The sequence below is a fragment of the Tachypleus tridentatus genome, chromosome 7 (assembly GCF_004210375.1).
Source record: "Tachypleus tridentatus isolate NWPU-2018 chromosome 7, ASM421037v1, whole genome shotgun sequence".
NCBI classification, from domain to species: domain Eukaryota; kingdom Metazoa; phylum Arthropoda; class Merostomata; order Xiphosura; family Limulidae; genus Tachypleus; species Tachypleus tridentatus.
The window spans coordinates 171,817,801-171,949,726 of NC_134831.1; the positions used below are offsets into that span (position 1 = coordinate 171,817,801).

The following is a 131,926-nucleotide window of genomic DNA, read 5'->3' on the forward strand; positions in this document are numbered from 1 at the left end:
ATACGGCAACTATAACTTTGAATATAATATTGCTGACCCTTACGGTGCTACCAATCACAGGACAGAATCAGGTGATGGTTACGGGAAAACGGTGGGGTCCTATGGTCTATCAGACATCGATGGTCGGGTCCGGGTGGTTGATTACGTTGCTGATGGTTATGGTTTTCGCGCTAATATCCGTACCAACGAACCCGGAACGTCCAATCAAGATGCTGCTGACGCATATTATAACGGACCAGACGCATCCGGATACGGTGGCTCCTTAGCTATCGTTCACGCACCAGTTGGTGGATATGGACACTAACGAAGATATGCCACGTGATAGAATCTGTGTGGTTTTTGAGGTACAACCCAATACTATGAAAATCGGTTTATATTTGGACAACTGGATGATAAATACTAGTTTAACAGCGTTTTACACAAAATTCTCCGATCTAATTCTGTCTCTTGTAATATTTATTCCTTAATAATCAGTATGTTTTAGCGCCATCTAGTGTGGCTAGTGTGATAAATGATCTCTAATATTAAATATGAGGGTTGACGATATTACACAGTTACAAATAATAAAAGAAACTGTCTTAGAAAGGTTAATAAATAAAAACCTTTGCTTTGACAATGCAAATTCCCGTAGCTGGTTCCTAAATCAATTTTATTTGACTTTCTTAAAGCTAGTTTTTTTTTAAATGTTATGCACATCCCAGAACAGCGATTATCCAACTTTAGTTTGTAAATAAAATTTTGAGTCCAAAAATTTGCGTTCGATGCCTGAATTTTTTTAACGACATAATAATAATAATAAAATAAATCCCCTTTTTTCTGATAGAATAATTATTTAACATCACCCTTGCAGGAAAATGAAAGACCTAACTGCTGCTGTTAGCCAGCATTGTTATAGCTTACTGTATTAGGGTTAAATAATAAAACAATGTACAGACGTTTCTACGGCTTGTTCAAACGTGTGTGTTTTTTTCATGAAACCTTTCAACTCCTAGGGGGTCTTCATGAAGTACAATTTTTTGTTTAATTTTTTTAAAATACTTAATATGCAGTCGTCTTAAATAAAATAAAACTAATGCTAAATAAATAAAACTAATATCAATCGCAAAACTAAACTGTTCTCTGCCAACCACAATACGATTTTTAACTTCGTAAGCCTACTGAATGTATTCAAATACGTGTCAGGACATCCTGCAGTAAAACGTACTTGCCATAAACCTAATTATAATGAGTGAAATACCGTTCGAAGGAGAAAATAAGGCTCTAATTTATAGTAGATGTTTGATTAGATAGATTAAATAACGTGACTGGAACTCGAATATGTCTTGTTCTAGTTTTTTATTCGTCTAAATCATGATGCAACACATTACTGTTAAGCCTGTCTGTAGGTCGCTTTCTTAAATGTTACATCACGTAGTTTGGCGGGGAAAAGGGAAAAAACCAAAGAGGTCAGTGTGTTTTGTGTGTTTTCTTATAGCAAAGCCACATCGGGCTATCTGCTGAACGCACCGAGGAGAATCGAACTCCTGATTTTAGCGTTGTAAAAGGAGGTCAAACAAGAAACCAGATATTAAGTTCAGTTTCGTGCATGTAGAACCATGAAGTCACAAAAAGTTTAGAGATTTTTGCCGTTTTGTGCATTATAAACTAAGTCTATATTTGTTGATAAAAGAATTGCATGTATGGTGTTTAATAATGTGTTGGTATGTGAGAAACATGCAACAATAAACTTATACACGTTGTTTACAAGCTTGTTTTGTTTTAGAAGACAATGCTTAAGACTGGTTTGTTTATTTTTTGTTAAGCCCAAAGCGACGTAACGCACTTTAACCTTCTTTACTAGCTCCCTCCATAAATGAAGGTTACGGATTCGAATCCCTGTCACACCAAACATGCTTTCCCTTTCGGCCGTTGGGGCGTGATAAGGTGACGGCCAATCCTGCTATTCGTTGGTAAAAGAGTAGCCCAAGAGTTGGCGGTGGGTGGTGATGAGTAGCTGCCTTCCCTTCAGTCTTACACTGTTAAATTAGAGACGGCTAGCGCAGATACTTCTTGGGTAGCTTGACGCGAAATTCAAAAACAAACAAACAAACAAACTTTTTTACTTTCGTACCGCAGGTATAGGAACCCGAATATAAACTTCTATTGAGCCACAGGGGAGGTACAGTATTAAGACAAGTTTCACCCAACAAAATGTCAAAATTAACATCGTTAATTTCTTACTTATTTGTTGTAAGCGCAAAGTTACTCAATGGGCTATCGGCACTGTGCCAACCATGGGTATCGAACCTTGAATTTTAGCCAGCAGGGAAGGATTCGTTTCTCTATGGGAAAAAACAAAGTGCTATTTTCTGATAACTGGATGCAATAAATAAGTTATAACACTAATATGATACATTTTATTTGTAAATTTCAATAAACATTTTATCTTTGTATGAATCACCATGTGAGTTATAGAGTGTATACCAGCAGGGACGGTCAGTTTCTAAACTTCTATAATATTAAAAGAAACAAACAATAATGAAAGTTGAAATAAGTACATTCTGTTATTTTAGTTTCGTAAACAACCATTCATATATAAATAAATCGTTTATAGGCGTTTGCGTAACACAGCCAAAGCGTTGTTGTTTTCACTAAATGATAGTTCCACTGAGTTATCACATAAATAATTATAATCATGTATGATAAAAAATCCACAATAACACTATTGATCATTTGATCACGTGGTTCTAAGTTAGATTATAAATTATACTTGCAGGAAACCCGTAATGGGTTGAATAAGATTAATACGTTTAAACATATTTCCATTGTTTTCCGTTGTCATTTAAGTCCTCCTAGCTTGAAAGGGCCATGTTTATATGCAAATTATTCTGATACATCAACGGAGACTGTTTTTAAATTATTTAAAAATCTACAAAAATAGAGAAACAAAAATGACGAGGGCACTATTTCTTTGGGAACATGTGACTATAATCAACAGAATAACCAGTTAACATGCTTAGAGAAACATACGCCAAAATAGTCTTAAAATAAAGGCTTACATTTAAGGCCTAACTTATCTTTGAAATACTGAACAATTGTAATGGTAAAATAATAAAAATATTGCTTGGAATACAGAATAGTCACTAAAAACTCGAGACCTTAAATAACTGCTTGTCTTCCGTTTAAAAATCCAGCACCGATATGTACAATACGATTGTAACTAAATTTACTAATATTCTGATGTAATACAAAAACTAGTGTAGTGAAGTAAGCTAGGTCGTGCTTGTATTTCTTGACACTAATACAGGGAATGACATAATTCAACTCGAAATAAAAATTGAAAGTATAGAGATTAAAACTAAGTCTACTTCCAAACAGAGGTGATTGCATCACCATAAACCGAAAACACACAACACGTTTCTATTAATTACTGTTGACTAGGGCGGGGACTAGCGGTGGGCCCTTGAAGTATCATATTTTCCAGAAAGAAAAGATTAGCGCACATATATATAAAGGCTTCCAGGATTCTACGTACTGTTACATTCAGACGTCTGGAGAAATCAATCTTGTATACTATTCTCCAACATCTACTGTAGCAGCCATGTTTAGGGTAAGTTATCAAAAGTTAAGAGAGAAACAAGCGATATATTGAGGAGAAGTTGAAACGATATGCAATACGTTGCTAAAATTTTTCTGATACTGATCAAAAGAACTGATGCACATATATTAACTTGAAAAAGCTGTGTGAAATTGAAGTAAACATAATCAAAGCGAAAATAAACGAGAAATAACTGTTTACCTTAAAAAACCTACGTCACTAAAACATATTCACGTTTTCTCATAAAATATCAAAACATATTTATAATTTTAAAATTATTATTAATTTGTGTGATATATTATTATAATAATTAGAAAAGCAGTATTTATTAACAATTATTTTTATTATTTATATGTGGCGATAATTTAAATTCGTACTGCTGATTGTATGAGGTAAATGATAAAATTTATATTTTTGACGAGAGTTATGTAATAAAAATATATATGTATAAGTACTTATATCATTTTATAAAACAAGAGATAAGCTTTTCAGCACCGTTTATAAGTATTATTATGTTATATACTACAGTTCCATACAAGAAATATATATATTTGAATAAAATTGTCTTTATTATTTATAGGTGACGCTAATTTTTACTGTGATCGCTAGTTCTTTGGCTGGCAACCTAATTGTTCCTGTTCCTGTTTCAACTTATGGGAAAGATCTGGTATGTTGTAGTTCGATTAATTTGAAGATTTTAGGTGTATTAGGTGCTTCTTTACATAAAAGTTTGGGTATGCTACTTGGATGTTTTGATAATTTATAATTCAGTCCAATAATTTTTATGACCTCTTTCTTTTCATTAGCACCTATAAAATAAAACTAATTTCTTAAGAATTTATACTATTAAAAACGATAAAAATAATTCAGTTTCTTAAAATGCTTGCTTTCATAATATTCAGGTTTTAGCTAGGTTGCAATTATTGTTTATTCAATATATCTTTCTATCTACTTTCTCATTAGTGAAACAAAACAAACTGTTTAAGAAGGGCAATACGCTATGTATTCTGGGTAAAATATGCAAGTTTAAACATATTTGTGCATAATTATTGCAGGATATCAACATTCCAACTCCCTACGAAACTGGTTATCAGACTGTTGACGAGGCTGGAACGACCCAGACCCGCAAGGAAACTGGAGACGGGGCAGGAAGAGTTCAAGGGTCATATGGCTACACCGACCCTTTAGGCGTCAGTCGTCAGGTGAGCTATTTAGCTGATGAGGGAGGCTTCCGTGCTTGGATTCAGACAAACGAACCTGGAACCGACAACCAGAACCCTGCTGACGTAGAGATAGTTGCCCAAGACGCTCCTGCAGGAGTACAGCCGATCCTGACCAAGACTTTGACCCCTGCTGCTCGCAGGTTGATTGCTCGGCCTGTTCTCAATAAGGCTAGCTCAAGACTAGGAGTGGTCAGTTCTGGAATTGTTAAAACTGCCCCAGGTGTTCTTCTGCCTTCACCTCTTGGACTGAGAGCTCCCAGTGTTGCACGAGCTTCCTCCCTCGGACTGAGAGCTCCCAGTGTTGCGCGAGCTTCCTCCCTCGGACTGAGAGCTCCTGGTGTTATCCAAGCTTCCTCCCTTGGACTACGAGCTCCTGGTATTGTCCAACCTACCTCCCTGGGCCTGAGAGCTCCTGATGTTGTCCAAGCTTCCTCCCTGGGCCTGAGAGCTCCTAGAATTCTCCAAGCTTCCTCTCTTGACCTGGGAGCTCCTGGTATTGTCCGAGCTTCTTCTCTTGGCCTGAAAGCTCCCGGTGTCCTCCGAGCTTCCTCACTTGGCCTCGGAGCTCCTGGTATTGTCCAAGCCTCTTCTCTTGGTCTGAGAGCTCCTCACATTTTCCAAGCTTCCTCTCTTGGACTGAGAGCTCCTGGTGTTCTCCAAGCCTCTTCTTTTGGCCCGAAAGCTCCTGGTATTGTCCAAGCTTCCTCCCTTGGACTGAGAGCTCCTGGTATTGTCCAAGCTTCCTCCCTTGGACTGAGAGCTCCTGGTATTGTCCAAGCTTCTTCTCGTGGCCTGAAAGTTCCTGGTGTTTTTCAAGCTTCCTCTCTTGGACTGAGAGCTCCTGGTATTGTCCAAGCTTCTTCTCTTGGTCTGAAAGCTCCTGGTATTGTCCAAGCTTCTTCTCTTGGTCTGAAAGCTCCTGGTATTGTCCAAGCTTCTTCTCGTGGCCTGAAAGTTCCTGGTGTTGTTCAAGCTTCCTCTCTTGGACTGAGAGCTCCTGGTATTGTCCAAGCTTCTTCTCTTGGCCTGAAAGCTCCTGGTGCTGTCCAAGCTTCTTCTCTTGGCCTGAAAGTTCCTGGTGTTCTCCAAGCTTCCTCTCTTGACCTGGGAGTTCCTACTATTTTCCAAGCTCCCTATCTTGGCCTGGGATCGTCTAAAATCAAGAAACTAGAACCTCTTTCTGCTGCTTGGTTGAAAAGTGTGTAAGCTGTGGTCATTATCTGTTCTACATTATTGTAACTCCTACTGTTGTTGCTACACTGATAGTTCTACCCTTTCCTTTCTTGTTTTATTTTTTCAATGTGATCGTTACTGGTCTATTTCTAAACACAAAATTCACCTATTTTATTTTCTCTAAGCATTGTGTGTAAAACAAATGTATTACGAAAATAAAATAATGTATTTATTACGCTGTCATTTTTTGTTTTTAATTACAATTTAGCCGAAAAATGAAGAATTTTGAGCTTAAGTGGATTACATCGATGGCTCAAACTAATTAATTGTATGTAAATGGAAATGATAACCCTGTCGACCTAAATTAATCATGACACTTTGTAACGTTAAAAATATCAGAAATAATAGGTTTTAAATATTAACACTGTTGTTCACCTTCTTTCATGTACAGTTCGGACTGTTTGTTGACCTCGAATTTCATTATTATTTTCAAAACCAAGATTAGGAAATACTTGGATTGCACTGAACTGTTTCATCACGAAAGGATTCAAATCGTCGGATTACCGAGAGCAGGTTTTAAAATAATTAAGAAAACTATCGAATAAGTAGGCGTCCTTTCTGAGTCTCCACGACGTTTTCACTTTAAGAGCAGACCTTTACTCGTTATATTATTAGCTTCTCTTTGTGCATTAGATTACCACTTTTGGGATATCTTCGCTTTGCCTACGTACGAATCGAACTCCAGATTTTGGCATTATAAGACCTCAAATTTACTGCTGATTTACTATGAATCACATTATATATTAATAATAATAATTATAAAGTAGATAAATAAATCAATAATTACTATATGAATTCAGATGTTTACATGTACACTAAAGAGTAAAATCGTTATTACATTAAATACATAAATAAACTTCAAATAAATAAATCTTTTAACGTCTCTTACGTTAAAAGTTGTATTTATGTTAATGTTGAGGTCATATTTATTTTAATAAAGAATGAGTAGTTTATTTCTTAAATATATGTTGCTGCGTAACATACCCAGCTATGTATATCAACCGTTTTTATTTATCGCATAACAAGCATCTCCTACCTACTCTACCCATTCGTTATACATGCAGCGGTCCATTATTTATATTATTCTTATGGCCAAAGAAACGGCGCAACTGTCGGATTTAGTATTACTTTTTTGAATGTTTAAAACACTCTTTGCTTGTCAATAAAGACAATTACGTAGGTATAACAAATTCTGTACGAAAGTAGAAAGATACTGAAAAAGGGCAAATCCCCGCCCCAAAATGTTTTGACTTTAGCGGTAACTAAATTAAAATACACAACAGAAATTTTTCATCCTAAGAAATGTAGGTATAGGTATCTAGATCTTGTTTCCATTTTAACTCGTTATGGGGTTTTGACCTTTTTTTTTAATATTACAGTTCGCTAAAAATATAAAAGAAGGAGTTCACTATATGTGTGACTTTTGACCTTTGAGAACCAAAGGTTGAAAGTTTGGTAATTGTAAAGGTTTTAATCAAAATAAGGTCAAAATGGACAAAGCTATTCATATACACAAAAGGACTGGAAACAATATACTGTCAGTCAGATAAGGGTTAAGATATCCAACCTGAATATAAGCAGTAAAAATTGCTAATTGCTTTGAAAATACCATTAACTAGAAGGAAACTAAAGTTGATTTGAAAAGTCGAAAACAAATTCCAACCATTTAAACACTACAAAGAAAGTTTATGGTCTTGAAAGATGATAGATGTTTTTATTTTTAGAAATCGTTCAAAGATGCGAAATCGCACTTTAATGATTTTGACAATTTAGGGCCAAGATGAAAGTAGTACCTGTTTTACAGCACATGAATAAAATCATGTAATGTGGTAGTACCTGTTTCACAGCACATGAATAAAATCATGTAATGTGAACAACACCGGGTTACTTTACTTTGGTGACTACTTACTGTTAGAGTAAAATTTATTTTTTTCCAACTTGGATATTTTGGATGGATATTTAGCAGATATTACATGATTAAAAGTAGCCTTACAAGTAAAATAAGGCGATACGTGAAGATAATTATTGGAAAATTAGATTAAAAGCACAAAAACATCAAAGTGGAAGAACTAAACATTCATGGTTGTTGTTGTTTTAAATTAAGCACAAGGCTACACAATGGGCTATTTGAGCTCTGCCCACTACGGGTATCGAAACCCGATTTTTAGCGTTATAAGTCCGCAGACATACCGCTAAGCCACTGGGGGGCTATCCTGTGAGATATTTAATTTAAAACAATGTCCATTGAGTGAAATGAGTGAACGTGTTGCGAAGCCTAAAACACCGTGCATCACATGTGATATAATCATATAGCATTTAAATGTCTTATAGTATCATACATAGCCAATTATTTATTTTAAAGTTTTATCCATTGTGAGGATAAAAGTTGTACTTGAAATACTCTGTACTATAAGGTATTATTGTTAAACTAGCAGAACTCCGAAAACGGCTGCGGTGTAATTAATGCAATCCCACATTTTCTTAAACACAGGATTTCTAGAATAATACGTCAACAAAAACTTCTCTGGAAAAAACACTGCATACAGCTGTCCGTGTGCAAAAACAGGTTTGAGGAATATAACTATTGGCATTTATGTAGTAAGGTGTGCATGTATTTTTAGGACAAGATAAAACTAATTATTATAATTATTGTAAGTAGTTTGAATTTCGCGCAAAGCTTCACGACAGCTATCTATGCTAGTCGTCCCTAATTTAGCAGTATAAGACTAGAGTGAAAGTAGCTGGTCATCAATGCCCACCGTCAAATCTTGGATTACTATTTTACCAACAAATATAGGAATTGACCATAATATTGTAACGGCTAAAAGGGAGATCATCTTTGGTGTGATAAAGAATCGAATCTGCGACCCTCAGATTACGAGTCGAGTGCTCTGACCACTTGGTCATACCGGGTTTAGTAAGTCGGACAGCAGGGCGTTCCAAAACTTAAAATGTGTTATCCTCATTTGGTGTCATTTTATTCCAGTCTGAGAGTGGATTGTCGGGTCATTAAAGAGATACAATCTCATAAAAATATAGAAAGAAGTATTTTATTCCAGTAAAAGACTGGCGAGCTATACAACCATTATATAATGTAATGTTTTGTAACTGCAAAATTGGAGTTATGTAAAGTCAACGGCCAATAACATGGAAACAAAGCGATCAGTAGTAAATATATTTGGTTTATTTGGTTACTTCACATTTGCCTAAATGTTTGAAATATTTAATAAGAAAATATTTTATTTTATTTTTTTATGTTGTTCAGTATTATCTAATTGTAAATAATTTATTTATGCATTGAAAGACACTCATACCCTCACAGAGAAGCTGTAGCCACCTAGTGCATAAAAATATAACTATATTCAATAAAGAAAATGATAGATTATTATAACTTGAACAGTTAAATTCAACACTGACTAGATATTTGTTACTTATTTTTATTTTTACAATAGAAAAGTAATTTTGTAAAAAATAAATTAATAGTGTTTTTAGCAATTAACTAAACTAACCACACACGTGCTTATTTGTCTCAGAAAAAGTATAATTTCTCACTTGTTACTTTCTAATAGACAATGGTTAAAAATTATATCAGATGCTCTTTTAGAAAAGCTGATTTATATATATCTTATGAAACTGTAGTGTTAGATTTACAGTAAAGTAATGTAGTATGTTTTACATATGTAATAGCGAAGAAACATAACTCTGTATTTTACTGTTATTAATATAATTATTTTAAAATAATTAAAATCATATCACATTTCCTTTGTTTACATAATTGAAGTTTAACTGTGTACTCTAGAAAGTAATACTGGGTGTAATATAAGGCCTCAAATCTTTGATGTAAATGGGAATTTGAAAATGTGGTTTTAATCTACTGATGCTGAAAGATACGGTTCTCCACCGCCAGGTGGTTAGGGCACTCGAATCGTGTTCTGAGGGTCGTGATTCGAATACCCGCTACACCAAACATGCTGCCCTTTCAGCCTTGTGGTGTTGTAAAATTACAGTCAATCCCACTATTCGTTAGTAAAAGAGTAGCCGAAAAGTGGTGGTGGATGGTGATCACTAGTTGTTTTCTCTTTAATCTTACACTGCTAAAGTAAGGGCAGATTGAGCTGTTGTAGCTTTGTGCGAAATTCAAAACAAACAACCTGAAAATTACATAAGATAATTTTAATCGTACTTAATTAATTTAGTTTATAATTGCATTACATTTATCTGAAATACTCCACAACCGTTACAAATATTTCAATAAGAAATCCAAAGTAGCACAACACCTGCGATTTTTATTCTTTTAAAATTATTCTATATTCTGTGAAATGCATAACTGAGCTATATAGTAAATATATAAATGTCATTAGTCTGAGAAGAATCTTTTTGTATTTATTTTAAATAATGTTAAATGTTTACCCTAAATTCACGGCCATATTTGCTTTCATTAAACAGTACATAATTGAAACAAGAGAACTTTTTAATAAATGAAAAGATAGTTGGTAATCCTTTTTAAGTTAACAACTTTTATTCAAAAATGATAGAAACATTGCAGCCTACCATTTCATGACGATGTATATATTATTTAAAATAATTTATATTCCTTTATAAAAAATGCCTGACAGAGCCAGATGGTTAGAGTACTCGACTCGCAGTCTGAAGCCTGAGGGTTAGAAACCTCGTCTCACCAAACATGCCTGCCCTTTCAGCTGTGGAGTCAATATAATGTAACGGTCAAACCCACTATTCATTGGTAAAAGAGTAGTCCAAGAGATGGCTTTCAATACTAAAGTAGGGACGGTTAGCACAGATGGTTCTCGTGTAGTTTTGTGAAAATTTCAAAACAAAACAAACCAATTTACAAAGGTATGATTCCATTTTAAAAAATGGAGCTTTCAATAGTATATGTAACAAGTTACTTTAAAGCTGGTCTTGTGAATATGGTTCCTAATGTTGTATTAGATAGGGATTTAAAGTTTAGTCGTTCAAATTGATAACATACTATTCAATTAAATGCTTAATGTAATTATGTTAAACGTCATTACATGTGCACATTGGCCTACCCATAGGAGAGCGTTCACCATTTTAATATATATAATAATAAGTATACAGGACAAAATTACAATACATCCAAATTGCATGCTTAGGGGTAACTATCACGTGATAGGTACAATAGCTTCCATAAATGACGTATTTACTTAGCATTCCTTATGTATTTTATTGTTCGGTCCTTCAGTAGTAGTTATATTCAAGGGTATCTTTAGGTCGTGGAGATTTTCTAGATATAAGTTTTGATATCTGCTGTCACACTACTTAGTGACTGTTGATTTGAATGTCTCACTTTTATCTTTATTAATAAAAACTAATAAATATTTTAAATTGTACGTTTTCTTTATCATTCAAAGTTTGCGCAGTCGATGTTAAGGAAGCACGATTCTTGGTTTCTCAAACTGGCCAGCCTCTCAGTGCCTCAGTGGCTAAAAACCGGGTTTCGATACCCGTGGTGAACAGAGCACAGATAGCCCATTGTTTAGCTTTGTGCTTAATTCCAAACAACAAAACAACAACAAACTGGCCAATGTCTTGACCTCTAACAATAGCTGTGTGTAAAACACGAACTCATTTTAAAACCTTCACAAAATCAAATTGTACATAAAATGAAATTTAACACAAGTACAGAAACTTTAAGATAACATCTAAGTAAGATGTATTCAACGACAGACTAGGCTTTGTATTTATTTCTGAGATTGTTGAACAACTTACCTAAGTAGTTGAACGACTTACCTAGCTAAATAGCTAAATTGTTCAACGACTTACCTAGCTAAATAGTTGAACGACTTACCAAGCTAAATAGTTGAACAACTTACCTAGCTAAATAGTTGAACGACTTACCTAGCTAAATAGCTCAACGACTTACCTAGCTAAATAGTTGAACGACTTACCTAACTAAGTAGTTGAACGACTTACCTAGCTAAATAGTTGAACGACTTACCTAGCTAAATAGTTGAACGACTTACCTGACTAAATAGTCGAACGACTTACCTAGCTAAATAGTTGAACGACTTACCTGACTAAATAGTCGAACAACTTACCTAGCTAAATAGTTGAACGACTTACCTAGCTAAATAGTTTAACGACTTACCTAGCTAAAGAACACACAAGAGTTAATTAGTGCTACCATATATGCATATCTTTACATTTCTTTTATAAATATCGGGTTAGTATATGAGTAGAAGGCATATATAAATACCATTCATATAATATACACTCCACCACTATATATGCCTAGTCGTAAAGTTTTATGTGGAGAAGATATAATCCTCTAATGGCCCATTAATGTTGGGCTAGAATGAGGTAACATCAGATGGTTTTGATTTATATTCAGTTTTATCAGTATGTTGATGATATTGCTGTGGTTGCCCTCTGTCCGGCTATGTCCAACCTCTAAAAAGTTCTGCAATCAATTCACTTTTGTTTTAGTGGCTTTGGCGACATTTCATCCTCTCATACTCAATGGACCAAAACACCCATCCTAGTTTTACTCCAGGGTGACATATCTTGGTGTCGTCTTTAACAAACTTCTCAAGTGGATGCTGCATCTGTCAGCTTTCTTTCTGACAAGGTCTCTCACGGAAACTTTTTGGGGCTTAAACACAATTATATTGCTGTATATATATATATATATATATATATATAAGAACTTCATTTTGAGGATTTTATTACGACATAAGGTTGATCTGTTTACTTCAAGTGTCCTTATTAAGTGATATACCTTATTATTTTATATCATATTACCTTTAACAATTGTTTCTATTTATTAGTAGCCATAATTACGAAAACATTCTCACAGTTTTGTGAAACATTTTCTTTATTTTAATTAGGGATAATTTATTTATTCTCAAGTATAACAAATTCATGTCAGAACCTTACCTGGATCACTCACTACCCGGATATTTAGGATATAAAAAGTATAACGGAATGGTATCTATACCAGATGGTGCACACTAGATACACTAGACTGTGACCTCAATTGTGAGGTATCTGGTTATTTACAAAGAAGGGGACGTGAGGGGATCACGTTATCATCAGCAACTTCAAACCAGTACGCAACAGGTTTTTAACCTTCACACGACCCAGTTTCAGAAATAACGAGACAAGCTCGACGAATCCGATCACATAACCCGTCTCCATTCCTCTATAGATCACTAATACTGTTCTTCCTTCACGTCGTTTTCTCGTAAATTTCCACACGCAGAATTCTTTGGAAACTGTAGCACGTGATAATCCAAACGCTGTTTTCTTGGTGTTACAGCGTCACCTGCTGGTGAAGTACCAATACTTTTACGAAAGGTCTATATTTGACTTCCGTTCAGTTCTGTTTAATGGACTTTAGAATACAACATATTTTCGAGGAACAACCTGTCACTATATATAAATATACTACACTGAAAGATATTCACATGTATAACAAATTGAGAAACAAATTAAGAGAATAAGGCTTACGTAAAGAGAAAATATCAAAGAATCTTAGAAATTAGATTTCAAATGTTTTCTGTACGAAAACTGACATTTTTGTGCACTTGGTTTATTGTAAGAAACATATGGATATTTTATAAGTAAGGCTTTTTGATACGAGCACTTATGGAAAGAAAGACTTTTTTAAACTTTAGGTTTGATCTAATAATTTACAACATTATATATCTTCAAAATCATATTTATCTTCAAATCAGTGCGTTAATTATTTGTTATTTTGAATTACTACATTATGACTCACGTGAAAGTACCCCCAATGACACAGTCTGCGAACTAACACTGTTACAAACCGAGTTTCGACACCCGTGATGGGCAGAGCACAGATGAGCCATTGTGAAGCTTTGTGCTTAATTTCAAACAAACAAACCACATGGAACTCTTTGGTTATTTGTACAGTTGGCTTATGCTTGTATAATTAATTGTAAAAAAAATTGAAAGTTGTACCTTACTATTGCAATATCAATCATTGGGAAAATATTTGTGAGTAATGTTACAACAAGTGATGGAGTAAGGTCTTAAGTTTTATGAAAAATAGCTAAAAATATTATTGTCTTAATGTTCACTCAACGTTGGGGAGAGAATGTTGCTGTCTGTTACAAAGTAATTCTTAAAGGGAAAACGTTTATTAAATTTATTTAAGTTTTACAGATGTTAAAAGATATTAGGAACTATTTATATACACACGTAACTCAAATAATTCTAAGGAAAAAGTTAAAACCTTAAAGAATAGGGAACTAAAAACATATTAGTACATTCACCAAGAGTTAGGTCTTCGAAATATGTTTTAATTCAAGTGGTTAGTCTCGTTTGTTCCTCTGTCCACTTAAAGTGAACCCAATGTATCGTATAATACAAGAGTACTTTACAAGATACTCCGGAAATTTACCACTTTATAACTTATTTCCTAACCTATCAACGTTAGAACAAATTACTGTATAGACTAACATATATTTAGATTTAAAATTAATAATATTATATAAAATAAATGTGAGTTGATTTGATAGGCGAAACAAGAACAAATTTACTTAGTTATTTATTATTTTGATTAAATTCATAAAGTTCATAACCTGTTGAATAAATCTTTGGTTTATAAAAAGGTATCCGTAACTTTGTAACTAACATTTTTCTCTATAAAGACGCCATCTGGAATGTAGATTTATTTCTCAGATATTTTAAATTAAAATCACCTCGTTTCTCGCTATTCTTCAACATATCTAAATAACCATTATTCATTGATTTAGAGATTAAGTTAACAACCATCCGATGATTCAGTGAAGTTTCATCATATTTTCTATTTTAACCGGCCCGGCATGGCCAAGCGTGTTAAGGCGTGCGACTCGTAATCTGAGGGTCGCGGATTCCCATTCCCGTCGCGCCAAACATGCTCGCCCTTTCAGCCGTGAGGGCGTTATAATGTTAAGGTCACTCTCACTATTCGTTGGTAAAAGAGTAGCCCAATAGTTTGCGGTGGGTTGTGATGACTAGCTGCCTTCCCCTAGTCTTACACTGCTAAATTAGGGACGGCTAGCACAGATAGCCCTCGAGTAGCTTTGTGCGAAATTCAAAAAACAAACAAACTGTTTTAAGCCATGGTGTTCTTATTTGTACTAGAGTAAAGCCTCATTGAGTTACCTGCTGCGTCTACTGCAGCCAATCATACATCGACTCTTAGCGTTATAATTACGAGAATGTACTGCTGCCCTACAGAAGGAAAAAAACTTTATTTGCAGTGTTTTTACTAGTTACATCAATTGTACACTAGATGGCAGTAAGTTTGATAGAACGTAGTAACGTACAGTAAAGTCCTGTTCGTTTTTAACATGTCGATAATGACTTATTAAATTTCAAATGAACTTGCCAATTTACTGATAAGCTATAAGCTGAGTTTCAAATTAAACTATACAGACGTTCAACTTCGGTCCAAACGACTTGTTCTGTAGTTTGTTTCTCAGAAACTCCAACTGCTTGATTATCAAAGTAACATATTCGTACTTTTATCATAATGTTAAACGTTTTGAATTTACAATTCAGATAATACTATAATATATTCAGAGTGCTACAAAAGAATTATTATAACATGCCTTTATTTGAAAGCAGAATGTTTTAAACAGTCATTTTCAATACCGTGTTATCAAAGTCGATAAACAAATATTTGCAGCAGAAAACTAGACATTTCAGATAAAACTATAGAATCTTCATTTGTACACTAGTTCCAGTAGTAAATACAAGTAACATTATAGAATTAGAGTAATTATCACCTCTGAATGTAGCTTAAAAACTATAAGTCATCAGTCGGTTTAGGGTTAGGAGTATCGGTGTATTACCAGGAATAGTGGTAGCCATGGTAACCCTGTGGTAAAAGATGGTGATAAGAGAGAGGGAAAGGTCTGAATAACTTAACAAAAGACGGGACCGCTGGAGCAGGAAGTGAGGCGATAGTAGTGTCGGCTGGGCTCTTGATGGGGTCAGTACCGGCTTCGTTAGTTGAGATGTGAGGTTTAAACCCAGATGCATCAGCTGTATACTGAACGATACGTCGTTGTCCATCTGCGCCTGTTATACTGTATGATCCTTTAACGGCACCGGATCCATCTCCGCTCTCGGAACGGGAGCTGGATCCACCCGTAGCATCAGCAGCGTAGGAGAAGGAGTAAGGGGTAGCCTGGAAAAGTCACAAAACATTTGGTTGGAGCGTCACGTCTCGTTATATAGGCTCTCATTGGTTAAACTACTCAATAGCATATTTACACAGATACACACGCTTTCCGCCGGCCTGGCGTGGCCAAGCACGTAAGGTAAGGCGTGCGACTCGAAATCCCAAGGTCGCGGGTTCGCCCCCACGGCTGGGAGGGCGAGCATGTTTGGCGCGACGCGGGCGCGAACTCGCGACCCTGGGATTAATTATAACGCCCCCACGGCTGGGAGGGCGAGCATGTTTGGCACGACGCGGGCCAACTCTTGGTGGTGGTGACTAGCTTCTTTCCCTCTAGTCTTACACTGCTAAATTAGGGACGGCTAGCACAGATAGCCCTCGTGTAGCTTTGTGCGAAATTCTAAAAAACAAACAAACAAGCTTTCCGCCAGATGACGTGTTTGAAGATACATTATTAAAGTACATCTGCATTTGCTTTTTTACTCAATCGTTTATATACATTCTGATTCCAAATGAATTTTAAACTACTAAAACAAAACAAACTTACAGCAGACGGTAATTCTGAAACTAATACATTAGGCCTAACCAACGTCACAGCGTAGAGAGCTTCTCCGTAGTGTGGTAAAGAGCCGGCGTTTGTTCCAAGTACGAGACTCAACACCAGTGCCATCTGGTGTAAATAAAACAAATATTTCTTTTAATCCGTGATGACGAGAAAACCCACTTATAGAGAAAAAGTATACATTTAAAAACGGCTGGTATGTGTAGAGAAAGCATTAGTAGAGGAGCGAACAACGTTTCGACCTTCTTCGGTCATCGTTTATGAACGCTCCTCTACTAATGCTTTCTCTACACATACCAGCCGTTTTTAAATATATAATATTTTTTTAATTCATTTGAAGCAGTTTTTTCTTGATTTATAAACAAGAAGAAGTGAACTAGAACATAACACACAGATATTGAAATTAAACAAAATCTCTGACTTTGGATGTGAAAAGCAACATTCAAACAATCTTAATTCAATATTAATGTTTTCTACGCTCAACTACGTATCTTACCACAGAGAAACTCATTTTGACCGAAGATTCTTTAAAGTTGTCAGTCGAATGAAGTTCAGATCTCAGTTTCTTCAAGTTCTGACTTAATATACATCCCGCTACCCTTTTATACAACACATACCAAGGATACAACCAGATAATTTTATTTATTTCAATTTTTTAAATTAGGCTTACCGAAAGGAAAGTCCTTCGGAAGTTACAGTAGAGTTAACATTTATTGGGTAAAAACAACAACAAAAAAGACAGCTCTGATACTTTTCCGTGGATGATATTTCGCCAGACGATATTGTAAAACTGTTTATCACTACTCGATAACAACGCCCTCTCAAATACTTCTCTCATTTCTCATCTTAAGGAAATTTTATTTATTTTTCTTACTTGTTTGACCATGATCTGAATAATCTAAGTACCGCACCCACTCATAAATATAACACCATATTACATACACGCTTAACAAAGGACACACTAGAACAGGTCTTTGCTGTGGTTTATTAATCTCATGTATCTGTCTTATTCTTACATCGCACCTTTAACGATGATATAATTTCACGTATAAAATCTTGCCAGTTCCAAAGAGTCTGATAAACATTAGGGTTAACAGTAGTTTACTTTCTCTCTGATGTGAAAACATTTTCGTTTTTAAACTCTTCAGAAAAATGTTACAAACATTTATGTTTTCGTGTTTTACGGTGATAATTATTCACATGAAAATATTGAAATAAAAAACTATCCTTTAATATGCTATGTAATTATATCCACATTAGCACAATCAGCTGTTTATAACACCCAAGAAAACATTTCAATTATATTACCTACTCTAACCAGGGTTTTCAGTACCAGGTGGTTTTATTATATTGTATATTTTAAACAGTGTATTGGGCTTCTCAGTACCTAATAACTTCACTATATTATATATTTTAGATAATGGAAAGGGCTTCTTTGTATCAAGGGGTTTTACTATATTACCTGTTTTAATCAGTGTATCGAGCCTCACATTACCTAGTTGTTTTATTATATTATCTGTTTTAATCAGTGTAAAAGGCTTTTCATTACCTGGTGGTTTTATCATATTACATTTTTTATTAGTATGATAAGCATCTCAGTACATAATGGTTTTATTATAAAATCTATTGTAATCAGCGTAACGGGCATAGTGGTTTTATCATATTATCTATTTTAATTAGTGTAACAAGCTTTCAGTACCCAACAGAATTTTTAGTACTCAGCGGTTTCACTATATCACATGTTTAATTGGTTTAAGAATCTTCTCAGAACCTAAAGGATTTATTATCTTACCTACTTTAATTAGTATAACATGCTTTCATTACCTAACCGTTTTATTATATTACCTATTTTAATGAGTGTAACATGCTTTCGGTACCTAACCGTTTTAATATATTCCCTGTTTTAATCAGTTTAAAAGACTCCTCAGTAAATGGTATCTTTATTATATTACATTTTTAATCAGTATAACGGGTTTCTCATTACCTAACTGTATTATTAAAATATCTATTGTAATCATATTTATGTAAAAACGTTTGGTTTGAGTTGAGAAAAATTTTTTATGTAGAGGAGCGAACAACGTTTCGACCTTCTTCGGTCATCGTCAGGTTCACAAAGAAAGATAGGGTTACTGACCGATAGCTGACCACATGTTTGAAGGGGGTTGTGTAACTGAGTATAGGAATATAGAGCGTGCTTAGATGTTTGATTATATTTATTAATATAGGTATAAATGTGTTCCTTTGTATTGGTTTAACTTGGGCTTGAGTTGTTGTACAAGTAAGGCTACTTTAATTTTGCGTTTGTTTATGTTTCTTTATTTAGTGTTTGGGTGTTTTCTACGGTTATGTTGTGTTTATTTGATTTGCAGTGTTCGGAAACGTGTAAAGGTGACTTTTTGTGTTTACATTTTTCTACTTGTTTCTCCAACATAGAAGTCGTGGCAATTATCACATTGTATTTTATAAATAATGTTGGTGTGGTGTTTGTCACTGTAGTAACACCTTTATACCTATATTAATAAATATAATCAAACATCTTAACACGCCCTCTACATTCCTACACTCAATTACACCCCTTCAAACATGTGGTAAACCTATCGGTGAGTTACCTATTTCTTTCTTTGTGAACCTGACGATGACCGAAGAAGGTGAGCATATTGATAATTACCCAGCCGAGAATAATACTTCATATTCAGTAATTATATTTGATGATTTTCAATAATATTATATATTCTTTATTACTTAATATTTTTATGTTAAAACCGCAATCAATTTTTCCTCCTTTAAAGTAATTTAATTGTATTTTCTAAATGTATGTGATTTTCACATATTCGAAAGACATATTTAAAATTTTTCATTTCATTGTGATTTGATTCTACTTTCTAATATTACGCGATTTCCACACATTCAGAAGTCATCTCTCAAAATGATTCATCTTTGATAATTTATTTATATCTTGTCACTTGTGGAAGGTGAAGTTTTTAGGTGAAGAAATTCTACTTTCACACAGAATGATACTCCTCTCTAACTCACCAGTAATATTTAGTTTTACGCAAACAATTTACTTTGAAACAACAGAAACGTCATAAAGTAAAATCGTGAACAGAAAGTGTAAACGAAGCTCCTTTTGAAAACATTTTCTCAACTCTTTTGAGAATATATATCTTTCAAATTAAGATATCAAATATGAATGATTAATAGAAGCTTTATGTTGTGATTGTTGTCTTTTTCTGCAGTTTATCACACGTAAAGTTTTAAAATTACTCAAGTGTTTTAATAAACTATTAAGTTCCGCCAAATCGACAAAAACTTCCAGACAAAAACATTATTTCAATTGCAGTTGCTACATCTACTTTATTCATAAAGCTATATATATATATATATACACACATCATGACACAACAATACAAAATTCACGGAATTAATAATTCTTCAACAAAACAAGAACAAACACTTGTCTGTGAAACCTAAGCCTAATCATTACCTAGAGCCAGGCTGGTTGCAAGGAGGGATTACAGCGAGCGAGGTTTACACGAAACCATTACGAGTTTTCCGAAGTTCGATAATTATTTCTACAAATCAATATGTGCGATATGAGCAGTTTTCAATAACCATAAACCACTAACATTTAGTTAATTCCATGTAACAGCGGTTCACATTCACATGGACAACATTAAAACACATGCAAGCTGTAACATACCGTCTGGCTCAGAGCAATTAAAAAAGCTCTCAGTTCAGACATAACCTTCATAGCTGACCATCTATAGCAAGATGCTGACGTCCTACAATAAGTCTCACGTTTTACTTAAAACGCAGCAAGTTTAGAAATCTAACTAAACCAGACACGACACGAACATTATTAACATATTTTATATACAAATGTTCTCCAGACAGAAATTCCGAACTAGAATGAGGCCAATTACCATCGATAAAAAATTATCTGTAGAATATTTTTTAGTTATAGAAGTCTCTAAATAGGTTTCTAATATCGGGTTGTTGGAGGGTTAACAGGAAGTAACACAACCTCTAAATTTTAAAATAATATTTTTCTTTTTACACATTTAGACTCAGAATTTCCAGACCACGTTTAAAAGGGAAGTCCGAATTCGCGCCAGTTGAAGAGAAATTTTAAGATAAAGGATCACATGTGGATCTCTTTACTGTTTTAAGGGTTTAACGAGACCATGTACTACCGCCTATTTTCGAAAGAGAAACAGGTGCGTATTTGGCAGCCTCAAAGAGGACTCTGGCAGAAACAGCCCCAGGAGATAAATCACCCGCAGCCACAGGGGCATCGGCAAGAACGGGGGCAGCGACAGCACCAGGGGCATGTACAACAGAATAGCTGCTCACTGCACCAACTGGACCAGCAACAGGAACTGGGCCAGCGATAGCACCAGAGGCATGTGAAACGGCATAGCTACTCACTGTACCTACTGCACCAGCGACAGGAACTGGGCCAGCGATAGCACCAGGGGCATGTGAAACGGCATAGCTACTTACTGTACCTACTGGACCAGCAACGGGGACGGGGGCAGCAACAGCACCAGGGACATGTGAAACGGCATAGCCTCCAACAGGACCTACTGGAGCGCCACCTGGCAAACCTATTATAGTGGTATCAGCAGGATTGTCGCCCGGACTAACCCCTTGTTCATTAGAATGGATCTTGGGTCTGAAGCCACCAGGACCAGCAGAATAGTCCACTACTCTCTTTCGTCCATCTCCGATCGTTAAGGAATAGCTACCAGTGATTTCACCACCCACGGTTCCACTTTCAGAACGAGAGCTGGTGCCATCACCACCTTCTGCTGTGTACATGAAAGAGAAGGGACTGGGCTGTAAAAAGGAAGAGAAACGAATATACATTATTTGTTTTCTAGAACAAACATCTTTAGATTTAATACAATCATTTAGTCAATGGAAACTTGTAACAGTTAGAAACATAAGGCTTTTTATTAAATAAATCTTACAAGTGATAAAAACTCAGAGTTAGGAGTGGTTCTCATAACAGCATAACTTGATACTAAAGTTAAACCTAACATTTCATACTATAAAGTGATGACTAGAGTGACATATTTTATAATGACAAACGACCACAAACTAAATGTTTTATTTGTACAGCTTCTTTACGAGCGACCCTAACTTATACTTCTAAACTCACAATCAGTAACAGACTGAAGACATTCTAATTTGCTCCCCTGCCCAATAAGAAGTATGGAACAAAGTAACGTCAGCAGTATTGTATACTTTAGAAAAAAAAACCTCAATATGAACTATAGTTTCTAAAGAAGAAATGGATTACACTAAAAGTTTCAAATTCATCAGTTTAAATCCTGAATAGATATAAACATAAAAAAACCCTCAAGAATTTACACTCACTTCTGCAACGGGAGCAGGAGCAGCAGCTGGAGCAGCAAAAACCCCTGGTAAGGATAAGATAGAAACACTAGCTGGGTCATCACCGGGTTTTACTCCCTGTTCGTTACTCTTGATTGTTGCAGTAAAGCCTAAATCTCCAGCTGAGTAGTCGACGAGTCTCTTTTGTCCACTTGGGTGTTCCACACTGTAGGAACCAGTCACTTTTCTTCCACCTTCTCCACTCTCGGACCTGGAACTGGATCCACCACCAGCTGGAGCGGTGTACATAAAGTCAAAAGGGCCCTGAAAAAAAAAAAAACCAACAGTTATTGTCAACGTGTTTCGTCATACATGGATTTTTTTTTTTTTTCCCAAATGGTGTTTCATTTATCAATGGCACTGGGTACTTAAACAAATGTACTACGAAAATTAATTTCTAATCATAAATAGATACAGATTTGTGCTCAAAATGTTATGAAACCCTCAATTAACTTCTAATTTACTAAGTATATATTATAAACCAGGAATAATAGACTAACCCCTACAGGAGCACCAGCAGCAGGGACACCGGCAACAGAGGCAACAACAGCAGGGCCACCAGCAGGAATCATGGGAAGTCCTGCATAACCACTAATGTCTACATCAGCAGGGTTACTACCAGGTTCGACACCAGGTTCGTTACTATGAATTTTTGCTTTGAATCCACCAGTTCCAGCAGTGTAGTCCACCTTCCTGCGACGACCATCAGGGTCCTCCACGCTGTATGAACCCACCACGTTTCCGGAAATGTCTCCACTTTCTGATCTAGAGCTGGCTCCTCCTATTTCAGCAGCATTGTACATGAAGTTGAAAGGTTGGGCCTGTGTATAATATATCAATAATCTTTATTAAACAATGAACATACCTCTCCTAAGGATATCATAAAATATACACAGTTTATAATATATTTTTATCCCAAACAGAGTAACAACACAAGTATAACGTAAACACCTGCTTGACCATGTTATTTACATTACATCTGGAAAGAAAATGAACATCTTACCTAATATACCTTTGAAAATTCCAAATATAAATCAAGAATGTTTTATCTACACAGACACCTCAGAAGAAAGTGTAATGTAAACGAATTTCAAGAATAGTGGTAGCAAACCGTTGAATACCAATCATCCATTCGAAGTTTTTTTCATTACAGCATTATTCAAGTACTGTTTTCAGAGGAAAGACAGTCGAACTATTCCAAATCGTTAGTATGGTAAACATTTATTACTAAAGCTCAAAATGTTTGATATTAAATCCTCGAATAATTTACTGGATGAAAAGTTATTTTTGTAACGTGCACTTACTGGTCCACCTCCTATGCCTGCACCAGCTGGGACACCAACAGGAGCACCAGCAGGGCCACCAGCAGGAATCATGGGAAGTCCTGCATAACCACTAATGTCTACATCAGCAGGGTTACTACCAGGTTTGACACCAGGTTCGTTACTGTGAATTTTTGCTTTGAATCCACCAGTTCCAGCAGTGTAGTCCACCTTCCTGCGACGACCATCAGGGTCTTCCACACTGTATGAACCCACCACGTTTCCGGAAATGTCTCCAGTTTCTGATCTGGAGCTGGCTCCTCCTATTTCAGCAGCATTGTACATGAAGTTGAAGGGTGTACGCTATAGAGTAAATACAAGTAAAAATAATTTAATCTTGTCACAATAACTTCAAGAAATGGTTTCACATATCCTAAAGATCGTGTTATATCTCTGTTGTATTTTGTAATACTAATATCATTACATTTGGGCCTGGCATGGCCTAGCGCGTAAGGCGTGCGACTCGTACTCCGAGAGTCGCGGGTTCGCGCCCGCTTTGCGCCAAACATGCTCGCCCTCCTAGCCGTAGGGACGTATAATGTGACGGTCAATCCCACTATTCGTTGGTAAAAGAGAAGCCCAAGAGTTGGCGGTGGGTGGTGATGACTAGCTGCTTTCCCTCTAGTCTTACACTACTAAATTAGGGACGGCTCGGTGCAGTGGGCTAACAACCTACTCACTTAAATACCTGTTGAAGAATCCGCAAGCGATTGCGGCCCTATGTTCCTTGATGGAATCTAATGGTGATAACTAACTAAAATCCCAAAGATCACAACCAGGACAATTCAACTTTCTTTTATATTCAATTTAAACATTTGTTTTGTAAACGAAATTTAGAAAATACTAAAGGAGGTAAATTAAAAGTGAATCTATTCTTTCTTATGGTCAACTGACGTAAATTATAAGTTTGTATGTTGTCTGAGAATATTATATTATTTAGCAAATATGAATACAGTTATGTATTAAATCTACAAACTAAGAGTAAATTTCGCTTATCAACTGTAGTGAAAATATTCTACCTTCAAGACAGAGAGCGGTTGGGTGGTTTCAAAGAATAAACAAATAGGTCTACACTTTTATAGATTTTTATATTTGTTATTACTTTGTAACAACAGCCAAATCTTATCGTTCGTAACTACTCCAGTTCGTTTGTTAGAAAGCATGAAGAGATGAAAAAGTTAGAAAGCAATATTTCTCATTCATTTTGTAAAGCAAGCATATACTCACTAAGCCAAGAGAGGGCGCTGCAGGAGCAGCAGGTCCAGATGGCGCTGGTGCGCCCAGTCCCAGAGCTAAGATTTGTACGTCTGCAGGATTTTCTCCGGCTACGATTCCTTGTTCGTTGGATTTCACTGTTGCTGTGAAACCAGAAGTTCCAGCATTGTAGCTAACATGGCGCTGACGTCCGTCTGGGATGTTGAAACTGTACGATCCACTAACATCTCCAGTCGTTCCTTCAGATTCTGCCCTGGAACTGAACCCACCTTCCCCCTCAGCAGTGTATGCAAAGGAAAATGGACTAGGCTATTGAATAAAAAAAAAGTTATTTGTACATGTTTGCTTTAAAAAGACATAAAGGTAAAGATGTGTTGTTTTTATTCTTACCTCTTCAACAGCTACGGAGCCTCTGGGGCAGGAGCAGAAAGTGGAACACCCAAATGTCTGTGGTAAGAGTATGGCAAGAAGTTATAGTAGAGAGGATTGGCTACATAAGTTCCGAAACTGGCGCCAAGCGCCACCATAGAAAGAAACACAATAACCTGGAAAGAAAGTTTATTAAATTATTATTACACTTAAAAAACACGATAAAAATGACGTTCAATTTTATCTTATAAGACAATTTCATAGATGATTTTTGAACTACGTTTATAAATGTTCACTATCTAATCTATCGTACACTAGTCAGGGTAAAGCTGGTACAATCTGTACTGTAGGGCTAGTAGATTTGGTATTATAGGGTTGGTAATGAATAAAATATTACAAACACGATTGAAATCGAATTAACAAATTGTTTCAGGGTTAGACGTTAAACACTAAGCTACGGGGTTACTACACCTTCCTTCTTTGATGTATTTATAGTGAAACTTTATTTTCTTAAAGTTTTTATTGTAGGAGTATTACGTTATTCAAATTCCCCTAAAATAACAAAGAAACCTTAATTCTATATAAAGTTAGACAACCGATTATTCTTCATACTAAATACGTTCTAAGCAAATCAAAATGATGAACCTACTCTGAGAACCATGCTAAGGCTATTCTCAATCCGTGTATCTCCTCTGCACGGCTGATGTCTGTTGCTCTGAGCTCTGAACACCCTTATATATACCTGAACAAGGAAACATCATTAGGCTACGCGGAAGGACGACAAGGTCTTCTGCCTAAACAGATGATCTAGTTTCCGTTTGAGCGACCCTCTTTGAAACCTTGAATGTAGCACGTCTTGTTCCATCTGTATTGTGATACCTGTAAAGACATTTCTATTCGTTTGCTTCTCTAGAGTTCATTTTTTTCAACAATTGATAAAGTTTAAGGTGAATATTTGAATTATCTGTTTGTCTTCACGTCTCTTCTAAATTCTAGATCCCATTATTGTTGTTCGCCTTGCAGCAATTTGTCCTTCGTTTTATCAACTAACTGGTCGCATATTGAAAATATATTCTACATCAGAATGTTTAGAACACTGGACAACCGTCCAAGAAATTGGTGAACAAGTTAACGTTTGCTCGTAGAACTTTCGATTGCTCAATGTGATTTACCTATAACTTATTAAAGTGGCATAGATATTTACCTATAACTTATAACAATAACTTAGATATTTCCCTATAACTTATAAAAGTAGCTGATATATTTACGTATAACTTATAAAATTCAATTAGATGTTTACTATTAACTTATAAGACTGACTTAAATGTGAATTCATAACTTATACAAGTGATTCAGCTATTTACGTTTAACTCAGAAAAGCAATTTAACTATGTATAAATTAGAAAAGTGATTTAAGTATCTATGTATAGTTAAGAAACGTCACTTTAATATTTACGCATAGGTTTTATAGTGACTTAGATATTTACGTATTAGTGACTTCCTTTTTACAGTATTCTTCCTCTTTTGTTGTGGATTTTGTCCATTTCTATTAATAAAGTGTTCCAAAAAGAGAATGTCGTTTGGTTTTCTTTTTCAGAAGACTGCATTTCGAAATAGAATCCATATATCTGGATGTCTCTTAACTTAAGTGTTAAAACATATATTTGAAAAGCTACAAAATTATCACAAATTTTTAGTGTGCTAGAAACAACTTTGAATCTTTAATTTTGAGATTAAACATGTTTAACATTTCTGTTGCTTTTCTTAAAGAAATATAAATCGTCAAGTTAGAAGATGTATAGCTTAACCTTATATTTCTTACGTTTACACTTGATAATGTGTTAAGCCTATTTAAATAGGCAACTCTTCTGTTGAATCCAGTTGTATAACTAATCTTTGAAACAACATTCTTTATTGAAACATTTGTACATGTAAAAGTGTCTCCATCTCTACATCTTGGTATTTAATAAGTTATACTTAGATTTTATACATCTGAAATGTAAATCTTATTTCTTTTATTAGTTAATAACTTAAGGTATTAAGCCTATTGTTATCGGCCTCCATAATATTATATCAACTGAAAATATAAATTGCTAGTTATATTAATAACAGATACTTCTGATATAAGTATTAAAATCTTTTGTGAATCACAGAACAAATAACAACGCTTTGATCTCTTTAGGTCATCATCAGGTTAAGAATGACACTTGAACAAGTAACCGTTATTGACGACATGTGGTGAGGACCACATTCCTACCGTTGTTATTTAATTTAATGTTCTTCAAATGGGTTTATCGTCATCAAATATTACAAATTACGAGTTTCTCAGTGCAGAGCTAACGTAATTTTTGTAATCAGTCTACTTGTGATCTAGGATTAGCCTAGTGATGCATTATTTCAAGGACTTTTGCTTTTTTTTGGTTTTGTGGTCGTTTCAAAGACCTTGTTTTTAGTCTCTGCCTCGGGACTTGTACGTGCAGTAGACAAATTGCATGCGAATACATAGTCATTTAGATTTTAGCTTTCAATCAGTAAATATATAATAAAATTCTCTAAGTTAAACACAAAGTTACACAAGGTTACTAGCCTTGTAGGTCTGCAGGTATGTCGTTGTGCCCCTGGTGGAAATTTAATAAAGAATTGTAATTGTTAGTTTTCAAGAATCGTGTTAACACTCCTACGAAAGTGGGGCCTAATAGGCCCCAGAGCAACTTGAAAGGTTATTAATATTAGGCTAATAATTTTGTATTTAAATGAAATTGCCATTTCATTTAATGAAATGAAATCAAAAATCAAAATGAAATCAAAGAAATGAAATTTCATTTAATGAAATGAAATCAAATGAAATGGCAATTTCATTTAAATGCAAATTTATTAGCCTAATATTAATAACCTTTCAAGTTGCTCTGGGGTCTATTAGGCCCCACTTTCGTAGGAGTGTTAACTAGTTACCAGAAATATATGACATTTCGTTTCAATTTTTATTATTATCGATGTTTTTCCTTTAGGAACGTAAGTTTTGTTGTTGCTAATCAAAAACTTCTTATATAGTTTTATCTGTACTGTTTTTTCTATTTCTTTTGTCATATGGACAAATGCTTGATTTCTTCTAAACTGGCTCTAAAGTAGTGTTTGTAGTTTCTCAGTTTGTCTGTCAACAATTTATTGTTGAACATTTGGAAAACATTGAATGTCTTAGAAACTTAACATAATATAGCAGTTGTAGTTTTCAGAATGGCTACATATTTTCCTTGTTATGTAGTCACTGTAAGCTACCAAAGCCTATGTGGCCATTTCCTAATAAACATTTAATTAAGTCCTGGCAAGGATCAGTGGTTAGCATATTGAATGCATAATAAAAGATCCAAGGTTCGAAACGACGATTGCTATTGAACCCTTTTGAGCTGTGATGCTTCTGTAACTAGGCTAAGCATGTTCAGGTGTGTTAAAGCGTTCGACTCGTAATCTGATGGTCGCGGGTTCGAATTCCCGTCGCACCAAACATGCTCGCTCTTTCAGCCGTGAGTGCGTTATAACGTGACGGTCAATCCCAATATTCGTTGGTAAAAGAGTAGCCCAAGAGTTAGCGGTGTGTGGTGATGACTAGCTGCCTTTCCTCTAGTCTTACACTGCTAAACTAGGGACGGCTAGCGTAGATGGCCCTTGAGTAGCCTTGCGAGAAGTTCAAAACAAAACAAAAAAGCTTCTGTAACTGTGGAATCTAGTCTAGACTATCGGTTCCGAAACACATGAAGACAGCTCGTGTTGCCTACAGCACTACAAAACTAGTGTTGGTTACATGTAATCTTTAGGTTAACGTTTAGTTATTTTGCCGCATAATACGACACTCAAATTAAAGATAAAAGAATAAAACAATGTAAAAGAAAAATATTCATATAACAAAAAATAGATTTTCCTTTCATACAAACGAATTTATTTGACAGGAAAGGCTGTCGTGACCTTGTGATTAGGTAGGTGGCTGACACACTATCTGCTGGTTGCGTGTACGAAGACCGTCACTAAATTAGTTTGGGACGTTATAATGTTGGTTAGTCCCACTCTTATTTGGTAAAGAGTAACCCCGGCTGTTGACTGTATCTAAATTAACCAACCAAAGCCCTTTGCTACCTTGATCCATATCCAGTAACCAACAACCCTTAAAGTTTGTGAAGTGATAATCGACATATCAACCTAGATATATTGATATTATTGGAGTGTGTAATTGTTAGCTGAGTATGAAACCGTTTTGTTTATACTTTATTGTACAGTTATATGTGTTCATTTTACAGTCCATCCAAAGACATGACGAACATATCTTAACCTTCTCATTGCGATAAACGAAGACTTGTTATGTATTGTTTTATTACAATGTTTCTAGTCATTTGAAACTGTTCAGAAATTATAACTAGCACGTTAGTTTGCATGGTCTACAGTAATTACTGTACACTGAGTCCGAAAATGATATCCATTTTTTCCATCACGTACAGATGTTTCACAAAACGACATCGGATCACATTTTGTTATGTTTAAAACATTTACAACCCTTGACTATAGATTTCTCTAGACCAATCGCGACGTGAGAGTCTTATCGATCGTTCCAGAACCCAGACATAATAATAAAAATGTTCACTTTGGTAAACGAAATAGTAATTTGTCTAATTAAGAGGTTTCTCGTTTCGATTTATAAAAAAAAAAGAATTCTTACGTGTTTGACAAAAATCAATATTATTGTTGAAATCTATGAACAAACTGTTATTAAAAACAAAACAACTTTTATAAAGTTTAAATTGGCAAACCTTTTTAAACTATTTGATTTAAGGCGTTGTCGGCTAGCTATAGGGTTTAATTAAACTAACCATTTGAAAAAAATTGTTCGATAAAAACAGCATCAGTTCGCTCTAGCTTTTAAACAATATGTTTGTTCTAAAACATTCTTTTATAACAATACAAATTTTTAATCGTTTTCAACAATATAACATAAACATACGTTTTTAAACAAGAGATGTATTTTTTTGGATTATTGTGTGAATTATAAAAAAGTTTTCAATGACTTATTAACTTGAAATACCAAAGTCTTCCAATGATGTATATATATAAAGTTGTTTACTATGATATTTTCAGTTGTACTAAGAGCTTATGGCACAGGTGATAACACAGAACTTCCGATTCCGTGATCTCCTTCATTATTTATCATGTGTATCCTACAGTTTATTATCTACAGTTTTAATTTTAACGAAAGTGGTGAATGGCGGAGAGGTTAAGTCAAAGCAATGGTATTGCATAAAGACTTTGATTTATGGTTGAATGGAACTGATGTTTCCAGTTTCATCCGTCATCATTCCCCAGTAAACAGTTCTTAGTTTCGATGAGTAAATGGTTAAACAACAAGAAAAATAGACATAACGATGTTGTAGGAGTACCGTAATGAATCACGTGTTTATTTTGAGGAAAGATGTCTTTGAAAGTTTGTTTTATTCGGTGACATTTGAAGGAAAATTAGCAGTTTTACAACAATAACAAAATTTAGGGTAAATCAAAATACGAGAAGACTTAAACCAATTGATCATAAAACCCATCGTCATCCCAAATGAAAACGCCTTCTAGGACTAAACCAATGAACCAAAAATCTCATCCTTGTCATGACTTGTCGAAATACGAAATCCAGTCAATAAAATGTGTAAACTGTATTCTCTGTGCTTCAACTAAGGTGAGGTTTTATTGTTGAGTTACTTTTATTGAACAGTAAATTACAAGACATCCCATTTTCTTTTTCGTCCTGCTGTAGTTTTAATTTCTGAAGAATAATGGTGTTCATCTTGCCCAGTACTGACGTCGTATCTACCGAAATAAAACTATTAGATTATTAACAATATTCTTATAAACAGATGGCGCTGTTGTTGAAATGTTTGTTTTGAATTTCGCACAAAGCTACTCGAGGGTATCTGTGCGAGCCGTCCGAATTTAGCAGTGTAAGACTAGAGGGAAGGCAGCTAGTCATCACCATTCACTGCCAACTCTTGGGCTAGTCTTTACCAACGAACAGTGGGATTGACCGTAACGTTCTAACGCACCCACAGCTGAAAGGGCGAGCATGTTTGACGCGGGCGCGAACCCGCCTGTTTCATGATGTTGAAATTTTTCTGTTTTGAGTTATTGTTAATGAAACCATGACCTTACTTAAATTTTAATTTTGGGGTTATTGTAATATTTAAATGTGATATCACTTAAATGTTTCAGTTTACAATTATTCGAAATATCTGATTTGGTTTTATAGAAGTTTATATGAATTTTATATGAATTTGTATTTGATATAAATTACCAGTTTATTACTTGTAAAACTTTTACTTAATTATTGTTGTGATATTTCAGTTAAACGTTCTTTGAATGTTTGAAATTGAGATTTTCTAATTTTATATTCTTAAAATAAATTCGAGGTGTTAGAAATCTGTTGCATTGTTTAACTGTATCAATAATCATATCCTATCTTAAGACTAAAAATGTTTCATTATTTTGTGACTTGTAAATTATCTGAGTCACTACATTGAACGTATTAGTTGAAACACTATTTATATTATTAATTTTTAAACTTAGCATAATTGAAGTTTTCTAATTTTATGCAGTGCGTTTCGCCTTTAAAACGTTAGACTAATGTAACTGAAATTTTTCATTATTCATTTCATAGTAATGGAAAGATTCAGTATGAAATCATTGGAAGTTTACAATTTAATTTTACTAAAATATTTTTCAGTTTAGAGCTGTTCGAATGTAGATGTTACCTTACAAAATAAACTTGAAAATAATTCTAATCTATTCTCTCAAAGCACAAAGTTCAAAAACATGATTTATGAGATTCTAGTCACTGTACGAAATTATCAGTATACATCTAGACTGATTTTCTTGTATTAAGTTAAACTCATAGTATTTGTTCATTGACAAACAATTGACTTTTGTACTGACGGTTAATAGTTTGCTAATTAAAAGTGTTATAGACTAATATAACGTAGATCCTAGTTATCACTTCAAATTACCTTGAATCTGAAATCCATCATTATCTGATTAAAAAACAATCTGAGAAAAGAACAAATGGACTGAATCGTTTATTGTTTGCTGTATTTGGAATGCATGGATAATACTTCATATTCAGTAATTATATTTGATGAATTTCAATAATATTACATATTCTTTATTACTTAATATTTTTATGTTTAAACAGCAGTCAATTTTTCCTCATTTAAAGTAATTTAATTGTATTTTATAAATCTACGTGATTTTCACACATTCGAAAGACATATTTAAAATTTTTCATTTCATTGTGATTTGATTCTATTTTCTAATTTTACGCGATTTCCACACATTCAGAAGTCATCTCTCAAAATGATTCATCTTTGATAATTTATTTGTATCTTGTCACTTCTGGAAGGTGAAGTTTTTAGGTGAAGAAATTCTACTTTCACACAGAATGATACTTCTCTCTAACTCACCAGTAATATTTAGTTTTACGCAAACAATTTACTTTGAAACAACAGAAACGTCATAAAGTAAAATCGTGAACAGAAAGTGTAAACGAAGCTCCTGTTGAAAACATTTTCTCAACTCTTTTGAGGATATATATCTTTCAAATTAAGATATCAAATATGAATGATTAATAGAAGCTTTATGTTGTGATTGTTGTCTTTTTCTGCAGTTTATCACACGTAAAGTTTTAAAATTACTCAAGTGTTTTAATAAACTATTAAGTTCCGCCAAATTGACAAAAACTTGCAGACAAAAACATTATTTAAATTGCAGTTGCTACATCTACTTTATTCATAAAGCTATATATATATATATATATATACACATCATGACACAACAATACAACATTCACGGAATTAATAATTCTTCAACAAAACAAGAACAAACACTTGTCTGTGAAACCTAACCCTAATCATTACCTAGAGCCAGGCTGGTTGCAAGGAGGGATTACAGCAAGCGAGGTTTACACGAAACCATTACGAGTTTTCCGAAGTTCGATAATTATTTCTACAAATCAACATGTGCGATATGAGCAGTTTTCAATAACCATAAAACACTAACATTTAGTTAATTTCATGTAACAGCGGTTCACATTCACATGGACAACATTAAAACACATGCAAGCTGTAGCATACCGTCTGGCTCAGAGCAGTTAAAAAAGCTCTCAGTTCAGACTTAACCTTCATAGCTGACCACCTATAGCAAGATGCTGACGTCCTACAATAAGTCTCACGTTTTACTTAAAACGCAGCAAGTTTAGAAATCTAACTAAACCAGACACGACACGAACATTATTAACATATTTTATATACAAATGTTCTCCAGACAGAAATTCCGAACTAGAATGAGGCCAATTACCATCGATAAAAAATTATATGTAGAATATTTTTTAGTTATTAGTCTCTAAGTATTTTCTAATATCGGGTTGTTGGAGGGTTAACAGGAAGTAACACAACCTCTAAATTTTAAAATTATATTTTTCTTTTAAACATTTAGACTCAGAATTTCCAGGCCACGTTTAAAATGGGGGTCCGTATTCGCGCCAGTCGAAGAGAAATTTTGAGATAAAGAATCGCATGTGGATCACTTTGCTGTTTTAAGGGCTTAACGAGACCATGTACTACCGCCTATTTTCGAAAGAGAAACAGGTGCGTATTTGGCAGCCTCAAAGAGGTCTCTGGCAGAAACAGCCCCAGGAGATAAATCACCCGCAGCCACAGGGGCATCGGCAAGAACGGGGGCAGCGACAGCACCAGGGGCATGTACAACAGAATAGCTGCTTACTGCACCAACTGGACCAGCAACAGAAACTGGGCCAGCGATAGCACCAGGGGCATGTGAAACGGCATAGCTACTCACTGTACCTACTGCACCAGCGACAGGAACTGGGCCAGCGATAGCACCAGGGGCATGTGAAACGGCATAGCTACTCACTGTACCTACTGCACCAGCGACAGGAACTGGGCCAGCGATAGCACCAGGGGCATGTGAAACGGCATAGCTACTTACTGTACCTACTGGACCAGCAACGGGGACGGGGGCAGCAACAGCACCAGGGACATGTGAAACGGCATAGCCTCCAACAGGACCTACTGGAGCGCCACCTGGCAAACCTATTATAGTGGTATCAGCAGGATTGTCGCCCGGACTAACCCCTTGTTCATTAGAATGGATGTTGGGTCTGAAGCCACCAGGACCAGCAGAATAGTCCACTACTCTCTTTCGTCCATCTCCGATCGTTAAGGAATAGCTACCAGTGATTTCACCACCCACGGTTCCACTTTCAGAACGAGAGCTGGTGCCATCACCACCTTCTGCTGTGTACATGAAAGAGAAGGGACTGGGCTGTAAAAAGGAAGAGAAACGAATATACATTATTTATTTTCTAGAACAAACACCTTTAGATTTAATACAATCATTTAGTCAATGGAAACTTGTAACAGTTAGAAACATAAGGCTTTTTATTAAATAAATCTTACAAGTGATAAAAACTCAGAGTTAGGAGTGGTTCTCATAACAGCATAACTTGATACTAAAGTTAAACCTAACATTTCATACTATAAAGTGATGACTAGAGTGACATATTTTATAATGACAAACGACCACAAACTAAATGTTTTATTTGTACAGCTTCTTTACGAGCGACCCTAACTTATACTTCTAAACTCACAATCAGTAACAGACTGAAGACATTCTAATTTGCTCCCCTGCCCAATAAGAAGTATGGAACAAAGTAACGTCAGCAGTATTGTATACTTTAGAAAAAAACACCTCAATATGAACTATAGTTTCTAAAGAAGAAATGGATTACACTAAAAGTTTCAAATTCATCAGTTTAAATCCTGAATAGATATAAACATAAAAAACCCTCAAGAATTTACACTCACTTCTGCAACGGGAGCAGGAGCAGCAGCTGGAGCAGCAGGAACCCCTGGTAAGGATAAGATAGAAACACTAGCTGGGTCATCACCGGGTTTTACCCCTGTTCGTTACTCTTGATTGTTGCAGTAAAGCCTAAATCTCCAGCTGAGTAGTCGACGAGTCTCTTCTGTCCACTTGGGTGTTCCACACTGTAGGAACCAGTCACTTTTCTTCCACCTTCTCCACTCTCGGACCTGGAACTGGATCCACCACCAGCTGGAGCGGTGTACATAAAGTCAAAGGGCCCTGAAAAAAAAACAAAAAAACCAACAGTTATTGTCAACGTGTTTCGTCATACATGGAATTTTTTTTTTTTTTCGCAAATGGTGTTTCATTTATCAATGGCACTGGGTACTTAAACAAATGTACTACGAAAATTAATTTCTAATCATAAATAGATACAGATTTGTGCTCAAAATGTTATGAAACCCTCAATTAACTTCTAATTTACTAAGTATATATTATAAACCAGGAATAATAGACTAACCCCTACAGGAGCACCAGCAGCAGGGACACCGGCAACAGGGGCAACAACAGCAGGGCCACCAGCAGGAATCATGGGAAGTCCTGCATAACCACTAATGTCTACATCAGCAGGGTTACTACCAGGTTCGACACCAGGTTCGTTACTATGAATTTTTGCTTTGAATCCACCAGTTCCAGCAGTGTAGTCCACCTTCCTGCGACGACCATCAGGGTCCTCCACGCTGTATGAACCCACCACGTTTCCGGAAATGTCTCCACTTTCTGATCTAGAGCTGGCTCCTCCTATTTCAGCAGCATTGTACATGAAGTTGAAAGGTTGGGCCTGTGTATAATATATCAATAATCTTTATTAAACAATGAACATACCTCTCCTAAGGATATCATAAAATATACACAGTTTATAATATATTTTTGTCCCAAACAGAGTAACAACACAAGTATAACGTAAACACCTGCTTGACCATGTTATTTACATTACATCTGGAAAGAAAATGAACATCTTACCTAATATACCTTTGAAAATTCCAAATATAAATCAAGAATGTTTTATCTACACAGACACCTCAGAAGAAAGTGTAATGTAAACGAATTTCAAGAATAGTGGTAGCAAACCGTTGAATACCAATCATCCATTCGAAGTTTTTTTCATTACAGCATTATTCAAGTACTGTTTTCAGAGGAAAGACAGTCGAACTATTCCAAATCGTTAGTATGGTAAACATTTATTACTAAAGCTCAAAATGTTTGATATTAAATCCTCGAATAATTTACTGGATGAAAAGTTATTTTTGTAACGTGCACTTACTGGTCCACCTCCTATGCCTGCACCAGCTGGGACACCAACAGGAGCACCAGCAGGGCCACCAGCAGGAATCATGGGAAGTCCTGCATAACCACTAATGTCTACATCAGCAGGGTTACTACCAGGTTCGACACCAGGTTCGTTACTGTGAATTTTTGCTTTGAATCCACCAGTTCCAGCAGTGTAGTCCACCTTCCTGCGACGACCATCAGGGTCTTCCACACTGTATGAACCCACCACGTTTCCGGAAATGTCTCCAGTTTCTGATCTGGAGCTGGCTCCTCCTATTTCAGCAGCATTGTACATGAAGTTGAAGGGTGTACGCTATAGAGTAAATACAAGTAAAAATAATTTAATCTTGTCACAATAACTTCAAGAAATGGTTTCACATATCCTAAAGATCGTGTTATATCTCTGTTGTATTTTGTAATACTAATATCATTACATTTGGGCCTGGCATGGCCTAGCGCGTAAGGCGTGCGACTCGTACCTGAGAGTCGCGGGTTCGCGCCCGCTTTGCGCCAAACATGCTCGCCCTCCTAGCCGTAGGGACGTATAATGTGACGGTCAATCCCACTATTCGTTGGTAAAAGAGAAGCCCAAGAGTTGGCGGTGGGTGGTGATGACTAGCTGCTTTCCCTCTAGTCTTACACTACTAAATTAGGGACGGCTCGGTGCAGTGGGCTAACAACCTACTCACTTAAATACCTGTTGAAGAATCCGCAAGCGATTGCGGCCCTATGTTCCTTGATGGAATCTAATGGTGATAACTAACTAACTAACTAATATCATTACATTAATACTTACTTGAAGGAAATCAATGAACACAGTGTATTCTTAAGCCTAATAAACACAATATTGGCAACTGATTCAATATTATTATTGTCATGATTTTTATAAGCATTTCATTAAATTTCATATCATGAGGAGTTTGTTTGTTTTTCAATTTCGCGCGAAGCTAAACGACGACAATCTTTGCTAGCCGTTCCTAATTTTGCAGTGTAAGACTGGAGAGAAGGCAGCTAGTCATGACGCCTCACCGCCAACTATTGGGCTACTCTTTACCAACAAACAGTGGGATTCACCGTCACATTATAACGCCCAACATCTGAGAAAGCGAGCATTTTTGATGCAACGGGGATTCGAACACGCGATCTTCAGATTATGAGTCGAACGCCTTAACCCACCTGGCCATACTGGACCATCATAAAGAGATTACGTCATTTCAGCATTTAGAAACGTTTCCCCTTTCTTGTACTTTGAGATGTAGCCATAGGATACCAAATGAATTTTATGGTAGTAGATATAATGTCTGCGGGAATGGATGAAATGGGAAACAGGTATACTGATAATCAACACCTATTGATGTTTATCTAAATATTAAAATCCAAATAAAATCAGGTTTTTATGAATACAAGTTAATTTATTTTTATTATTTACCGACAATATTGTTTTTTATCATTTCTTTATATACTTACTGCTCCTCCAGAAGGTTCGAAACCGCCACCTGCAGCAAGAGAAGGCTCAACAGCGCCACCTGCTAGTCCGAGAATAGAAACGTCGGCGGGATCTTCACCTGGAATCGTTCCTTGTTCGTTGGTGTAGACGGTGGCTTTAAATCCTGCACCTCCAGCGGTATAGTCGACCTTTCTTCGGCTTCCACCTTCATGGGTCACACTGTAAGAACCCACAACGGAACCGGAGGTATCACCACCTTCAGTACGACCATGTGACCCTCCTCCAGAAACAGCGGAGTACGTTAACGAATATGGGCTAGCCTGTAAAATTAATGAACTTATTATTGGTGAAATATAATATACTTCTCTCACTTGATATTTTATCTGGAACATTTCTTGAATAAATAATTTTTCTTTTACACAGAAATATAACAAATCACAAAGATCACAACCAGGACAATTCAACTTTCTTTTATATTCAATTTAAACATTTGTTTTGTAAACGAAATTTAGAAAATACTAAAGGAGGTAAATTAAAAGTGAATCTATTCTTTCTTATGGCCAACTGACGTAAATTATAAGTTTGTATGTTGTCTGAGAATATTATATTATTTAGCAAGTAAGAAAACAGTTATGTATTAAATCTACAAACTAAGAGTAAATTCCGCTTAACAACTGTAGTGAAAATATTCTACCTTCAAGACAGAGAGCGGTTGGGTGGTTTCAAAGAATAAACAAATAGGTCTACACTTTTATAGATTTTTATATTTGTTATTACTTTGTAACAACAGCCAAATCTTATCGTTCGTAACTACTCCAGTTCGTTTGTTAGAAAGCATGAAGAGATGAAAAAGTTAGAAAGCAATATTTCTCATTCATTTTGTAAAGCAAGCATATACTCACTAAGCCAAGAGAGGGCGCTGCAGGAGCAGCAGGTCCAGATGGCGCTGGTGCGCCCAGTCCTAGAGCTAAGATTTGTACGTCTGCAGGATTTTCTCCGGCTACGATTCCTTGTTCGTTGGATTTCACTGTTGCTGTAAAACCAGAAGTTCCAGCATTGTAGCTAACATGGCGCTGACGTCCGTCTGGGATGTTGAAACTGTACGATCCACTAACATCTCCAGTCGTTCCTTCAGATTCTGCCCTGGAACTGAACCCACCTTCCCCCTCAGCAGTGTATGCAAAGGAAAATGGACTAGGCTATTGAATAAAAAAAAGTTATTTGTACATGTTTGCTTTAAAAAGACATAAAAGGTAAAGATGTGTTGTTTTTTATTCTTACCTCTTCAACAGCTACGGGAGCCTCTGGGGCAGGAGCAGAAAGTGGAACACCCAAATGTCTGTGGTAAGAGTATGGCAAGAAGTTATAGTAGAGAGGATTGGCTACATAAGTTCCGAAACTGGCGCCAAGCGCCACCATAGAAAGAAACACAATAACCTGGAAAGAAAGTTTATTAAATTATTATTACACTTAAAAAACACGATAAAAATGACGTTCAATTTTATCTTATAAGACAATTTCATAGATGATTTTTGAACTACGTTTATAAATGTTCACTATCTAATCTATCGTACACTAGTCAGGGGTAAAGCTGGTACAATCTGTACTGTAGGGCTAGTAGATTTGGTATTATAGGGTTGGTAATGAATAAAATATTACAAACACGATTGAAATCGAATTAACAAATTGTTTCAGGGTTAGACGTTAAACACGAAGCTACGGGGTTACTACACCTTCCTTCTTTGATGTATTTATAGTGAAACTTTATTTTCTTAAAGTTTTTTATTGTAGGAGTATTACGCTATTCAAATTCCCCTAAAATAACAAAGAAACCTTGATTCTATATAAAGTTAGACAACCGATTATTCTTCATACTAAATACGTTCTAAGCAAATCAAAATGATGAACCTACTCTGAGAACCATGCTAAGGCTATTCTCAATCCGTGTATCTCCTCTGCACGGCTGATGTCTGTTGCTCTGAGCTCTGAACACCCTTATATATACCTGAACAAGGAAACATCATTAGGCTACGCGGAAGGACGACAAGGTCTTCTGCCTAAACAGATGATCTAGTTTCCGTTCGAGCGACCCTCTTTGAAACCTTGAATGTAGCACGTCTTGTTCCATCTGTATTGTGATACCTGTAAAGACATTTCTATTCGTTTGCTTCACTAGAGTTCATTTTTTTTCAACAATTGATAAAGTTTAAGGTGAATATTTGAATTATCTGTTTGTCTTCACGTCTCTTCTAAATTCTAGATCCCATTATTGTTGTTCGCCTTGCAGCAATTTGTTCTTCGTTTTATCAACTAACTGGTCGCATATTGAAAATATATTCTACATCAGAATGTTTAGAACACTGGACAACCGTCCAAGAAATTGGTGAACAAGTTAACGTTTGCTCGTAGAACTTTCGATTGCTCAATGTGATTTACCTATAACTTATTAAAGTGGCATAGATATTTACCTATAACTTATAACAGTAACTTAGATATTTCCCTATAGCTTATAAAAGTAGCTGATATATTTACGTATAACTTATAAAATTCAATTAGATGTTTACTATTAACTTATAAGACTGACTTAAATGTGAATTCATAACTTATACAAGTGATTCAGCTATTTACGTTTAACTCAGAAAAGCAATTTAACTATGTATAAATTAGAAAAGTGATTTAAGTATCTATGTATAGTTAAGAAACGTCACTTTAATATTTACGCATAGGTTTTATAGTGACTTAGATATTTACGTATTAGTGACTTCCTTTTTACAGTATTCTTCCTCTTTTGTTGTGGATTTTGTCCATTTCTATTAATAAAGTGTTCCAAAAAGAGAATGTCGTTTGGTTTTCTTTTTCAGAAGACTGCATTTCGAAATAGAATCCATATATCTGGATGTCTCTTAACTTAAGTGTTAAAACATATATTTGAAAAGCTACAAAATTATCACAAATTTTTAGTGTGCTAGAAACAACTTTGAATCTTTAATTTTGAGATTAAACATGTTTAACATTTCTGTTGCTTTTCTTAAAGAAATATAAATCGTCAAGTTAGAAGATGTATAGCTTAACCTTATATTTCTTACGTTTACACTTGATAATGTGTTAAGCCTATTTAAATAGGCAACTCTTCTGTTGAATCCAGTTGTATAACTAATCTTTGAAACAACATTCTTTATTGAAACATTTGTACATGTAAAAGTGTCTCCATCTCTACATCTTGGTATTTAATAAGTTATACTTAGATTTTATACATCTGAAATGTAAATCTTATTTCTTTTGATTAGTTAATAACTTAAGGTATTAAGCCTATTGTTATCGGCCTCCATAATATTATATCAACTGAAAATATAAATTGCTAGTTATATTAATAACAGATACTTCTGATATAAGTATTAAAATCTTTTGTGAATCACAGAACAAATAACAACGCTTTGATCTCTTTAGGTCATCATCAGGTTAAGAATGACACTTGAACAAGTAACCGTTATTGACGACATGTGGTGAGGACCACATTCCTACCGTTGTTATTTAATTTAATGTTCTTCAAATGGGTTTATCGTCATCAAATATTACAAATTACGAGTTTCTCAGTGCAGAGCTAACGTATTTTTTGTAATCAGTCTACTTGTGATCTAGGATTAGCCTAGTGATGCATTATTTCAAGGACTTTTGCTTTTTTTTGGTTTTGTGGTCGTTTCAAAGACCTTGTTTTTAGTCTCTGCCTCGGGACTTGTACGTGCAGTAGACAAATTGCATGCGAATACATAGTCATTTAGATTTTAGCTTCCAATCAGTAAATATATAATAAAATTCTCTAAGTTAAACACAAAGTTACACAAGGTTACTAGCCTTGTAGGTCTGCAGGTATGTCGTTGTGCCCCTGGTGGAAATTTAATAAAGAATTGTAATTGTTAGTTTTCAAGAATCGTGTTAACACTCCTACGAAAAGTGGGGCCTAATAGGCCCCAGAGCAACTTGAAAGGTTATTAATATTAGGCTAATAATTTTGTATTTAAATGAAATGAAATCAAAATCAAATCAAAGAAATGAAATTTCATTTAATGAAATGAAATCAAATGAAATGGCAATTTCATTTAAATGCAAATTTATTAGCCTAATATTAATAACCTTTCAAGTTGCTCTGGGGTCTATTAGGCCCCACTTTTCGTAGGAGTGTTAACTAGTTACCAGAAATATATGACATTTCGTTTCAATTTTTATTATTATCGATGTTTTTCCTTTAGGAACGTAAGTTTTGTTGTTGCTAATCAAAAACTTCTTATATAGTTTTATCTGTACTGTTTTTTCTATTTCTTTTGTCATATGGACAAATGCTTGATTTCTTCTAAACTGTCTCTAAAGTAGTGTTTGTAGTTTCTCAGTTTGTCTGTCAACAATTTATTGTTGAACATTTGGAAAACATTGAATGTCTTAGAAACTTAACATAATATAGCAGTTGTAGTTTTCAGAATGGCTACATATTTTCCTTGTTATGTAGTCACTGTAAGCTACCAAAGCCTATGTGGCCATTTCCTAATAAACATTTAATTAAGTCCTGGCAAGGATCAGTGGTTAGCATATTGAATGCATAATAAAAGATCCAAGGTTCGAAACGACGATTGCTATTGAACCCTTTTGAGCTGTGATGCTTCTGTAACTAGGCTAAGCATGTCCAGGTGTGTTAAAGCGTTCGACTCGTAATCTGATGGTCGCGGGTTCGAATTCCCGTCGCACCAAACATGCTCGCTCTTTCAGCCGTGAGTGCGTTATAACGTGACGGTCAATCCCAATATTCGTTGGTAAAAGAGTAGCCCAAGAGTTAGCGGTGTGTGGTGATGACTAGCTGCCTTTCCTCTAGTCTTACACTGCTAAACTAGGGACGGCTAGCGTAGATGGCCCTTGAGTAGCTTTGCGAGAAGTTCAAAACAACACAAAAAAGCTTCTGTAACTGTGGAATCTAGTCTAGACTATCGGTTCAGAAACACATGAAGACAGCTCGTGTTGCCTACAGCACTACAAAACTAGTGTTGGTTACATGTAATCTTTAGGTTAACGTTTAGTTATTTTGCCGCATAATACGACACTCAAATTAAAGATAAAAGAATAAAACAATGTAAAAGAAAAATATTCATATAACAAAAAAAATAGATTTTCCTTTCATACAAACGAATTTATTTGACAGGAAAGGCTGTCGTGACCTTGTGATTAGGTAGGTGGCTGACACACTATCTGCTGGTTGCGTGTACGAAGACCGTCACTAAATTAGTTTGGGACGTTATAATGTTCGGTTAGTCCCACTCTTATTTGGTAAAGAGTAACCCCGGCTGTTGACTGTATCTAAATTAACCAACCAAAGCCCTTTGCTACCTTGATCCATATCCAGTAACCAACAACCCTTAAAGTTTGTGAAGTGATAATCGACATATCAACCTAGATATATTGATATTATTGGAGTGTGTAATCGTCAGCTGAGTATGAAACCGTTTTGTTTATACTTTATTGTACAGTTATATGTGTTCATTTTACAGTCCATCCAAAGACATGACGTACATATCTTAACCTTCTCATTGCGATAAACGAAGACTTGTTATGTATTGTTTTATTACAATGTTTCTAGTCATTTGAAACTGTTCAGGAATTATAACTAGCACGTTAGTTTGTATGGTCTACAGTAATTACTGTACACTGAGTCCGAAAATGATATCCATTTTTTCCATCACGTACAGATGTTTCACAAAACGACATCGGATCACATTTTGTTGTGTTTAAACATTTACAACCTTTGACTATAGATTTCTCTAGACCAATCGCGACGTGAGAGTCTTATCGATCGTTCCAGAACCCAGACATAATAATAAAAATGTTCACTGTGGTAAACGAAATAGTAATTTGTCTAATTAAGAGGTTTCTCGTTTCGATTTATAAAAAAAAAAGAATTCTTACGTGTTTGACAAAAATCAATATTATTGTTGAAATCTATGAACAAACTGTTATTAAAAACAAAACAACTTTTATAAAGTTTAAATTGGCAAACCTTTTTAAACTATTTGATTTAAGACGTTGTCGGCTAGCTATAGGGTTTAATTAAACTAACCATTTGAAAAAAAATTGTTCGATAAAAAACAGCATCAGTTCGCTCTAGCTTTTTTAAACAATATGTTTGTTCTAAAACATTCTTTTATAACAATATAAATTTTTTAATCGTTTTCAACAATATAATTTTTAATAATGTGATGTTCTTGATCTGAAACATACGTTTTTAAACAAGAGATGTATTTTTTTGGATTATTGTGTGAATTATAAAAAAGTTTTCAATGACTTATTAACTTGAAATACCAAAGTCTTCCAATGATGTATATATATAAAGTTGTTTACTATGATATTTTCAGTTGTACTAAGAGCTTATGGCACAGGTGATAACACAGAACTTCCGATTCCGTGATCTCCTTCATTATTTATCATGTGTATCCTACAGTTTATTATCTACAGTTTTAATTTTAACGAAAGTGGTGAATGGCGGAGAGGTGATTCTCCAGCTACACAATTTATTAAGGTTTCTGAAGAGTGTAGACGTCAGTTTCTAGGAACACGTTAAGTCAAAGCAATGGTATTGCATAAAGAGTTTGATTTATGGTTGAATGGAACTGATGTTTCCAGTTTCATCCGTCATCATTTCCCAGTAAACAGTTCTTAGTTTCGATGAGTAAATGGTTAAACAACAAGAAAAATAAACATAACGATGTTGTAGGAGTACCGTAATGAACCACGTGTTTATTTTGAGGAAAGATGTCTTTGAAAGTTTGTTTTATTCGGTGACATTTGAAGGGAAATTAGCAGGTTTACAACAATAACAGAGGTTAGGATAAATCAAAATACGAGAAGTCTTCAAACAATTGATCAAAAGCCCCCTATTCTGGACCTGAAGTAAATCAGTTATTAAACTCAGTCAACTGATCAGAAACCCATCCTCATCCCGAATAAAAACACCTACTAGGACTGAACCAATTGACCAAAAGTCTCATCCTTGTCGTATGCCAAAAGTGTTACGATGGTCTGGGCAATAGAACTTTGTTACTGAACAAAACTCTAACAATCCAGGGAAATGTTACTGATGTTTCGCATTTCACAAATGTCAGAATTTGTCTATCGTCTCTAGATTTTAGTTATTGGACTATTTGAATGGTTTTCAGCACTGTGTGAAACACCATGCAATCAACTCAGTACAATAGGTTTATGCTGTGAAATTACGTTTACTTGGACAGTTTAATGGGTGCAATGCATATATTTTTATAAGTTAAAGCACTAAACGTTTGTATTGGTGTAATATTCCAAATATATTATTGGTATGTGTTAATTGCTTTTAATAGAATTGTAGTAAATTTCTCTATGTGTTTTTTTTTTCATTTCAATAGATTGACACTTGTTTTTCAGAGAAAGTTTTCACTTTTGCTCATCTCATACACGATGAGTTAATCATAGTTTGAGATGTTGTGACGTAGTTAGTTGATTTTCTTCATTCCCACGCTCATCCACTCCACCCGTAAATCACGTAACCTTCAAGTACTCAGTTTGTTAGAACGCTCCATAGTCCCTCAATTGAGCATAAAAGTGGCAGAGTCAGACGACTCTCTCTTTTTCTCAGTTGCCTCTCACTCACTCAGTTGGTCACTTCGCCCGTTCCACGTAAATCAAGGCAAATTTTGATATTCTTCTTCGCATAATATTTGTAAAATGTGAAGGTAGTCTACGAGCATAAATTGCTGACCAATAAAAACAGTGGATTCATATTTGTATTTCACATTTGACTTGACTCAGTGGCTCAATAAAAAACAAGAACAAAAATCACATATACGGTTCCCATGATATGAAGTGAGTCCGGAGATAATCTAACTAACTGTTATTGTTGTATAACTAATGTTTCTGAATATTCAACAAAACTACACAATACGTTAAATGTCCAAATACTCCATCTGCAATGAAAACAGTACCTAATAGATATGGTCTTCCAGTGCATCACCACCAGCATATTGGGAAACAGAAGAGTTATCCTGTGAAGAGACAATGAACCATTTTTATTTTCTTCATCTAGTAATGATATTACTGTAGCACCTCAAACTACCTCATCTGATCACACAAGAAAAACTAAATGTCTGGTTCGTGACTTGTCTCTATCCAAGCAACATGAGCTTTGTTTACAGCAGAGGAACTTAATATCAGGTCATCCTTTTAGTAATGTCAGATTTTAAGTTCAGAAAAAGAGAAATGATTTTAAACGCTTTTAATGTTATTTAATGAATAATGTGTTTCATTATTACTAAGTACTTCCTGCCAACGATTCGCGAGCTTCTGAATGTCGCTTCTATGAATGTGTGTTTGGAGGAAAAGAATGTAGAGAGGGTAGTTTTGACAATAATATCACTTAAAAATAAATTAAATTGAGCATTTAACAAAACACAGCTGACAAACACGTGTCTGACTAGAACTTCATACAAATGTTAAGAAACAATTTAACATAAATATTTATAATTCAGTAATAATAGAATCGACAGAAAAAAGCAGTATTCCAACACCACCCTTCAATAACTGTTTAGTGACTATTTCTCCTAACAAACCTTCTGGCAGGGCATTTGTTCACAGAGTAGGTTACGAGACTACACCTCAGGTGATCGTAAATTTATATAATTTCTGTTACATTAATAGTATCTGTACGTCACCGCTAAGGAAGCTAGCGTCAGTTTCATCATACACACATATATTTACTCGAAATACAAATTATTATATATATCAGGTCATCCCTTAAGTAATTTTAGGTTCAGAAAAAGAGAGGGGATTTCAAATGCTTTTAATGTTATTTAATCAATAATGTATGTTCCATTATTATTAATTACGTCCTGCCAACGATTCCTAAGTTTCTGAATGTCACTTCTTTACAATTCTTGGTGTTTGGAGAAAAAGAATGTAGAGAGGGTAGTTTAGACATCTTCATGTGTTCCAAGCTCTTTTACATCAAGGTAGTTTTGCAAACTTTGGAGTAGATAATAATCATATGGGGCAAGGTCTGGAGAATAAGGAGGATGTGGAAGTTTTTCCCAGTCTAGCTCTTCAATCTATACAGATGTGATCCTTGTTGTATGGAGCCGTGTATTATCCTGGTGTAACACAACACCTTTATGATTGATTAAATCAGGATTCTTTTCATTCAGTGCAACATTCAAGCGCTCTAACTGTTGACAACAGAAGTCTGATGTCATCATTACCTTGAGTGGCAGAAACGCAAAGTAGATCACACCAAACGCTTTACATGAGTTTCCTAGGGTGGAGGTCCATTTTGGGCTGTGCTTTAGTCACTTTAACTGCACTGAGCTATTTCTGCAGCACTTAACATTTTTATAAGATATCTATTTTTCATCTCCAGTCACTAACCTGTCCAAAAAAGGTGAGTTACTTTCAAATGTCCGCTCTTTCTCTAAGGTTGGCTTCTGTCAAATCATGGGTGACTCATTTTTCAAGTTTTGACACCTTTCCAAGCTGTTGCAGATGACGGTAAACTGTTGAATGGGTTGAATTAAGCTTTTGTGCTAGTTCTTCAACTACTACAGCACAATCGTCATCAAGTGCAGCCAGCAGCAAGTCATCATTAAACTCAACAGAACAACCTGAACGTGACACATCGCTTAAGCTGTAGTCACCTGATCTAAACTTCTGAAAGCACCTTCGACACTTTCTTTCATTCAGAGACTCCTCAACATAAACACTTGAATGTTTCTTGTATCTGCTGCACTACTGCCGTTTTTAAACTCATAAAACATTATATGCCTATTGTTCTCCTCAGACACATTCATCTTCATGAGGGTTTATTTGATTAATGATCTAAAAAAGTGTCACTACAGGACGCCATCTAATTTGTGTTTCTGTACTAATGTTGGTACACTAATGGAAGTATCAGGTACTGAACATCACTACCAAGAATGGATACTTTTATCAACTCATCTAAAATTATTCTGAAAACTGTACTTGTCTACAATGGGAACACTAAACCATAAATTCCTATTGCTCACACTGTGAACGTGAAAGAAACTTACCAAAGAATGCAGGTTATGTAATAATAAATGTAATTTGTAGTATATAAAGTTATTAAATAAAAAGTTGCTATTTTTACTATACATAAAAATATTTTGAAGAAATTTATCATAACTAAAAAACTGAAAGTGACCAATGATTTTCAAAATGATTTTTAAAGTCAAGACCTTCAAGTTACTCAGATACATTTGAGCTATTTTTGAAGTAGACAAAAGTGTTTTTGTTGTCCAGCGTTAACCAAATGCTCATCCTTGTCCTGAAAAAAATATATTTTAAAACTCAATCAACTGACCAATAGTACCATTCATGTCCTGAACAAATATATACAGTAAGACTCAACTAACTGACAAATAAAACCGTCCTTATTCTGATCAAAAACGTATATCAAAACTCAACCAACTGAAGAATAGTACCATCCTTGTCCTGAACAAAAACGTATATCAAAACTCAAACAACTGAAGAATAGTACCATCCTTATCCTGATCAAAAACGTATATCAAAACTCAAACAACTCTCTAATAATTCTGTCCTTTTTTTTAAAAAAAAAGCATATATTACACCTCAATCAGCTGACAAATAATTCCGTCCTTTTCCTGAACAAAACACATATTAAAATGTGAACCAATAACAAATGAAAATAAACTTTGTGATTAAAAAAACAACAGACATAAACGTCCACGTGATTGGAGGTAAAAACATGTTTCGTCTTTGTGTCATCAGTTAAGATATGTGTTCGTTTTAATCGTAGTTTATTCAAAGAAGGTTAATTTCAAATGTTCATTTAAAAGACTCATTTTCTGAAAAAGTGATAATATTTTAATAGATGTGTAAATGAAGGGTGTAATCTCTTAGCGTGTGATTATAATCTCTAACTGACACCAGTTTTGTGAAGGACATCGTTTCACCACGCGATCACGTAAAGTGATTGGATTTGGAAGGATGAAAGAACTGGAAAAATTCGAAACTTCCCGTTTCTCAAGGACGTATCGACGTGAAGTAAGCTAAGAGAAACGTTTCATGAGGAATATTAGAGCAAGGCGAGGCGGTGGGCAGGTTTAATGTTCGCATTGGCTACCGAATTGGTTTCTGATGTAATGTACGTCTATTTCTCTCTCATGAAGTATCTGATACCGAATTAATGGAATTTATCGTTAAATTCTGCGACGAACGCGTCCAGACGTTGGCTTAATGCGTGTATTACGACGTTCTATAGGAAAGTAGCGAATGCATGCCAGGTGTTCTGTTACTATACTAACCAGAATAATAATTTGTTTTACCTCAATGAGTACCACCCATTAAGGCCAATAGACATTATAAAGTACACCGAAGTGTTCCAGCATCTGGTAGTTAATAAACAAACTTTTCCAGCATACCTTTGTTGGTGAGCAAACAAATTGTCGAAACTAGTTGTCGAACTTGACCTATTTTAACGTCGGTTGGTTGATATTTTCACTGTAAACTTGTCCAGAAACGATAACCACAGATATATAATAAGAGCAGTAAAAGACAAGAAAATTTTTAAAAAGCGACTTTTACTAAACCTGTTAGCAAAGGGAACAATAGACGAACTTCACTGGACATATTAATCACATTGTAAGAGATCCGAGACAACAACACCTGTATGAGTCTTTATTAAATTAAAATACCAACTTTAATTTTTTTGGGGGTGGGGATTTTCAATATTTCAAAACTTATGCACATAATGTTTGGTATAAATAGTAAATGGTGTGTTACAGCGCGAGATGTCTAGCAGGTAACCAAAAGTCATTTTGTTCTAAAGCAAACAAACAAATAGAAGGTAGCATTCATAGACCCACCATCATGACCGATGATTGATTAATTATATTATAATTATAAAGTAACAACCTACGACGTCAATTGTACACCACATTGTTTTAATTATTTGATAACTTCAAATACCTAATCGTTGAAATATTTTTTAAAGTACAAACATTTCATTAATAAGTCAACAACTGTTGACAGTTCGTGAGAACAAACTAGAAATTCGAAGTCCTACGTTTTACACTAAATATAAAAGAAGATAATAAATAAATAAATGTTCAACTTCCATTCACATTATGTTAAATTAAATTAAATTTCAACCTGGTAATGAATATTTGTTTGAAGTTAAGCATAAAGCTACACAGTGGGCGATCTGTGCTCTGCCCACCATGGGTATCGAAACCCGGATTCTAGCGTTGTAAATCCTCAGATATACTGGGGGTGAGCGGTAATAAATAGTTAACTAAGTATACTTTCTAACGCCTCTACGTATATAGTTTACCATGTGTTGTTTCGTCTCCTGGGTACCCTAGCTATTACCTACAATATTTACTTTATCTTCTGGGCCCGGCATGGCCATGTGGTTAAGCCACTCGACTTGTAATCCAAGGGTTATGGGTTCGAATCCCCGTCACACCAAACATGCTCGCTCTTTCAGCCGTGGGGGCGTTATATGTGACGGTTCGTTGGTAAAAGAGTAGCCCAAGAGTTGGAAGTGGGTGGTGATGACTACCTACCTTCCCTCTTGTTAAATTAGGGACGGCTAGCACAGATAGCTCTCGTGTAGCTTTGCGCGAAGTTCAAAATAAAAAACAACAACATTATCTTCTGTATTAACAAACCTTAGTGAGAGAGTTGAACTTTAACTTTTTTAATTAATTTGTTAATGATTTTCTTAGAAGTTCACCGTTGTTATGGATAGGTATATTTGTCTGTTATTAAGATCAAAGCTACGTAATGGGCTATCTGTGTAGTGCCCGTTACGGATTTCGCCACACGGCTTTTAACGTTATAAGCCTCTAAACTCAGTACTGTGCCACTGGAGGACATATAAATCTTAGAAAATACAAATATGATATGTATTTTTGCTGCTTTCTGTTTTTTCATTTCTCGAGTTTCGTACACAATCACAAAAGAGCTATCTGCGATAGCGGTCCCTGATTGAGCAGTAATAAACCAGGGAGAAAGCCGTTAGTCAACAACGCTCACCGCCAACTTTTGTGTTATTCTTTTACCAGTGAAGTGTGGAACTTACTGTTACATTATGACGTTCTCACAGGCTGAAAAAGCCAACATTCTAGGTGAAGGGATTCGATCCCATGAGAGGCATGCGAGAACCTTTTTTAAGGATTCGATCCCATGAGAGGCATACCAGAATCTTTTTAGGGATTCGATCCCATGAGATGCATGCTATACCTTTTTTTTTTTTTTTTCTTGTAGCAGAAGTATGCCTAACAAAATTCAATTTATTCTTTGTTAAAGCGATGAACAATGTTAACAGGAGCTGCGTCATTTGACTTGGAATGGTGTCAAAAGTCTCGTGACGAGACAGCGACTTCAAGCGGTGTAATTATTCACTTTATTATCTTTCTGAAAACAAAATAACTGGGCAGAAACCATGTGTTTAGCACAACAGCAACAAATAAAAATATGTGTTACATTAAGAGAAAAATAACTAAAGAAACTGAGAGAAAAACTAATTTCGTTCACTCAATTTCTTTATTTAACAGAATCCTGACTTTATTATGTAGTTTTAATCAGCATGTTGAAATTTAAAAAAACCTACTCTAAAACAAGAAGTTTAATTAATATTGTTCAAAGGATCATAGAAAACTTTCGATTCATTGTTGTTCATCTCATGTTACGAACTGTTCATTTAGTATTATTAATTTTACCTTGTTATTGTCCATTTGGTGTTAGAAATATCTGTCTTATTGTTGTTCATCTCATGTTACGAATTGTTCATTTAGTGTTCGAGTTAGCTGACTTAAAACATTAATATTTTTCTTTTTATTGTTCTGTCAGAATCCATTAGCATGCGACGGTTCATTTAGACAGATACGCAGTGTTCTGATAGCTGTTCTTCTAACGGTACACCTAGAACTGGTTTCAGATTTTTCTAGTGGCTTATATGAGGCTGGCTGTATGAAATGGAATCCAAGGTTGTTCATAAGAAGACTTCGTGGGCATTGTTTCTTCTGGCATGTTGCCACGCCAACCGGAAGAGATATAAACCGAATAATGAGATGTTTAACAGAATATGTACATATTGGATCTATCGAGCGGTCTGACATACGCCCATTTTCCTGGTCTAAATTCTTTCAAACTGTCTGCTTTCTTAAGAAGGTCGTTTTTTTCACAGCAAACAAAAATTTACTAGAAACGTGTTATTGGAATCACCGAGGCCAAATAAAATACTAAACTTCTTTATAAAATGTGAAGAGTGTTTAGAAGCCCGTGCTGTGGAATGGCAAGAAACAATAAGACATGCCTTCTATTGGTTGAAATTTCGGACCTTATCTGTCTATCTATTTATGCTCCTATCTGTCGATCCACTGAATTACACATCCTTCATCATATATATGTGGAAATATAGAAAGCGAGCGAGAAGAACTCTGTACTTGTTTAGGGACATCACGTTTTACTGGGTTAACTCCAAGTCGCGTTTCTTTTTCTTTGGCGGCCCGGCATGGCCTAACGCGTAAGGCGTGCGACTCGTAATCCGAGGGTCGCGGGTATGGCGTTCTTGATTTTTTCCCTTTCAACAGTAGTTCAAAATCAGGGAATGTGACGAACAACCTGAACAATAAAAAGGAAAAAAAAATAATCCCCACCCCTACAACCTTTTACAGTAAAAGTGAAACCATTTAAACCTCCCGAATCTAAAATTCCAATATTTTCTACTTCACTAAATGGTTAAAATTACAAAAGTTATTTGACCATGTTTTGATGTATCATATTATCTTAGGGCGTGGTCCATCACTGAATCGTAAAATCTCGCGCACTCGTTGTCCTTGTGCGAACAAACACGAACTACTGCTATTCGATTACTCCGCCCAGATGAAATTCTTCTTTTTGTTCACTTAATCTCTAAAAACAGGCGACGAATAGATAAAGCCTCATATCTCAGTGGGACATCAAAATCATCAAATCACTAAGCCATCTAGCGACCGAGATATCTAAGCCTAAAAAAAGAAATGAAAAAAAAATAACTGTTTGTAATCATGAATCTCACGACCACGACAACGAAAGTTAACAGAATTAATACGCTTTAAGAATGTGATTTAAGTTAGTTAACTTGTTGCGCTTATGTAAACTATTTTTATTTGAGAGTTTTCTTTCGCTGATAAAATATGAATAAAATAAGCTATGAAGAGTGAAATGATTTGCATAATTTAAATACTTTTAGCTCACAAAGCTAGTTGAACAGAGGGCTCTCGTCCCTCGGTTAGGGAAGGCAGCTAGGGAGCAGTTCCCATCAACAGCATGCAACATCAACTTCTAGCCTACTCTCGTCTAACCAAATCGTTCAAAATACGATCTTAACTTAAATTCACAGTTAGGGCTCGCTAAAGTAGGGCCACACCCTATCCTCTCGATTTTAACGCAAACTGCATCAAGTCTGTTTTTTATCCTAGAGGTTTCTGATGCACAAACTTTACCTTTAAAATCACTTCTATCTGTTCTCCACTTCAACCTTTTTATGTATTTTGTACACAGTTGTTTACTCTGGAACTAATTTTAAATCAGCAACTCTGGGCATATTAAAAATAATTGATACAAAAACTACAAACAGATAAAACTTTCAAATGTCTAAGTTGTAAACGTATTGGTAATCGTTCATCGAGTTACGGAGTCGACCTCGAACCTCTTAGGATATAACAAGCCATGTTTATAACACTTAGAACTGGTTATAACAAGCCATGTTTATACCACTTAGAACTGGTTATAACAAGCTATGTTTATACCATTATAACTGAATATAACAAGCCATGTTTATACCACATAGGAATGATATAACAAACCATTTTATACCGCATAGGAATGATATACAAACCATGTTTATACCACTTAGAATGATATACAAACCATGTTTATACCACATAGGAATGATATAACAAACCATTTTATACCGCATAGGAATGATATAACAAACCATTTTATACCGCATAGGAATGATATACAAACCATGTTTATACCACTTAGAATGATGTAACAAACCATTTTAAAAATATTCAAAATATAATTTTAAAGCTTTTTTTCCACGATACGGACAGAATGACGTGGACGTATGCTTACACAAGGGGTTGAAGATGGTAAAAAACAGTTAGAAAAACAAAATAAAACGTATCTTTCTCTAACTTGCTTATCATCCTTTCTTTTTGTTGAAAATAAAAAAATAGGTCGAATTATCAGAGCAACCTTGAGATAAGGAACGCGTCTCGCCCGTCAGTTGGCGCTCGGAAGCGCAGAAATAGATCGTCGGTCAGACAGCGTCATGGGACTTTAAAATAACGGTTGACCTTGAAAAAGGCTTAAGTGTACCTGTTGGCACATTAAATTAAATGTGGTCTAACCTTTACGAAAAATACGGTAAGTTGGAATAACCGAGTTGGGAAAATATCTAGAGATAGAGTATATTTTAGGGTTAATCTGGTTGAGGAAGAACACAAGAACAATTCATTTGATTTTTAAGGAAAGTAAATTTCTTAAAACACGGAACAAGATAGGGAGGTTAAAGAGCTTATAGAATAAGGAGAGAAAAGAGGGTTTTGAATGAATGGGAAATGTCACAAGATTTAGATCCCCGGGGGCTCAGCTTTGATTCTACGTGGTAAACAGAGAACAAAGAGATTTGTGTAGTTTAAATAGAATGATTAAAATAAAAACGAAATGGAAGATTGTACAATTAGATACGAGTTGGTGGAGGAAAGTGGGGGTTAAAATGTTTACCGCAGTGCAAATAATGGTTAAAATGTTTATGGTGGTAAAAGTGAATTAAAATATTCACAGTTGTAAAATGAAGGTTAACAACGTTAATAGTGACAACAATGAAGGTTAAAATGGGTTGGTTAAAACATTTTCAACGGTAGAAGTTGGAATTTGGAAATTGCTATAGAGGAAAAAGAGTAGTTGAAAACGTTGTTAATGGAGAGAAAGTAATTAGAATACGTGTAATGGTGTAAGAAATGAAGATGATCATCTTGTTAGTGTAAAACGACAGTCAAAATGTTTGATGTAAATGAGTGAAAACAGAAATACAATTAAAAGGAAAGGAATTAGGGAGAAAGAAAGAAAGAACAAAAGATATTGAAAATCAAACTAAATCAGAGATTTTAAGAAAACGTGTTGAAGATTGTTACATCGAAGATCGTAATAGAAAATCGTTTTCTTAATAGTGAATGTCTGATATTTAAAGGTTGGTTTAACCCAAAGAAAGGATTGACTCAGCCCATTAGAGAGGTTGGTTTAACCCAAAGAAAGGATTGACTCAGCCCCTTAGAGAGGCTGGTTCAACTCACAGAAGAAATTATTTCATGCCATTGAAAAGACTGGTTCATCCCACAGACGAGGTTAGTTCAACCTACAGAAAAGGTAAGTACAGTCCATTAAAGATGTTGGTTAGGTCCACAAAAGAGGTAAATTCAACCCATTGTTTTCACTGTAACAGGCTTCTGAGGTATACTTCTTTGATGGTCACGACTATACGCTGTTGGTGCCACCTGACGTCACAATTTTCAGTGTAACAAGTGAAGGATGGGTAGGTCCGTCTTCAACTTAACTTGTTTGTTAATGATACTAGAAGACACGTACAGCTTTTTAGCTATGGATTTTAGTTGTTGTTGTGTGTTTTTTTTTTGCCACAGCCTTTAGTTTTTTGTTGACGTTTCTGTGGTCGTGGGTTTTTCCGCTTTCGAGTTAAACACTGAAAACTTATTTCTGCGTATTTTACCCTTACATCATTTAGTTATCTCGCTGCATAAATGTTTATGTTCCACACATGGCAGCTCCACCTTGCCAAATAGTTAGTAATTTGTCGTTATAAAATACACTTGGCTCTCTGTAAAAGTACTTGAAGTGCTATATAGAAAAGAAACAATCCACAAGAACACGCAATTGTTAGTTAATATTTAAAAGGAACAATAACTAAATATTTCATGTTGTCTGACGTAACAAGTATATTATGATACGCTATTTCATAACTGAATGTTAAAACCAGTTTCATTGTGTTTTAGTTTAAATCGCATCCACCAATCACAGCAGTTTATTTAATTATACGACGACGTTATCACCAACGCTTCAATTGTTATCAATTGTTTGGAAGTCCAGGTGATGGAAACGAAGTTGTTTATATAACACACGACAAGTTGAAGGTCTGAAAGTAAAGTTTTTTTCTCAATATCAATAGCACGTGGTTGTTCTGTCACAATCAACTTATTCATTGTTATTATTCAGTCGGCTACCTCGTAATTTATTTGTGATCTCGTTATGTGTTTCCAGAGAGAGCAGCGAATCAAGGAGCAGATGACGTCACTCATTGAGTCTTGTTTCATTTCACTGATTTTCATAAACGACTTTGCTGCCCTCTACTCGCAGTAAGCAACTTTATAGACGTTCACAATTTTTAAGTAGTATGCAGGTACTATGGATGTGGTCCTATAATTGCGGAAATCAAATTATAAAACAGTATGAACATTTTTAAAGATATCAGAATTGAACAATGATCATATATATACAAAATAATTAGTAGACTTTGAACAATAATTTTGTAGAAAATAATTGGTAGTGTCTGAACAGTAATTATATATACGAACTAATTAGTAGACTTTTAACAATCATTATATATAAAATAGGTATTAAACTTTGAACAATATATATAAAATAAATGATAGTTCTGAGCAATAATTATATATACCCAATAATTAGTAGACTTTGAATAATAATTTTGTACAAAATAATTGATAGTCTCTGAACAGTAATTATATATACCCAATAATTAGTAGACTTTGAACAATAATTGTACAGAAAACAGCTAGTGAACTCTGAAAAATACACTGAAAACAAATAGTGGACTCTAAAAACTCATTGTATATCTTTAAATGCTGAGGTAAAAGATTTGCAGCTACTAACCGCGACTAAGAACAGTGTTTCGTCTTCATTAAGTGTTTGTAAAGTTTTTGTCAAGTTATGGCTTCAGTGACCACGTGAATCTTCTAAAGAGAACTATATTGCTTCTTGTTTCGTATTCCAGAATTTTTCACATCTACACAAATTCATGTTGTCGTTTCTTGATATTTTCCGAGCGAGTTCACGACACCACCTGAATTTGTCGAATCTTAATCCACGTCTTTAAAACTAAATTTTACATTTGTTGACCGTTTATAATTTATTAAACATAAATATTTATATCAATCAAAGGAAAAGCAAGTAAGAAATAAATAAATTCTAAACAAATAAATAAGTCAAGTCTGGTTTAAGGTACATAAAAATGTCGCTGAAAAGTAGAAAAACAAACAGCTTTAATTATTTTGTTAAATCTGAAAATATTATATTACTGCACCCTGTTACCGCTAGATGGACAATACTTTGTTCAGCAACAAAAAAAAAAATGAAAGTAAGTATCCATTAAACAAAATACAATATATAAATAAAGCCCGGCATGGCTAGGTGGATTAAGGCGTTCGACTCGTAATCTGAGGGTCGCGGGTTCAAATTCCCCATCGCACCAAACATGCTCTTCCTTTCTGCCGTGGGGACGTTATAATGTGACGGTCAATACCACTATTCATTGATAAAAGAGTAACCCAAAATTTGCCTTCACTCTTGTCTTACACTGTTTAATTAGGGACGACTAGCGCATATAGCCCTCGTGTAGCTTTGCGCGAAATTAAAAAAACAAACAACATTGTAAGTGCATAAACCTACCGCTATTGTTTGTTTTTAAGCAAAAAAAAAGGGTTATCTGTGCGCTGCTTATCACTGGTATCAAACCCTGTATTTAGTATTATAACTTTGTTTATTTGTAGTTAAGCACAAAGTTACGCGATGAGCTACCTATGCACTACCCATACCACTAATGTTAAAAGATCTGATACTTACCATTCAGCCAATGATGGGCAGTTTGTTTGTTTTTGTAGAAAATTTTATAATATTCAGATAATTTATTACTACAAACATATTTCGATAACAAATGTTTTCTGGAAATGATGAAAAAAGTTAAAAGAGGAACATCTTCTGATAAATTCGATATGAATAAAACAACTTAATTAGTTATATAAATATCCCACAGACTTTCAAAATTATAAACCACTAAAATGGGATAAAAATGTAATAGAACAGTGCTTCTCCCACAGAATCCTATTTTGTAGTTAATTTTTAATAATTAATTATTTAATATTAGTAAAAGTACGGAGTTGTAAATATTTACTTACAAGAAACATTAATGTTAATCCATTTCGCAAATAAATATTCATAACTAAAAGAATCACAGCGAAAGGTTTCGTATATATTTTAATGTTATTAAACTTAATACAATTCAATATATATTAGGACAATACAGATTCAACAGATGGCGCTACATTAATAGTTCGAGTGAAAAATTGAACAAAATTTGAAATCTCTGATGTCTATTTGAATTAAAGGTTTTGCAAGTGTCTAGAACTTTTAGATTGACTTAAATAATGAAAACTTTGATATTAACTGAAACAAACATTTACAAGTTTAATGTTAACTTAAAGAAATACATCATCGAATAAACGTCTTCATATTTGATGTGGATTTAAATAAACATCCACGAATTTAATCTTAAGTTGAATAAAAATCTATAAATTTGATGTTATCTTGAACCAAATTTACAAAATGACACTGAATATTTTTTCCACTGGTAACATTCCCTCATCAAAGTTTATGCAATTGTAAATGTATCTGGCATATTCAATGGACATGAAAAAATCACAGAGAATTTTCAGTAGAGCAGAGAGTTTGTATCGAAGCTTTACATGATGCTGGTTGGACTTTCTGACAAATTGATGCAGACTTGAAATATTCCCCAAACATTGTCAAGTACATCCTAGATCGTGAGACCAAGACAGGTAAATATGAAAACAGAAAAGGAAGAGGCAGAACACCTAAACTCGATGATACTGATGTTAAATATTTTCGTTCATTGAGCTTTCAGAACAGAATGGAGACTGTCACTGATCTCAAGCATGAGATAAACAACCATGTAGTAAAAGACAGAAAAGTGTCCAGATCTACAGTATCAAGAAGACTCAACAAAAATAAAATATTTGGTTGTGAAGCAGTTAAAAACCTTTACTTTGATCTCCAAATATTGTCAAGAGACCGAAATTTGCCAAAAAGTACAAAACTGGAGTGTTTATGATTGGAAAAGGGTGCTATGGATGGATAAGTTTAAGTTTGAAATACTTTGTTCAAAGCATAGGTTGTACATCCAACGGAAAAAGGGTGAAAAATACTTACCTCAATGCATAGCAGCTACCATGAAGAGTGGGGAGGCAGTGTAATGGTTTGGGAGTGTTTTCCTGCTGAGGAGACAGGAGATACTTGAAGAGTGGGAAGGCAGTGTGATGGTTTGGGAGTGTTTTCCTGCTGAGGAGACAGGAGATACTTGAAGAGTGGGAAGGCAGTGTGATGGTTTGGGAGTGTTTTCCTGCTGAGGAGACAGGAGATACTTGAAGAGTGGGGAGGCAGCGTGATGGTTTGGGAGTGGTTTCCTGCTGAGGAGACAGGAGATACTTGAAGAGTGGGGAGGCAGTGTAATGGTTTGGGAGTGTTTTCCTGCTGAGGAGACAAGAGATACTTGAAGAGTGGGGAGGCAGCGTGATGGTTTGGGAGTGGTTTCCTGCTGAGGAGACAGGAGATACTTGCAAAATAGATAGAATAATGGACCAGTACAAGTACCGTAAGGTAGTGATCCATCATAGTATACCCAGTGGTTTGCATATTGTTAGTAAAGGATTCAATTACCAAGAAAATAATGACCCCAAACACTCGTCTAATCTATGCAGAAATTACGTAGCTAAGAAGGAAGTTACTGGAGTCATTCAAATGACACAATGTCCCCCATAGAAATATGTTACAACAATACCTAAAAGACTGTCTGCAATTATTAAAGTAAAAGTGGGCCACACAAAACATTAACTGTTTGCCGAACTCAAGCACTTCCACTGAGTTTATGTTGTAATAAATATGAAGATTAATAAAAGTGTGGTGTTTCACATGCGGTTTAGCTTCCATTGTTCTTTTAAAGCAGCCTGAAATATAATATTTGACTTTGGCCTAACACTTTTGCACAATACTGTACATAATTAAAGCAACCCCTATTTCATTCTTTCAAACCCTGCTAAATACCAAACTATAAAGATAACCCACAAAGTAGCGTTGATTGTTTACGCAGGATTTCGGAGACCTTGTGCTGGCAAACATTACGAAATCAGTGTTTTGAATATTCGTTCTTATTTTCCTTGTTACGTACAAAAAATCCGTACTGTTTTATTTGTGTACAAATACGTTTCCTCTTTTGTTCACTCCCTTCTCTTTATATGTCATACTTAAGTGGGTGAAGTATAGTATGTGGTTGAGAGTTGGAGTGGAACGTTTCTACATGTGGATAGATGTGTGAGCTGACGGGTAGGTGAATTTCTACCTATTGATAGAAGTGTAGTGTGTAGAGTTGATGGTAAGTGTAGTAAACTGATGACATAAAATTTAGACCTAGAGCTTTAAGTAAAATTAAACATTTCGTAAAGAAAATGATAAAATACAGAAAGTTTAGTTTTCAAATCTTCAAACCACGTCTCGTCAAAATTTTTCATTACTTATATTGACACAAAAATAATTTTGTTTTGTTCTTTAAGTCTTATTAATAGGGGGAGCTCCAGTAGCCATAATAGTCGGGATAGTGTATTGTAGCCTAACTGGTAGCGTATCTCAATGCAAGAGGGCCCTACACATCAAACTTGTTGATCACGGAGTTTACAATGTCCTTACTACTGTTGGTATTGGGACTGTTGCTATGAGCACTGGTGTGGAGATCAGCGGTATTATCCACTCAGTTAACGGTTAGAATGTGTCCATCAGCGTCTGACAGACCGCATGAACAGCTTCTGAAAAATAATCGGATTCACGACGCAAGGTGGAGCCAGTGAAGTGAAACGACATTTATCTTATTCAGTGCTGTTGTTGTCAAACCCGTGAATTGTCAAAAATGCAGATAAAAAATATAACTCCCTGTTTTTTTTTATAGATTAATTCAAACAAAATACGTTACGTGGCATACTTTTTGTTTCATGTATATCCTCTGATTAGCTTTTTGTTCTGAGAGCAAAACCATATTGAACTACTTGTTCTGTCCAGTGCAGGGAATCGAACCCCAGATTTTAGCAACGTAAGACCGTAGACTTGTTAATGTTCCATTGGAGAACTGTTTAATGAATCTTTATTGATAAAAATATTCGTTGATTATTCAAGTCTAACAGAACTTATTACTACATTTATTCTTCTTTCTATATGTATGTTTATCTAAGGGATTTGTAAAGAATGTTGGTACATAATAAAAGGAATAAATTCGAACAAATTAACAAAACATTATATGGCAATTATAGATAACGCCAGATTCAAAACTTTCGTGACGAATTAATCAACACAAAACACTTGTAATGTATCAGTAAAAGTGAATTGCAGTGAGTTCTCAACGAAATATATCAAAAACTGCGTTTTCTAGTAGGCTTGAGATATGCCAGGTGGTTAGGGAGCACAACATATATATATATGCAAAAACGGCTCGTTTGGGTTGAGAAAATATTTTACGTAGAAGAGCGAACAACATTTCGACCTTCTTCGGTCATCGTCAGGTTCACAAAGAAAGAAAGAGGTAACTGACCGGAAGCTGACCACATGTTTGGAAGGGGTTGTGTAACTGAGTGTCGGAACGTAGAGGGCAATGTTAGATGTTTGATTTTTTTTTTAATTATTATTATTATATTTAATATAGGTATAAAGTTGTTCCTTTATATTAATTTATTTTGGGTTTAAGTTGTTGTATAAGTAAGGCTTCTTTAATTTTGCGTTTGTTTATGTTTGTTTCTTTATTTAGTATTTGAGTGTTTTCTAAGGTTATGTTGTGTTTATTTGACTTGCAGTGTTCGAAAACGTGTGAAGGTGACTTTTTTATATTCTTTGAATCTGGTTTCCATTTTTCTACTTGTTTCTCCAATATAGAAGTCGTGTCAGTTATCACATTGTATTTTATAAATAATGTCGGTGTTGTGTTTGTCAGTGTAGTTTTTACATAGTATAGACCTCAGTTTTGTGCCTGGTTTTGAATAAATTTAGTATTAACTGGAATGTCATATCTTGTTACAAGTTTTTACCAAATGTTGATTATTTTTCTGCTGATGTAGTGAATACATGGTATGCAGCAGTATATGGTTTCGTGATTTTTTGATTCGTGAGATATATTTACTTTTGTTTATTGATTTTGCTTTCTGTCTAGGTGTGTGCGTATAATGTTTTCTACGGTTTGTGGAGGAAACTTATTGATGTTGATGAAGTATTGTTTTAGTTTATCTAATTCATCGTTAATTTTATCTGGTGAGCATAGTTTTATGGCTGTGTTTATTTGGTTTCTTAGTATGTTGAGTTTTTGTTTTGTTTCAAGGAATGTATAATCCAGTATGGGTGATTTTTCGGTGGATTTCTGTTTTGAATTGTGTGTCGGTTCTTGTAATTTTGAGGATAAGAAATGATATTTAATTGCTTTCTTCCTGTTCACATGTGAAGTTAATTTTGGGATGTACGGAGTTAATGTGATTGAAAAAATTAAGTGTGTGTTCTGTAGATCTGAATCCCGCAACCGTGTCATCTACATATCTGTATCAGTATAGTGGTGGATGTAATGCTGTGTTAATTGCTTGTGTTTCAACTTGTGTCATAAAAATATTGGCTTGAACTGGTGATACTGGGTTGCCCATGCTTAGGCCATTTTTTTGTATATAGTTGTGGTTCTTGAACATGAAGTTTGTCTTTACCATGGTGAATTCTATGAGGGTTGCTAATTGATTGCTGGGAACGTCTACAGATGGGTTAGGGTCTCGGACATAGAGTTCTAAGGCTATCTTGCTGTCTACAGTGGTTGAAACTTCTCTAAAGAGGGATATAACATCGAAACTGGCCATTAAGGCTTTATGATTAAATTGATTTAGATTAGACTTGAAATTAAAAGAGTCTTTGATGAATGAGCTGGCTGATGTTACATATTTAGAGAATGCCCATGCTATGTATTTACCAACATTGTAATTAAACGATTCATATGTGGACATTATTGGTCGTAATGGACAATCTGGTTTATGAGATTTGGGGATGCCGTATATTTGTGGTGTGCATGAGTCGGTTTTACGTTGGTAGGAATAAAGTGTTTGTGAAATTATGTTGGTTTTTTTTCATTTTTAGTAGTAATTTGTTTAGTTGCGTCTCTTGCGTCTTTGTTGGATTTGCGTGTATTGGTTTAAATTTGTTCGTGTCTGATAGGATGTTCTTCATTTTTTGGATGTATTCATTCGTGTTCATTATGACTATAGCGTTACCTTTATCTGCTTTTAGAATTTTTATGTTTTTGTCTTGTTTTAGGTTTTTAATGGAATTAATATCTCTTTTTGTAAGATTGTATTTTAGCTTTCTGTTTTGTGAAATTATGTTGATGGTTTTGTGAGAAAATTCTTTGAAAAAATCGTTTAAGATGTTTAAGATGTTAATTTTTCAGGTCGTGAGTTCATACACAACACCATGATGGAGAGGGAACATCGACTGAAATACGGAACTGTTTAAACCTAGTATATAATGATACTCGATTTGATTATTTTCGTCTTTTGTACGTTCATCCGACATCCATCTGCACTATAATAGCTCAACTTCTTCGCTCTGAGCAATACAGAGAAGGAAAACTGTGGATCATAAACACGGAGTTTTGTTGTTGTTGTTCTCTTTATATATATATATATATACTGTTTGAAACAAGCCTTTTTCTTTGAAGGTTATCGCTACAAACTTACGTGTGATCAGAGGTAAAGCCCGTGCTTGGTCCTAGAGGGTGTGGTTCGTGATATTTTCTCTCATCATTGTCCGGCCTTGATCCAGTTTTTGAAGGACAGAATCCACTGTAATCCAAACCCATTTATCCTTCTACTACTGAATCATGACACAAAGTGTCGCTATATTACGTAGAACAGCAGTGGTCTGCCTTTACGCATCACACAACAGCTCTAACATTTTGAATTGTCTCTAGTTTAATTTTTAGTTTTGTTCTCGGAACACAAAATTATCTTTATATTCCTTAAGTTTCCCATTAGTGTGATTTCGTATATTTCCGCCTTTAGTAACTCTTGTGACAAAAGTCGCTGCCAATGAGACTTTTCGTTAAACGTCAAAACTCATTAACAAATAGACAGATTAGGCCTGACAAAAGAGGCAAAAACTAGTTCATGATGTCGAGGAATAAGATTGAAGGAAACATATAGTAAAGATGGCTGATAGGGGTATTAAAACATTTACTTAAAACTATTTATAATAAATGTTTTAAATAAAAGTCTTTAATAATAGTGATTCTTTTTACTAAACATGAAACTCAAGTTCAAATGCACGTTTTTATTTTAACGTTAGGTTTAAATTTTAATTTGTATGAGAGTTTCAAAAGTTAAACCTTTCAATGTGAAACGACCAATCTGGTAAAACAAGGTCCCTGAATAGGCCTAACAAAAATGGCGAAAACCAGGATGAAGTGCCAAAGTGTTTCTACTATTCAAGAATTGACTGCCACTCAAAGCTTATCGGGAAATAATTTATGATATCGAAGGGGCTCACTTCACGAGCTTATAAAAATGGTGTCTTCGATCTTTCTCACAAACTTCAAACCATCTTCGTTGGCAGTTAAATATTAAGTATTAATGACAATGAATAAAATAATTATATGAGACAACCTAGGCTGTACTATATTCGTGAAATCAGTCTTTGTTGTGTTTATTAAATATTTATAACATTAGAAAACTATTTACATTGAAAATAAAAGCAACGTTTATCGTCTTCAGTGTGTGAGCTTAAGCCTACTTTGTTTAGACGATTTGACTGTAAAACACTAGGTGCAATTATAAGTCACCTCTTTTTTCTTTTTCTTGATTGCTAGAGAGAGTTTGTTTGTTTGCAGTTAATCATAAAGGTGCACAATTGGCTATCTGTGTTCTACCCACTACGAGTATCTGAACCCGGTTTCTAGGCGAGACCTATTGCGACAAAAAAAAACAACAACTTGTTGACTAGCTTCTCAAAGAAACGACCCGGCATGGCCAGGTTGGTTAAGGCGTTCGACTCGTAATCTGAAGGTCCAGGGTTCGAATCTCCGTCGCACCAGACATGCTTGCCCTTTCATCCGTGGGGGCGTTATAACGTTACGATCAATCCCACTATTCGTTGGTAAAAGAGTAGCTCAAGATTTGGCGATGGGTGATGATGACAAGCTGCCTTCCCTCTTGTCTTACACTGCTAAATTAGGAACGGCTAGCGCAGAGAGCCCTTGTGCAGCTTTGCGCGAAATTCAAAAACAAACAAACAAACTCAAGGAAATGTCCCGTTGTAGAACAACGCTGAAAACCGGGTTTCGATACCCATAGTGGGAAGAGCACAAATAGCCCTTTGTTCACGTTCTTAACTTCAAACAAACTGAACGTCATTTAATCATCTAAACGACATTACATTCTTAAACTTATAAAACATTATTATTGTGGAAAGATGTATTACCAACATTGCTAGTGTAACATGTAACAAACTTATAACACTGATTGTTAGAGCAAGCTTATAACTAACACTTCTAGTATTATAACGAAATTATAAACAATCCTGCAGATGTAACGTATAACAAAATTATAACCGGCACTATTTTTGTTAAAACAAACTTATAACCGGCACTATTAGTGATAACCAACACTGTTAGTAGAACGTACAACAAATTTAATACCATGTTATGTACACAAATAAAACTTATCAAGGGAAAGAAAAACCACTAGTGGGTAACATGTCCAGCCATAACTCTCAGTATTCATGACTCGCGGTCCAGCATGGCCAGGTGGTTAAGGTACTCGACTCGTAATCTGAGGGTCGCGGGTTCGAATCCTTATCACACCAAATATGCTCGCCCTTTTATGCTCGCCATTTCAGCCGTGGGGGCATTATAATGTGACGGTCAATCCCACTATTCGTTGGTAAAAGAGTAGCCCAAGAGTTGGCGGTGGGTGGTGATAACTAGCTGCCTTCCCTCTAGTCTTACACTGCTAAATTAGGGACGGCTAGCACAGATAGCCCTCGAGTAGCTTTGTGCGAAATTTAAAACAAACATGACTCGCGTCCAACATTTTCTGCTCTGGTACACTCTATGACCGAAGATGAACTGCTTCTATCTGGTGAAAGTATAGTAGCCCAAGAGTTGTCGGTAGTTGATATTAACTAGTGTCTTATTATTCAGTCTATTGCTTGAAATTATATTTTGCTAACATCACTTCTCATAAACTCCTCGCATATTTTCTAGTTCTAGTCTGCACTTGGTTCAACAGGTGTGTAATCTTATCTGGAGTTAATTCCTTGTCGCTATCCAAAATAACTGAAAACATAGGGGGAGGGGAGAAGATGAACCAGATGATGCCATTGGACCAAGACGTCGCTGTCAGCGAGTGAGGACCTTGTCCTGAAATTCTGTGTTGTATCTCATTGGTGGACTAGTGATATAATGAGAATGTAAATAAAGTTGAACACATCTGTATAATAACTTTTACTATTAAGCAGGCTTTATGACCTTCCTGTGAAAACGTGATTATAATACACATAATCAGTTCTATGAAACAAAGATGTATTATTTAAATTTGGAACACCTTCAACATTTCTATAAATAGTGTTCGAAAACAGCCCGCTGATCTTACGTGGAACTAGGATGTCTTATTTAAGTTAGGAATAGCTTCAACGCTTGTGTTAATACTGTTCAAAAACAGTCCAGTAATCTGATGGAACAAAAATGTCTTATTTAAGTTAGGAATAGCTTCAATATTTGTGTTAATAATGTTCGAAAACATTCCAGTAATCTGACGTGGAACAAAGATGTCGTATTTAAATTTGTGTTAATAGTGCTATTTTTACTACTATTGACCGATAACCATACACAGTTATTCAAGGATAACTGTTGTACGAAGTGACTCTAGATTTGAACAATTTGTGCTAAACGGTTTCAGCTTCAATTAAAGTTTAGATTATAATATATGTTCAATAGTGATTATTCAGGGTTTAACACTGAGATGAAATGGAAAAAAATAGCGATTTATTTTTTAAGTAATATTTATTTTTGCCAATATACAAAATTTAAACACAGATACGTGATGTGAAGCCCCATTTCAAATAGCTGATTTTCAATAAACAAATGAATATTGAAGTAAAACACATTTAAAAAAATAAATGAGAACTGATCAACGACATTTACGCGCTACCTTCTGATCAAACTACTGGGCTCCCTCTGGTGGCAAACGATCTAAAAAATGCACATTCGTAAAACAAGCAAAATCGTGTCGAGATTGAATTGCACGAGCCATAAAGCGGAGATCGAACCCTGCACCTTGAGGTGTACAGTTTTATAAACCTATTTAATGCCCATCTTCCCACGACTCTCGCTCCCTCAGTAAGTTTGGCACATTAAAAAAATTAACAAAGAAAATTATACACTTAAAAACATGTGATGGGACTCGAGCCCTAGATTTTTGGATCTACAGCCTGACACGCTAACTCATTAGCCTCGCCTAGCCCACTTGTAAGAGAGAATATACCTTATTCTCTCACTAATCAATGCAGTTTGTTCCAATCGTATTAAAACTGACAGTAAAGAATTCTTGTGTACGAAATTTAAAAAATATGTAGTCCACCATTCTAACATGTTGTTTTACCTTACACTTCAACATTGACGTAACTAGTCAAGCACACGGATATACAAGATAAGAAAAAAGTAGTCAAACTATAGAACAGTTCACGTTATTTGTCATACGTGACAGCCGTACTTGAGGTCTTCCGATGTTTTCGAACTGAGGGGTTATTTGATTTACCAGAGATAACCGCCATAGTTGTAGTAGGGTGCAGCACCCAAGTGGGCACCACCATAGTAACCAAGACCGTGAACATAGTTATAAGCTGTTGGGTGGGCCACATGGGCTGGAGCAGGGCAGCAGCGTAGGTAAGAGCAGGGGCAGCAGCAGCGTACGTGATTGGAGCGACCACAGCCTTGTTGATGGAGGTGTTAGCAGGGTCCTTTGGCTCCACGCCGGGTTCGTTGGATTGGATGTTGGTACGGAAGCCAGCGGCATCAGCCACGTAGTTAACGAGACGGACACGGCCGTCCGCGTCTCTTAGACCGTAAGAACCGATCTTGTTACCGTAAGCATCGCCGGATTCTCTACACAAAGTGCTTCCGGAAGTGTGACCCTCGTTGTATCTAAAGTGGTAGTTTCCGACATTCTGTACGGATAAAAAAAATTATAACAAGATAAAAAGTTTATTCAAGGTACACGAGAGAAAATCAAATTAAAACTACATTTGTAAATATATATATACCTTCATTAACGTAAGAGATAACGTGATTAATATCAGAGTAGTTCGACCACAGATAACCTAGAAACTGTTTGTAAAGTCACTTACATCTTGGTTACGGAACTGGGAGCTTCAACCAGCTTCAAGATAATGAGGAGCGTAGATCAAATCAGCCTGGGTGGCGGCAACAAGAGCACACAAGATGAGGATCTGTAAAGTATAAGAACAGTTAGAGTAGGGTAAATGAGGATCTGTAAGGTACCAGAACAGTTAGAGTAGAGAAAATGAGGACCTGTAAAGTATCAGAACAGTTAGAGTAGGGTAAATGAGGATCTGTAAAGTATCAGAACAGTTAGAGTACGGAAAATGAGGACTGTAAAGTATAAGTACAGTTAGAATAGGGTAAATGAGGACCTGTATAATATAAGAACAAGTAAAGCAAAATAAATGAGAATCTGCAAAATATAACAATAGTTAGAGTAGGATAAATGAGGACCTATAAAGTATTATTACAGTTAGAGCACATAAAACTAGGGCCTTTGATAAAATAAGAAAAAAATCAACTGTTAAATAAGATAAAATAATTCAACTGTCTGTTGTTAAGAAACTGTAAGATGTAAAATTAAGATATTTTTTAGGTTTTAGAATTTTCGATTGGGGGAAAAAATGAAATCGCTAAAATGATTTATTTTTACATTTAATTTCGGGTTATACAAGTTTCAGTTTCACTTGTTAAGTTTGGGTTATAGAGTACACAAAAGATGTGCAGAGAATAAAAAAACTGTGCATTAGAACGTTAAGTCAATCATTGTTATGGTTTATCTTCACCATCTTTAAAGAGCTTGTTTGTCTTCGAATTTCGCGATCATGTCAGGTGTACGCCTTAATCCACCTGCCCATGCCAGGCCCTTTGAGGAGTAATCAGTAGTTTAGGTGGTTGTATATGCAGTAAACATAACAACAAGTGTGATATTTATGATAAATGTTACCATAGAGACGCTGTTAAAGGGAGAGCGTAGCAGATAACAAATTTTAAAGTTAAGCCTAACAGCGTTATGTTACTTTTTTAGCACGTTACTCACTAATTTAAAAGATTGAGTAATTTTTAAAGTACGAAAACGAGAGAGAATTGCCTTACCTTTATGAATGTGCTACGACTTAGACTGTTCTATTAAATAACAGAGGCGGAGAATTCTGCTTTTATAAGTCCTCTTCTTTACATTAAGCAGACTAGCGTTGAGACGTCCTTTATCTCGGAGTGACAATTATCTTTAAAACAAAGTCTGTTGGAAGATAACCTTCATTACCAAGACAACAGTCATAGTTTTGTTCTAGCCTTTCTCGTGCTCATGAAGTTCTTAGTTTAGCGACAGGATTTTCAGAAGAAACCTTGGGACTTTCTCCCTATCTCGACGACAGGTACAACTGTCTCTTCGTCGTTTTAACTCTTGAAACGCCTTGATCTAATTCATCCTTGGTGCCAGTCACCAAGTTGTTCTAGAAGAGGTGTCACACCCATCTACCTCACCTTCTTTCTCCGTCTATTTTTTTTACAAATACAAAAAAATAGTGCTGATAATAAAATAATAAAACTTTCTAAATAAAGTATACACTAAAGATGGTGCTAAAAAAGGGCTTAACAAAAACAAAACAAAAGGTAGTAAATACCAAACAGTAGCAATATGAAACCTATGTTTTTTTTAATGAGTGAGAAAATTATATAGGCCTAATGCAAATATACTAATGTTTTATACAATTGACTATATTTTCAACGTGAACGGCGTCTTACGTTACACGTCGATAAATAGTCGCGTCTGATACACTTAGAGTTTAGGCCCAGCGCTGCTGACTAAAGTAGGTAACTCGTCAGAATAAAAATGTCTGTTACCACTTTCACATATTCACAGCTGAAAGTGAAAGAAGAGTTCAGAAGAACAACTCTGCTCGAACCTTAGACATTTCAACCCGTAATCCGATCATGGCCAGGTCATATTGCAGTCCAAAATTACGTTGTCATATATATATAATGTCACATGTTATATATGTATATATATATAAGTTTCTCGTGTCTGAAGCTTCTCAAGACATACTTGCTCAACAGCAGTGGTAACAACTGCACCAACAACCTTACTGTCATATCAGTAAACTCCAGGAGGGCAAAACAACTCGATATTGATCCTGTTATAGACACATTTGCTGGCAATCACCGGAACAGGTGCATTGTTTTGAAGTAATACTGACTATAAACACAACATGGTGAAAGATAGTTAGCCTGATAGTGACCTTACTTTTACTCAGACTGTATTAACTTCACATGATATAATTCGTTTCTGCTATGCAAACTAATTTTTTATGTTATATTTCTTTTGATTTGTAGCTTTACTCTTAGTGGTATATTAAATGTTTAATCTAAACTAATCTTGATTTTCTTTGTTATTATGTATTACCTTGGGTGGAATTTAGGTGAGCTTCCTCTTTTACATACACGCATATTTTCATAAACATATTATTTCTAATTTGTAATAATGAATTATTAATCAAAGTATGAGTTTCCAATGAATACTGAATTGAAAACGCAGTTCAAAAAAGCACACCTTTCTGAAATGTACCTTGGTATTTACATTATTATAATTTACCATCTGTGCTTCATATTGATGGCATTTTGGGAAGCCCCTCCACAGTTTACCTAAGACCCCTTAACTCCTCAACGAAAATATCCTGGCGCCGCAACAGCATAAGCACTTAGACTTACGCCTCAACCAGCAGCACCTCCAAACTACAGTAACACAATCTTAGATTACAATAGCAGAAACTAAAAATGATAATATTTCAAAATCAAAATTGATTCCATATCCAAAATCACAATTAAAAAGTCAGAAATCAAAAGCTCAACCAAAAACATTTCAAAACAATTCAAGTCCTCAACCAAAAACTCTTCAAAATGCCTCAAGTCCTCGACTAGAAACACTTTAAATGAAAATATCAAACTAATTCAAGGTGCAAAATTAAAGCATTTCAAAATCGTATTTCAGGAAGTTCAAAATCGGACGAAATTCAACAACCTACTTAAAATAACTTATAAAATAAATTTAATTTAACAGAAAATCTCCATATTTCAAATTTATTGACGCTCGAACTTTATATAACTAAAACCAAAACACTTGGAAAACTCAAACACCAAACCCAAAGTTTCAGACGGAAAAAAGCTTGGAAAACTCAAACACCAAACCCAAAGTTTCAGAAAAAAACTCAAAACGAAAGTACAAGTTTCAGACGAAAACAAGAACGTTTCGAAAGTCAAACCACAATTCTTAAAAGCATATTTTATAAGTTTTATAAAACTTCTAAAATAATCTTATCAAGTGAAGCCCAGCATGGCCAGTTGGGTAAGGTACTCCACTCGTAACCTAAGGGTCGCGAATCCGAATACCCCACACGCCAAACATGTTCGCCTTTTCAGCCGTGGAGGCGTAATAATGTGACAGTCAATCCCACCATTCGCTAATAAAAGATGAACCCAAGAGTTGGCTGTGGGTGGTGATGACTACTTGCCTTTCCTCTAGTCTAATACTGCTAAATTAGGAACTGCTAGAGTAGATAGTTTTCGTTTAGCTTTACTCGAAATTCATAAATAAACGAACTGGCCAAGCGTATTTTTCTCAAAAATTGGTTGAATTAAGCCCAGCATTTAGATCCTTCATAACCCATTTAAAGAACTTTTTCAAATGCATTATGCGAAACCGTAATTTTCTATAGATTTACGACACTACCAACTAAACCTACTTTTCGTTGCAAATACAGCAGTTGAATAAACGTACATTTATCACACCTTCAGCGCTGTATAAACGAACCTCTCAATGTAGAGTTTCTTTTTTCGGTTCACCAAAACAGGTTCTGCTGATAGATGGAGATGAACGTATCTACAAGTTGCATCATTATCCAAGGTCGGAACACAAAAGATAGATGATGACATTAGAAGACTGAGTTTCGTTAGAACAATTTTCTTATAATTTAACTAACGACCAATAATAATAAGAACTCGTCTACACACCTCAAGCTAGAGTCAGTATTTAAACTTGAGAATTTTCACAACTTAACACAAACATCCAGTCTTAGAAACTTGGAGTACAGAGAAACTCTTAAGATGAAGGTAAGTTGAAGTTATGTAAGTTAGAGTAAGTTGATAATTGGGTTTATCACGTCTGTTATTACTGTTAGTTTTCATGAAATTTTAAAATTCCAAACAAAATTCAAATAGTTTTCAACGAAGACACCGATTAAACTTCAGATACATTTCTATTTATTTTGAGTAGAATAATAGACAACTATTATCTGATGTTATTTGTTGTCGTCATTCTAGAGGGTTTCCAACCTTTAACAAACACTGAGAGTTATGAAACATCATAAGAAAATAAAAAAGGCTCTTTTTAACATGTTACCTTTTTGTTTTAATATATATATATTGTGGTTGTTGTTGTTGTCTGTCTATCTAACCCGCAAGCCATGAATAAGTGGTTAGGGCGCTCTTCTCGTAATCTGAGAGTCACAGGGTGGAATCTTCGTCACACCATACATGCTCGCTCTTTCAGCCTTCGAGGTATTCTAACATATAGTCAGCTCCACTGTGGGTTGACAACAGAGTGAAGCTAAATTTGGGACGGCTCGGACAGATGGTTTTCGAGTAGCTTTGCACCAATTTCAAAAAATAAAGAAAATCCGATTGGTTCTTTCTCGATTTATATATGTGTTTATTTATCTTTTTTCTTCTGTTTGGAAAACCATCACGAGTAAGAACAAATTTAACTTGTTAATTATAATTGAATATTTCGTGCTAATGTCACATTTATTGAACAAATACAGTTAGTGTTGTCAGATTACGAATTGATTTGGTTACAAATATTCTTCGTTGTTATAGTAACACTGAATATTATACTGGTATTGGCTAACCTGTATTCACCTTCACAAAGTCCCCCGCTGATACAGCGGTAAGTCTACGTATTTACAACATTAAAATCAGGGGGTTCGATTACCCTCGGTGGACTCAGCAGAGAGCCGGATGTGGCTTTGCTATAAGAAAAGCGCTCTCTAGAACACACTGTGATAAATATATCCAACTGTTTGTATCTCTAACTTTATTACATTAATTAATACATAAATCCTTATTTCAGGTACTTATTCTGTGTGCATTGGTCGCCGCTACCCAAGCTGGCATTATCTACGCTCCTGGCGTTCTAGGAACAGGAGCTAGTACCCGAATTCGGAACCAAGATGTAAGTTTAGATACACTTAGAATACTTATAAAACAGTCACTTCCCATCAGTTCTCTCTAAGATATTTCAAAGTTCTTAAACATTCAGAACGTTACAACAATTAAACGAAACAATCCGTTTTGAAACTGGTGGATTCGCCAGGTGTGGTGAAATTAACAACAAATTATTTGTTTCATTTGATTTTTTTCACATTTCATGTTATATGAATAGAAACGTTCTGTTCTACTGGATTCCTATATGATATGAATACGAACGTACCGTTCCTTTTCCAGGTTCTTGGCAACTACAACTTCGCCTATGACGAAGGGTCATTGACCGGAGGAAGTTTCCGCAAAGAGTCTGGCGACGCCCTCGGCAATGTTAAGATCGGATCCTACGGACTGAGAACAGCTGACGGACGTATCCGTACCGTCAACTACGTGGCCGATGCCGCCGGATTCCGCACCGACATCGATACTAACGAGCCCGGCGTGGAAGCGAAAGATCCCGCTAGCGCTTCGATCAACAAGGTCGACAAGATAGCTGTTCCTTTAGCCAGAATCCCTCTCGCTTCAGCTCCTGCCACTGTCCCTCTTGCTGCTACTGTCCCAATTCGTAATCTACTGACACTCTCTTCTGGTCTTCCACTTGCAAGTCCCTGGTTGGCTCCTCGTCTGGCTGGCAGACTGGTTTGGTAGAAAAAAATATTTACTGAATGTCGTCTGTATTTCAATGTTTCCGTTACGTGATTGGTGTTATACATAGCAACAATAAAACACCACAGAATATAATTATTCGTTTTCGCTTCGTCCGTTTCCTTATAAACACATCAGCCGCTCAAGAAATACCGCCGTACTATTTGGGCTATACTTTAATCAAACACTATGACACATGTTTATTTATCTTGACAAAATTCCGTTACAATAATTGGTACAAACACTATCACACATATTTATCTTTCACTATTTAGAACTAATTAGTTTTTAGATGGTAAAAGTCGGAAGTGAAGGTCACAGCAAGGCCACGAAAATCACTACGTATTAACATGAGGGATGATTTTTCACACTACTTTCCTTTATAATTCAGTTAAAAATGAACAGACTTTGATTAAACTTGGTGAACGTTTTTAGAATATTATTCCTCATTTTTCTCCCAAAAATTGCCGTGTCCGTTGATAACGACGGATACACCGACACATTTTCGTATTTGTTTGAGATCCGAATATGAATAACACCGCGTGGCGGAGGAATGCGCCCAATTCTGTTTCTCTAGTTTCAGAGGAATTTTCTAAAGTTTTCAACCACTCGGAGCTCCTTTGTCAAGACTCAAAATTTTAAATGGCAACAAAACAGATTCAAATTCATAATATTTTAATATCAAAATTGATTCAAGATCCAAAATCGAAATTAGAAAGTCAAAATTCAAAATTATTCAAATCCTCAATCAAAAACACTTTAATGCAATTCAAGTCCTCAACCAAAAATATTTTAAAATAATTAAGAAAGTTAAAAACCGAAAAATTCAACAACCAAATTTAAAAAGACCTTGGAAATCAAATTCATTCAACAGTTAAAATCTCCATAATACAAACTCTTTCCAAACTATTACACGAAACCACACTTTTTATATGTTTATATAAGAAAAAACACTACAATATATGTGTTCAAAAGTAAATATTTAACATTATTTTTCATTTCTTTACTTTACCTACGAGGAATCCCCTAGTGGTGAATCTGCAGACTTATAATGCTAAAAATTTGATTACCAAATTCGAGTTGAGCACACCATAAATAGTCCATTGTGTAATTTACTACAATACTTTACTACAAAATTCATATAAACGTTGTTTGTTTTTGCCAATAAGCTATCTATTCTCTGCCTAGCGGGTATCTAAACCTTTTTTCCTTCATCATTAGCACTTTGACTTACGGCTCAATCAGCAGCACCTCCAAACTAAAGTAACAAAATCTTAGATTACAACAGAAAACTCAAAACGATAATATTTCAAAATCAAAATTGATTCCATATCCAAAATCACAATTAAAAGTCAGAAATCAAAAGCTCAACCAAAACATTTCAAAACAATTCAAGTCCTCAACCAAAACTCTTCAAAATGACTCAAGTCCTCGACTAGAAACACTTTAAATGAAAATATCAAACTAATTCAAGGTGCAAAATTAAAGCATTTCAAAATCGTATTTCAGGAAGTTCAAAATCGGACGAAATTCAACAACCTACTTAAAAATAACTTATAAAATAAATTTAATTTAACAGAAAATCTCCATATTTCAAATTTATTGACGCTCGGAACTTTATATAACTAAAACCAAAACACTTGGAAAACTCAAACACCAAACCCAAAGTTTCAGACGGAAAAAAGCAGAAAAAACTCAAAACGAAAGTACAAGTTTCAGACGAAAACAAGAACGTTTCGAAAGTCAAACCACAATTCTTAAAAGCATATTTTATAAGTTTTATAAAACTTCTAAAATAATCTTATCAAGTGAAGCCCAGCATGGCCAGTTGGGTAAGGTACTCCACTCGTAACCTAAGGGTCGCGAATCCGAATACCCCACACGCCAAACATGTTCGCCTTTTCAGCCGTGGAGGCGTAATAATGTGACAGTCAATCCCACCATTCGCTAATAAAAGATGAACCCAAGAGTTGGCTGTGGGTGGTGATGACTACTTGCCTTTCCTCTAGTCTAATACTGCTAAATTAGGAACTGCTAGAGTAGATAGTTTTCGTTTAGCTTTACTCGAAATTCATAAATAAACGAACTGGCCAAGCGTATTTTTCTCAAAAATTGGTTGAATTAAGCCCAGCATTTAGATCCTTCATAACCCATTTAAAGAACCTTTTCAAATGCATTATGCGAAACCGTAATTTTCTATAGATTTACGACACTACCAACTAAACCTACTTTTCGTTGCAAATACAGCAGTTGAATAAACGTACATTTATCACACCTTCAGCGCTGTATAAACGAACCTCTCAATGTAGAGTTTCTTTTTTCGGTTCACCAAAACAGGTTCTGCTGATAGATGGAGATGAACGTATCTACAAGTTGCATCATTATCCAAGGTCGGAACACAAAAGATAGATGATGACATTAGAAGACTGAGTTTCGTTAGAACAATTTTCTTATAATTTAACTAACGACCAATAATAATAAGAACTCGTCTACACACCTCAAGCTAGAGTCAGTATTTAAACTTGAGAATTTTCACAACTTAACACAAACATCCAGTCTTAGAAACTTGGAGTACAGAGAAACTCTTAAGATGAAGGTAAGTTGAAGTTATGTAAGTTAGAGTAAGTTGATAATTGGGTTTATCACGTCTGTTATTACTGTTAGTTTTCATGAAATTTTAAAATTCCAAACAAAATTCAAATAGTTTTCAACGAAGACACCGATTAAACTTCAGATACATTTCTATTTATTTTGAGTAGAATAATAGACAACTATTATCTGATGTTATTTGTTGTCGTCATTCTAGAGGGTTTCCAACCTTTAACAAACACTGAGAGTTATGAAACATCATAAGAAAATAAAAAAGGCTCTTTTTAACATGTTACCTTTTTGTTTTAATATATATATATTGTGGTTGTTGTTGTTGTCTGTCTATCTAACCCGCCAGCTATGAATAAGTGGTTAGGGCGCTCTTCTCGTAATCTGAGAGTCACAGGGTGGAATCTTCGTCACACCATACATGCTCGCTCTTTCAGCCTTCGAGGTATTCTAACATATAGTCAGCTCCACTGTGGGTTGACAACAGAGTGAAGCTAAATTTGGGACGGCTCGGACAGATGGTTTTCGAGTAGCTTTGCACCAATTTCAAAAAAAATAAAGAAAATCCGATTGGTTCTTTCTCGATTTATATATGTGTTTATTTATCTTTTTTCTTCTGTTTGGAAAACCATCACGAGTAAGAACAAATTTAACTTGTTAATTATAATTGAATATTTCGTGCTAATGTGACATTTATTGAACAAATACAGTTAGTGTTGTCAGATTACGAATTGATTTGGTTACAAATATTCTTCGTTGTTATAGTAACACTGAATATTATACTGGTATTGGCTAACCTGTATTCACCTTCACAAAGTCCCCCGCTGATACAGCGGTAAGTCTACGTATTTACAACATTAAAATCAGGGGGTTCGATTACCCTCGGTGGACTCAGCAGAGAGCCGGATGTGGCTTTGCTATAAGAAAAGCGCTCTCTAGAACACACTGTGATAAATATATCCAACTGTTTGTATCTCTAACTTTATTACATTAATTAATACATAAATCCTTATTTCAGGTACTTATTCTGTGTGCATTGGTCGCCGCTACCCAAGCTGGCATTATCTACGCTCCTGGCGTTCTAGGAACAGGAGCTAGTACCCGAATTCGGAACCAAGATGTAAGTTTAGATACACTTAGAATACTTATAAAAACAGTCACTTCCCATCAGTTCTCTCTAAGATATTTCAAAGTTCTTAAACATTCAGAACGTTACAACAATTAAACGAAACAATCCGTTTTGAAACTGGTGGATTCGCCAGGTGTGGTGAAATTAACAACAAATTATTTGTTTCATTTGATTTTTTTCACATTTCATGTTATATGAATAGAAACGTTCTGTTCTACTGGATTCCTATATGATATGAATACGAACGTACCGTTCCTTTCCAGGTTCTTGGCAACTACAACTTCGCCTATGACGAAGGGTCATTGACCGGAGGAAGTTTCCGCAAAGAGTCTGGCGACGCCCTCGGCAATGTTAAGATCGGATCCTACGGACTGAGAACAGCTGACGGACGTATCCGTACCGTCAACTACGTGGCCGATGCCGCCGGATTCCGCACCGACATCGATACTAACGAGCCCGGCGTGGAAGCGAAAGATCCCGCTAGCGCTTCGATCAACAAGGTCGACAAGATAGCTGTTCCTTTAGCCAGAATCCTCTCGCTTCAGCTCCTGCCACTGTCCCTCTTGCTGCTACTGTCCCAGTTCGTAATCTACTGACACTCTCTTCTGGTCTTCCACTTGCAAGTCCCTGGTTGGCTCCTCGTCTGGCTGGCAGACTGGTTTGGTAGAAAAAATATTTACTGAATGTCGTCTGTATTTCAATGTTTCCGTTACGTGATTGGTGTTATACATAGCAACAATAAAACACCACAGAATATAATTATTCGTTTTCGCTTCGTCCGTTTCCTTATAAACACATCAGCCGCTCAAGAAATACCGCCGTACTATTTGGGCTATACTTTAATCAAACACTATGACACATGTTTATTTATCTTGACAAAATTCCGTTACAATAATTGGTCCAAACACTATCACACATATTTATCTTTCACTATTTAGAACTAATTAGTTTTTAGATGGTAAAAGTCGGAAGTGAAGGTCACAGCAAGGCCACGAAAATCACTACGTATTAACATGAGGGATGATTTTTCACACTACTTTCCTTTATAATTCAGTTAAAAATGAACAGACTTTGATTAAACTTGGTGAACGTTTTTAGAATATTATTCCTCATTTTTCTCCCAAAATTGCCGTGTCCGTTGATAACGACGGATACACCGACACATTTTCGTATTTGTTTGAGATCCGAATATGAATAACACCGCGTGGCGGAGGAATGCGCCCAATTCTGTTTCTCTAGTTTCAGAGGAATTTTCTAAAGTTTTCAACCACTCGGAGCTCCTTTGTCAAGACTCAAAATTTTAAATGGCAACAAAACAGATTCAAATTCATAATATTTTAATATCAAAATTGATTCAAGATCCAAAATCGAAATTAGAAAGTCAAAATTCAAAATTATTCAAATCCTCAATCAAAAACACTTTAATGCAATTCAAGTCCTCAACCAAAAATATTTTAAAATAATTAAGAAAGTTAAAAACCGAAAAATTCAACAACCAAATTTAAAAAGACCTTGGAAATCAAATTCATTCAACAGTTAAAATCTCCATAATACAAACTCTTTCCAAACTATTACACGAAACCACACTTTTTATATGTTTATATAAGAAAACACTACAATATATGTGTTCAAAAGTAAATATTTAACATTATTTTTCATTTCTTTACTTTACCTACGAGGAATCCCCTAGTGGTGAATCTGCAGACTTATAATGCTAAAAATTTGATTACCAAATTCGAGTTGAGCACACCATAAATAGTCCATTGTGTAATTTACTACAATACTTTACTACAAAATTCATATAAACGTTGTTTGTTTTTGCCAATAAGCTATCTATTCTCTGCCTAGCGGGTATCTAAACCTTTTTTCCTTCATCATTAGCACTTTGACTTACGGCTCAATCAGCAGCACCTCCAAACTAAAGTAACAAAATCTTAGATTACAACAGAAAACTCAAAACGATAATATTTCAAAATCAAAATTGATTCCATATCCAAAATCACAATTAAAAAGTCAGAAATCAAAAGCTCAACCAAAAACATTTCAAAACAATTCAAGTCCTCAACCAAAAACTCTTCAAAATGACTCAAGTCCTCGACTAGAAACACTTTAAATGAAAATATCAAACTAATTCAAGGTGCAAAATTAAAGCATTTCAAAATCGTATTTCAGGAAGTTCAAAATCGGACGAAATTCAACAACCTACTTAAAAATAACTTATAAAATAAATTTAATTTAACAGAAAATCTCCATATTTCAAATTTATTGACGCTCGGAACTTTATATAACTAAAACCAAAACACTTGGAAAACTCAAACACCAAACCCAAAGTTTCAGACGGAAAAAAGCAGAAAAAAACTCAAAAACGAAAGTACAAGTTTCAGACGAAAAACAAGAACGTTTCGAAAGTCAAACCACAATTCTTTAAAAGCATATTTTATAAGTTTTTATAAAAACTTCTAAAATAATCTTATCAAGTGAAGCCCAGCATAACCAGTTGGGTAAGGTACTCCACTCGTAACCTAAGGGTCGCGAATCCGAATACCCCACACGCCAAACATGTTCGCCTTTTCAGCCGTGGAGGCGTAATAATGTGACAGTCAATCCCACCATTCGCTAATAAAAGATGAACCCAAGAGTTGGCTGTGGGTGGTGATGACTACTTGCCTTTCCTCTAGTCTAATACTGCTAAATTAGGAACTGCTAGAGTAGATAGTTTTCGTTTAGCTTTACTCGAAATTCATAAATAAACGAACTGGCCAAGCGTATTTTTCTCAAAAATTGGTTGAATTAAGCCCAGCATTTAGATCCTTCATAACCCATTTAAAGAACTTTTCAAATGCATTATGCGAAACCGTAATTTTCTATAGATTTACGACACTACCAACTAAACCTACTTTTCGTTGCAAATACAGCAGTTAAATAAACGTACATTTATCACACCTTCAGCGCTGTATAAACGAACCTCTCAATGTAGAGTTTCTTTTTTCGGTTCACCAAAACAGGTTCTGCTGATAGATGGAGATGAACGTATCTACAAGTTGCATCATTATCCAAGGTCGGAACACAAAAGATAGATGATGACATTAGAAGACTGAGTTTCGTTAGAACAATTTTCTTATAATTTAACTAACGACCAATAATAATAAGAACTCGTCTACACACCTCAAGCTAGAGTCAGTATTTAAACTTGAGAATTTTCACAACTTAACACAAACATCCAGTCTTAGAAACTTGGAGTACAGAGAAACTCTTAAGATGAAGGTAAGTTGAAGTTATGTAAGTTAGAGTAAGTTGATAATTGGGTTTATCACGTCTGTTATTACTGTTAGTTTTCATGAAATTTTAAAATTCCAAACAAAATTCAAATAGTTTTCAACGAAGACACCGATTAAACTTCAGATACATTTCTATTTATTTTGAGTAGAATAATAGACAACTATTATCTGATGTTATTTGTTGTCGTCATTCTAGAGGGTTTCCAACCTTTAACAAACACTGAGAGTTATGAAACATCATAAGAAAATAAAAAAGGCTCTTTTTAACATGTTACCTTTTTGTTTTAATATATATATATTGTGGTTGTTGTTGTTGTCTGTCTATCTAACCCGCCAGCTATGAATAAGTGGTTAGGGCGCTCTTCTCGTAATCTGAGAGTCACAGGGTGGAATCTTCGTCACACCATACATGCTCGCTCTTTCAGCCTTCGAGGTATTCTAACATATAGTCAGCTCCACTGTGGGTTGACAACAGAGTGAAGCTAAATTTGGGACGGCTCGGACAGATGGTTTTCGAGTAGCTTTGCACCAATTTCAAAAAATAAAGAAAATCCGATTGGTTCTTTCTCGATTTATATATGTGTTTATTTATCTTTTTTCTTCTGTTTGGAAAACCATCACGAGTAAGAACAAATTTAACTTGTTAATTATAATTGAATATTTCGTGCTAATGTGACATTTATTGAACAAATACAGTTAGTGTTGTCAGATTACGAATTGATTTGGTTACAAATATTCTTCGTTGTTATAGTAACACTGAATATTATACTGGTATTGGCTAACCTGTATTCACCTTCACAAAGTCCCCCGCTGATACAGCGGTAAGTCTACGTATTTACAACATTAAAATCAGGGGGTTCGATTACCCTCGGTGGACTCAGCAGAGAGCCGGATGTGGCTTTGCTATAAGAAAAGCGCTCTCTAGAACACACTGTGATAAATATATCCAACTGTTTGTATCTCTAACTTTATTACATTAATTAATACATAAATCCTTATTTCAGGTACTTATTCTGTGTGCATTGGTCGCCGCTACCCAAGCTGGCATTATCTACGCTCCTGGCGTTCTAGGAACAGGAGCTAGTACCCGAATTCGGAACCAAGATGTAAGTTTAGATACACTTAGAATACTTATAAAAACAGTCACTTCCCATCAGTTCTCTCTAAGATATTTCAAAGTTCTTAAACATTCAGAACGTTACAACAATTAAACGAAACAATCCGTTTTGAAACTGGTGGATTCGCCAGGTGTGGTGAAATTAACAACAAATTATTTGTTTCATTTGATTTTTTTCACATTTCATGTTATATGAATAGAAACGTTCTGTTCTACTGGATTCCTATATGATATGAATACGAACGTACCGTTCCTTTTCCAGGTTCTTGGCAACTACAACTTCGCCTATGACGAAGGGTCATTGACCGGAGGAAGTTTCCGCAAAGAGTCTGGCGACGCCCTCGGCAATGTTAAGATCGGATCCTACGGACTGAGAACAGCTGACGGACGTATCCGTACCGTCAACTACGTGGCCGATGCCGCCGGATTCCGCACCGACATCGATACTAACGAGCCCGGCGTGGAAGCGAAAGATCCCGCTAGCGCTTCGATCAACAAGGTCGACAAGATAGCTGTTCCTTTAGCCAGAATCCCTCTCGCTTCAGCTCCTGCCGCTGTCCCTCTTGCTGCTACTGTCCCAGTTCGTAACCTACTAACACTCTCTACTGGTCTTCCACTTGCAAGTCCCTGGTTGGCTCCTCGTCTGGCTGGCAGACTGGTTTGGTAGAAAAAATATTTACTGAATGTCGTCTGTATTTCAATGTTTCCGTTACGTGATTGGTGTTATACATAGCAACAATAAAACACCACAGAATATAATTATTCGTTTTCGCTTCGTCCGTTTCCTTATAAACACATCAGCCGCTCAAGAAATACCGCCGTACTATTTGGGCTATACTTTAATCAAACACTATGACACATGTTTATTTATCTTGACAAAATTCCGTTACAATAATTGGTCCAAACACTATCACACATATTTATCTTTCACTATTTAGAACTAATTAGTTTTTAGATGGTAAAAGTCGGAAGTGAAGGTCACAGCAAGGCCACGAAAATCACTACGTATTAACATGAGGGATGATTTTTCACACTACTTTCCTTTATAATTCAGTTAAAAATGAACAGACTTTGATTAAACTTGGTGAACGTTTTAGAATATTATTCCTCATTTTTCTCCCAAAATTGCCGTGTCCGTTGATAACGACGGATACACCGACACATTTTCGTATTTGTTTGAGATCCGAATATGAATAACACCGCGTGGCGGAGGAATGCGCCCAATTCTGTTTCTCTAGTTTCAGAGGAATTTTCTAAAGTTTTCAACCACTCGGAGCTCCTTTGTCAAGACTCAAAATTTTAAATGGCAACAAAACAGATTCAAATTCATAATATTTTAATATCAAAATTGATTCAAGATCCAAAATCGAAATTAGAAAGTCAAAATTCAAAATTATTCAAATCCTCAATCAAAAACACTTTAATGCAATTCAAGTTCTCAACCAAAAATATTTTAAAATAATTAAGAAAGTTAAAAACCGAAAAATTCAACAACCAAATTTAAAAAGACCTTGGAAATCAAATTCATTCAACAGTTAAAATCTCCATAATACAAACTCTTTCCAAACTATTACACGAAACCACACTTTTATATATTTATATAAGAAAACACTACAATATATGTGTTCAAAAGTAAATATTTAACATTATTTTTCATTTCTTTACTTTACCTACGAGGAATCCCTAGTGGTGAATCTGCAGACTTATAATGCTAAAAATTTGATTACCAAATTCGAGTTGAGCACACCATAAATAGTCCATTGTGTAATTTACTACAATACTTTACTACAAAATTCATATAAACGTTGTTTGTTTTGCCAATAAGCTATCTATTCTCTGCCTAGCGGGTATCTAAACCTTTTTTCCTTCATCATTAGCACTTTGACTTACGGCTCAATCAGCAGCACCTCCAAACTAAAGTAACAAAATCTTAGATTACAACAGAAAACTCAAAACGATAATATTTCAAAATCAAAATTGATTCCATATCCAAAATCACAATTAAAAAGTCAGAAATCAAAAGCTCAACCAAAACATTTCAAAACAATTCAAGTCCTCAACCAAAACTCTTCAAAATGACTCAAGTCCTCGACTAAAAACACTTTAAATGAAAATATCAAACTAATTCAAGGTGCAAAATTAAAGCATTTCAAAATCGTATTTCAGAAAGCTCAAAATCGGACGAAATTCAACAACCTACTTAAAAATAACTTATAAAATCAATTTCATTTAACAGAAAAATCTCCATATTTCAAAGTTATTTACGCTCGGAACTTTATATAACTAAAAACCAAAACACTTGGAAAACTCAAACACCAAACCCAAAGTTTCAGAGGAAAAAAGCAGAAAAAACTCAAAATCGAAAGTACAAGTTTCAGACGAAAAACAAGAATATTTCGAAAGTCAAACCACAATTCTATAAAAGCATATTTTATAAGTTTTCATAAAAACTTCTAAAATAATCTTATTAAGTGAAGCCCAGCATAACCAGTTGGGTAAGGTACTCCACTCGTAACCTAAGGGTCGCGAATCTGAATACCCCACACGCCAAACATGTTCGCCTTTTCAGCCGTGGAGGCGTAATAATGTGACAGTCAATCCCACCATTCGCTAATAAAAGATGAACCCAAGAGTTGGCTGTGGGTGGTGATGACTACTTGTTTTTCCTCTAGTCTAATACTGCTAAATTAGGAACGGCTAGAGTAGATAGTTTTCGTTTAGCTTTACTCGAAATTCATAAATAAACGAACTGGCCAAGCGTATTTTTCTAAAAAATTGGTTGAATTAAGCCCAGCATTTAGATCCTTCATAACCCATTTAAAGAACTTTTTCAAATTCATTATGCGAAACCGTAATTTTCTATAGATTTACGACACTACCAACTAAACCTACTTTTCGTTGCAAATACAGCAGTTAAATAAACGTACATTTATCACACCTTCAGCGCTGTATAAACGAACCTCTCAATGTAGAGTTTCTTTTTTCGGTTCATCAAAACAGGTTCTGCTGATAGATGGAGATGAACGTATCTACAAGTTGCATCATTATCCAAGGTCGGAACACAAAAGATAGATGATGACATTAGAAGACTGAGTTTCGTTAGAACAATTTTCTTATAATTTAACTAACGACCAATAATAATAAGAACTCGTCTACACACCTCAAGCTAGAGTCAGTATTTAAACTTGAGAATTTTCACAACTTAACACAAACATCCAGTCTTAGAAACTTGGAGTGCAGAGAAACTCTTAAGATGAAGGTAAGTTGAAGTTATGTTAGTTAGAGTAAGTTGATAATTGGGTTTATCACGTCTATTATCACTGTTAGTTTTCAAGAAATTTTAAAATTGCAAACAAAATTCAAATAGTTTTCAACGAAGACACCGATTAAACTTCAGATACATTTCTATTTATTTTGAGTAGAATAATAGACAACTATTATCTGATGTTATTTGTTGTCGTCATTTTAGAGGGTGTTTAACCTTTAACAAACACTGAGAGTTATGAAACATCATAAAAAAATAAAAAAGGCTCTTTGTAACATGTTACCTTTTGTTTTAATATATAAATATTGTGGTTGTTGTTGTTGTCTGTCTATCTAACCCGCCAGCTATGAATAAGTGGTTAAGGCGCTCATCTCGTAATCTGAGAGTCACGGGATGGAATTTTCGTCACACCATACATGCTCGCTCTTTCAGCCTTCGAGGTATTCTAACATATAGTCAGCTCCACTGTGGGTTGACAACAGAGTGAAGCTAAATTTGGGACGGCTCGGACAGATGGTTTTCGAGTAGCTTTGCACCAATTTCAAAAAATAAAGAAAATCCGATTGGTTCTTTCTCGATTTATATATGTGTTTATTTATCTTTTTTCTTCTGTTTGGAAAACCATCACGAGTAAGAACAAATTTAACTTGTTAATTATAATTGAATATTTCGTGCTAATGTGACATTTATTGAACAAATACAGTTAGTGTTGTCAGATTACGAATTGATTTGGTTACAAATATTCTTCGTTGTTATAGTAACACTGAATATTATACTGGTATTGGCTAACCTGTATTCACCTTCACAAAGTCCCCCGCTGATACAGCGGTAAGTCTACGTATTTACAACATTAAAATCAGGGGGTTCGATTACCCTCGGTGGACTCAGCAGAGAGCCGGATGTGGCTTTGCTATAAGAAAAGCGCTCTCTAGAACACACTGTGATAAATATATCCAACTGTTTGTATCTCTAACTTTATTACATTAATTAATACATAAATCCTTATTTCAGGTACTTATTCTGTGTGCATTGGTCGCCGCTACCCAAGCTGGCATTATCTACGCTCCTGGCGTTCTAGGAACAGGAGCTAGTACCCGAATTCGGAACCAAGATGTAAGTTTAGATACACTTAGAATACTTATAAAACAGTCACTTCCCATCAGTTCTCTCTAAGATATTTCAAAGTTCTTAAACATTCAGAACGTTACAACAATTAAACGAAACAATCCGTTTTGAAACTGGTGGATTCGCCAGGTGTGGTGAAATTAACAACAAATTATTTGTTTCATTTGATTTTTTTCACATTTCATGTTATATGAATAGAAACGTTCTGTTCTACTGGATTCCTATATGATATGAATACGAACGTACCGTTCCTTTCCAGGTTCTTGGCAACTACAACTTCGCCTATGACGAAGGGTCATTGACCGGAGGAAGTTTCCGCAAAGAGTCTGGCGACGCCCTCGGCAATGTTAAGATCGGATCCTACGGACTGAGAACAGCTGACGGACGTATCCGTACCGTCAACTACGTGGCCGATGCCGCCGGATTCCGCACCGACATCGATACTAACGAGCCCGGCGTGGAAGCGAAAGATCCCGCTAGCGCTTCGATCAACAAGGTCGACAAGATAGCTGTTCATTTAGCCAGAATCCCTCTCGCTTCAGCTCCTGCCGCTGTCCCTCTTGCTGCTACTGTCCCAGTTCGTAACCTACTGACACTCTCTACTGGTCTTCCACTTGCAAGTCCCTGGTTGGCTCCTCGTCTGGCTGGCAGACTGGTTTGGTAGAAAAAATATTTACTGAATGTCGTCTGTATTTCAATGTTTCTGTTACGTGATTGGTGTTATACATAGCAACAATAAAACACCACAGAATATAATTATTCGTTTTCGCTTCGTCCGTTTCCTTATAAACACATCAGCCGCTCAAGAAATACCGCCGTACTATTTGGGCTATACTTTAATCAAACACTATGACACATGTTTATTTATCTTGACAAAATTCCGTTACAATAATTGGTCCAAACACTATCACACATATTTATCTTTCACTATTTAGAACTAATTAGTTTTTAGATGGTAAAAGTCGGAAGTGAAGGTCACAGCAAGGCCACGAAAATCACTACGTATTAACATGAGGGATGATTTTTCACACTACTTTCCTTTATAATTCAGTTAAAAATGAACTGACTTTGATTAAACTTGGTGAACGTTTTTAGAATATTATTTTTCATTTTTCTCCCAAAAATTGCCGTGTCCGTTGATAACGACGGATACACCGACACATTTTCGTATTTGTTTGAGATCCGAATATGAATAACACCGCGTGGCGGAGGAATGCGCCCAATTCTTTTCTCTAGTTTCAGAGGAATTTTCTAAAGTTTTCAACCACTCGGAGCTCCTTTGTCAAGACTCAAAATTTTAAATGGCAACAAAACAGATTCAAATTCATAATATTTTAATATCAAAATTGATTCAAGATCCAAAATCGAAATTAGAAAGTCAAAATTCAAAATTATTCAAATCCTCAATCAAAACACTTTAATACAATTCAAGTCCTCAACCAAAAATATTTTAAAATAATTAAGAAAGTTAAAAACCGAAAAATTCAACAACCAAATTTAAAAAGACCTTGAAATCAAATTCATTCAACAGTTAAAATCTCCATAATTCAAACTCTTTCCAAACTATTACACGAAACCACACTTTTTATATGTTTATATAAGAAAAACACTACAATATATGTGTTCAAAAGTAAATATTTAACATTATTTTTCATTTCTTTACTTTACCTACGAGGAATCCCCTAGTGGTGAATCTGCAGACTTATAATGCTAAAAATTTGATTACGAAATTCGAGTTGAGCACACCATAAATAGTCCATTGTGTAATTTACTACAATACTTTATTACAAAAATCATATAAACGTTGTTTGTTTTTGCCAATAAGCTATCTATTCTCTGCCTAGCGGGTATCTAAACCTTTTTCCTTCATCATTAGCACTTTGACTTACGGCTCAATCAGCAGCACCTCCAAACTAAAGTAACAAAACCTTAGATTACAACAGAAAACTTAAAATGATAATATTTCAAAATCAAAATTATCAAAATATAATCAATATATCATCACACTGTTGGGTTTAAACTTTTATGAAACACTGTTATACATAATTATATTTCATTTCACATCTTACTCATAAAATCTGGGTTTTCTTCCTTTAATTAGGGTTGTTTACATTTCTCCTTCTACATCTTCATATCTTAACTTCTCGTCGAATTTCAGTTGCTACATATTTTTACATAACAAACATATGTTGTTGTTTTTTATTCAGAAATAATTCTCTGCATTAGAAGTTTTATCGTATTTTATTTTATCCATTTTGTGTATTTTAATATTAACGCGTTAAAACTGAGAATTTATATAACTTTGTATTTACAGCTCTTCCTTGTGAGTGGTTGAATATATATTATATTGAAACTATGTTGAAGATATATTGTATTAAAACTGCGTTGAAAAAAACTATGTTAAAACTATCAGGTCATCTGATAAGTAATGTCCGAAAATTTAAGACAGAAAGTGCATCATCATTTCTATTTGTGTAGAAGGCTTTAATAACTAAAATATGTAGTAGGACGTGTATAAAAATGTTCAGACAAATAAAGAAACTGTCGAAGTTGGTTTTAGAAGTTCAGATGAGGTGACTACAGCTTAAGTGATGTGACTGTTGAGTTTAGTGATGACTTGCTGCTGGCTGCACTTGATGAATATTGTGCTGTGACAGTTCACCGTCATCTGCAACAGCTTCGAAAGATGTCAAAACTTGACAGAAGCCAACCTTAGAGCAAGAGTGGACATTTGCACTTCTCTGCACTTGCGTGAACGTAACTCATCGTTTTTAGACAGGTTGGTAACTGAAACTGAAAAATAGATATATTATAAAAATGTTAAGTACCGCAGACAGTGGTTCATTGCATATAAACTGGATAAAGCCCAGCCCAAAATGGACCTCTACCCTAGGAAAGTCTTGTGAAGTATTTGGTGGAATATTGTTGGTGTGATCCAATTCTATTGACTTCTATTGTCAATTGTTAGAGCGCTTGAATGTTGCACTGAAAGAAAATAGGCCTAATTTAATCAATTGTAAAGGTGCTGTGTTACACCAGAGTAATGCACGGCTCCATACAGCAAAGATCACATCTGCAAAGATTGAAGAGCTAGACTGGGAAAAACTTCCACATCCTCCATATTCTGCAGACCTTGCCCCATCTGATTATCATCTATTCCGAAGTTTGCAGAATTATCTTGATTAAAAGGAGCTTGGAACACATGAAGATGTCAAAACTACTCTCTCTACATTATATTTTTCTAAATCCCAAGAATTTTATAGGCGTGGCATTCAGAAGCTTGTGAATCGTTGGCAGGAAGTAATTTATAATAATGGAACTCACATTATTGATTAAATAACTTTAAAAGTATCTGAAATCATTTCTTTTTTCTGAATCTAAAATCGAACATTACTTAAGGTATGACCTGATATATTAAATATATCGTATTAAAACTGTGTTATATATATTATATAGAAACTATGTTGAATACACACACGAACTAGTCACGTGTCAGTCACAGCCGGTATAAAGTTGCGGTGGAACGGCATATATCAAAACTACATTATAATATTATTTGGCATTATGTTAGTCGTATGATGTCATCCATAGCTTTTAAGAAGGATATGTGATTGTCCTCAGTTCACAAAGGTTTACAAGTTTTATTCTTTCCATTTTGTTGGACTTATTTCCCATGTTTTATTTATGATCAGACTGTTGATATCGTAGTCCTCATATACTAGATGGTTCATGGAAGGCATTCTAGAAGTAGTGGTATGCTACTGACATTACAGCTTAACGACAGAATATTTTGCAATGGAAAATACATTGTCAAGAGACACAGTCGTCAGACAGGATACGTCCGGATGTGGCGACATAGACTGTAACGACGAGGCAAGGCTTCAAGTTTGTTGTTGTATAAGGAAATCACACTCAACGTATAAGCAAATTTGAGAAATATTTCAAAATGTCTTTGTAGTCTTTGTTCTGTATGAAAATTATAATAAATGAGTTCGAGCAACCAATATTCAAACATACAAATATATTATATTTTATCTATTTTATCAATTCTTGACATGTTATTATTAATATAATATTATACATAATATATTATTATTTAAAATCAGAGTTGGGTGTGGCTTAGAAGTTTGTGTGCCCAGACTATGAATCAAATGATTCATGATTTCTTCTTGGTTTTTAAATATATTTTTTCCGCAACTGGAGGCCAGAGGTACACTATAATAGTCCAAGATGAGAAACAAACAGCTCAAGTGTTGGCAGTGGGTGTTACTCATTAGTTGCCTTCTCTCTAGAGAACAACTCTTTTGCAGAGAGTCCTTGCGTAGATTTTCATAAAATTTCTACAATCGGGCCTGGTATGGTCAAGTGAACGATCGACTCACAATCTGAGAGCCGCGGGTTCGAGTTCATGTCCCACCAAACATGCTCGCTTTTTCAGTCGTGAGAGCGTAATAATGTAATGGTCAATCCCACTATTCGGTGGTAAAAAATGAGCCCAAGAGTTGGCGGTGGGTGATGATGATTAGCTGCCTTCCCTCAAGTCTCACACTGCTAAATTAAGGACGGATAGCACAGATAGTCCTCGTATCACTTTGCGCCAAATTCAAAACAAACAAAATGACCAAGTGTATTTTTCTGAAAATTTTGTTAAATTAAGGCCAGCATTTCGTCCTGTCAAAGCCCATTTAAAGAACGTTTTCCAGTATAAATATGTAAATGGTCAAGAAAAAATCCACCAAACATATTACAAGGGAGACTTAAGGGAAGTTTTAAAGAAAAGAAAATTATTTTAGTGATTGTTGTGCGTTGCCGAAAACCAACACTAAAAAGAAACGTGAAGAACGACTACTGCACAAAAGACAGTTATACAGGGGACAATATATAAGTGGAATAAAACAGAGGTAGTTGTAAAGCGTAATACATTGGACTTCACATCGATTTTTCGTCTTTAATGTACAACTTTATTATAAGAAGAGAAAATTAAAATTTCTGGCAACCTAAAAACCAGTAGTGAAACGTTAAAAATGCAAAATAATTTGATTTTTATAAACAGAAATCCCGTTACGAAAGCTTTGTTTGTTTGTAATTAAGGACTAGGTTAAGGACTGGGCTATCTGTGCTGTGCACACCACGGGGATCCAAACCCAACTTCTAGTATTGTAAGTCGGCAGACGTACCCCTATGTATGAGTGTTTATATGATGCTTTTAAGAGTGTGTACATTGTGGTATTTAGAGTATTGGCCCAACGCTCGAATAGTATTAGGTGTTGAATTTATTTCTGTGAAAAAATTATGTTAGCCAGAGACAATCATTAAACTCTTAAGGTCACGGTATTGTGCGAAAATTTCTTTGTTCATAACTCAAAATTAATTTTCTGGCAAAAATGGTAAACGTACTTCTGATCACTAAGTGATCGTGGGGAAAGGGGTCTAAGGGGTAGTATGGTACTAAATACTCTCAGCATCTCAACTTTAAAATTAGGAACTGCAATACCTTAATATATTAATATTGTGTGGGGAGTATCTGAGACCTGTACAAAATTATTTCCAAAACCGGAAGATATTCAAACCTGAATTTTGCCTCTCTGGTTCTAGTTGATTGGTTTTTAACGACGGAGTTTGACAGGACTCAAATTCTGATAATTTGATTAAAAACTCACACGTTATCTTTTATGAAACGTATTAGTTTTTGTTTTTTCAGACAAACGTGTATTTAACAAAACTTCTAGTGAAAAATGTGCTCAAAGGTTGTCGAAAACAAACGTTTTTAAATCTTATCACGTTTGTGTTTTCACCCTTTGTTACGTGATTCGGTTTCTCACACACAAGTAATTAAGTGTAAAATGTTATTACGTAACAGTAATAACATTAAATAAAAACGAATACTAATATAAAGATAAAAAATACATTTGGAAAAAAGCAACATCTTTTTCAGAATTTTATTGACATAATTGATGCAGATATATGAAACTTTGGTCTTCACGAACTGAAATTGTGAGTATGTACTTTACCAGAGATAACCGCCATAGTTGTAGTAGGGTGCAGCACCCAAGTGGGCACGACCATAGTAGCCAAGACCGTGAACATAGTTATAAGCTGTTGGGTGGGCCACATGGGCTAGAGCAGGGGCAGCAGCGTAGGTAAGAGCAGGGGCAGCAGCAGCGTACGTGATTGGAGCGACCACAGCCTTGTTGATGGAGGTGTTAGCAGGGTCCTTTGGCTCCACGCCGGGTTCGTTGGATTGGATGTTGGTACGGAAGCCAGCGGCATCAGCCACGTAGTTAACGAGACGGACACGGCCATCAGCGTCTCTTAAACCGTAAGAACCGATCTTGTTTCCGTAAGCATCGCCGGATTCTCTACGGAAAGTGCTTCCGGAAGTGTGACCCTCGTTGTATCCAAAGTGGTAATTTCCGACATTCTGTACGAATAAAAAAAATTAAAACAAGATAAAAAGTTTATTCAAGATACATGAGAGAAGATCAAATTAAAACTACATCTGTAAATATATATATACCTTCATTAACATAAGAGATAGCGTGATTAATATCAGAGTAGTTCGACCACAGATAACCTAGAAACTGTTTGTAGAGTCACTTACATCTTGGTTACGGAACTGGGTGCTTCCACCAGCTTCAAGATAATGAGGAGAGTAAATCAAACCAGCCTGGGTGGCGGCAACAAGAGCACACAAGATGAGGATCTGTAAAGTATAAGAACAGTTAGAGTAGGATAAATGAAGACCTGTGTAATATAAGAACAGGTAAAGCAAAATAAATAAGAATTTGCAAAATATAACATTAGTTAGAGTAGGATGATTGAGGAACTGTAAAGTAAAAGAACAGTTAGAATAGGGTAAATGAGGACCTGTAAAGTATTAGAACAGTTAGGGTAGGGTAAATGAGGATCTGTAAAGTATCAGAACAGTTAGAGTAGGGTAAATGAGAACCTGTATAATATAAGAACAGGTAAAGTAAGGTAAATGAGGATCTGTAAAGTATCAGAACAGTTAGAATAGGGTAAATGAGGACCTGTATAATATAAGAACAGGTAAAGTAAGGTAAATGAGGACCTGTAAAGTATAAGAATAGGTAGAGTTGAGTAAATGAGGACCTGTAAAGTATTAGAACACTTAAAGTAGGATAAATGATTATCTGTTCGCGCACAGGAAGCGAATCTGCACAGCACAAGAACAGGTAAACTTCACGACATGAGTTCCCGTTAAAAACGAAGTTGATACAATGTACAAAGTAATCTATGAAGAGTTATATGTGTAAGATATATCCCTGTGTTTATTACTTCCTAGATAAATTTCTTTTAAAAATACCTGGATTACATATGAAACAAAGACAAAAGCAGCATACTTATCTAACCTAATATTATTGTATGAAATACTGTTGTTTCATAAGTATGAGATCCTACTCTGTAACACTTACTTTCATATTTCCCAGGAGAGGTAGAACAACTCAGACTACTGGAACTATGAGGAAGTCTGTCTTCACCGAGGTTTCATTCTTCCTTTTATAGTTCTATGTTACTACTCTTCCACCACCACCACCCCCCACCACACACCTCCCTTACCACGTTCGTTCCCAAAAGAGAAAAAAGTCTCCACGTCATCATTTCCAACATTTCTGCATTAGACGACCATAGACACACCTTTAACACTCTTCCCTGTACCTCCCTCCCCCTCTGTACGAACTTTGTCCTTAAAAACTTCCCATAGAAAGAAGCAGTGTTCAGATAAAATCAAGCACACATTTACTGGGCGTGTCTCGTTCCATGTTCTGGTATCACTGACCCAGAGAGCATATCTACTTACGAGATCGTAGCCTTGATCTAATTTTATGATCCTGGAGTGACATATTTACAGAAGAATGTATTCCTAGTCTATGGTTATAATATTAATAATACACAGGTGGGGATGTTTGGTACGTTGGTGTTAGTGACGTCACTGTTTTCCAGTTGATAGAATATTTGTTTACGAAACCACGTATTGTAAATTTATGACAAAATGATTGTATCTTACAAGTAATGGTTGTAAAAACATATGTAAGTTTTCTTTGACAGTAAATATAAGCATGGTAAAGTAATATATATATATACACACGATACAGTGATAATTACATACACATAGTACAAGGATTTATAAAAAAAATGGAAATTTATACACAAACATGAGAAGTTTTTCTTTGTTTTGAATTTCGCGCAAAGCTACTCGAGGGTCATCTGCGCTAGCTATCCCTAATTTAGCAGTGTAAGACTAGAAAGAAGGTAACTAGTCATCACCACCAACCGCCAACTATTGGGCTACTGTTTTACTAACGAATAGTGGGATTGAACGTCACATTATAACGCCCCCACGGCTGAAAGGGCGAGCATGTTTGGTATAACAGGGATTCGAACCCGTGACCCTCATATTACGAGTCGGGTGCCTTAACCACCTGGCCATGCCCAGCCTGACATGAGAAGTAATCTATACGTATGTGGTACACTAACCTATATAGAAAAGGTAAATTTATCTATATAGACAAAGAAAGGTAATCTATAGAAACATGGTACTTATATTATATAAGTATGGAATAGTAATATATATATATAAACGTGGTACAGTGAGCTACATAAACATGATACAGTGATCTTAAACATTGGTGGTTGGTATACTTTACTGACATCGACAAGTCGCAACACAATCTGTTAACTTTTCTATAATATTTGTCAAATGCCAAAATTCTCAGCCTTTGTTTTACTGAATGTTTAGGTTCTGATAAAAAGTATTAAAATAACTGCTATTGTTATAAAAGTGAAGTTATGTTGTGTTTGGTTTTGAAATAAGAAATCAACTTTTCCAGTTCTGTGATCCTATCTGTTCATTCATAAATTGACTCTATAGTTATTTTTAACCCGTAAACGCGAACCTCTGTGTCGTTTTCTTTAAAAAAAAATTTTAAAGGTAAACCGGATTGAAATCTGAAAACAGCTACAGCAATTTGTCTGAGTTTACTGTCATTACAGATCAAAGAGATAGTGTGAAATTTTGCAACAAGTAATAGAAACACCTTATAAAAACTGAAACCTAAAATTCAACAGGAACACATCGTGAAGAAGGTAGTGACCTTAGAACCAGAGTATACAGGCCCCAATAACATATAAATTACATAAATAAATGTAAACAGAATAGCACTTTTATCGTCCCTAATTATTACAACTGAGGTTTTCTTTTAAATTTATGAGATATTTTACGTAATGTTTAGACATTTTCTTATAAGGAAAACCATAGTATTATTTAATATGGCATGACATCAACAACAACCAATTGTACGGCCAATACCTTAATTAGTTAACACGTAGTTACCATTAGTTTCAGTCGAGCGATGCTTATTAAATCAAAGAATGTTCTACGAAGAAAGAAAAAATGTTAACATTTCAATCAAAATAGGTTCGTCGAGCTAGGGTTCGAACCGTATGCTGTATTTATGACAAATATACTGAAGATCTTTGACGCCAACTCTAATTTTAAACTACTTTTTTTTCTCTTTATTCATCCCACCTCAAAGACGGGGTATAAACAAAATACATGAAATAAAACACTAGTTAATAATTAGCATATGGAAAGAAAACATTGCAAGATACCACCTTGTTAAAAATTACAACATAAGATATAAAAGGTATTAGAAAATATAAAAGAAGTAATAGTTAGCGGTAAATATCTAAATCAAATTACATGAAAAACATTAATAAAACATAGCAAACAATGGAACACTTGTGATAAAAAAAGAAAACTTGTAGAAAATAATACACTTCATCTTAACAAAGCACATAACAGGTATCTTTGTTACCAACCAATTTTAAACTACTGACGTTTCACGCTAGGGGATTGACTATTACTCTTATAACGTTCTCACAACTTAAAGTAAGGAAAATGTTTTGTGGATTAGAACCCGACTCGCTTGCTACAAAAACCTACAATTCTAAAGGATCTGTGTCCTAAAATAAATCTACGATCAGATGAGTCCCTATTGCCATCAGGTTTTTGTTGTTTTTCTAATAACGACAGAATATTTCTTAATATCAAAACATTTAGCACTATTGACCATGTTGAAAGTGTTCGTATTAAAATAATAAAGTTCACGCTTTTCGCTGATTCGATAAAGATTACAGTATAAACAGAACAAATGATCAAACAAACAATCCCACATGATTTGAGTAGGATGTATATTTCACAAATGTTTATAAACATTGTGATTCGAATTTAGAAACATTTGACAAGAGATTGTGTTTATGTTAGAATCCGGTATTAGATATTGTAACAATGAAGAGACAGTCTTGCTGATTTAAGTATTTATTTTGTTTCTATAAAAGTTTTTATGTGACGTTAGTAAGCTCAACTAATACTTAGATGGAAAATAAATTTTGTAAACTAGACTAGAACGTTAAAGTGAAAAATATTAACACGTCATTATTCTAATCATCTGTTTCATTGTTTACAAGTTTCATACAGACTATTATTACATCAGGATCCTAATCATCTGTTTCATTGTTTACAAGTTTCATACAGACTATTATTACATCAGGATCCTAATCATCTGTTTCATTGTTTACAAGTTTCATACAGACTATTATTACATCAGGATCCCAATCATCTGTTTCATTGTTTACAAGTTTCATACAGACTATTATTACATCAGGATCCCAATCATCTGTTTCATTGTTTACAAGTTTCATACAGACTATTATTACATCAGGAACCCAATCATCTGTTTCATTGCTTACAACTTTTATACAGACTATTATTACATCAGGATCCTAGTCATCTGTTTCATTGCTTACAACTTTCATACAGACTATTATTACATCAGGATCCTAATCATCTGTTTCATTGTTTACAAGTTTCATACAGACTATTATTACATCAGGATCCCAATCATCTGTTTCATTGTTTACAAGTTTCATACAAACTATTATTACATCAGGATCCTAATCATCTGTTTCATTGTTTACAACTTTCATACAGACTATTATTACATCAGGATCCTAATCAACTGTTTCATTGTTTACAACTTTCATACAGACTATTATTACATCAGGATCCTAGTCATCTGTTTCATTGCTTACAACTTTCATACAGACTATTATTACATCAGGATCCCAATCATCTGTTTCATTGTTTACAAGTTTCATACAGACTATTATTACATCAGGAACCCAATCATCTGTTTCATTGCTTACAACTTTTATACAGACTATTATTACATCAGGATCCTAGTCATCTGTTTCATTGCTTACAACTTTCATACAGACTATTATTACATCAGGATCCTAATCATCTGTTTCATTGTTTACAAGTTTCATACAGACTATTATTACATCAGGATCCCAATCATCTGTTTCATTGTTTACAAGTTTCATACAAACTATTATTACATCAGGATCCTAATCATCTGTTTCATTGTTTACAACTTTCATACAGACTATTATTACATCAGGATCCTAATCAACTGTTTCATTGTTTACAACTTTCATACAGACTATTATTACATCAGGATCCTAGTCATCTGTTTCATTGCTTACAACTTTCATACAGACTATTATTACATCAGGATCCTAATCATCTATTTCATTGTTTACAAGTTTCATACAGACTATTATTACATCAGGATCCTAATCATCTATTTCATTGTTTACAAGTTTCATACAAACTATTATTACATCAGGATCCTAATCAACTGTTTCATTGTTTACAAGTTTCATACAGACTATTATTACATCAGGATCCTAATCATCTGTTTCATTGTTTACAAGTTTCATACAAACTATTATTACATCAGGATTTTAATCATCTGTTTCATTGTTTACAACTTTCATACAAACTATTATTACATCAGGATCCTAATCAACTGTTTCATTGTTTACAAGTTTCATACAGACTATTATTACATCAGGATCCTAATCATCTGTTTCATTGTTTACAAGTTTCATACAAACTATTATTACATCAGGATTTTAATCATCTGTTTCATTGTTTACAAGTTTCATACAGACTATTATTACGTCATAATTCTAATTCTCTTTCCACCACAAGAACAATCTTTATGTCTTGTTGACTTTACAGCAGAAAGGACACAATTTGTAAGATGTTAAAATGAATTTTATTTATGAAAGCTTCTCTAACCGATGCACGTGCATATTTTATCACTTTGGAAAGGGACTCTTTTCCCCCTAATGTCTTAAACACCAAACAGAAATGATCTCACATCAGTCAATGTAAATTTTGTAAGATTTCTTTTGTTGTTAAACAAACCAAACCAAAACAATCACTTCTTAGTTCGTGTGTAATTCGGTTTAAGAATAGTTTAAAGTAGACCAAGGTTAAATATACTGGTTTATATGAAACTGGTAAATCCTAACTTAAGGTCACCCTAGATATAGAACAGAATTAAAAAAAAGAACTACAACAGTGAGAGGACGTGATGTGTTAGGGAGGGTCTATCACTTCTCTTTCCTTCTTTTGTTCGTTGTGCGATCTTCGTAAACTACGAATTTCCAAGGACTTTCAAAGACCGAGCGAAGGTGCAGTTAACCTTCCATTACAGACAAGATCACGCACCGAGTACAGGTGTTTACAAGGTCGAATACGTGTATTCTGATCTCCTCAAGGTCGACACTCTATTGTCCGCACGTCATCACCGCGTCTGTTTCTTTGTCTCTATAGCAACTATAAAAGCGAGAGATTTTTGGAAACATGATCACTCCGACACTAGGAACCCAATCTACCATGAAGGTAAAAACCAAAAGAGAGAGACAGAAATCCAGTAAATTAATATGTAAATCCTTCAGATTTGTTCGTTTATTTCAAATTTCCTCTTTTTTATAACTTTAAAATGTTACTTTAATTAAATTTGTAGGAAAATAAATTAAAACAAACTATTTATGACACATCGTCATGAGATTATGTTTTGTTCTCAAATTTAGTATAACTTTAAATTTAATATATTAAGCTTAATGTAAACAAAAACTTGTTCGTAGCATTTGTTCATACACTTTAAATGTTCCTTTACCCTACTGTAACTGTTCTAATACTTTGCAAGTCCTTATTTACCCTACTCTAACTGTTCTAATACTTTGCAAGTCCTCATTTACCCTACTCTAACTGTTCTAATACTTTACAGATTCTCATTTACCCTACACTAACTGTTCTAATACTCTACAGGTCTTCATTTACCCTACTCTAACTGTTCTTATACTTTACAGATCCTCATCTTGTGTGCTCTTGTTGCCGCCACCCAGGCTGGTTTGATTTACTCTCCTCATTATCTTGAAGCTGGTGGAAGCACCCAGTTCCGTAACCAAGATGTAAGTGACTCTACATACAAACAGTTTCTAGGTTATCAGTGGTCGAACTACTCTGATATTAATCACGCTATCTCTTATGCTAATGAAGGTATATATATATTTACAAATGTAGTTTTAATTTGATCTTCTCTCGTGTATCTTGAATAAACTTTTTATCTTGTTTTAATTTTTTTTATCCGTACAGAATGTCGGAAATTACCACTTTGGATACAACGAGGGTCACACTTCCGGAAGCACTTTCCGTAGAGAATCCGGCGATGCTTACGGGAACAAGGTCGGTTCTTACGGTTTAAGAGACGCTGACGGCCGTGTCCGTCTCGTTAACTACGTGGCTGATGCCGCTGGCTTCCGTACCAACATCCAATCCAACGAACCCGGCGTGGAGCCAAAGGACCCTGCTAACACCTCCATCAACAAGGCTGTGGTCGCTCCAATCACGTACGCTGCTGCTGCCCCTGCTCTTACCTACGCTGCTGCCCCTGCTCCAGCCCATGTGGCCCACCCAACAGCTTATAACTATGTTCACGGTCTTGGCTACTATGGTCGTGCCCACTTGGGTGCTGCACCCTACTACAACTATGGCGGTTATCTCTGGTAAATCAAATAACCCCTCAGTTCGAAAACATCGGAAGACCTCAAGTACGGCTGTCACGTATGACAAATAACGTAAACTGTTCTATAGTTCGACTACTTTTTTCTTATCTTGTATATCCGTGTGCTTGACTAGTTACGTCAATGTTGAAGTGTAAGGTAAAACAACATGTTAGAATGGTGGACTACATATTTTTTAAATTTCGTACACAATAATTCTTTACTGTCAGTTTTAATACGAGTGGAACGAACTGCACTGATTAGTGAGAGAATAAGGTATATTCTCTCTTACAAGTGGGCTAGGCGAGGCAAATGAGTTAGCGTTTCAGGCTGTAGATCCAAAAATCTACGGCTCGAGTCCCATCACATGTTTTTAAGTGTATAATTTTCTTTGTTAATTTTTTTAATGTGCCAAACTTACTGAGGGAGCGAGAGTCGTGGGAAGATGGGCATTAAATAGGTTTATAAAACTGTACACCTCAAGGTGCAGGGTTCGATCTCCGCTTTATGGCTCGTGCAATTCAATCGCGACACGATTTTGCTTGTTTTACGAATGTACATTTTTTTAGATCGTTTGCCGCCAGAGGAAGCCTACTAGTTTGCGTTTGATCAGAAGGTAGTAAAGGTTACGAGAGTAGATTTTGTTAATTAGTTGTAAACTGTTTTTAATGATGTTTCTTTAAATATACACTAGTTTGCAGAGAGGCAGCTATATGTGTGGGATTTCACATCGGATATTTGTGTGTAAATGTTTGTGTACTAACGGCAGTATTGTCAAAAATTAAGAATAAAGATTCAATAAAAAAAAGATATATTACTCTTTGTTATTTCGCGAGGACAGAATGTAAGATTTTATTGAATGTAACGTAACTTAATACAAACTTGTATATTTCTAACATACACAGCTTCATTCCTAATAGAGTGCCTTCATTGTCAGCAATGTTCACATGTAAATTATTTGTATTCGGCATGATTCATAACTAACTCAAACACCCCTGTATATGGGTTTTCTCTTTATTAATCGTAGTCAAAAGTTATTCATAATTCCTTACATGTCATATTCTCTCATTTTTAGCTGTATTTTAAATTTAAGTAGTGTTGAAAGTCACGATCTCAGGGAAATCGTTAATGTGTTATTTTTTTATTGATTGACACTTAAACGATCAAAAGGTAAAACTTTCAAGGAACGATTATTTTGACATCCAAGTACAGATCTACACAAATTTTTGCATGAGGGCAGTCATCGCTAATAGAGAAAAGATAAAGCAGTTAGTCAACAACACTTCCCCCCAACACTTGTGTTACTCCTGTCTGACCGAAAAGTGGGATTTAATATCGACATTCGCGTAGCGCAATAAAAGTCTTTCAAGGTCACGTATACTCCAAATGTCCTGCATATGAAGTACAATACCTGTACAAGAAATTTTCCTTTTCAAATAAAAAATATAACTGTTTAGGTCAAAAGGCCGGCACTAAAATGTCGTTTAGCTCTGCACTTTCAGTTGTCATATTGGCAGTCAAGAATCGGTCTGGAGGCGGCGAGGGCTATTGATTAGTTGGTCCTCTTCTGGACAACAGTTGAAAATAAAATATACTAATGTTTTCTGGTCTGACCGTTTCTTCCACCAGTCGTACAGAGATAAAAAATATAACAGATCATGCTATAATGATCAAGAAAAATATTTGTGTAACCGAGAAAAACAAATCAAAATATCTTTTAAACATAATCGACTCTGATACAAGTAATTATTTATTTGTAGCTTTTCAAAATGTTTTTGTTGAAAGTAAAATTTGTATATGACAATGTTTTTTTCATATGTCGGTTCAAACTTCTATCGCATGTATTCGTTTCTTTTTTGAATTTATCTTAAAGCTGCACGAGGGATATCTGCTCCATTTGTCCCTAATTTAGCAACGTAAGACTAGGGGAAGGCAGCTAGTCATCACAATCTACCGCCAACTCGTGGGCTACTCTTTAACCAACGAATAGTGGGATTGGCCGTAATATTATAACTCTCTCACGGCTGAAAGGGCGAGCATGTTTGGTGCGACCGAGATTCGAACCCGCAACCCTCGAATTACGAGTCGAACGCCTTAACACACTTGGCCATGCCGAGCCTCCGTTAGTTAGAGAAGAGAAACATGGAAGCGACATGAATCAGCTCGAACAAAACCATCATATTTTAAGTTTTACTAGAAACATTACTCCAAAACGATGTTACGTATAATTTGAAATCGATTACTTAGTTGTTGTTTTGGGCTACTCTTTAACCAACGAATAGTGAGATTGGCCGTATTATTATAACGCTCCTACGGCTGAAAGGGAGAGCATCTTTAGTGTGACAGGAATATGAACCTGCGACTCTCAGGTTACAAGTCGAGTGCCCTAACCATTTGGCTATGCCGAGTCTACTGTCTCGAACAAAGGAAATCGTGTTTAATAAGGCATTCTGGCAAGTAATTTTCTTAAATATTAATAAAATGAAACGGACTGAATAAGGTGTTTTTAAAACATTAAACTTCAGTAAATTTCGTATATATTTCCGTAACGTATCATTAATGTTATCGTAAAGAAATCTTTACATTTTATCACGTTATCCTTTTTTAAATATTTATCCGTTAACGGACAACAGATGTTGTTATGTGAAAGTAAAACATCGACAAAAATCAAGTAACTTTCTTCCGTCCAATTTACACTTTAATCACAGGAGAAGGTACGTGACGGCTGGGTACTTGAGGCGTATTGAGAAAATAATGAAACCAGATATATTTCAGTTTGGGTGTCTGTTTCAGATATGGCTGAGTCGAATGGGCGTGGTTGGGAACTGGGTAAAGGTTACATGCGCGTTTGGCTTTGTGTCAAGGTTAACCTGTTCTCAAGTAATTAGTCTGTTGCCAAGTTATGCCACAAATCATCTATATCATCTGGTTTTCCTTTGTCTTTTGTGCTAATCTTTTGATACATTTACTTTCCAAGTAACACGGTACAGTATTTTAAAACTCAGGAATTTTCACAGTCAATAATGCAAGAATGTCGTACAATAAAATAAATAAAACAGAGAGTTTCAATTATTATTCCATATCTAACTGTGTGTATAGTTATGTATATATATATATATATATATGCGTATACAAACCTTTTGTCTTCAAAGAGTTAAATATAATTTACTTTTATCAAATGGCCCGGCATGGCTAGGGGGTTAAGGCACCCGACTCGTAATCCGAGGGTCGCGGGTTCGAATACCCGTCACACCAAACATGCTCGCCCTTTCACCCGTGTAGGCTTTATAATGTGACGGCCAATCCCGTTATTCGTTGGTAAAAGAGTAGCCTAAGAGTTGGCGGTGGGTGGTGATGACTAGCTGCCTTCCCTCTAGTCTTGCACTGCTAAATTAGGGACGGCTAGCACAGACAGCCCTCGAGTAACTTTGTGCGAAATTCAAAAAAACAAACAAACAAGCTAGCGCAGACAGCCCTTGTGTAGCTTTACGGGAAATTCAAAACAAACAAAAACAAAACTTTTACCACAATTAGGTTGATTAGGTCATAATGAAAGTCATCAACATTAAACGGAATATCTTTGAGTATACGTATAGCCCAATAGAAAAGTTAGTTTTTTCAACATTTATAAATAATTGTGTAATGAATTTTCTTTTGAAGGTCAAGTGGGGAAACCACTTTGTGTGTAAGGGATAAGTTACAGACACAGCTGATTTAGAGATGATGTCGAACAACCAGAAAACATTTAACTCTTCAAACAAGACCTCCTATTGTTTAGAGTAAGAACGATTTGGTATCTGTAAACAGTGAATAGATAAACAATTTGTCAACCGAGACAAACAGTGTAAGACTAGAGGGAAGGCAGTTAGTCATCACCACCCACCGCCAACTCTTGGGCTACTCTTTTACTAACGAATAGTGGGATTGACCGTCACATTATAACGCCCCCACGGCTGGGAGGACGAGCATATTTGGTGCGACGGGGATGCGAACCCGCGACCCTCAGATTACGAGTCGCACGCAAGAAACAGACAAACAATATCTTCTTTACCTAACTGTAAACAACGAGTATATTTTTGAACAAGACAAACCATATATTTGATGTAAATCTCTTCCAATCAGTTAAAACAATATAAGTTTTCAAATGTTGTAGAGAGGATAAAAGGGTAACCAGTAGAGGAGTGATAGGTGTGTGTGTATAACATCTTTTGCTGCAATAATTAAAACCAACAATTAAATAAATCCTTCTGATTTGTTTAGTTAGTGCAATTATTTCGCTGCTTTCCACAGGCTTAAGTCTGGATCTTGACGAACCAAGAGTAAAATTTATAATATATTACATGTGACAATAGTAAACAAAGTCGTTTTTTTTTCCTCTGTTACACGAGCTGTTTCATTTTGGTTAAAATAAATAAATAAACGAAATCGCCTATTAATATTAATTTTCTAACAATACAAAAATTATCAGAGGACATCAGACTCAGTGGTAAGTTTACTGGCTTAACATTGCTAAGATCCGGCCCTGAATTCATGATGACGAAAAACCCACTTGAAGCAAAAACGTATCACAAGACGTATGTGTATTAGCAATTTTATTACAATAAAATAGAGAACAACGTTTCGACCTTGTTGGATCATCTTCAACTTAACAAAGAGGCAAGCCGTATGTGTAGTAGCAACTTTATTACAATAAAATAGAGAACAACGTTTCGACCTTGTTGGATCATCTTCAGCTTAACAAAGAGGCAAACCATTTAATTCTTTATATGTTCAGTTTAACATTGTTTTTATTGGATTTTTCTGTGAATTATAGATAATGTTTGTACACGATTAAATTCTTGGATTGTTTTATCTTCACAAAATTAAGGATTATATTTTTTCTTTTAGTCACTGTTTGATGAAATAAATGTGATTTCTTCTATTGATATTTATTGGTTTAAGTTTCTTAGTTTCGTTAGGATCGTACTAGTGTGTATAGTTAACAATGGCATAGTGCAGGTAAGTTCAGGCATAATGGAGTTTAAACAGATAACACAGGACGCAAAGAAACACTGCAGACTTACACTTCTCGTATAATCTTCGTGGTGAAGTAATTTGTGATGATGAGAAACCCACTTGAAGTAACATTGTATCTCAGAACGGCTGGTATTGGTATTAACACTTCTTCGGTCGAAACATTGTTCTATACTTTATTTTAGTAAAAGTTTTAATAGTCATGCCGGCCTTCGATTCTTCTCTGTGGAGAGCACGTGTATAACTTTGCTTTGAAATTTCAAATAGAATTAAGTGAAAATAGTAACGTAACGCCATCTATGTAACAGATATAAAGCATACACTATAAATAACTCCATTATTTTATATTTATAATAATATATTCATATTGTTGATTGGTTATAAATAATACTATTACAATTAATTTGTCTATTTACTGTGGTGAATAAATAAAAGTAAGTTACCGTATAATTATCTGAATATTAAAATTCTCCATCGATTTTACTCAGAAAAATTTACACCATGTAAGTAAATATGTTTTATTTTTCATACACCTAATCAATATAATAAAAGAAACAGGATTGGAAACAAATAAAATTTCACTAAAGTAATCAAATTTCAATTTTTTTTAGAGGTAACCCTGTGTGGATTCTCTAACTAGACACTCTGTCAAAATACCTAAGAAATGAACAGTTTAACATTAGATTTGCCTCCACGAACCGAATTACATCACATTCAGAGTACATTGACTCTCTTTATTAACGTCATCCAATAAGATATTTTTTTACTTGTTTACATTTTTTAACTTGGAAACAGTTTATGCTTGACATTCTGTGCTTCTGTAAAATGTATTTTCTGTATAGTTTAATTTTGTACAGGTCTTAAAATGGGCTCGTATTATACAAAGGTCATTCTTGATGACGAGAAACCCACTTGAAATAAAAATGTATGGGTATTAACACTTTTATTGATAAGGAGAGAACAACGTTTCAACCTTCCTAGGTCATCTTCAGGTTAAGAAAGAGAGAGATTAAAAGTGACCGTTCCCGGACACATTCTTAGGAACGAGAATATAAATGGGTGCGGGATTCTAGGGGGCGATGCAGGTGGATGTTAGGTTATTAATTAGTATAGGTATAAAGTTGTTCCTTTATATTGGTTTAATTTTGGTTTAACAACACTTCATCAACATCGACAAATTTCCTCCAAAAACCGTATAAAAAATTTATACGCACACAACTAGATCAATAACAAACAAACAACAATAAATCCCAAGATACAACAAACTACAAAACCTTATACTGCTGCATACCGTATGTTCCCGACATTAGCAAAAAAATAGCCAACATTTGGGAAAAACCTTATAACAAAGCACAACATTCCAGTAAACACCAAAAGCTATACGAGGGTCACCTGCGCTAGCCATCCCTAATTTAGCAGTGTAAGAAGGTAACTAGTCATCACCACCAACCGCCAGCTATTGGGCTACTGTTTTACTAACGAATAGTGGGATTGAACGTCACATTATAACGCCTTCACGGCTGAAAGGGCGAGCATGTTTGGTATAACAGGGATTCGAACCCGTGACCCTCATATTACGAGTCGGGTGCCTTAACCACCTGGCCATGCCCAGCCTGACATGAGAAGTAATCTATACGTATGTGGTACACTAACGTATACAAACCTTTTGTCTTCAAAGAGTTAAATATAATTTACTTTTATCAAATGGCCCGGCATGGCTAGGTGGTTAAGGCACCCGACTCGTAATCCGAGGGTCGCGGGTTCGAATACCCGTCACACCAAACATGCTCGCCCTTTCTTTCACCCGTGTAGGCTTTATAATGTGACGGTCAATCCCATTATTCGTTGGTAAAAGAGTAGCCTAAGAGTTGGCGGTGGGTGGTGATGACTAGCTGCCTTTCCTCTAGTCTTGCACTACTAAATTAGGGACGGCTAGCACAGACAGCCCTCGAGTAGCTTTGTGCGAAATTCAAAAAAACAAACAAACATGCTAGCGCAGACAGCCCTTGTGTAGCTTTACGGGAAATTCAAAACAAACAAAAACAAAACTTTTATCACAATTAGGTTGATTAGGTCATAATGAAAGTCATCAACATTAAACGGAATATCTTTGAGTATACGTATAGCCCAATAGAAAAGTTAGTTTTTTCAACATTTATAAATAATTGTGTAATGAATTTTCTTTTGAAGGTCAAGTGGGGAAACCACTTTGTGTGTAAGGGATAAGTTACAGACACAGCTGATTTAGAGATGATGTCGAACAACCAGAAAACATTTAACTCTTCAAACAAGGCCTCCTATTGTTTAGAGTAAGAACAATTTGCTATCTGTAAACAGTGAATAGATGAACAATTTGTCAACCGAGACAAACAGTGTAAGACTAGAGGGAAGGCAGTTAGTCATCACCACCCACCGCCAACTTTTGGGCTACTCTTTTACTAACGAATAGTGGGATTGACCGTCACATTATAACGCCCCCACGGCTGGGAGGACGAGCATGTTTGGTGCGACGGGGATGCGAACCCGCGACCCTCAGATTACGAGTCGCACGCAAGAAACAGACAAACAATATGTTCTTTATCAAACTGTAAACAACGAGTATATTTTTGAACAAGACAAACCATATATTTGATGTAAATCTCTTCCAATCAGTTAAAACAATATAAGTTTTACAAATGTTGTAGAGAGGATAAAAGGGTAACCAGTAGAGGAGTGATAGGTGTGTGTGTGTATAACATCTCTTGCTGCAATAATTAAAACCAACAATTAAATAAATCCTTCTGATTTGTTTAGTTAGTGCAATTATTTTGCTGCTTTCCACAGGCTTAAGTCTGGATCTTGACGAACCAAGAGTAAAATTTATAATATATTACATGTGACAATAGTAAACAAAGTCGTTTTTTTTTTCCTCTGTTACACGAGCTGTTTCATTTTGGTTAAAATAAATAAATAAACGAAATCGCCTATTAATATTAATTCTCTAACAATACAAAAATTATCAGAGGACATCAGACTCAGTGGTAAGTTTACTGGCTTAACATTGCTAAGATCCGGCCCTGAATTCATGATGACGAAAAACCCACTTGAAGCAAAAACGTATCACAAGACGTATGTGTATTAGCAATTTTATTACAATAAAATAGAGAACAACGTTTCGACCTTGTTGGATCATCTTCAGCTTAACAAAGAGACAAGACGTATGTGTATTTGCAATTTTATTACAATAAAATAGAGAACAACGTTTCGACCTTGTTGGATCATCTTCAGCTTAACAAAGAGACAAGACGTATGTGTATTAGCAATTTTATTACAATAAAATAGAGAACAACGTTTCGAACTTGTTGGATCATCTTCAGCTTAACAAAGAGACAAGACGTATGTGTATTTGCAATTTTATTACAATAAAATAGAGAACAACGTTTCGACCTTGTTGGATCATCTTCAACTTAACAAAGAGGCAAGCCGTATGTGTAGTAGCAACTTTATTACAATAAAATAGAGAACAACGTTTCGACCTTGTTGGATCATCTTCAGCTTAACAAAGAGGCAAACCATTTAGTTCTTTATATGTCCAGTTTAACATTGTTTTTATTGGATTTTTCTGTGAATTATAGATAATGTTTGTACACGATTAAATTCTTGGATAGTTTTATCTTCACAAAATTAAGGATTATATTTTTTCCTTTCGTCACTGTTTGATGAAATAAATGTGATTTCTTCTATTGATATTTATTGGTTTAAGTTTCTTAGTTTCGTTAGGATCGTACTAGTGTGTATAGTTAACAATGGCATAGTGCAGGTAAGTTCAGGCATAATGGAGTTTAAACAGATAACACAGTACGCAAAGAAACACTGCAGACTTACACTTCTCGTATAATCTTCGTGGTGAAGTAATTTGTGATGATGAGAAACCCACTTGAAGTAACATTGTATCTCAGAACGGCTGATATTGGTTTTAACACTTCTTCGGTCGAAACATTGTTCTATACTTTATTTTAGTAAAAGTTTTAATAGTCATGCCGGCCTTCGATTATTCTCTGTGGAGAGCACGTGTATAACTTTGCTCTGAAATTTCAAATAGAATTAAGTGAAAATAGTAACGTAACGCCATCTATGTAACAGATATAAAGCATACACTATAAATAACTCCATTATTTTATATTTATAATAATATATTCATATTGTTGATTGGTTATAAATAATACTATTACAATTAATTTGTCTATTTACTGTGGTGAATAAATAAAAGTAAGTTACCGTATAATTATCTGAATATTAAAATTCTCCATTGATTTTACTCAGAAAAATTTACACCATGTAAGTAAATATGTTTTATTTTTCATACACCTAATCAATATAATAAAAGAAACAGGATTGGAAACAAATAAAATTTCACTAAAGTAATCAAATTTCAATTTTTTTTAGAGGTAACTCTGTGTGGATTCTCTAACTAGACACTCTGTCAAAATACCTAAGAAATGAACAGTTTAACATTAGATTTGCCTCCACGAACCGAATTACATCACATTCAGAGTACATTGACTCTCTTTATTAACGTCATCCAATAAGATATTTTTTTACTTGTTTACATTTTTTAACTTGGAAACAGTTTATGCTTGACATTCTGTGCTTCTGTAAAATGTATTTTCTGTATAGTTTAATTTTGTACAGGACTTAAAATGAGCTCGTATTATACAAAGGTCATTCTTGATGACGAGAAACCCACTTGAAATAAAAATGTATGGGTATTAACACTTTTACTGATAAGGAAAGAACAACGTTTCAACCTTCCTCGGTCATCTTCAGGTTAAGAAAGAGAGAGATTAAAAGTGACCGTTCCCGGACACATTCTTAGGAACGAGAATATAAATGGGTGCGGGATTCTAGGGGGCGATGCAGGTGGATGTTAGGTTATTAATTAGTATAGGTATAAAGTTGTTCCTTTATATTGGTTTAATTTTGGTTTAACAACACTTCATCAACATCGACAAATTTCCTCCAAAAACCGTATAAAAAATTTATACGCACCCAACTAGATCAATAACAAACAAACAACAATAAATCCCAAGATACAACAAACTACAAAACCTTATACTGCTGCATACCGTATGTTCCCGACATTAGCAAAAAAATAGCCAACATTTGGGAAAAACCTTATAACAAAGCACAACATTCCAGTAAACACCAAAAGCTATACTAGGGTCACCTGCGCTAGCCATCCCTAATTTAGCAGTGTAAGAAGGTAACTAGTCATCACCACCAACCGCCAGCTATTGGGCTACTGTTTTACTAACGAATAGTGGGATTGAACGTCACATTATAACGCCTTCACGGCTGAAAGGGCGAGCATGTTTGGTATAACAGGGATTCGAACCCGTGACCCTCATATTACGAGTCGGGTGCCTTAACCACCTGGCCATGCCCAGCCTGACATGAGAAGTAATCTATACGTATGTGGTACACTAACGTATACAAACCTTTTGTCTTCAAAGAGTTAAATATAATTTACTTTTATCAAATGGCCCGGCATGGCGAGGTGGTTAAGGCACCCGACTCGTAATACGAGGGTCGCGGGTTCGAATACCCGTCACACCAAACATGCTCGCCCTTTATTTCACCCGTGTAGGCTTTATAATGTGACGGTCAATCCCATTATTCGTTGGTAAAAGAGTAGCCTAAGAGTTGGCGGTGGGTGGTGATGACTAGCTGCCTTTCCTCTAGTCTTGCACTACTAAATTAGGGACGGCTAGCACAGACAGCCCTCGAGTAGCTTTGTGCGAAATTCAAAAACAAACAAACAAGCTAGCGCAGACAGCCCTTGTGTAGCTTTACGGGAAATTCAAAACAAACAAAAACAAAACTTTTACCAAGTGGGGAAACCACTTTGTGTGTAAGGGATAAGTTACAGACACAGCTGATTTAGAGATGATGTCGAACAACCAGAAAACATTTAACTCTTCAAACAAGGCCTCCTATTGTTTAGAGTAAGAACAATTTGCTATCTGTAAACAGTGAATAGATGAACAAGTTGTCAACCGAGACAAACAGTGTAAGACTAGAGGGAAGGCAGTTAGTCATCACCACCCACCGCCAACTCTTGGGCTACTCTTTTACTAACGAATAGTGGGATTGACCGTCACATTATAACGCCCCCACGGCTGGGAGGACGAGCATGTTTGGTGCGACGGGGATGCGAACCCGCGACCCTCAGATTACGAGTCGCACGCAAGAAACAGACAAACAATATGTTCTTTATCAAACTGTAAACAACGAGTATATTTTTGAACAAGACAAACCATATATTTGATGTAAATCTCTTCCAATCAGTTAAAACAATATAAGTTTTACAAATGTTGTAGAGAGGATAAAAGGGTAACCAGTAGAGGAGTGATAGGTGTGTGTGTGTATAACATCTCTTGCTGCAATAATTTAAACCAACAATTAAATAAATCCTTCTGATTTGTTTAGTTAGTGCAATTATTTCGCTGCTTTCCACAGGCTTAAGTCTGGATCTTGACGAACCAAGAGTAAAATTTATAATATATTACATGTGACAATAGTAAACAAAGTCGTTTTTTTTTTCCTCTGTTACACGAGCTGTTTCATTTTGGTTAAAATGAATAAATAAACGAAATCGCCTATTAATATTAATTCTCTAACAATACAAAAATTATCAGAGGACATCAGACTCAGTGGTAAGTTTACTGGCTTAACATTGCTAAGATCCGGCCCTGAATTCATGATGACGAAAAACCCACTTGAAGCAAAAACGTATCACAAGACGTATGTGTATTAGCAATTTTATTACAATAAAATAGAGAACAACGTTTCGACCTTGTTGGATCATCTTCAGCTTAACAAAGAGACAAGACGTATGTGTATTTGCAATTTTATTACAATAAAATAGAGAACAACGTTTCGACCTTGTTGGATCATCTTCAGCTTAACAAAGAGACAAGACGTATGTGTATTAGCAATTTTATTACAATAAAATAGAGAACAACGTTTCGAACTTGTTGGATCATCTTCAGCTTAACAAAGAGACAAGACGTATGTGTATTTGCAATTTTATTACAATAAAATAGAGAACAACGTTTCGACCTTGTTGGATCATCTTCAACTTAACAAAGAGGCAAGCCGTATGTGTAGTAGCTACTTTATTACAATAAAATAGAGAATAACGTTTCGACCTTGTTGGATCATCTTCAGCTTAACAAAGAGGCAAACCATTTAGTTCTTTATATGTTCAGTTTAACATTGTTTTTATTGGATTTTTCTGTGAATTATAGATAATGTTTGTACACGATTAAATTCTTGGATAGTTTTATCTTCACAAAATTAAGGATTATATTTTTTCCTTTCGTCACTGTTTGATGAAATAAATGTGATTTCTTCTATTGATATTTATTGGTTTAAGTTTCTTAGTTTCGTTAGGATCGTACTAGTGTGTATAGTTAACAATGGCATAGTGCAGGTAAGTTCAGGCATAATGGAGTTTAAACAGATAACACAGTACGCAAAGAAACACTGCAGACTTACACTTCTCGTATAATCTTCGTGGTGAAGTAATTTGTGATGATGAGAAACCCACTTGAAGTAACATTGTATCTCAGAACGGCTGGTATTGGTATTAACACTTCTTCGGTCGAAACATTGTTCTATACTTTATTTTAGTAAAAGTTTTAATAGTCATGCCGGCCTTCGATTCTTCTCTGTGGAGAGCACGTGTATAACTTTGCTCTGAAATTTCAAATAGAATTAAGTGAAAATAGTAACGTAACGCCATCTATGTAACAGATATAAAGCATACACTATAAATAACTCCATTATTTTATATTTATAATAATATATTCATATTGTTGATTGGTTATAAATAATACTATTACAATTAATTTGTCTATTTACTGTGGTGAATAAATAAAAGTAAGTTACCGTATAATTATCTGAATATTAAAATTCTCCATCGATTTTACTCAGAAAAATTTACACCATGTAAGTAAATATGTTTTATTTTCCATACACCTAATCAATATAATAAAAGAAACAGGACTGGAAACAAATAAAATTTCACTAAAGTAATTAAATTTCAGTTTTTTTTTAGAGGTAACCCTGTGTGGATTCTCTAACTAGACACTCTGTCAAAATACCTAAGAAATGAACAGTTTAACATTAGATTTGCCTCCACGAACCGAATTACATCACATTCAGAGTACATTGACTCTCTTTATTAACGTCATCCAATAAGATATTTTTTTGCTTGTTTACATTTTTTAACTTGGAAACAGTTTATGCTTGACATTCTGTGCTTCTGTAAAATGTATTTTCTGTATAGTTTAATTTTGTACAGGTCTTAAAATGAGCTCGTATTATACAAAGGTCATTCTTGATGACGAGAAACCCACTTGAAATAAAAATGTATGGGTATTAACACTTTTACTGATAAGGAAAGAACAACGTTTCAACCTTCCTAGGTCATCTTCAGGTTAAGAAAGAGAGAGATTAAAAGTGACCGTTCCCGGACACATTCTTAGGAACGAGAATATAAATGGGTGCGGGATTCTAGGGGGCGATGCAGGTGGATGTTAGGTTATTAATTAGTATAGGTATAAAGGTGTTCCTTTATATTGGTTTAGTTTTGGTTTAACAACACTTCATCAACATCGACAAATTTCCTCCAAAAACCGTATAAAAAATTTATACGCACACAACTAGATCAATAACAAACAAACAACAATAAATCCCAAGATACAACAAACTACAAAACCTTATACTGCTGCATACCGTATGTTCCCGACATTAGCAAAAAAATAGCCAACATTTGGGAAAAACCTTATAACAAAGCACAACATTCCAGTAAACACCAAAAGCTATACGAGGGTCATCTGCGCTAGCCATCCCTAATTTAGCAGTGTAAGACTAGAAAGAAGGTAACTAGTCATCACCACCAACCGCCAGCTATTGGGCTACTGTTTTACTAACGAATAGTGGGATTGAACGTCACATTATAACGCCTTCACGGCTGAAAGGGCGAGCATGTTTGGTATAACAGGGATTCGAACCCGTGACCCTCATATTACGAGTCGGGTGCCTTAACCACCTGGCCATGCCCAGCCTGACATGAGAAGTAATCTATACGTATGTGGTACACTAACGTATACAAACCTTTTGTCTTCAAAGAGTTAAATATAATTTACTTTTATCAAATGGCCCGGCATGGCTAGGTGGTTAAGGCACCCGACTCGTAATCCGAGGGTCGCGGGTTCGAATACCCGTCAAACCAAACATGCTCGCCCTTTCTTTCACCCGTGTAGGCTTTATAATGTGACGGCCAATCCCGTTATTCGTTGGTAAAAGAGTAGCCTAAGAGTTGGCGGTGGGTGGTGATGACTAGCTGCCTTCCCTCTAGTCTTGCACTGCTACACAAGGGCTGTCTCCGACAGCCCTCGAATAACTTGGTGCGAAATTCAAAAAAACAAACACACAAGCTAGCGCAGACAGCCCTTGTGTAGCTTTACGGGAAATTCAAAACAAACAAAAACAAAACTTTTACCACAATTAGGTTGATTAGGTCATAATGAAAGTCATCAACATTAAACGGAATATCTTTGAGTATACGTATAGCCCAATAGAAAAGTTAGTTTTTCAACATTTATAAATAATTGTGTAATGAATTTTCTTTTGAAGGTCAAGTGGGGAAACCACTTTGTGTGTAAGGGATAAGTTACAGACACAGCTGATTTAGAGATGATGTCGAACAACCAGAAAACATTTAACTCTTCAAACAAGGCCTCCTATTGTTTAGAGTAAGAACAATTTGCTATCTGTAAACAGTGAATAGATGAACAATTTGTCAACCGAGACAAACAGTGTAAGACTAGAGGGAAGGCAGTTAGTCATCACCACCCACCGCCAACTCTTGGGCTACTCTTTTACTAACGAATAGTGGGATTGACCGTCACATTATAACGCCCCACGGCTGGGAGGACGAGCATGTTTGGTGCGACGGGATGCGAACCCGCGACCCTCAGATTACGAGTCGCACGCAAGAAACAGACAAACAATATGTTCTTTATCAAACTGTAAACAACGAGTATATTTTGAACAAGACAAACCATATATTTGATGTAAATCTCTTCCAATCAGTTAAAACAATATAAGTTTTACAAATGTTGTAGAGAGGATAAAAGGGTAACCAGTAGAGGAGTGATAGGTGTGTGTGTGTATAACATCTCTTGCTGCAATAATTAAAACCAACAATTAAATAAATCCTTCTGATTTGTTTAGTTACTGCAATTATTTCGCTGCTTTCCACAGGCTTAAGTCTGGATCTTGACGAACCAAGAGTAAAAGTTATAATATATTACATGTGACAATAGTAAACAAAGTCGTTTTTTTTTTCCTCTGTTACACGAGCTGTTTCATTTTGGTTAAAATAAATAAATAAACGAAATCGCCTATTAATATTAATTCTCTAACAATACAAAAATTATCAGAGGACATCAGACTCAGTGGTAAGTTTACTGGCTTAACATTGCTAAGATCCGGCCCTGAATTCATGATGACGAAAACCCACTTGAAGCAAAAAACGTATCACAAGACGTATGTGTATTAGCAATTTTATTACAATAAAATAGAGAACAACGTTTCGACCTTGTTGGATCATCTTCAGCTTAACAAAGAGACAAGACGTATGTGTATTAGCAATTTTATTACAATAAAATAGAGAACAACGTTTTGACCTTGTTGGATCATCTTCAGCTTAACAAAGAGACAAGACGTATGTGTATTAGCAATTTTATTACAATAAAATAGAGAACAACGTTTCGACCTTGTTGGATCATCTTCAGCTTAACAAAGAGACAAGACGTATGTGTATTAGCAATTTTATTACAATAAAATAGAGAACAACGTTTCGACCTTGTTGGATCATCTTCAGCTTAACAAAGAGACAAGACTATGTGTATTAGCAATTTTATTACAATAAAATAGAGAACAACGTTTCGACCTTGTTGGATCATCTTCAGCTTAACAAAGAGACAAGACGTATGTGTATTAGCAATTTTATTACAATAAAATAGAGAACAACGTTTCGACCTTATTGGATCATCTTCAACTTAACAAAGAGGCAAGCCGTATGTGTAGTAGCAACTTTATTACAATAAAATATTGAACAACGTTTCGACCTAGTTGGATCATCTTCAGCTTAACAAAGAGGCAAACCATTTAGTTCTTTATATGTCCAGTTTAACATTGTTTTTATTGGATTTTTCTGTGAATTATAGATAATGTTTGTACACGATTAAATTCTTGGATAGTTTTATCTTCACAAAATTAAGGATTATATTTTTCCTTTCGTCACTGTTTGATGAAATAAATGTGATTTCTTCTATTGATATTTATTGGTTTAAGTTTCTTAGTTTCGTTAGGATCGTACTAGTGTGTATAGTTAACAATGGCATAGTGCAGGTAAGTTCAGGCATAATGGAGTTTAAACAGATAACACAGTACGCAAAGAAACACTGCAGACTTACACTTCTCGTATAATCTTCGTGGTGAAGTAATTTGTGATGATGAGAAACCCACTTGAAGTAACATTGTATCTCAGAACGGCTGGTATTGGTATTAACACTTCTTCGGTCGAAACATTGTTCTATACTTTATTTTAGTAAAAGTTTTAATAGTCATGCCGGCCTTCGATTCTTCTCTGTGGAGAGCACGTGTATAACTTTGCTCTGAAATTTCAAATAGAATTAAGTGAAAATAGTAACGTAACGCCATCTATGTAACAGATATAAAGCATACACTATAAATAACTCCATTATTTTATATTTATAATAATATATTCATATTGTTGATTGGTTATAAATAATACTATTACAATTAATTTGTCTATTTACTGTGGTGAATAAATAAAAGTAAGTTACCGTATAATTATCTGAATATTAAAATTCTCCATCGATTTTACTCAGAAAAATTTACACCATGTAAGTAAATATGTTTTATTTTCCATACACCTAATCAATATAATAAAAGAAACAGGACTGGAAACAAATAAAATTTCACTAAAGTAATCAAATTTCAATTTTTTTTTAGAGGTAACTCTGTGTGGATTCTCTAACTAGACACTCTGTCAAAATACCTAAGAAATGAACAGTTTAACATTAGATTTGCCTCCACGAACCGAATTACATCACATTCAGAGTACATTGACTCTCTTTATTAACGTCATCCAATAAGATATTTTTTTACTTGTTTACATTTTTTTAACTTGGAAACAGTTTATGCTTGACATTCTGTGCTTCTGTAAAATGTATTTTCTGTATAGTTTAATTTTGTACAGGTCTTAAAATAAGCTCGTATTATACAAAGGTCATTCTTGATGACGAGAAACCCACTTGAAATAAAAATGTATGGGTATTAACACTTTTACTGATAAGGAAAGAACAACGTTTCAACCTTCCTAGGTCATCTTCAGGTTAAGAAAGAGAGAGATTAAAAGTGACCGTTCCCGGACACATTCTTAGGAACGAGAATATAAATGGGTGCGGGATTCTAAGGGGCGATGCAGGTGGACGTTAGGTTATTAATTAGTAGAGGTATAAAGGTGTTCCTTTATATTGGTTTAGTTTTGGTTTTAGTCGCTGTATAAGTAGGGTTTATTTGATTTTGGACAAAATAAAACAACACTTCATCAACATCGACAAATTTCCTCCAAAAACCGTATAAAAAATTTATACGCACACAACTAGATCAATAACAAACAAACAACAATAAATCCCAAGATACAACAAACTACAAAACCTTATACTGCTGCATACCGTATGTTCCCGACATTAGCAAAAAAATAGCCAACATTTGGGAAAAACCTTATAACAAAGCACAACATTCCAGTAAACACCAAAAGCTATACGAGGGTCATCTGCGCTAGCCATCCCTAATTTAGCAGTGTAAGACTAGAAAGAAGGTAACTAGTCATCACCACCAACCGCCAGCTATTGGGCTACTGTTTTACTAACGAATAGTGGGATTGAACGTAACATTATAACGCCTTCACGGCTGAAAGGGCGAGCATGTTTGGTATAACAGGGATTCAAACCCGTGACCCTCATATTACGAGTCGGGTGCCTTAACCACCTGGCCATGCCCAGCCTGACATGAGAAGTAATCTATACGTATGTGGTACACTAACGTATACAAACCTTTTGTCTTCAAAGAGTTAAATATAATTTACTTTTATCAAATGGCCCGGCATGGCTAGGTGGTTAAGGCACCCGACTCGTAATCCGAGGGTCGCGGGTTCGAATACCCGTCAAACCAAACATGCTCGCCCTTTCTTTCACCCGTGTAGGCTTTATAATGTGACGGCCAATCCCGTTATTCGTTGGTAAAAGAGTAGCCTAAGAGTTGGCGGTGGGTGGTGATGACTAGCTGCCTTCCCTCTAGTCTTGCACTGCTAAATTAGGGACGGCTAGCACAGACAGCCCTCGAGTAACTTTGTGCGAAATTCAAAAAAACAAACACACAAGCTAGCGCAGACAGCCCTTGTGTAGCTTTACGGGAAATTCAAAACAAACAAAAACAAAACTTTTACCACAATTAGGTTGATTAGGTCATAATGAAAGTCATCAACATTAAACGGAATATCTTTGAGTATACGTATAGCCCAATAGAAAAGTTAGTTTTTTCAACATTTATAAATAATTGTGTAATGAATTTTCTTTTGAAGGTCAAGTGGGGAAACCACTTTGTGTGTAAGGGATAAGTTACAGACACAGCTGATTTAGAGATGATGTCGAACAACCAGAAAACATTTAACTCTTCAAACAAGGCCTCCTATTGTTTAGAGTAAGAACAATTTGCTATCTGTAAACAGTGAATAGATGAACAAGTTGTCAACCGAGACAAACAGTGTAAGACTAGAGGGAAGGCAGTTAGTCATCACCACCCACCGCCAACTCTTGGGCTACTCTTTTACTAACGAATAGTGGGATTGACCGTCACATTATAACGCCCCCACGGCTGGGAGGACGAGCATGTTTGGTGCGACGGGGATGCGAACCCGCGACCCTCAGATTACGAGTCGCACGCAAGAAACAGACAAACAATATGTTCTTTATCAAACTGTAAACAACGAGTATATTTTTGAACAAGACAAACCATATATTTGATGTAAATCTCTTCCAATCAGTTAAAACAATATAAGTTTTACAAATGTTGTAGAGAGGATAAAAGGGTAACCAGTAGAGGAGTGATAGGTGTGTGTGTGTATAACATCTCTTGCTGCAATAATTAAAACCAACAATTAAATAAATCCTTCTGATTTGTTTAGTTACTGCAATTATTTCGCTGCTTTCCACAGGCTTAAGTCTGGATCTTGACGAACCAAGAGTAAAAGTTATAATATATTACATGTGACAATAGTAAACAAAGTCTTTTTTTTTTCCTCTGTTACACGAGCTGTTTCATTTTGGTTAAAATAAATAAATAAACGAAATCGCCTATTAATATTAATTCTCTAACAATACAAAAATTATCAGAGGACATCAGACTCAGTGGTAAGTTTACTGGCTTAACATTGCTAAGATCCGGCCCTGAATTCATGATGACGAAAAACCCACTTGAAGCAAAAACGTATCACAAGACGTATGTGTATTAGCAATTTTATTACAATAAAATAGAGAACAACGTTTCGACCTTGTTGGATCACCTTCAGCTTAACAAAGAGACAAGACGTATGTGTATTAGCAATTTTATTACAATAAAATAGAGAACAACGTTTCGACCTTGTTGGATCATCTTCAGCTTAACAAAGAGACAAGACGTATGTGTATTAGCAATTTTATTACAATAAAATAGAGAACAACGTTTCGACCTTGTTGGATCATCTTCAGCTTAACAAAGAGACAAGACGTATGTGTATTAGCAATTTTATTACAATAAAATAGAGAACAACGTTTCGACCTTGTTGGATCATCTTCAGCTTAACAAAGAGACAAGACTATGTGTATTAGCAATTTTATTACAATAAAATAGAGAACAACGTTTCGACCTTGTTGGATCATCTTCAGCTTAACAAAGAGACAAGACGTATGTGTATTAGCAATTTTATTACAATAAAATAGAGAACAACGTTTCGACCTTATTGGATCATCTTCAACTTAACAAAGAGGCAAGCCGTATGTGTAGTAGCAACTTTATTACAATAAAATATTGAACAACGTTTCGACCTTGTTGGATCATCTTCAGCTTAACAAAGAGGCAAACCATTTAGTTCTTTATATGTCCAGTTTAACATTGTTTTTATTGGATTTTTCTGTGAATTATAGATAATGTTTGTACACGATTAAATTCTTGGATAGTTTTATCTTCACAAAATTAAGGATTATATTTTTCCTTTCGTCACTGTTTGATGAAATAAATGTGATTTCTTCTATTGATATTTATTGGTTTAAGTTTCTTAGTTTCGTTAGGATCGTACTAGTGTGTATAGTTAACAATGGCATAGTGCAGGTAAGTTCAGGCATAATGGAGTTTAAACAGATAACATAGTACGCAAAGAAACACTGCAGACTTACACTTCTCGTATAATCTTCGTGGTGAAGTAATTTGTGATGATGAGAAACCCACTTGAAGTAACATTGTATCTCAGAACGGCTGGTATTGGTATTAACACTTCTTCGGTCGAAACATTGTTCTATACTTTATTTTAGTAAAAGTTTTAATAGTCATGCCGGCCTTCGATTCTTCTCTGTGGAGAGCACGTGTATAACTTTGCTCTGAAATTTCAAATAGAATTAAGTGAAAATAGTAACGTAACGCCATCTATGTAACAGATATAAAGCATACACTATAAATAACTCCATTATTTTATATTTATAATAATATATTCATATTGTTGATTGGTTATAAATAATACTATTACAATTAATTTGTCTATTTACTGTGGTGAATAAATAAAAGTAAGTTACCGTATAATTATCTGAATATTAAAATTCTCCATCGATTTTACTCAGAAAAATTTACACCATGTAAGTAAATATGTTTTATTTTCCATACACCTAATCAATATAATAAAAGAAACAGGACTGGAAACAAATAAAATTTCACTAAAGTAATCAAATTTCAATTTTTTTTTAGAGGTAACTCTGTGTGGATTCTCTAACTAGACACTCTGTCAAAATACCTAAGAAATGAACAGTTTAACATTAGATTTGCCTCCACGAACCGAATTACATCACATTCAGAGTACATTGACTCTCTTTATTAACGTCATCCAATAAGATATTTTTTTACTTGTTTACATTTTTTTGACTTGGAAACAGTTTATGCTTGACATTCTGTGCTTCTGTAAAATGTATTTTCTGTATAGTTTAATTTTGTACAGGTCTTAAAATGAGCTCGTATTATACAAAGGTCATTCTTGATGACGAGAAACCCACTTGAAATAAAAATGTATGGGTATTAACACTTTTACTGATAAGGAAAGAACAACGTTTCAACCTTCCTAGGTCATTTTCAGGTTAAGAAAGAGAGAGATTAAAAGTGACCGTTCCCGGACACATTCTTAGGAACGAGAATATAAATGGGTGCGGGATTCTAAGGGGCGATGCAGGTGGACGTTAGGTTATTAATTAGTAGAGGTATAAAGGTGTTCCTTTATATTGGTTTAGTTTTGGTTTTAGTCGCTGTATAAGTAGGGTTTATTTGATTTTGGACAAAATAAAACAACATTTCATCAACATCGACAAATTTCCTCCAAAAACCGTATAAAAATTTATACGCACACAACTAGATCAATAACAAACAAACAACAATAAATCCTAAGATACAACAAACTACAAAACCTTATACTGCTGCATACCGTATGTTCCCGACATTACCAAAAAAATAGCCAACATTTGGGAAAAACCTTATAACAAAGCACAACATTCCAGTAAACACCAAAATTATTCAAATACCAGGTACACAACGAAAGTCCATACTATGTAAAAACTACATTAACAAACACAACACCAAAATAATTTATAAAATACAATGTGATAACTACCACGACTTCTATATTGTAGAAACAAGTAGAAAAATGGAAACTAGATTCAAAGAACAAAAAACAACACCACACGTTTTTGAACACTGCTAATCAAATAAACACAACATAACCATACAAAACACTCAGATACTAAGTAGGGAAACAAATATAAACAAACGTAAAATCAAAGAAGCCCTACTCACACAACAACTAAAACCAAAAGTAAACCAATATAAAGGAACACCTTTATACCTACACTAATTAATAACCTAACATCCACCTGCAACGTCCCCTACAATCCTACACCCATTCATACTCTCGTCTCTAAGACATGTGTCCGGCAACGGTCACTTTTAAATTCTTTCTTTCTTAACTTGAATATGACCTAGGAAGGTCGAAACGTTGTCCTCTCCTTGTCAATAAAAGTGTTAATACCCATACCAAGGGCTCTGAGATACATTTTTATACAAAGGTCAATTATTACAGGTTAGATTACTGGACATTTTTAAAATATTCAATTGAAGAGGTTTCAAATTGTGAAATGTGCGCATATCACGACTTTTTACAAAGTTACATTAAAATTAATGAAGCTATTTTGTCAATAGTGTAAAAGAATTCGATTCCCATGTATGAATCCGTAAGTAATTAGAAAACAGGAACAAAGCCTTATATTTAAGTAATCTATATATCCTTCAAATCTTCAAATCAAAGCAAAGTATTACATCTACTACTTATATATAAAATAATGAGCTTTTCAGATAGGGAGAAATGTGGACAAGGACGGGTAGAAAGACTATTAGAAATATAAATAGGAGATAATGGGGTTCATCTTGAAGATAATACGTTAAATAAAATACTTGAAGTTTGAAACCAACATCAAAATACGAGAAAGGTTGTGCAAGAAACTTAGTGAATAATGTTAGATTTGTGTGGTTAATGAAGGAAAGTTAGGGTTAAGTCTACATAGGTTTTTGGTTAATTCATTAAAACGTTGAATTTTCTTCTTTAGTAATTTAATTATCGTGTTGTTTTGTGTGTTGTAATCAGTAAAAGTGAGTCAGTTCACATGTCTATACATCACACTAGAGACATCCAGTTTAATATCTGGTCTGAGGCTGAAGATCATATTTTATTGTCTTTGAAAGTTCTGAGAAACAGTCTTTTAGCAGTGTTATCAGATTGTTTCAGGTTCTTTGTACCAAAGTCAAATATCAGAAACCGGACAGATGTTATCTAACATCGTAAAATAACGAGATGTAATCTTTCCATTATTTAAAAAAAAAATGTTAACAATTATTTGACTGTTTGTTTGATACTCCATAAGCAAAACGTTCTCTGTCTATTTATGAACTATTCCACAAAAGTAAACACGATTCTCAATTTAAAATAAATAAATAATGTTACTTCAAACAAAGACGATGTGTTTTTTCCTCAGACTGATGAGATTTATCTATTAGCTATTTAACTCAACTATGCATTTGACAGAATATATGACAGTCCTCGAAAATTAATATTCATTCGAGAAAACTACATCAGTTCACAGTCTCTCTTCGATTATTTTTCTCCTTTGTATTTCGTGTTGAATTAAAAATGTAAGTCTTATTTTAATTTTGTTTGTTTGTTTTTTTATTTCGCGCAAAGCTACTCGAGAGCTATTTGCGCTAACCGTCCCTAATTTTGCAGTGTAAGACTAGAGGGAAGGCAACTAGTCATCACCACCCACCGCCAACTCTTCGGCTACTCTTTTACCAAAGAATAGTGGCATTGACCGTTACATTATAATGTACCCACTGCTGAAAAGGCGAGCATGTTTGGTGCGTTTGGGATTGGAACCCGCGATTTTAGACTACTAGTCGAACGCCTTAACCCACCTGGCTATGCCGGGCCTTTTAAAATTTTGTTTTATGATTAAAATCTTGTGTTGAATACACAGTATTTCAAATAAATGTGATGAATTTTTAAATTAAAAGTATTCTTTATTATCTAAGTATAATTATTTTATGCGGTTATCGTCATTAATAGACTAAAAATATATTTTCTTAACTTCCGTTCGCATGGAAGATGTGAATAATTATATAATAATCAATAATACAGCGTGTAGCTAAACACCAAATAAGTATGATATGATTTTAGTATACTTTTGAAAATAAACTTTGATCACAGAGAAATACAATAATATCATTCTTCAATATTGTATCTTCAAGATATACTACATCATTATATTCTAAACTGATCAACACAGATTTTATAAGATATACTAAAATCTCTTTTTCTAAAATATCTTTTGTATAATAACGTTATCTAACTATTATCCATTCAGAAAGAATGTATTCTTAAATAAAAAGGGACAATGTGGTTAATTAATTTCTAACAATCTATTATTTAACTAGAAATGTTTTGTACTGAAATAAAGATGTAGTTAGTGAGGTTAATGTAACACCTTCACATATTTATAATTTTTAATTCGCTTTATTGAACGTAATTTTCATTTTAAATACTAGGTAGCAGCACATTTTACGTGAGGTAAATAGAGTGTTCTTAATGCATAAATAAAATCTCTGGAACCAGATATTAATGAATAACATAACGAAAGAATGAAAATTAAAGTATCTATTCAAAATAATTCTATTATTTAGGAAGGGAGATTGATCAAAGAATTTGAGTCTGGGCTTATTTAACATTCCTCTATTCATTTTTAGCAAACCTTATATTATGGGTTCTTTCGCTTAAAATTTTCAGTGATGAGCCAAGCTGTGCGGAAGCGAATTCTCTTTGGCAAATTATTAGTGGTTTTCTTGTCCGAGTGTGTACATTTTATAGATTGTTGATTAACTTTTGTGTTTATTTAATTTTTATTTGTCTACCTTAACTTTAGTTTTCTCTGTTTTGACTTAAGAGTTGGGCCATTTAAGTCCCGCCACCCGTTCATGCCTGAACCAACCAGATAAATGGTTCCAACAAACTCGTTACCGTCTATGATGATAAATTTATTGTGTAAGACTCTAGGTAGCAATATTTTCTAGTGTTTCCAGCATTTTGGTTAAGGAGATAAAATAGCAATCTTGTCTTCGTTGGCTATTGCACAGCAGTTGTTAGAGCGTGGAAACCTCGTTCTCACCGGGGTTCTCATCTTGATTGGATTAGCGATACATAACATCAACTGTATGACATTACTTTCTGCATTTTATGAGTTGCTCCATGACTTCAGAGTTACAAAAATAGGGTTAGGTATTCGAGATAGAACGTGTGTTGTCAGACAAGATCGGGTGTTTGCTCTAGAAGTCGTCAAGTGCGTATCGACAAGACAACTCTGTTGGTTAAGTTTGTTACCATGGGTACTTATATTCTTATAATTAACTACCCTGATATGCGTCAATTGTGCCGTCAATGTGGCCTTGAGGGCCGTCTTTTGAATCAGTGTGACACACCTCAATGTGATAAGTGTCTTGTCTTCAGCCATAACACTGACGAATGTACGATTATTTGTGCTATCTGCTGTGGCGACCATCACTCGGGTCTTCGTTGAATTATCTCCTACGTTAGCAAGGTCACAAGGAAGGAGCCCCCTCTATTGTCACACCTTTATATTTGTCCTCCACTGAAGATGTTTTCGTAGAAAAGACTGTTTCATAAGTGATTATAATGGTGCCTAGCCCTTTTTGCAGTTGAGAACATCTTGCTCAGTGACAGGAATGGTGTGGAAGGTGATAAATTTGAATTACTTTCCCACAGTTCAGTCATCCAGTGGATGTCTCCTCTGCAGACCTTTGTCTCTGCAACCTATGATGAGGACTTCCCTCGTCTTCTAGATCAGCTATGTCATCCTCGTTTACTGTTCCCAAAGTCTTAGTCGATTCTACTGTGGCTAACATGGTTCCAGGAGTAAATACAGATCAGGAAAGCTGAATGAAGTGGTCTTCAACTAACCGTTTCACCTGTGGGCTTTACTTCGTGGTAACCCAGTTTATCAGTGGACGTGTTGGACACTAAAAGGCTCAAAGGTGACAAAGAAATAGAATATTCTAAGCTCTTTCAAGCGGCCACCATTTCTAACTTGATGTAGCCAATACATCCCAGAAACTCTTGTCGAGTTCCACTGCGCAAAGTACACGAGATGTTTAAGAACAAGCACATACTCTGCTTGTTGATGAATGACGGTCAATTGTCTTCAGACATTAGTGACATTCTTGACACATGTTTTGCCTACTACAGTAAATTATTTTCATCCTAGCCCACAGATCATAGTGTTTGGGAAAATATCACTGGATTTTTGCTAGTCCTCGACCCTTCGCTGTTTGGACACTTGAATAAGTCAATCTCCATTGGTCAACCATCCAGTCACTGTCATTCGGCAAATGTCTGGGGCCGGATGATTTATAAGTGGAATTTTACCGCCATGTGTGGCACATCACTGGAATATTTTTGTCAGGATTTTTAATGATTGTTTAACGCACGGCTACTTGGCTCCTGATACGCTCGATGGGTTAATAACCTTAATATGTAAGAATTCTGAGCACTTGTCTGATGTTTATTCCTGGATACCCATATCTCTTCTTAACTTGGATTTAAAAATTGTGACTAGGGTTTTGTGTGCGCGATTAGGTGCTGTCATACCCAATCTTGTTCTCGGCATATAAACATGTGGAGCTTGGGGTCGAAGTATTCAACAAAACATGGTACTTTTGCGAAATTTCTTTCATAATATCACAGACCATAAGGTCAAGGCAAATTTTCTTTCACTCGATCAGAGCAAGGCCTTTGTTCGAATTCCTAGTTACTTCTTGTGGTATGTGAGACATATAACTTTCCTCAGGCCTTTGTTTGTTTTTTGATAGCCTTCTGCTAACTTCAGCCACGTGTCCTGGGTGAATCATCCCGGTTGCCCACTCAAACAATTGTTTCTTGTTCTGAGTTGGTTCTTCACTTACCAACGTGTTTTGATCCTCTCTAACATTGATGCAGCATGTCTTCCTTCTTTGTAAACACATCATCATTCATGGAATACTGTCCAAGGTGAGGTTTAAGCTGGTATTCTGACTAAAAACAAATTATCTACTGTTGAGTACTGAGAATGTTTCACTATTAGTGTCCTGATGTTTCACAATTTTTTACAATCAGTAGCGAGTGGATTACTTCCATATTTTAAATGTGTTTTGGTATATGCTTCTTACTATTTTCTGTCATGTTTTCAGGAGAACATATTCTGCATCTGTAATTGTTTGTACTTCTTTGTAATTTTATCCATGTTGATGTTGTTTTGAATTAAGCACAAAGTTACTCAATGGGCTATCTGTGCTCTGCCTACCACGGGTATCGAAACCCGGTTTTCAGCGTTTTTAGTCCGCTGACATACCGCTGAGCCACTGGGGAGCTTTATCCATATTGTCAAAATTTACCATTTTGTATCGTCAATTTTATTGTGTAAAGTGGTATTATAGGTTGATTATAATTGTACAGATTTTGTTATCCGATATCAACAGTTTGAATCTTGAGGTAAAGTAGAAACCAAAAACTCACCTTTGTTAAATATTATAGACCTAGAATGGCTCATGGCTAACTACCCTGACTGCAGATCTTAGATCCTGTGATTTGTACTGGTGGCTATTATAGGCTGAGCATGGCTCATGGTTAACTTGCCAGAGTGTGGATTTTAGATCTCGTGGTTTGCCCTGGTGGATACTGTAAGTGGATACGACCCTCAAACTAGGACTCGAGCGCCCTAACCACGTGGCGATGGCTGGCTAAACTTTTAGAATACCTGGTTAACGGACACACAGAATAACTTATAGGAATCATACGTCAGTTTCAACTACAAAATCAGTAAAAGAGTAAGTTAGTGAGAAGATAATGTTAAACAGAGTTAGTGTGTAATGTCAAACAGAGTTAGTGTGTAATGTTAAACAGAGTAAGTGTGCAATGTTAAACAGAGTTAGTGTGTAATGTTAAACAGATTAAGTGTGTAATGTTAATCAGAGTAAGGATGTAATGTTAAACAGAGTAAGTGTGTAATGTTAAACACAGTAAGTATGTAATATTAGACAGAGTAAGTATGTAATGTTAAAAGAGAGTAAATACGTAATTTTAAACAGAAAAGTAGATAAACTGTATAAATTGAAACTGGACATTTAATGAAATACTGAACTCATTAAAACTACGATAATTGTACAATTTGTATGAATTAAAATTTTCAACTATATTCCGAAGTAGAGTGGTGCTCAGTGGTTACTGTTCTCTACGTTTATCTGTAGAGGTTTTATAATTTTGAAAGTTAATCCTGTTACTTCTCAAAGATTAATCTAGAGACTGATTGTCATTCATGTTGTCGTTTTTCCTATTTTTTGTATTATTAAATGTATTGGAGATTGAATATATCTTACATAAGCTTGTTAGGAGTATTTATACTTTTAAGTCATTGAAGTAATAAATTAATATTTATTTCAGAAGTTTTAATTATAATTATCGTCTCATGCTGATTTAATTAAGGACATCTAACTCAGCAGTCCTCATGTAACTTTGTGTAAAATTATAAAAAAAAACACAAGAGTGCCTTTTGTGGGGAAGTGCAACTTTCTTTACATGTTTCTTTTTTGAATTACGCAAAAAATTACTTCAAGGCGAACAGGTCCTACTTTTGAAGTGATAAACTGTAACACATGAAGCTACTTAACACCATACACCACCAACATTTGGACAGCTCTTGTCAGACCTAGTTCACCTATAATTCAAATTACACAGCGCGATTCTCTATTTATTTATTTTTCACGTCATCTGCATCCGAACATAGGAATTTGATATCCACATTCACTGTACATTGGGCTAAACTAGGACTATAGAACTACTTGATGGTATCCTTATGTCACTTCATAAGAATAGTGCATTCTTAAATTTAATGTATTTTGTTTTTGTTACCGTATAATAAAGTATAGTTAATCAAGTTAAATTGTATGTTAATCTTGAATTAAAACATTAATATCAAATTCCAATAAGTTTGTCAGACCAAAACGCTACTTTAGGGTTAGTTAAGCAGACATTCAATGTTCTCTAAATGTTAAAGAACAATTTGTTTGTTTGTTTGTTTTGGAATTTCGCACAAAGCTCCTCGAGGGCTATCTGTGCTAGTCGTCCCTAATTTAGCAGTGTAAGACTAGAGGGAAGGCAGCTAGTCATCACCACCCACCGCCAACTCTTGGGCTACTCTTTTACCAACGAATAGTGGGATTGACCGTCACATTATACGCCCCCACGGGTGGGAGGGCGAGCATGTTTAGCGCGACGCGGGCGCGAACCCGCGACCATCGGATTACGAGTCGCACGCCTTACGCGCTTGGCCATGCCAGGCCCTTTTTTATCATCAGTTCAGTCTAAACGAACAATCCTCAGCAGAGAGTTAAAGAACAAACTGTTGAGAGAAGCGCTTAGAAACTACAAACACTAGTTTAGGGCTAGTTTGGGAGACATCATTTGTTTCAAAACTTTTAAACACGTCGTTGGTATGATAATTCTTACGAAAGAAATAAAACAAAAGTATAGATCAAGTTCGAAAATAAGTTTTAAATTGGTAGCAACAAAATTTAAAATTCCTAAAGGACAAACATCGAGAATAATAAAAGGTACAATAACATTCTGTTTGTCTTTACAATTATTGACAACTTCCCATAAAAAACTAATACTTTCAATTCTTTCTCAAGTGTTTACAAATTGGAACCTCAACTTTAAATGATGATGCATTCGCATGACAGCACGTACAAGTTCCGAAGAAAAGACGAGAAAAACAAGGTCTTTATTCGACCACAAGAACAGCAAAAACAAAAGTCCTTGAAATGGTGCATCACCAGGCTAAACCTAAATCAAAAGTTGATTGATTACAAAAATTTCGTTAGATCTGCACTGAGAAACTTGTGTAGAGTGCATATAAATTAGTTAAAGTAAGTTATAATATTTGATTACGAGAAACCAACTTAAAGTACATTAAATTAAATAACAACAACAGTAATGTGGTCGTCACCACATGTGGTCAATAACGGTTACTTCTTCAAGTGCCATTCTTAATCTGATGATGACCTAAAGAAGTGGAAGCATTATTATTTGTTTTGTGTTTAAAAACAGTTTTTAATACCTATACTGGCAGGCCTTATTGTAAATATGACTAACAATCTATTTTTGTCCAGTCGCTGTTTTTCTGTAGTTTTGTAGTTAGGCCTAATAATTTAAGATAACACTTGAAGTAATCGAAACAAGTAAGATAAGGTTTACATTTCAAATGTATAAAATCTAAATATAACTTGTTAAAAACAAGATGTAGAGATGGAAACACTTTTATATATACAAATGTTTCAATAAAGAGAGTTGTTCCAAAGATTAATTATACAACTATATTCAACAGAATAGTTGCGTATTTAAATAGACTTATCAAGTGTAAACGTAAGAAATATAAGGTTCAGCTGAACTTCTTCCACCTTGAAGACGTATATTTCTCTAAGAAAAACAACAGAAATGTTAAACATGTTTACAGTTATAATTAAAGATCTAAAGTTGTTTCTAGTGCATTAAAGATTTGTGATAATTTGAGCTTTTTATGTTTTAACTATTAAGTTTGTTTTGTTTGTTTTGGAATTTCGAACAAAGCTACTCGAGGGCTATCTGTGCTAGCCGTAACTAATTTAACAGAGTAAGATAGAGGGAAGGCAGCTAGTCATCACCACCCACCGCCGTCACATTATAACGCCCCCACGGCTACAAATAAACAAAAAAATAACTGCTCGTCAGGCACAGCATAGTGAAAGTGGTTGTGTATCTTTGATTCTAAACGAAAGACGTATTTTATGTAATACTTAAAGCATAACAACTGAACAATATTCTCAACAATGGAGGATGAATACTGAAAAAAGGAAGTCACTTATACGTAAATATCTAAGTCACTTTAAAAACTTTGTGTTTACATTAAAGTGACCTTTATTCACTATACACACATACTTAAATCGGTTTTATAAGTTATACATAAATATCTAATAACTTTTATAACTTATACATAAATATATAAGTCACTTTTACAAGTTATACTTAAATATCTAAAACACTTTTATAAGTTATTAGTAAATATCTCAGTCACTTTCATGACCCATACGTAAGTATCTAAGCCACTTTTATAAGTTATACGTAACTATATACGTAAATTTTATAAGTTGTAAGTAAATATTTGAATCACATTCAACAATCGAAAGCTCTACCAACAAAC

At 35.0% G+C, this 131,926-nt stretch overlaps 11 protein-coding genes and 2 pseudogenes across 14 annotated transcripts in view; 7 read left to right on the plus strand and 6 right to left on the minus strand.

Moving 5' to 3' along the window:
• Positions 1 to 872, plus strand: part of LOC143258235 (adult-specific rigid cuticular protein 15.7-like) — a 2,576-nt gene extending 1,704 nt beyond the window's left edge. Inside the window, exon 3 of the mRNA XM_076517222.1 lies at positions 1 to 872. This exon is cut by the window's left edge and continues 2 nt beyond it. Coding sequence (XP_076373337.1) covers positions 1 to 304 — 304 coding nt within the window. The 3' untranslated portion in view covers positions 305 to 872.
• Positions 873 to 3,447: 2,575 nt separating this feature from the next.
• Positions 3,448 to 6,208, plus strand: LOC143257232 (uncharacterized). Its single transcript, XM_076515644.1, has 3 exons — positions 3,448 to 3,589; positions 4,158 to 4,244; positions 4,633 to 6,208. The coding sequence occupies exons 1-3, from the start codon at positions 3,581 to 3,583 to the stop codon at positions 6,004 to 6,006; spliced, it is 1,470 nt and encodes a 489-aa protein (XP_076371759.1). The 5' UTR covers positions 3,448 to 3,580; the 3' UTR covers positions 6,007 to 6,208.
• Positions 6,209 to 15,621: 9,413 nt separating this feature from the next.
• Positions 15,622 to 17,368, minus strand: LOC143257240 (adult-specific rigid cuticular protein 11.9-like). Its single transcript, XM_076515657.1, has 3 exons — positions 17,269 to 17,368; positions 16,758 to 16,880; positions 15,622 to 16,219 (listed from the first exon to the last, which is right to left on the minus strand). Exons 1-3 carry the CDS (start codon positions 17,281 to 17,283, stop codon positions 15,878 to 15,880), a joined length of 480 nt encoding a protein of 159 aa, XP_076371772.1. The 5' UTR covers positions 17,284 to 17,368; the 3' UTR covers positions 15,622 to 15,877.
• Positions 17,369 to 20,095: 2,727 nt separating this feature from the next.
• LOC143257237 (uncharacterized) lies at positions 20,096 to 25,844 on the minus strand. Its single transcript, XM_076515651.1, has 7 exons — positions 25,728 to 25,844; positions 25,100 to 25,254; positions 24,722 to 25,018; positions 23,477 to 23,797; positions 22,673 to 22,993; positions 22,155 to 22,436; positions 20,096 to 21,611 (listed from the first exon to the last, which is right to left on the minus strand). Exons 4-7 carry the CDS (start codon positions 23,777 to 23,779, stop codon positions 20,946 to 20,948), a joined length of 1,572 nt encoding a protein of 523 aa, XP_076371766.1. The 5' UTR covers positions 23,780 to 23,797; positions 24,722 to 25,018; positions 25,100 to 25,254; positions 25,728 to 25,844; the 3' UTR covers positions 20,096 to 20,945.
• Positions 25,845 to 32,851: 7,007 nt separating this feature from the next.
• Positions 32,852 to 35,260, minus strand: LOC143257234 (uncharacterized). The gene is made up of 2 exons (XM_076515648.1): positions 34,981 to 35,260; positions 32,852 to 34,438 (listed from the first exon to the last, which is right to left on the minus strand). The coding sequence occupies exon 2, from the start codon at positions 34,418 to 34,420 to the stop codon at positions 33,698 to 33,700; it is 723 nt and encodes a 240-aa protein (XP_076371763.1). The 5' UTR covers positions 34,421 to 34,438; positions 34,981 to 35,260; the 3' UTR covers positions 32,852 to 33,697.
• A 181-nt stretch (positions 35,261 to 35,441) lies between these two features.
• LOC143257233 (uncharacterized) lies at positions 35,442 to 39,799 on the minus strand. Of its 2 annotated transcripts, XM_076515646.1 has the most exons (6): positions 39,673 to 39,799; positions 39,042 to 39,197; positions 38,663 to 38,959; positions 37,781 to 38,080; positions 36,306 to 36,626; positions 35,442 to 35,822 (listed from the first exon to the last, which is right to left on the minus strand). In XM_076515646.1, exons 1-6 carry the CDS (start codon positions 39,682 to 39,684, stop codon positions 35,457 to 35,459), a joined length of 1,452 nt encoding a protein of 483 aa, XP_076371761.1. In that variant the 5' UTR covers positions 39,685 to 39,799; the 3' UTR covers positions 35,442 to 35,456. The 2 variants fall into 2 exon arrangements, with proteins under 2 accessions (XP_076371761.1, XP_076371762.1); XM_076515647.1 differs by lacking the exon at positions 37,781 to 38,080.
• Positions 39,800 to 60,207: 20,408 nt separating this feature from the next.
• LOC143257235 (cuticle protein 14-like) lies at positions 60,208 to 74,275 on the plus strand. 2 transcript variants are annotated; one of them, XM_076515650.1, is made up of 3 exons: positions 60,208 to 60,327; positions 73,421 to 73,522; positions 73,795 to 74,275. In XM_076515650.1, exons 1-3 carry the CDS (start codon positions 60,325 to 60,327, stop codon positions 74,197 to 74,199), a joined length of 510 nt encoding a protein of 169 aa, XP_076371765.1. In that variant the 5' UTR covers positions 60,208 to 60,324; the 3' UTR covers positions 74,200 to 74,275. The 2 variants fall into 2 exon arrangements, with proteins under 2 accessions (XP_076371765.1, XP_076371764.1); XM_076515649.1 differs by lacking the exon at positions 60,208 to 60,327 and adding an exon at positions 72,120 to 72,402.
• On the minus strand, positions 67,041 to 72,225 carry LOC143254914 (uncharacterized; annotated as a pseudogene). The gene is made up of 3 exons (XR_013030370.1): positions 72,082 to 72,225; positions 68,361 to 68,462; positions 67,041 to 68,180 (listed from the first exon to the last, which is right to left on the minus strand). The product of XR_013030370.1 is annotated as an uncharacterized LOC143254914 (transcript).
• A 2,251-nt stretch (positions 74,276 to 76,526) lies between the features above and the next one.
• Positions 76,527 to 78,519, plus strand: LOC143257865 (cuticle protein 14 pseudogene; annotated as a pseudogene).
• Positions 78,520 to 80,935: 2,416 nt separating this feature from the next.
• LOC143258236 (cuticle protein 14-like) lies at positions 80,936 to 83,074 on the plus strand. The gene is made up of 3 exons (XM_076517223.1): positions 80,936 to 81,187; positions 82,206 to 82,307; positions 82,581 to 83,074. Exons 1-3 carry the CDS (start codon positions 81,182 to 81,184, stop codon positions 82,983 to 82,985), a joined length of 513 nt encoding a protein of 170 aa, XP_076373338.1. The 5' UTR covers positions 80,936 to 81,181; the 3' UTR covers positions 82,986 to 83,074.
• Positions 83,075 to 85,359: 2,285 nt separating this feature from the next.
• Positions 85,360 to 87,464, plus strand: LOC143258237 (cuticle protein 14-like). The gene is made up of 3 exons (XM_076517224.1): positions 85,360 to 85,577; positions 86,595 to 86,696; positions 86,968 to 87,464. Exons 1-3 carry the CDS (start codon positions 85,572 to 85,574, stop codon positions 87,370 to 87,372), a joined length of 513 nt encoding a protein of 170 aa, XP_076373339.1. The 5' UTR covers positions 85,360 to 85,571; the 3' UTR covers positions 87,373 to 87,464.
• A 5,169-nt stretch (positions 87,465 to 92,633) lies between these two features.
• On the minus strand, positions 92,634 to 94,290 carry LOC143257241 (cuticle protein 14-like). Its single transcript, XM_076515658.1, has 3 exons — positions 94,145 to 94,290; positions 93,310 to 93,411; positions 92,634 to 93,129 (listed from the first exon to the last, which is right to left on the minus strand). Exons 1-3 carry the CDS (start codon positions 94,148 to 94,150, stop codon positions 92,716 to 92,718), a joined length of 522 nt encoding a protein of 173 aa, XP_076371773.1. The 5' UTR covers positions 94,151 to 94,290; the 3' UTR covers positions 92,634 to 92,715.
• Positions 94,291 to 99,335: 5,045 nt separating this feature from the next.
• On the plus strand, positions 99,336 to 101,464 carry LOC143257242 (cuticle protein 14-like). The gene is made up of 3 exons (XM_076515659.1): positions 99,336 to 99,489; positions 99,960 to 100,061; positions 100,246 to 101,464. Exons 1-3 carry the CDS (start codon positions 99,451 to 99,453, stop codon positions 100,657 to 100,659), a joined length of 555 nt encoding a protein of 184 aa, XP_076371774.1. The 5' UTR covers positions 99,336 to 99,450; the 3' UTR covers positions 100,660 to 101,464.
• Positions 101,465 to 131,926: the final 30,462 nt, after the last annotated feature.

Excerpts from the sequence above, each read along its gene's own strand:
- LOC143257232 (XM_076515644.1), top strand. Across the intron at positions 4,245-4,632 it reads CAACTTATGGGAAAGATCTG|GATATCAACATTCCAACTCC; the intron begins GTATGTTGTAGT and ends TAATTATTGCAG.
- LOC143257240 (XM_076515657.1), bottom strand. Across the intron at positions 16,220-16,757 it reads TTTCAGAATTACCGTCTGCT|GCTACCCCTTACTCCTTCTC; the intron begins GTAAGTTTGTTT and ends TGACTTTTCCAG.
- LOC143257237 (XM_076515651.1), bottom strand. The coding sequence starts at position 23,779 with ATGTACAATGCTGCTGAAATAGGAGGAGCCAGCTCCAGATCAGAAACT. Across the intron at positions 22,994-23,476 it reads CAGGCATAGGAGGTGGACCA|GCCCAACCTTTCAACTTCAT; the intron begins GTAAGTGCACGT and ends TATTATACACAG. Across the intron at positions 22,437-22,672 it reads CTGCTGGTGCTCCTGTAGGG|GGCCCTTTTGACTTTATGTA; the intron begins GTTAGTCTATTA and ends TTTTTTTTTCAG.
- LOC143257234 (XM_076515648.1), bottom strand. The coding sequence starts at position 34,420 with ATGTACACAGCAGAAGGTGGTGATGGCACCAGCTCTCGTTCTGAAAGT.
- LOC143257233 (XM_076515646.1), bottom strand. Across the intron at positions 36,627-37,780 it reads TCGAACCTTCTGGAGGAGCA|CGTACACCCTTCAACTTCAT; the intron begins GTAAGTATATAA and ends TTTACTCTATAG. Across the intron at positions 35,823-36,305 it reads CAGGCATAGGAGGTGGACCA|GCCCAACCTTTCAACTTCAT; the intron begins GTAAGTGCACGT and ends TATTATACACAG.
- LOC143257235 (XM_076515649.1), top strand. Across the intron at positions 73,523-73,794 it reads CCCGAATTCGGAACCAAGAT|GTTCTTGGCAACTACAACTT; the intron begins GTAAGTTTAGAT and ends TTCCTTTTCCAG.
- LOC143258236 (XM_076517223.1), top strand. Across the intron at positions 82,308-82,580 it reads CCCGAATTCGGAACCAAGAT|GTTCTTGGCAACTACAACTT; the intron begins GTAAGTTTAGAT and ends TTCCTTTTCCAG.
- LOC143258237 (XM_076517224.1), top strand. Across the intron at positions 86,697-86,967 it reads CCCGAATTCGGAACCAAGAT|GTTCTTGGCAACTACAACTT; the intron begins GTAAGTTTAGAT and ends GTTCCTTTCCAG.
- LOC143257241 (XM_076515658.1), bottom strand. Across the intron at positions 93,130-93,309 it reads CCCAGTTCCGTAACCAAGAT|AATGTCGGAAATTACCACTT; the intron begins GTAAGTGACTCT and ends TTATTCGTACAG.
- LOC143257242 (XM_076515659.1), top strand. The coding sequence starts at position 99,451 with ATGATCACTCCGACACTAGGAACCCAATCTACCATGAAG. Across the intron at positions 99,490-99,959 it reads GAACCCAATCTACCATGAAG|ATCCTCATCTTGTGTGCTCT; the intron begins GTAAAAACCAAA and ends TATACTTTACAG. Across the intron at positions 100,062-100,245 it reads CCCAGTTCCGTAACCAAGAT|AATGTCGGAAATTACCACTT; the intron begins GTAAGTGACTCT and ends TTATCCGTACAG.